Source organism: Perca fluviatilis, chromosome 12 (genome assembly GCF_010015445.1).
Source record: "Perca fluviatilis chromosome 12, GENO_Pfluv_1.0, whole genome shotgun sequence".
Taxonomy (NCBI): domain Eukaryota; kingdom Metazoa; phylum Chordata; class Actinopteri; order Perciformes; family Percidae; genus Perca; species Perca fluviatilis.
Genome location: NC_053123.1, coordinates 6754947 through 6899125, shown reverse-complemented (window position 1 = coordinate 6899125; position 144179 = coordinate 6754947). Strand labels below are relative to the sequence as shown.

The 144179-nt window shown below is 40.9% G+C and overlaps 3 protein-coding genes across 13 annotated transcripts in view; all 3 read left to right on the top strand.

The window, feature by feature from the left end:
• The window catches only part of col18a1a (collagen type XVIII alpha 1 chain a), a 66494-nt gene extending 61558 nt beyond the window's left edge, over window positions 1–4936 (top strand). The window contains exons 41-42 of the mRNA XM_039817583.1: window positions 2323–2438; window positions 3936–4936. Of these exons, the coding sequence (XP_039673517.1) occupies window positions 2323–2438; window positions 3936–4149 (330 nt within the window). The 3' untranslated portion in view covers window positions 4150–4936. The remainder of the gene's footprint in view (window positions 1–2322; window positions 2439–3935) is intronic.
• Window positions 4937–27913: 22977 nt separating this feature from the next.
• pcbp3 (poly(rC) binding protein 3) lies at window positions 27914–116680 on the top strand. 9 transcript variants are annotated; one of them, XM_039817578.1, is made up of 17 exons: window positions 27914–28216; window positions 65806–65862; window positions 66064–66129; window positions 66804–66909; window positions 68158–68264; window positions 93940–94104; window positions 97327–97350; window positions 97446–97478; window positions 97765–97881; window positions 100131–100262; window positions 101994–102122; window positions 105063–105137; window positions 106706–106747; window positions 107760–107835; window positions 109803–109855; window positions 110033–110202; window positions 112992–116680. In XM_039817578.1, exons 6-17 carry the CDS (start codon window positions 94030–94032, stop codon window positions 113026–113028), a joined length of 963 nt encoding a protein of 320 aa, XP_039673512.1. In that variant the 5' UTR covers window positions 27914–28216; window positions 65806–65862; window positions 66064–66129; window positions 66804–66909; window positions 68158–68264; window positions 93940–94029; the 3' UTR covers window positions 113029–116680. The 9 variants fall into 9 exon arrangements, with proteins under 9 accessions (XP_039673512.1, XP_039673510.1, XP_039673511.1 ...); XM_039817576.1 differs by having other exon boundaries at window positions 111569–116680; XM_039817577.1 differs by having other exon boundaries at window positions 107757–107835.
• A 22834-nt stretch (window positions 116681–139514) lies between these two features.
• LOC120569622 (leucine-rich repeat-containing protein 3-like) lies at window positions 139515–143770 on the top strand. 3 transcript variants are annotated; one of them, XM_039817582.1, is made up of 3 exons: window positions 139515–139803; window positions 139899–140019; window positions 141412–143770. In XM_039817582.1, exon 3 carries the CDS (start codon window positions 141763–141765, stop codon window positions 142564–142566), a length of 804 nt encoding a protein of 267 aa, XP_039673516.1. In that variant the 5' UTR covers window positions 139515–139803; window positions 139899–140019; window positions 141412–141762; the 3' UTR covers window positions 142567–143770. The 3 variants fall into 3 exon arrangements, with proteins under 3 accessions (XP_039673516.1, XP_039673514.1, XP_039673515.1); XM_039817580.1 differs by lacking the exon at window positions 139899–140019; XM_039817581.1 differs by having other exon boundaries at window positions 139515–140019.
• The last annotated feature ends 409 nt before the right edge of the window (window positions 143771–144179 follow it).

Genomic DNA, 144179 nt, shown 5'->3' with positions numbered 1-144179 from the left:
GTTGTCTTAACTACTACTCAGCAAAAAAAGAAAGGCCCCTTTTTCAGGACACTGTATTTTAAAGATACTTTTGTAAAAATATAAATAACTTTAGAGCTCTTCATTGTAAAGGGTTTAAACAATGTTTTCCATGCTTGTTCATTTAACTATAAACAGTGAACATGCACCTGTCGAACGGTCGAAAAGACAAAAACAGCTTGCAGGCAGAAGGCAATTAAGGTCACAGTTCTAAGAAAATTAGGAAGTAAAGAGACCTTTCTCCTGACTCTAAAAAACACCAAAAGAAAGACGCCCAGGGTCCCTGCTAATCTGCGTGAACGTGCCTTAGGCATGGTGCAAGGAGGCATGAGGACAGCAGATGTGGCCAGGGCAATACATTGCAATGTCGGTACTGTGAGACGCCTAACCGGCAATTTCCACTGGATGCGGAACATCGACTGAGTCATTAGGTTTCCATTAAAGTCAATCTGTGTATTTCCACAGACTGCGGAACGGCTGCGTCCCGACTCCGTCCCAGTTCCGTCAGTCCGCAGCCCTCCGCAGCAGATACGCAGAGCTTCTATTTTTGACGGACGACGGAGAGCTCCGCAGCAATTCAGCACACGGCACATAGTGCGGGACAGGAAGTCGAGCACAGAAACAAAATAAATATCCGTTTAATTTTCAAAATAAAATACACCGTGCTCACAGCGGATCATATTTCCCTGAACTACACCTTGAAAACACAGGGCAGAGTCGTTTCCCCTCTACTCCTCTGGATGGAAACAAACCGTTGTTGGTTTTGTGGTTCTATTCTACCTGAATTCGCGAGAACTTGTGGGTCCTCGTGACTACAGCTGTCAGTTACGGCCGCAGCCGTTCCGCAACAAATCCGGACCCGGTGGGTATTGACTGACGGCGGAGCACGCAGCAGACACGCAGTGGAGCCGGTCCGCAGCTGTTACGCATCCAGTGGAAATCCCCGGTAAGACAGCTCTACAGAGAGACAGGAAGTACAGCTTATCGTCCTCGCAGCAGCAGACCACGTGTAACAACACCTGCATAGGATCGGTAGATCCAAATATCACACCTGCGGGACAGGTACAGGACAGCAAAAACAGCCGCAAGAACTGGCCAGTCTGGTGCAGTACATGAGGAGGAGATGTACTGCAGTACTTAATGCAGCTGGTGGTCACACCAGATACTGAGGGCTACTTTTGATTTTGACCCCCCCCCTTATCTTATTATTTATTTTATATACAAATGCATGCCAAAGCCAGCACACCAGTTGTCATATCATTAAGTTTGCAGACGATTCGGTAATGGTGTCGCTGCTGACGCACAATGACCCTAAGTATGGCGCTACTTTAAATGATTTTACATAGTGGTGCAAGTCGTCTTTTATGAACACAATGCGGCAAAAACTAAAGAAATGCTGATCGACTTTAGGAAGAATCACCCCACCCTCTCTCCTGCCCTTATTAACGATCAAGCTATCGAAGTAGTGAAGCAATACAAATACCTCGGTATTATAATAGACGACAAACTCACCTTCGATCCACAAGTTGATGCAGTCTGTAAAAAAATAAAATAAAAAATCACACCAATGCATGTTTTCTTTATTGTAAACTTAGCAATTTTAATGATGTTTTATTGAAACCATTCTTTCTTTTGCCTTTGTAAGCTGGTTTGGATCCCTCACTCTTAAAAACAAAAACAGGCTGCAATACATAACTAAAGTGTGTGGCAAAAATTTTCCACAACTCTCTGAGTGACTTAAAATCGCTATATGAGACAAAGACCCTAAAGAAGGCCCAGTCAGTCCTGGCTGATATAAGCCACCCCCTGAACAGCTACTTTATGTTGTTGCCATCTGGCCGCAGATTCTGTCTGCCTAAATGCAGGACAAACAGACACAAAAACTCTTTCGTTCCCATTGCTATATAGGCTTTGTTAATAATTCAATGTAAGATGTGGACTTCTGTATAGTATGTACTTATTTTTGTCCTCTATTGATGGTGTCTGTTGCCTGTATAGCCTGTGTTTGTTGCATTCTATTGCTGCACAACAAATTGCCTTGTTCAGGGACACATTATTCCATTTCTGTTAGACACATGTCTGTGAAAATTGTTTAGTTTATGTCTTAGTTGTTAAATCTTTTAATGTTCATGCAAATATTTGCATATGTTAAGTTTGCTTAAAATATAAAAGCAGTTGAGAGTGACGGGACACTTAATTTTTTGCTGAGTAAATATCCTATGTATTTCGCCGCTGCTTTATAAAGATCACGTTATGGAGGGGAAATTAAATTAAATTTAAGGCATTGTACCGTCTTCCTCGCAGGACCAAGTGTTGTTCAGCAGTTGGGAGTCTCTCTTTGGCGACGATGCAAACAAAATGAGGGAGAATGTGCCAATCTACTCCTTCGACGGTAGAGACACCCTCAGGGACAGCGCATGGTGAGTCTTTGTTTGTACAATAATCATACATTTGATACGGGGCTCGCACAAGCACAGGAGCCATTTCTGCGTCCGTAACGCAGGGCCTCCCGTCTGAACCATTTCCCATCTCGAGTGGCCATCACAGTCTCCTGACCTCAATATCATTGAGCCTGGGGAGATCTCAAACGTGCAGTTTATGCAGGACAACCCAATAATTTAGGGGACCTGGAGGATTTCTGTCAAGAAGAACGGGCATATCTACCATCTGGGGAATAAGGTAGTCATCCACAACTATCACAAAAGACTGCAAGCTGTCATTGATGCAAAAGAGGGCAATACGCAGTATTAAGATATAAGGGTACATAAACATTTGAACGGGGATCACATTGCTATGTTTTGTTTTACGATTTTGTTTAACATTGACACGCTTCCACTAGCTCAGATTATGGAAAACAACAAAATATGTTACCACAGTTGTGCGGACGAGACACAAACGTATATAACCTTATCGACAGGGGACTATAGTCCAATACAAAAACTGACTAAGCGCATTGAACAAATTAACGACTGGATGTGCCAGAACTTTGTTAAATTAAATGAGAACAAAATTCAGCACTCAGCTTCAAACCCTTTAAAAAAAAACTGTTTTTCCCCCCCCCCCCTTTTTTTTGTGTCTCACAGTATATTTGGAAAAACTTTTCCATGCTTTTATCTTCAGTAGACTTCGATTAACCCTGTGTTGTCTTGGGCTAGGTGACCCGAAAAAAGGATTATAATTACGCTTTTTACTTTGTTGAGAATTGCTCTCTAAACAAGGGTTAATACAGCACCTTAGTTCTTGTTTGTACAGCATTTTGGTCAGCTTAAACTGTGTTTAAATGTGTTCTAGAAATAAACTTTACTTACTGACTTTACAAGAAACAGGGTTTAGAGAGCAATTCTCAACAAAGTAAAGGGAAGTACATAATCCTTGTGTTGTCCTTCGGGTCACTGGGACCCGAAGGACCACACAAGGGTTAATGTTACGGCGTCTCCAACATATAATTTAGGGCCAAAATACATTTCTGATCTGCTGCTACACTACGAACCACCCAGACCTCTCAGCTCGTCTGGGACAGTTCTACTCGCTGTCCCTAGAGTCAGAACTAAACGGGGGGGAGCAGCGTTCAGTTTTGACGCTCCACGTATCGGGAACAAAGTCCCAGAAAACTGCAGGTCCCCCGCAACTCTGTTCTTTTAAATCGAGGCTGAAGACCTTCTTTTTGATGTTGCCTTTCTTTATATAATTGTTAAATTTGTTATTCTGGTATTGTATCCGTTTTTTTATTGTTTTTAACTGCTCTTTAATGTTTTATGTAAAGCACTTTGAATTTCCCTGTTGCTGAAATGTGCTGTACAAATAAAGCTGCCTTGCGACACAGTTGGGGCACACTTTCAGTCGAGATGTGGTTCTGAGCTGTTGGAAACAAAAGGCTACTACTAACGAGGAACACACTTGTTTTTGCTTCCCCGCAGGCCAGAGAAAATGGTGTGGCACGGCTCGAGCAACAAAGGCCACCGGCAAACGGACCACTACTGCGAAACGTGGCGGGCGGGTGACCCTGCCGTGACCGGTCTGGCATCATCGCTACAGAGCAGGCACCTCCTGCAGCAGACGTCCAGCAGCTGCTCGGGCTCCCACATAGTCCTCTGCATCGAGAACGCCGTCACAACACACTTCAAAAAATAATTTCTTTGGAGTTCCGGGCCCAACGTTTTAATTCCCCCGAAAAACCCGCGGCGTCCGACGAACCAGACCCGCGGCTCTGTGCCCGGCAGAGATGCTGCGCATTGTCCGCCCCTCCATAAACGCCAAAGAGACAGGGCGAACAGAGGGGCGTCTGTCCTTTTTTCTCGGGGGCATCGGCACATATTTTCTCCAAGGGGCGGAACGAGAGCGGAGAAGCTAAACGCATTCTCAAATTGTATCCATTTGTATATTACACGTTTTTTGTTGTTGACATCAATGTTTTACCTTTTGAACCGTTTATCGAAAAATGCTATATCCATCCTGTTATTTTGTATCGTAGGTACCGATGATTTTCACATTTTTTCCAATTTCATTTTAGGGTTACGATGGGAAACGGCAAACGTTTAAAGACTATTTTAAAGAAGACGATTGATATTTATTTGTAAATGAAGTTAAATGCCCTCATTTATATCGTACGCAGCACAAAACATTTGACTTTTTTTTCCAAAAATGTTTGTAACGGCGGTTATAGAATGTTTAGAATGTGAAATGACCATTTTCCCCTCATACCGCTTTCTAAGAAGCTACGGGCAAGCAAGCTGTTTATTTGCGGGAGCGAGGAGAGGGCAGCTTTTGCAGCAGCCCCGTTTGAATTCCAGAGACTAACCTGGCCTCGGCGCTGCCGACGTCCAGCAAATATCCATTTTTATAACAAATTGTGCTGTACCGTTTGTCCCAGGCACTGAATAAAAGTGTTTTTCATCTACAAGAATTGTCATGTACTGTACATATGCGTAGAGTGTTTGTGTGTGGAATTGTTCATTTTCCAGTAGACTAGCGAGGCAACGGCCGCTAGCCATGAAAGAAAGTACTTGCTTTAACAGGTTGACATTGGTGCCATAGATGAAGTTGACTGCTTTAGTTTTACTAGGATAAAATACTCGACCCGACGGTGTTAAAAACATCTTTGAGGAAGCGTGCGGGGATACTGTCCAGCAGGCGGTTTGCAGGACGAAGCTGCTTAACTACGTCAGAGAGAAGGTGGAACGAAACAGGCTCAAACTGCTGCAAGACAGCTGGGCATAAAGGAGGAACAGAGGGGTCACTGGTAAAAGCAGTGGATCAGACCACTCAGACGAGCAATTTTATCAAAGTGTTTCAGAGAGTTTTCACACAGCCATGTGGATGGCACAGTCAGTTTCACAAGGGTTGATGATAGAGTTAAACACTTTCAAAAGAACCTGAGGCCTCTGGCTGTTATTGGCAACCAGGTGAGATAAAAAATTACTTTTAGCACATTTAACTGCTCCCTGGTATTTATGTAATGGGTCCTGTAAAAATTCAAATGACACTTGGAGTTTATCCTTTTTCCACTTTCTCTCAGCTTTTCTGCAGGCAGAGAGAGCGGGTAGTATCGTTCAGCCGCAGTTCTGAAAGCGCTTTAGTGCAGCAACATGGTCCAATATCTCAGTACGAGTACAGTCATAGAGGTTGGCGAGTTGCTCAACATAAAGATTGCAATCTTCGAGATTGTACAACACTGAGCCTTTAAAAGCAGCAGAAAACGGTGAGGCAGTTAAAGGGTTAATTGCACGCATGCAGCGTGCGGGAGCAATGCTAGAAACGTCTGAGCAGGGGACGACCGCAGTAAATAAGACGGGCGGATGATCTGAAATACACGTGTCGCATGTTTCGCTAATGGCAACACCTAAACCATATGACAGCACGATGTCCAAAGTATGTCCTTTTTCGTGTGTCGGGCCAGTGACGGACTGCGTGAGATTAAAAGAGTCAGTAAGACTAAGAAAATCCTTAGACGTAGGTCTGGATTCGCAGCACGCGTGTATATTAAAATCAACACATAAAACACACAACGTGGTCGTTGGAAATTTGTCTCAAACAGCTGCGGCTCAAAGCTGGAACTGCTGTCAAACGGAATCTTCCAACACCGAAAAGCACACTTAAACACAGCGGCTAGCCCTCCGCCTCTACCGGTGGGAGGAAGCCACATCGGAAGAAGTTTGGAGAAAGGCTTGAACTCGTCATCGTGAAGCCAGGTTTCTGTCAAGAACCTAAAATCATTTAGGAGAAAAGTCTTGTTTGCTAGCGATCTAGCATTAATCAGAGCCGAGCAAAGAGTTTGATCCTCGCAGGCCCGAAGGCGGCGCATGATCTTGCGGTCGCAGGTTCCAAAAATCCACACCGCCTCTGCGGATCCGAACCCGCATGGTACCGTCAACAGGTGGGCCTCAGAAATAACCGGTGACAACGGGACAGAGCCGGCGGTCTCTCATCCACGCCGATCGCCCGGCAGCAGGAACGTAGGGACACCCCACACAGGTGGACGCCAGGTAAGCCTTGAATCTGACCAGCACACCTCCGCGCTTTGAAGCGTTTCTTACGGGGAAAAACAGGTGAACGGCGCGGGTATATCCGACAGAAAGGGAGGAAGGCTCGAGGACCGGCCGTCTCATAAAGACAAATTTGAATGTTGAAGTGTTTGGCGATCATAAACGAGTAAAGCAGAGACAATTTGACAGCACGTACAAATAAATAGAGCGATAGCAAACTAAGCAGACGAGATGGAGACAGAAGACTTGCCGTGGACACTGGCACCATCACGACGGCGTCCACCTAAACTGACAGGCCGGGCGAGGAGAGCGTTGATTGGACAAGCGGCCCGGAGGCCCGCGGTAAGTCTGGAGGAGCTGCATTACAGCAGTCATTACAGCAGCTCCATCTGTTCCTAGCCCATAGAGCTTATGAGTTGGCACGTTCTTTTTCTGCAGCACTTCCTTTATTGCTGCCACAATGGTTAAAGCCTTCCCATCACTTACACTGACCAGGGGCCTGTTTCCGGAAGGAGGTTTAACAAACTGAGTAACCCTGAACTCTGAGTTGATTTACCCTGAGATGGGAAACTGAGTTTTCGGTTCCAGAACAGCTGATTTGAGTTGGTTCACTCAAATCGGAGTAGGTTCACTCAAAGTTAAGCGCGTGCACCACCACAATAAAAAGGCAGCATGAATGGAGCCATGATCATACCTGTCAAGTTTTGGATTTGAAAATAAGGAACATTTTCCCACCACCCCAACCAAGCTCCAGTATCCCTTACATTTTAAGACAGGTGTACAAGAAAGCTAAAATCACCACTTGATGCAGAATGCTGAAAACATTTACAATTTATAACATTGCATGTCTTTACATTTTATTTTCATTCCACACATTCTTTTCATTTCATATTGCTTTTCTTTTACAGTTTTTCTTTTCATTTCACATAACTTTTCTTTACTCTTTTAGTGAGTTATTGTACAAATTTGTTGCAGACTTTGCATTCTTTAAGACTGTTGTGGAAGGAGTGTATTAGTGGGCTGGGCCAGAGTGGTTCATTTTACATGAGAGTAGAGCGCAGACAGTTCTGTTGTCTAACGTCCTCCTATTCTCTGTAACAATCTTTCGTACCATGCTAAACACACTTTCTGAACTTGCATTGCTATGGGGAATGCATATGGTGACCAGACGTCCCGAAAAATTCGGGACAGTCCCAAAATCCAAGCAGTTGTCCCGAATCCCGAATCCTGGCCTAATTGTCCCGAAAATTAGAGAAAAGTCTCAAGAGCAGACTCTGGAGTATAGTTATAGTCCGATTGAACATTAAAAACTGTCCATGGTGGTTTTTAATTGAGTCGTCCTGCAGCTGCAGCTCCCGTCACCACTTGAATTCATGATTTTAATGATTTTTTATTTGTATTTTCGATTTTACAAGACAAGTTGAGTTTCTGAATAAAAATAATAAATAATTTTGGTGCGGTGTTTTGAAATTCATGTTGAGTACCAGGCAGCCACGAGAAGGAGTGATTGGATTGGATGTTGCTGTTAAAAAGCAGACATGACAGTCAGTTGAATTCCTGAATAAAAATAATTATTTCGTCCCGAATTTGACCCATTCTCATCTGGTCACCCTAAGAATGCATAGTAAAGCCTTCATAAGTTTTGGCAGCACACCGTCTCTGTTTTTTTTTCTTCATCTGACCTCACACACTAAGCTCGCGACAACTGCCACCTACTGTACCTGTAATAGGCTACTGCCATTGACATATATAAAAGGCTACTGCAGGTGGCAATTATCGCAAGGCTAGTGACAGAGCTCAGATTGGGAATGTTTTTTTACTCCGCTCGGTCCTCGGGGTATTATTATTTTTTAATAACGCAGGTTAAAATACGGGAGATTTACGGGAAAATACTAATACGGGAGGACGGCGGGAAAGAAGGGTAAAATACGGGACTTTCCCGGCCAAAACGGGATACTTGACAGGTATGGCCATGATACTACGATTCACCATGGCAACAACCACAAACAAACTGGTCTGCAGAAATACTCATGCGCACATACAGCCAGTTTGAATATACATTTTGTTAAAAAAGCAACACGGCTGCTGCTGCAAAATAGCGAGAATTGGTGTGCGAGAAAATTTTTACTCGAGTCAATGCGTAAGCTCTAACAGTGTATTATTTTCATATTTAATTACAGGTAACCTATAATATTACTGGTGAAAACAGGAATGGTAGTAGGCTACACCTATCATTTCATTTAGGTGCAATCCTGCGGGCGAAAAAGTAAACTACTACTAATCCCATTCTGAGGTTGCAGCACCATCATTAACAGAATTATGATTTATAATCATTTATTTTTTTTAATGGCTCTTACTGGTTTATGTCCAGGGAACACTACAAAAACGTTTCAGAGCGAGTCACACTCTTCTGAAGGCTCTTTGCTATACAGCAGCTTTACTAAAATGCTCCACATCACCAATGGTGCCACGATGGGTGACGTTAGTAATATGGACGGATAAGGTTATGTAGGCTACATAAAAAACCGATAAAAGCGATACTGCTCAAATACCTGGTATTTTTACAGTAAGCTATATACATCTGCATACTCCTGTACTGATTCCAATAGCTCCTTTGACAAAATTATAAATTTCATACCAAACACTGATGAGGAATTTAAAGGAATTTGTGAATCAGATTTAAGAATAGAAGAATTAGATGCTTTTAATTTGAAATTGTCATTAAAGGGGTGATAGAATGCAAAACCGAGTTTACCCTGTCATAGTTGAATAACGACAGTTTGGAGGGGAAATAGGACATACATAGAACCTCTAAATCCCATTGCCACCTCTTTCCTCTGCAAATCTCACAATTTGAAACTGCCTCTGAAAACGGACAAATCTCAAACTTATTTGCCTCTAGTCTCTACCTTTGTCGCGCCCCAACATTTACATAGGCTACACCACTGATCTGAGATCAGGTGGTCTTCTGAATAGGTCGCGCAGACCTCAGAAATTGTATACATTGTTCATCTGCTATTTTATCACTAAATTCACTTCTGAGACTTTTTTATGCTAGAAATCAACTATGCAGAGGTCAAATATGGGCCTCTTTATGAAAATTGATGGTTAATTGCAAATTTTGTCCGACTGTGTCGGAATTCAGCAGCCGGTGCTGCCTGGGTTACTGCCTCGCCACCCAGCCTGTCCTTCTCAGACCTCGGCCCGCTGTGAGCTAGATGGAGCTCTGTCACAGCCGGCATATAACCTATATAATCATTCTATCACCCCTTTTAACAAATCCCCTGGCTCTGATGGACTTTTATAAGTTTTTTTGGAAGGATATTAGAAATATGCTGTTCAATGCACTACAAGAATGTATAGAGAGAAGATAAATAGGGACATATTTGGAAGGGTCTTTTAATCTAAAATGGAAAGCCTTTCAAGAGTTATATGTCCTGCATTTTCATTAGAGGTTTTAGACAAAATGGCTCAACTTATTAACAAAACAAATTTTAACTTTATCTGGAAAAATAAATGACATTATATTAGAAAAACTGATGTGATTAAGAGTGTTGAAGAGGGTGGACTAAATGCTATTGATTTTTTGGTTATGAATGGTGTTCTTGAATTAAAATGGCTGAATTAATTTATTCCACACAAAAGCTCTTTTTGGTTCACCATACCGGATGCAATTTTCCAACATTTGGGAGGTATTGACTTTTTATTGCGATGTGACTATGATCTATGTAAACTGCCAACGAAGTCATCAGATTTTTACCAGCAAGTTCTCCTCCATTGTAATTTGATTTATAAAAACACAATTTTACTCCTCAACAGGTACATCTTATCCAACAGGAAGTCATTGTTTTTAGGTACTTGGATGGAAAAAGGAATTTGGACTGTGTCTCAATAAATGGATAGATCTGGTGAATTTTTAAACTATACAGAATTCTGTGACAAATGTAGTCTTCATTGTTCGTTTACAGAATATACTAAAGTGATAAAAGCCATTTCAAATTCCCTTCAACAATGACCCATTCATCATGGTTCATTCAAATGTTATGTCAGAGATGAGGCGTCTTTGTGTTGAAGGTGTTAGTTTGAACAGCAAACAATTCACTAAAGTTTGTTAGAAATGCAGTGTTTCCTTTAGGATTTTTTTTAGCAGTGGGGGCAGGTCCAACCCCCCCATGGAACAGAACTGACACTTCGCTGAAACACAAACAAATATATTTATTCACCTCTATTCACACACACAATGAGGCATATTTTCAGTTGTGATTGAACTGTATTTTGAGTTACTATATAAGCTAACTTTGATCTTGACATATAGGCTAAGCATTCTGTAGCAAATAACAATAAACCACTATTAATGACATTGGGCCCTATCTTGCACTCAGCGCAATTGCCTTTGTACACCGACGCATGTATCATTCCTATTTTGCACCCGACGCACAGCGGACTTTTCCCTCCACAGACGCACGTCGGTAAATTAGGGAATGTATTTGCGCTCCAGGGGGCGGTTCAGCGAAAAGAGGAGGCGTGTTCCGGCGCAAACGTTCCCTGGTGCTATTATGCAGTTTCAGAAAACAATTCCACCACAGACCAGGAAAAACCTGGTCTAAAGTCAGTGGCGCGTTATTCAGATGCTATTTTAGAGACGAATGCTTGGCCATAATGTAGCGTGTGCACAACGCGCATACACTTCTCTCATCTACAGCAGTTCCCATTTTTGAAAACCATACATAATTACAAAGAAAAATATTACTGAAAATGCGCTTCATGTGTTTGGATAGATCAGGAGGCATTTTACAGTACAGTCCTCAAAAAGTCGCAGCATTCTTTGTGGCTTGTTGTGTTTTACACAACATTTCCATGAATCATGGATGTGTTGATGACATAAATGAGGAAATATTAGAGGACTTAAGGAGACGTGATGTTGAACTACGGTGGGATTGGACACTCCGGTGGGATCTGGTCCGGGAGTGGTAATGCGCGATGCGCTCCTGATGGAGCGGGTGGATGGAGATGGAGTGGGGGGAGGAGGAAGGGGCACAACAGGAGCAGGTGGTGCGTTTGGAGGCCCACGCTCCATGGCTGCAGCAATCCTCTCCAGACTTGAGGAGATGCGCCCGAGAGGCCGCAGCAACATCGCCACCCGGCCAAGACGGGCATTTATTACTTTGCCGCATCCCGGACAGCTCCCGCTGGCGTGCGCCAGGCAAATCCACCGTCATAATAGCAATCCACCACGGAACAAGTGCGCCTGCTCTTAAAATGGAATGTGAGATGACGCTCTGATTGGTTATTTTCACGTTACGCCCAAACCACACCTAGCTACTTCAGACCAACCCATTTAAGATTTGCGTCTGGCGCAAGACTCATTTATCCCGCCGGTATAATAGCAACAGCGCCTGAGATCCGCCCACAAAGCTACTTGCGTTTGGCGTTTCAGATCGTTAAAATAGGGCCCATTATCTTAATGCAGTGTCACTACTTCAGCATGTAAATAATGCACCTAAAATACAAACGTGTGCAATTTAACTAGCAGGTGAAGAATACAAACAACGAAAATCACCAGCTAATTTAATTTAAATTTGCAAGACCAGGCTTAAATGAACTGACAACATAAGTTATACGACTTACAGTTCTCAAGGACGTACACACACCATCTCAACTGGCTTATCATCTGGACAGCGTCTCTTTTTCATTTCTCCCTTTTTCTGCAGAGTGACCGCGCTATTCTCCGACATGCACTCTAACAATGCAGGCCTATTTCTTATACCGTGGGGGGCAGAAATGTTGCCGTGGGGGGTCGCTACGGTTAAATCAACGTAGAGGAAAAACTGAAATGTATTATGTATGAAATATTATCCCTTTCAACTATAAAAGAAAATATATTCTCAGAGACTATAGTGGTGAAGAGGCACGAAAGATTAGGAAACTATTCTTATCCTATCCTCTCCCACCAAAAGCCAAAGAAGTGACATTTAAAATACTAAATGATATTTATCCATCAAATCACTTCCTACATGTAAATTTGAATTGGTTAAGTAACTCTTGTGTTTTCTGTGAGAGCGATATTGAGACGAACATATATTTTTCAATGCTGGCGGTTGGAAAAAAAGAGCTTAAGCTTTTTGCTTCTTCTCTTCAATGCATGACAAAGGAAAACGCCAAGAGACTTTTACTTGGACTTACATTCCCTACTTGACTAAAAAGACCCCAGTATCTATTTTTTCTCATTTTATTTGTTATGTTTTGCTGTATATATTGTCTCTACCTCAAAGCTGTCAAATGAAACAAATGAACAAACACATTTTGCCTTGATTGTTTGTATCACTATTATACAATAAAGGACCGAGGATGCATTGTATGAACCAAGGGGAGTAAGCGAGCATCCGGAAAGCGTACCGCCTATGGGGAGATTCTGAGGCTAACAAGCCATCACCTTCCCTTCCGCTAGCATTCCATTGACTCACATACATTTTGGTGTCACTTTGACAGTAAATAACTTTACATCTGAAGCTTTTAAAGACTCTATTTGTCCATTGTTTATTTCTAAAATTCTAAAATTGTGTGACAACAAAGGATAGAGGAATGACCGTTTACTGGGAATGCCCGCTAAACCATTCGACTTAATGAGCGTAGATCTTGTTAGCGGTTAATCTTCTTTAGTCATATTTACGACTGTTTTATTGATTGGTACAGTGTCAAGTTGCTGTGTGCTGTTCTGCGCCTCTAATAAGTTAAAAAATCCTGATCTTAAGTTTTATACACTGAATAGACAGACAGAGCAGTGTTAATACGTCGCTGCTACAGTCCAAACTGTAACAGTTGCATGGAATTTATTCATTTAACATGCTAAGACATACTAGTCTTTAATATAGCTTTAATGAGTGTGGGATAACAATAGACTGTATGGGGACCCTGGGATAACGTCACTGTTATTACTGTCAGACTGAATCATCTAGGATAGCTAATGGTTAACGAATAATGTCGGGAAACGACACCTCTGGCAATTCCGTTGGGTCATTTGTCCAGTCGCTTATAATGTACGGACAATCCGACCCAATACGGCTCAGTTTGTGAAAAAAAAAAAAAAACTAAACTAAAAACTACTTTGCTAGCTCAATCGTAATGTAACAAAGTTATTTGCTGAAAATAATGTTTTCTATTGAAAGATTTAGCTTCTGTACGTCCGCGAACTCCACCTGTAGCAGCTGTTTTTAACATAGCACCATGTCACTTGCATGTCGTGTCCAAGGGGGGAATAGACTATTCCCCGTCAATATCTGTTATCTGTTAAAATGCTAGGAGGGTTTGGTTCGGGTTCAGGTAGAAAGGGGGGACAGATCTCGACGGGGAAACGGTGTTCAAAAACGCCGGCACAGCCGTTCCAAACATTTCAAATCGGTGGCAACAGGCTCGGCCACGAACAGATCAGGACCAGCTTACATCCAGGACACGGTCAAACCCTACATCTCAGCCCACCGGCTCCACTCTGCATCAGCCAACCTGCTTGCTGCCCCCTCACGGCGAGGGACAACTAATCAATCCCCACTGACATCAGGACGGCCAAAAGCCTACACATCTTCCGCTTCAGGCCAAAAAACACATCTCTTTCGACTGCACCTTGGTGGCACTTTCATGTGGCTCTTTGTAAGCTCTTTAAAGCTAATGTACTTGCACTTTCTTCTTGCTGTCAGGACTTTGTACCTTCAAGGTTGAGATCACTTAATTGGAAGTCGCTTTGGATAAAAGCGTCAGCTAAATGACATGTAAAGAGCCTACTCCTGAGGATCTCTGATGCTACTGTGGCCCTGACACAGCCCTGACCAGCAGTTTTATGTCCTACTTGATGACATGTTGCCGGTGGCGTTGACTCTACCACAAATCAGTGTCCACGGTGGCAATGAGAGGCACTCAATACATCTTGGTCATACAGCATCTATTAATCATTCGATATCTCTAACTGCTTATTCTTTTCAGGGTATTGTCTATTAACCTTTGCAGTTAATCTACACCTGCACACTAATTAAATTTAACCGTGAAATCATTCTATAAAATTCTGTGTTTCTCCTATAATTGTGTGGGCTGGTCGCCAGGCCAGGAAAAATTTTTATGCAAAGAAAATTGCCATTGCATTTCCTCTATATTCATTCGGCAGCAACGACGCACCGCTGTGCTTGAACGACGCAACTGTCTGTGGTTAGTTTGCGTCTGTAATGGCAGGACGGGCGAGTGCGTTATCTAGTTAAACTGCTAAAACCAGTTAAAAAGTTGTCTTTAGCCTAATGTTCAATTACAGGCTCGTTGGTAAACGACACTAAGGTGCTGACGGATTCAGGGTGGTTATGTTCTTAGCTGAAAACAACACAGTGATGCTGTTTTCCTCTCATTGTTCTCCCTGAAGGTTGCTGGAAGTTATGCGTTTTATGTGGAGTGAGCAATGCGCCGGACTCCATTTTAAGAAACAAATAGCTTTTTAAATGCTACATTACCTGTAAGGAAAAAACGGGAGCAACGGGCGAACCCGCTTTAAAAGTGACATTTTCTTTTTAAATAAAAGCTGTGCGGTGGATCTAATTTGTGCTGACGTGAAGAGCAGTTTGTGTGGATTTCGAAAAGTAACTCATACACATTTGAAGAAACCGTTCACAGTCAACCAAGGGGAAACACTGTATGGAACTGATATCCATTTGTTATAAATATTGGACTGTCCGACACCTCATGGAGGTTAATTGGGTGACTTTATACAACAGTGCAACCGTAACAATGGCAACTGCCAATGGTAGGAGTATTGAAAACGGAAAAAGTACTGCCAGAAGCTCATAATGTACAATCTGTCAACGTCTCTTGAGTTAAGTAAAACTTAATGTTGCATCTCTAACTAATGCCTGACATGCCAAGATTGACATTTAAAAAAAAAATAAAAAATGAAATTACCAGGCAGTCATGCATATGTTTGCTGTAGGATTTTAAAAGAGAACTGAATTAGGTCACCAGTCATTGGCGATAGCTCATGAAATCCCCTTAAATCTCTTCTTTAAAGTTAGGAGGCTTTTCAAGATAATATTTGATTAAGAAGATTAATTTGAATTATTCACAGTTGCCCTAATTTAGCAGTTACTTTGAAATGATATGCCCACTAGAGGAGAGTTTCTTACATTCAGGTGGTTATAGTGAACAGTACCTTATTTATCTCTATATGTAACTGCAGATCGTACTGGAAAGCTGTTCCCATGTCACACAGCTAGTGAAACAACACAACAATGATTGAATAATAACATAAATCGCAGCGTTCGGCAGAATGACGTGGTTCAGCAGCAGAGCCGGCGCAACACAGTTTGGTATTTAACACTGATGTCTTCAGAGTACAAAAAGGTCAGCCGTTGTGAGGCAGGCGTCCCTATACATACAGGTATAGATTATGTCTTAATAAACACATTTTATAGCAATCAAATGTGCCATTTCTTGGCTCAGAAACCGAAGCATTAAGGCAAAACTGGAGCTCACTGACCTGCTGGATGCCCTTTTCTTCCCCGCGACAGGTTGAGGTTCAGTCCAGTCCTGTTTTCCCAAACCAGAAGTTGAGGCTGGGTGATACTTTGATGCTTTGTGCTTCTTCCTAAAAGGAAAAACATTTAGGAAAATGTGCGTATTAGTTTTCTTGTCCAGAGTAAGATAAGAACATTGATAGACAGACACCAGTCCTTTAGCTTAGCATAAAGACTGGTGGAAAAGGCTAGCCTGGTTCTGTACAAAAGTAACAAAATTCACAGAGCAGCACCTCTGAAGCTCAGTTATTAATGCATACCTCATTCGTTTAATTCATACAAAAATTGACTGATGTACTGTAGTTTTGCAGGGAGTTTTGTGTGGGACCATTTCTTGGCTTCCATGGAGTCGTTTCACCGTAAGGTTGCCAAGCGACTAGCTTGCAAACAGACATATGGTGTAGATATGGTGTGTTAATTAGTGAGCTTCAGAAGCCTCCACTGCCATGCTAGTCAGCATCACTGGTGGTGTGGTGACTGCCAACCATCTGGGGATTGCAACTCTCTGGGATGGCAGGGGATGTTCTACGTGTGGAGTGTGTACCATGACCTATATATATATATATATATATATATATATATATATATATATATATATATATATATATATATATATATATATATATATATATATATATATATATTATAGTGCCTTGTTATACAAGGTATACCGGTATAGTGTGGCACACAAAGCTAACTTTTTAGAAACTACACTAAAAGCTATTTTCATTTTGTGATTCATTTATGTTGTAATGCTACTGTACTTTCTCTAGAGGAAATAAATAGGGCTGTCTTTGACTAAAGAAATTCTTAGTCGACTAACACTGTTAAATAAATGATTAGTTGATTTTCAACAAATTTGTAAAACTGAGTATCTCCACAAAGAAATATGCAAAAGCACCTCTCTAAATCTTGTATTTACCAGAGATGTGCCCATGTCTCTTGGAAATTATTCAGTTAGCAGGAAAAAAGTATAAAAAAATTACAAATTGACTAAAAAGTCTTAGTCGGCTGAGAACAAAACGACCAATTAGTTGACTGTTGGACTAAGAGGGGGCAAACGTAGAAATTAGGGCAGCTGACAATAAAAGAACTAATTATTTCTGAATTATTTTCGTCTTTTGCCTTATAGCACATGCACTGTAGAACTGTGGAGAGTATGTTTACGTTGTGAAAGTATACTTTGACAGAAATCCAAACACATCCAAATGGCAAAAATAGAGTAAGGTAGACAATGAATATCAAATGCCCAAAAAAGGCAGCTCTAAGTTCGGGTTGCAGAAGTTGTTCTAGAGACAAAAGGAAAGTATGGAGAGCATCTGTGTGAGTTATTGCGTTTTAGGAGGTCTAAATGTAACAGGAAGCAAACCTAAAAATAAACTTATACAATTGCCATGAACAGTTTCCAGACATACTGCTGAATAAGCAGTTTCATTTTCACAGAAAGTCCTAGAATAATCTAACACACACACGCCATAGTTACATTAGTTTGTAAAACTCTCTGTGGGAAAAACAAATCCCAACACAGAATTTTCATCACGCACGTCATCACAACTGAACTTTGAGCTCATCATTGCATTGAGCTAAATGCTAAAGCTAGCATGCCAACATGCTTACAAATAAGATGGCATTCTGATGTTTTGCAAATACAATGTTTACCATGTTCACCATGTTAGGTTAGAATGCCAACATTCCCTCATAAGCACTAAACACAAAGTGCAGCTGAGGTTGATGGGAATACCATTAGTTTTGTAGGTATTTGACAAAAAGAAATTCAAAGAAAGTAAGTATCACCAACGTCATTATAATTCATCCCGTAGGAGACATGAATGTCTGAATTAAATTTAATTGCAATCCATCAGTTGTTGAGACATTTTACTGAACAACTATAAATGTCCACCTTGTGTTGGCGCTAGAGGAAAAGTCAGGTGATCACAAAGATCAGAAGGATTCATCCATGAAGGTCTGTATAATATTTTGTGCCAATCACCTGTAATATCACACCTCTACTAATCTGTGTACCTGCCCCGGGTTTTGGCTACGCTCCTAAATTGAATGGGTTCTTCCATCCCACCAAGTATCATGAAAATCGGGGTGGTAGTTTTTTTTTGGAATCCTGCTGACAAACCAACAAAAGGACAAACCGAGGGTGTGTGTGTGTGTGTGTGTGTGTGTGTGTGTGTGTGTGTGTGTGTGTGTGTGTGTGTGTGTGTGAGTGAGAATTGGACGTCCGTGTACGGGATTCTCTGCTAATGCTAGCGGCTGACCATTACCTTGAAACCATCCAGCAAATAGACGGTACCATAGGGTGATTTAACGTCACTGCTCATTTTACACACAGCTAAACAACAAAACTAAACGCTGAGTGAACATTACTAGCTACGTTTTTCATGTTGGCTTTGAGCGGTATGCAGCCCCACTAACCTGGAAAACGGTTTTAAAACCGTAACGTTAATACAGAATACAGCGTTCTCCTGCAACGGGAGTCAGAGGCAGAGGGGCCGTCACAGCAGCATTAGCTAACATTAGCTTCTTGTCTCATCTGGGGTCTGATAAACAGTAAATTCATCAAAGCCAGCGTGCCCAACACTATTTTCCAATAAACTGTAGCTGTCAAATTTCACGGGACCCGCGTGAGTGCGGATTTAATGTTGCGGCTTTCGTCGCTGTTTATCACTTATTGAGTGAAGTAGTAGCCTACTCGCCCTGTTGTTTATTTGGTTGCCATGACTTCGCGAGTGATGACGTCCTGTCACTGTTCCAGTTGCTCTGCTCACCCTAGGGGGGAGAGAGAGCGGATGACAGTTCGCTTGAGTTCAGTAGAGCAGACGGCTCAACGACTTTATCACTTTTCATAAACAGCCGAAGGAACGGTGGTGCGTGGTGTACATAGCGGAAACCCTGTTGTGCGTCTGCCCTATTTCTGATGTCGTGGCGCTGGAAATTTTACCGTGGCGCACCGCCACTATGCTATCAACATAGAGGAAACACTGATACCAGGACACCACAGATAGTTTGATGGACATGGTGTCCATCAAACTGTTTGTAAGGGATACTCGCCACCTAATCGTGCACATTTCAAGCCTATACAGCAGAGCCTCCTCAGAACTAGGCTTACAATTTGTGTAACCATATTAGTCTTTTCTGTGCTCAGTCTATTGATATTATTATTATTCACTATTTATCATATCATATTGTGCCATCCGGTACAATCACGGAAAATACGGTCGTACACATGTTGCCAGACAAGATGGCAACATATGACCAATTCTGTATTAGCTTTGTTTTGAGACAGTTAATGTTGTTATACTGTTTCGTTTACTGGGCATGTATACTAAAACAGCCCTGTACTTCAATACAGTGAACATTATAAAAACTTTGCTGGGGTCAGTTTCTTTCAAGTTCCCCATTTCAATAAACTCATGCTCAAGTCGGTATTAAAATATTGGGAGCCTGAAGGCATCATCCCACATGGCATGTCATTTAGGAATCAAGCGCAGCTGAATTCATCCATGCGTCCAAGTAATAAAAAGCGAGAATTCCCTAAAAATAATCATTAAATACGGTCACTTCCCACTCAATTTCATCAAATCTGCCTCTTAAGCATCTCCGCCCGCTGGGCAGCCTTACGAGAGCTGTGAGGCTTATATTAATTGACTGGTGGGGCTCAGTGTCGCTGCAGTGTCCCTGGTTGAAAGAAAAATAAACTAGCATCATAACTCATGTCCAATTCCTCAATGTCCTTGGTAAATCTTCAGGAAAAAAAACATAACTTACTGAGTGGCGTATACTCCATTAAAGTCTTCTTGACTGAGTAAGGTCAGAGTGGGTGGGGGATGGATGGGATGTAATAACCCACAGCTGGCTTTGCTGCGAAGTGCTATCACACTGCCTGCCGGAGGAAAGCTATATTTAGTGGGTGCTTAGTAATAGCTAAGTACAGTGAAATGATCCAGTGACTGTAATGATACAACAAGGTGACAACCAGATATTGGGGGACTTAATTCCGTTCAAGGCGGAAGCGAAAAGCCACAGTTGTCAGATCTCTCCTCTGTGTTTATTCGATGCCAGTGACTCGCTGTCACATTAACCCAAATCTAACAATGTCTTAACACTGCACTCACCACTTAGTTGCAGAGCTGCTTTGTTTTGTGACCTTCTATTGTGCTTTATCTGAGAGAAGAGCAAGCTTATTTTTAGTGTTATACCAACCTCACTAAATATATTGGAAAATGTTTTAGTGGACAGGTAAATGGAATATGTCCCAAACCCATTTTTTCCTTCCCAATACTGACATACAGTACCTGAAATTGTGTCGCCCAATACCGAGTACTGATCCAACAAATAATAATAAAATAGTCCCATAGTACTTTGACAGTCAGTAATAATTAAATAATACATCTAGAAATAAATAAAAATCCCAAATACTGTGTAGCCACAATTTTAAATAGAACAGTAACAGTATAAACAGTAGTGAAACTGAAATTGGCAACACTAGTGCCCCCGGAAACTGAAGCTTTTATACTGTACACATCGCCCTTTTACTGGTGGATTTTTCAGTGTAAAATATTGCCAAATTGCTGACATTTTGCTAACATTAGTATGAGTATTCATTACACTCTGTTGGACTCTCCACGACCAGACCATACCGAGAATCAATTCTTCTTCCCCGCTCTAAAAACAGAAGCTGCCAGCGCAACTTGCTATGTAGGCTTAGGTTTTTAGAGCGGCGAAGAAGAACTGATTTCCAGTAGCAGAGCGCTAATGTTAGCAAATTGGCAGTTATGCAGGTGAAACTCACTAACTAACTTACTAGTTGATTTTTTTCTCGGGGCTAAATTACATGGTATCTGATCAATGCACAGACTTGCGTACTCACCGATACTAAACCAGCATTTTAGGCAGTATCAGAGGCTTTTTTTGATATTGGAACAACTCCCCAGGGAAATAAGTGTGTGTACCAAAAGACTACCTGTCATAAGTTATTAGTACATGTTTAAGCATCACCATTCTAAGCATTCTGTCTCTAACGACATCACCATGTTTCCCCATCAAATTAAAGGCTAACAAGGAGGACTAAAGCAACATTTGTGTAGTGTCTGAGGGACTTGCGGCCCACCGCAAGGCTTTCACATTTCACTGACATTTAGATAGATAATGAGTAACAATCTCCCAGTCTTTAAATCCCCTTGTGAATTTTATGGCATTTAAGTCTATTTTTCCCCCCTCCTGTCTTTAAATATTAAAATGAGGAGGATGTTATCTAGAGTGGATATTCCTGGCATTGGCTTTGACCACTTCACCATACCTGCTCTCTCCTTTACAATGACCCATGTACAGTATGTTGCTCTAAAACCTATCACCTTTACATTTGTGAGGCATAACTCAAAGTCAAGGTACAGCCACTTCCTGTCAAACAGGCTTGAGGGACAGAAGGGAAAAGATCATGACTTAACCCACTGGCCAATTCTGATTTTGTATCACTGATTGCCTTTCCCATAATTGATGTAAGGTATTTTAATGCATTTGGTGAAATGCATATTTTATGTATTTTTATGGATGGCTGTCACTTCGCAGCACTGAGGAAAACAATTCTTCAGCTCTTGCCAAAGTTCTGAGCCAAAACGTAGCAGCTCCTAGGATATTTCAGGATCCATGAAATAACTGGCCTTTAAAATTAACATCTGCCTGCCTCTATGGGAATTTAACATAGGGGTGTCTATACTTATGCCCCCTGTATTTTAAGGAAGAACATTTATTTTTTTACCATACATTATTCATTCACAAAGAATATTGGTGTCCTTAAAGGTTGGATTTTTCCTCATTTTTTCAATTATTCATATTCAATTTCAAAAAGATGATTTTTGTATTCCTCTTTTTAGTCAACTTTAGCAGGGGTTGCTATACTCATGAGCAGCACTGTATAGCAACTGTTTGGTACTTTTCATCAAAGAAGAAAACTAAAGATTTACAAAGAATATGTTTACAGCATTTACTATCTAACTGGAACATTTTGGGACCGATTGGAGAGGATTGCTGTGGACAAAGTATACACGCCGATACAACGGTAAGAGCAAATGACTGTATTGTTTTTCATTTCATGTTTATTTGAATAGGGACAGATGCTTAGACGTAGACATTTGTGCAACAAATCTCCAATGTACAGCATCACAGCATTTACAGTGCCTTGCGAAAGTATTCGGCCCCCTTGAACTTTTCGACCTTTTGCCACATTTCAGGCCTCAAACATAAAGATATAAAACTGTAATTTTTTGTGAAGAATCAACAACAAGTGGGACACAATCATGAAGTGGAACGAAATTTATTGGATATTTCAAACCTTTTAAACAAATAAAAAACTGAAATATTGGGCGTGCAAAATTATTCAGCCCCTTAAGTTAATACTTTGTAGCACCACCTTTGCTGCGCGATTACAGCTGTAAGTCGCGGGGTATGTCTCTATCAGTTTTGCACATCGGAGACTGACATTTTTGCCCATTCCTCCTTGCAAAACAGCTCGAGCTCAGTGAGGTTGGATGGAGAGCGTTTGTGAACAGCAGTTTTCAGTTCTTTCCACAGATTCTCGATTGGATTCAGGTCTGGACTTTGACTTGGCCATTTTAACACCTGGATATGTTTATTTGTGAACCATTCCATTTTATATTTTGCTTTATGTTTTGGATCATTGTCTTGTTGGAAGACAAATCTCAGTCCCAGTCTCAGGTCTTTTGCAGACTCCATCAGGTTTTCTTCCAGAATGGTCCTGTATTTGGCTCCATCCATCTTCCCATCAATTTTAACCATCTTCCCTGTCCTGCTGAAGAAAAGCAGGCCCAAACCATGATGCTGCCACCACCATGTTTGACAGTGGGGATGGTGTGTTCAGGGTGATGAGCTGTGTTGCTTTTACGCCAAACATAACGTTTTGCATTGTTGCCAAAAAGTTCGATTTTGGTTTCATCTGACCACAGCACCTTCTTCCACATGTTTGGTGTGTCTCCCAGGTGGCTTTTGGCAAACTTTAAACGACACTTTTTATTGTTATCTTTAAGAAATGGCTTTCTTCTTGCCACTCTTCCATAAAGGCCAGATTTGTGCAGTATACGACTGATTGTTGTCCTATGGACAGAGTCTCCCACCTCAGCTGTAGATCTCTGCAGTTCATTCAGAGTGATCATGGGCCTCTTGGCTGCATCTCTGATCAGTCTTCTCATTGTATGAGCTGAAAGTTTAGAGGGACGGCCGGGTCTTCGTAGATTTGTAGTGGTCTGATACTCCTTCCATTTCAATATTATCGCTTGCACAGTGCTCCTTGGGATGTTTAAAGCTTGGGAAATCTTTTTGTATCCAAACCCGGCTTTAAACTTCTCCACAACAGTATCTCGGACCTGCCTGGTGTGTTCCTTGTTCTTCATGATGCTCTCTGCGCTTTACACGGACCTCTGAGACTATCACAGAGCAGGTGCATTTATACGGAGACTTGATTACACACAGCTGGATTCTATTTATCATCATTAGTCATTTAGGTCAACATTGGATCATTCAAAAGTCCCTCACTGAACTTCTGGAGAGAGTTTGCTGCACTGAAAGTAAAGGGGCTGAATAATTTTGCACGCCCACTTTTTCAGTTTTTTATTTGTTAAAAAAGTTTGAAATAGCCAATGAATTTCGTTCCACTTCATAATTGGGACCCACTTGTTGTTGATTCTTCACAAAAAATTACAGTTTTATATCTTTATGTTTGAGGCCTGAAATGTGGCAAAAGGTCGAAACGTTCAAGGGGGCCGAATACTTTCGCAAGGCACTGTATATGCCTGTCCCTAGAAGGGTCCCTTGTGTGGACAGTTAACGTCATTTAATATTATATGTGGCGTTTTCTTTTGCGGGGTGCAAATGTTCCACCAAAACAAGTTCCTTCCTGAGACTATTTTGCAGAGCCACGGTCGCTGTGTCCGGAGCTTAGCGTCGCCCAAGACGACTGTGATTGGTTTAAAGAAATGCAAACAACCAGGAGACAGGAGTTTTTTTCTCCTATCCCAGAATGTATGTGTGGAAGAGAGACTCCACACATACAAACAAGTATTTATGAGACTTTATATAAACTACCAACCAGAAAATAACCACTAAAAACAAATATCTGTTGACATTTATCGTGCTTCTGTCTTTTGCATCTCCTCCCTGATGAGACCTCAGTGATGGTGTAATTCACAATTCCCCCAGGTCAGGTCTACAGTGGCACTTCACAGCTACCTCACCAGCCTTACACAGCTCACTGGCCACGGTCATCAGTGCAGCTGGTAACATATTCGATGTGACATCTCCTTCCATCTTCTAATGAATTTTTTATGTCTCTTCCTCTCCCCCTCACACGCAGACAGCCCAGTCGTATGAGCCCCGTTCTGTACAACTATGTAAATGTGTTGCCTTTGGAATCTGTAACCCCTGTGCTGCTTTGGCTATTGATCAATTTACCGTAGGTTTCATACTGATTGGATTGTCCAGAGACAATGTAATGCACAGTGTCAGTGCATTCACGACATCATTTACAATCATTGCATTGTCGAGCTACAAAGAGGGAAGACCATGTCAAAAATAAATATTTTCCCGATTAGGAAACCTGCCAGTGGTTTCCCTATATTTGTGGAAGACTTAGGTGCACGTATTTGGTGGGGGGTTAGGGTTCCCCCCTCAAGAAAATGTTTTTCAGTAAAAAAAAAAACTAAACAATTTCACATCATTTTGGACCAATATTATTACCATATCTGTGTCTAAAACATTGGTAAAGATAGAGCAGATAACAAAAAAAAAAAAACTAAATAAGTTAAATAAGCTAAATAAGTCCACTTGGGACCAACTACAACCATTCGATCTGAGAAAAGTCTTTTAGTTACAGTCATTTGACTAAAGGTGGTGCCACAAACGGCGTGGGTGCTACGCCTAAGCCTTATAATGATAGATAATGATAGGGAAAACCCTGCCTGCCTGCATGTATGTCTAATCTTAGACGCCAATATACAAGGCAACCCTCCAGTAAGGACCACTGTCGAGGGATATTCTTTCTCATGCATCCGCTGTCTGGCCATATCAGACATCGATTTCACAGAAAGACAAACTTCTGGATTTTACTCTCCGCTAAACTGACAGTTTGATGCAACACTTGTGCTGTGCATATCCAACCGTGTTATAATGCACTCAGGTATTGACATCCTCATTGATTCTCAGGGCCCCTGCTAAAGATCATTCAAAAAGGGAGTAATGCGTTAATCTGCAGGCCCTACACATGCAACGGTTTTACCTTGGTAAAGAAATAGCACCTTTAACCTCCAAACTCTTCACACAGCTGATGATTTTGTAGTATAAAAAAATACTGAATAAAAATGAATCCAATATTTGTTTTATTTAGGATTGTGGAATGGAGCTGTAACTATTGCATAAAAGAAATGTCTCATCTAAATGCAAATAGGAATTCAAAATAATAAAAAGCTGAGTTACTTTAATATAAAGAAGTCTGAAATGAATCCTGTCAGATTAATGTAAAGGCTTCAGCAGCACAGAGTTAAATCCACAGAGAGAAAGAGAAAATCCACATTTTCTCTGCTTTAGGAGTGCTGTAATATATTTGTCAGTGTCCCTCCCTAAATTTTCCCCAAAAAATGCATGAATGAAATTATAAAAAGAAAAACAGCTAAATGCTTCACATACAGCACGTGATCAGACAGGAATCCCCCTGTTCCATTGTGCAATTGTCCCCTCTCCACTCACCAGGTCACATTAACATTATGGTTATTTCTGGAACGGTCCGGTCATGTCTGAATAAAGCCGTGATGGACATTTATGAAATAAAGACCTATGTTTGAATACCGAAAAGCCATCACTTTAACGGATACATGAAGCCAGCAATATTCCATATATTTGTAGCATGTACTCCATGTCTGAAAATGATAAAAGACATTGTCAAGCCTATTCAGATTAAAGTTTGGCAAGGGATCATGGATGTATTATAAGAACTGGACACCGGCCCCAAAGATGGCTCCTATTCAGTCCAACAGGACTCGCCAAAAAAGCTTCTAGCTTCTGGGTTTACTTCCGGCGGTATGTGGCCCACTGAACATGCCATGGATGTATTACATTAACTGGATACCGGATCCCAAAATGGCACCAAAATTGACTGCAAGACTAAGCGCTGGGGCCTGGAATATGCGCAGTAGTGTTTCTCCCGCTGGGCCCCACCCGCGAGTTAAATCGTTTTTCTCGTATCGAGGAAAGTTTTACAAATATAAAACCTCAAAATTCATAATAGAAAGTGTTATAATTGACCTTTGTGTGCAGTTCGAGGTGTCCTGTCAACAGTTTTACAGATGTCTCTTTCATAACGGTGGTCTGTGGGGAAAATTATTTTTGGGCCGCAGGGGAATTTACGCTGCAATTCCACGAGTGGCCACTGGGACAAATTGGAAGCAAGGCTGAGTGGCAGCAACATATTCAGGTCTTATTCATGCAAGGGATCTTGAGCAAGAGAGGACATGGCAGAAAAGAACTACTACTAACTACTAGTGTTCCCTGGAAACCACTGTCTAACTGCAGCCATTCGTTTGTATTTATGCGCCATGTCTGCATAGGTTTCCTCCAACATCCCAAACACATGCAGGTTAGGTCAATTGAAAACACTCAAGTGGCCATAGGGGAGAATAACGGTGTTTGTCTATGTGTGTAAGCCCGGTGATAGACTGCCGACCTGTCCAGGGCTTACTCCCGCCTCTTGTCCAATGCATGCTGGGATAGGTTCTAACCCCCCTCCACTCTGAACAGCGGTAAATGAATGGATAATTTTCCTTGGGGACTAAGTTTTTGTTCGAGCTTGTGAACATCATGGAGAAAAACGCTGAGACTTGCAGCAAAATATAATAAAACACAGCTGGCGGCCCCTGAGAATACCCTGAATCCCTGACAAAAATCTACCTTTCAGCAAGTCGCCGAGCTGCGTTTGATGACAAAAAGAACAACGGAAAAGTGCTGCTTCTTTGCACTGTTCTTGATGTAAAAGAAAAAAACAACAACTGGTGTTTCCTTCACTTCACTGTGCAGAACGAGGAGTGAAATGGTGATGTGCATTTCATTCCTCAACCTGACAGTTCACCCATTGATCATTTATCACGCTGGGTGCTTGCCAGAGCCATCGATTGAGCAGGGGCGGGGGGAAAATAAAATAAGACTTGTGGAAGTGAAGCATGCTTATTCAGTGAACATAGGAGCAACAACGCCGGATGGCATTTCACACTTCGGTTCTTCTTCTCTGTTGTTGATGAGCGCAGTAGGAGAACGCCGAGTGTAAATGTACTGTACGTGGCAGAAGGGAATTGATTAAGTGGGTGTGTGTGAGAGCCTGTGAATGTGAACACATGCATGTGTTCCTGCCTTTGCATGCATGTGTGGCTCGTTTGACCAAACATGAGTAATTCTCAAACTCCAGCTGATGGAAGCCTCTTTTTCAGTGTGGCTGCAGGGTCTGCAGAGCAGCATGCAGTAACGTCGGGCCGGGTTAAGTGGCCCGGAATCTAATCACTCTAATGTCTGTTGCAGCCCTAAATCACACTCACTGGCTGGACTGCAACGCTTGGTCCGTCCTTCAAAAAAAAAAGGGACCGCTTTTTTCCACTATTCCCCTTCCTCAGTACTGTAATTATTTCAACTGGCTATGAGCTATTGCACTTATTGGCTTGGGCAAGGCACCGGCTGCTTCCCCTTTCATTGGCTGCCTGGACACCTCTCTGCCACCTCCCATTGGCTGCCTAGAGGAGAGTGGGAGGAGATCTTACCCCACCCTCCCCCCGTGGCAGAGCGTGTAAATCTAAAGACTCTTTCTCTGCCTATTATCTGAGTGACTCGGGGTTCTGGTGTCTGCCTCCGAGCGTGTGTGTGTGTGTGTGTTTGTTGGTGGGAGAAAAGAGATAAAGAGAGAGAGAGTAAGGGAGGGAAAGGCAAGCAGCGTTTCTTCTTCCCCCCTTTAGCCTCCCCGTCTCCCTGCTCCCTGTCACTCCATCCTTCCTCCCCTCTCCTGGACCACCCTCCAGCCCTGCTTCGAGCCTGGACCGAGACCCCTCTACCACCCAGACCACCCCGGGACCCTTTGACTCTCCTCACTTCTCCGCCCCACCAACCAGAACCTCTGAGCAGGTAAGACTCTGCTTTTTTTCAGCCGGCACTGAGGCTTTAAAAAGTACTTCCCACCTCTCCTGCTCTTGTTTTTGTTTTCTTCATGCTCAGTTGTCTCTGTTCCGTCTCTGGACTCTCCATCTTTCCTGTATGCATGTTTTAAGTTTTCCCTGCAGCGCTTCTGTCCCTCTCAGAAAAGTGACACTATTGCAGGAGATGATATCAGCGAGGTCACTGTATTTTTCTTCTTCCTCTGATATTCTGCCCTGATATCAACTTCCCCCCTCCCTCTCCACCCCACAATCTCTTCATCTTCTCTCCTCGTGTCTTTTGCAATCTCATACCCTCCGGCTTTTCAGCGTGTGCAAATTCAGTGGGAAAGTGAGTCAAGTCTTTTATTTTAAGGTCTGCCCGGAGCACAAGTTGAGAAGGACAACATGCTGTATTTTGGTTACGGAAAACGCATCCCTAATTGATTTTTTGAAAAGTGTTTATGTTTCGTTGGGTGATGGCTATTTATAGGTGCTGACGCGACAGGCACACGTGCTTTCGCTAGGCCACTTCCCTGATACCGGGACAGAACACAGGACCGTCCACTGGCTCCAGAACGCATGACATTGCACAAAGTGTAATGACTTTACAAGGCAGTGACTTGCTTGATTGAATCAAGCAATCTTTCTAGCAGGAGAACGCCAATATTAACATGGCCCATAAAGCATTCCTGGCAACAGCAGAGGAGACGAAAAAAAAAAAAAAGAAAAAAAATAAACTGCTTAGTTCTCCATCCGCACATCCTGTACTTTATCAGGAAGGGGAAGTGGAGAGTGTGTGCGTGTGCATGTGTGTGTGTGTATTTGTGAGAGAGACAGAGATACTGCTAAAGTGCTTTAGACATCAATACTACCAGCCCCGAGATTTTAAAGCCACTCTATCATATCTGAAAATTGGAACTTAAAACAATGTCAACAACTGAGGAAATGCTTCTCCTTGTGTGGCGTTTTGTTTCTTTGGAGCGTTTTTGTGAGGAGGGAGGTATGGTTTTAATGTTTACATATGACTGAGGAGCAAATGTGGACAAAAATGAGGTTTTTAATCACATATTGTATTATCATATTATTTAAATTTGGTAAATGGCAAAAAAAAATTAAATATCTGCCAAGCTATGAGCGTTAATGTTATTCTTCCAAAGTCTTTAGATAAATCAATTTAAAAACACGTTTTTATTATCCAATCACAGGTCAGGTATCCTGCCCTATTTAAGGCATCTCAATTTGTATGTTTGTATACTATTTTCATTATGCAATCATAGTAAGATCTGTGTGACTTTCAAAAAAAAATAAAAAATAAAAAGAGACCTCTATTAGATAGTTTGACCTTTCTTTCTGTGATCATCATTTTCTAATTTACACAAAACAGCATCTGTGACAAAGCATCCTGGGAATGAGGGTCTTCCCATCAGGGCTGCCTCGAGGGATAGCAGCTTTCACTGAAAGGCTTTTATTGTGATAGTGTGTGTGGAACAGCTGAATGAAACAAAAAAAAAACAGAAATCCTTGGCACTTAAAATCTAACTCTGAAAGTCACTTTGATTTTGCATATTTATGATGTTTTTGACTATAAATCAGTGAATTGCGTATTTATGATGTCACATATTTGTGCATTCAGGTGTTTGGTTGTTAGTTTATTAGGACGTGTAAATTGGGTGTTTTTACTACATGAAGAAACATGCAGGTGTTTTGCCTGCACTACTTCTCAGATGCTCAGCTGGCCCTCAGCCAAAGTCACAACTGCTCATCCTCCCTGTATTAACCCGCACTCGAGTTTCCATGTATCATCACAAAGAGCATGTTGATACAGCAGGAGCCATTAGAACCTCAACAGAGTCCAGGCTGAATGCAAAGCTCTATAGATTATTAGAGTACTGTGCGAATGACGCATTTTCATGAATCAACAGATGCCGTATTTCTCAAAAGGAAAATTATTTCTCAACACTTAAAAAAAATCATTCAGTCCTCCAACCACTTAATGTCAAAAACCTTAACCGCCTAATATCGCTAATCACCATGCTGTAAGTAACATAGTCCGGGTTTAGAGGATTGCCAATGTAGGTATAAATGACACTGAGAGAACTAAAGAAACTACGAAAGAAGAAAATGGCTTTGCTCTCCAAACATAAGTTGTCTTTTTTTTTTTTTTCACACACATGAGCCCAGCAGCTCTGATGCAGGCATATTTAATGCACTTACTGCACGTCAACTCTTTCAGTGTAAGCTCACATAAGAATGCATACATAAAAATCCCTTGTAGAATGAGATATTTACGAGCCTCGGTGATGTGTTGTGCACACTCCTGCTCGTGCCTTTGCGTGCCTTCGTAAGCCACTGCTTTGAGCTTAAGTTGAGCTGTGTGCAGTTAATGCAGACAATGAGTGTGGCTCGCCATGTCACCCCAGTTTTACACTTTCACATCACATAATGCCACACATGTCAGTTTGGGGGAACTAGGTGTTGTGAAGGTTTGGGAACTGATTTGAGCAAAACACACAAATGTAGCAGCATATGAAATGGGAGCGGACAGCTTTTGTTTCTCAAATAATGTCACTGAGAGAAGACAGGGATGAAGACAGGGATGGCGTACGACTCCGTTGATCGCAGGCTACTTGCTCGTTATTATTCAATGAATCCTCCGTAATTACATGTTAATTAGGGCTGCACAATGTGAGGAAAATATGCGATATGCGATAACGTTGTTGAATATCGCGGTAACAATATTACTTGCGATAAATAAACAGATATTAAAGTGATCTTAGTTCTGCATTTCGGCTGCTTTCAGTATTCTGCTAACATAAAACAAATTGCTTGTTGAATTTAACAAATGAAACAAACAAATGAAAGGAAATCATTTCCAAAATTTTTTATGGAACAAATTAAACATTGAATTGAATAAAAAATAAAATAAAAAAAAAAGAAGAAAAAACGGCAGTTTTATTTTAAAGTGCAGTTTTCTACCGATAGTCTTTCAACTAACACAAACAATCTGTGTCTGTCGTGATATGTCGCAGCCTTTCCCGATGTGTTTATTGCGCAGGTTGATATCACGATGACGATGAAAAAAACTATGTATTGTGCAGCCCTAATGTGTTGTATTCTCTAGGAACGTCTTCCTCAAAATTAATTCTCAAAGTATTCCTGTTTCCACTGCTTATTTGTCATTTGGAACAACCACACTACAAAGAGATGGATTACATGCATCCAGTATATTCAGTAAGCCCTGCTTCCTTCTATGTAAAGCCAATGCTCTGCAAGCAGCTGGCCCCTTTGTGCCTTGGCCCTTTTTCGAGCCGTTCCGGATCTCCCGCTGGCCTGGCTCAGGGCACAGAGTGTGCCGGGGTTTCCTGGGTAGGGACTGGCTCAGTGTGAAAAAGGCCACTGACACTGACTGCCTGTCTCAGAATGATGGAGGGCAAATGGACGCAGACAAAATGGCTGCAGAGGAATTTCTGTGTTTGGTCTGTTGTGTGCTGACTTTAGACATAATATATTGGAGAACTAACTGTTAACTGGCATCTACTTTTCCACAATAGGACTTACAAAGAATAACCTTTTAATAGGCTAGATTAAAGTTTCATGCTGTGTATGAATTAAAGTTTGGTGAACTGAAAATTGTAAACAAAATTACACATATCCAAAGATTGAGTTGCTGCAAAATGAGTATGAACGAAACGTCAGTACAACCATAATGTGGCCATAAATAATCTAAAACAATTTGAAGCCCAAAATGTTGAATATACCAACACCGTTCAGAAAAACAAAGAACATGATTTAGAGCAATTATAGAAAGCTATATCTTAAATGTTGATTATTTTATAAAATATAATTACAAAAATCTTGGAACGTATTAGACATTTCTTTTTAATATTAGAACATTTGAAAATCAGATTAAAGAGTCAAAATAAAAACCCGCTTTAACTTTTTATTGGCTTTTTAATTGCTTTAAGGTTGTTTGCCGTTCTGTTTGCCTTTCCAATGAGTCACACAGCAATGTCTGCACACAAGAGACTCAACTATTATTATCAAGCTGTTTATTATTATGTTATATCAGATGCTGGACTTAGAATTTGGAATTTTTTTCAGATTTCTTTTATCACATTTATTGAATTTTCATAGCCAGGTATTTCTATGGGTAATTGGTCAAAAGTTACTGTTGCCGCTTTGAGCTGTTTTCGATTTCTATATCTATCTGTACCCCTCCTCAGGTCTCTTAGTGAGAAAGCTATGAGCAGGTACATAACTTCATATAGTCAATAACACATCAACGTACCGAAAGCCACAATCTGTACATCTCTGAACATGCGTAGTATAAACAAACATACAGCAGAGATGCTCACAAGTCGCTGAGCAATAGTCTAAGTCAAGTCTCAAGTCTCTGCACTAGAGTCCAAGTCAAGTCTCAAGTCTCTGCACTAGAGTCCAAGTCAAGTCTCAAGTCTCTGAGCTAGAGTCCAAGTCAAGTCTCAAGTCTCTGCACTAGAGTCCAAGTCAAGTCTCAAGTCTCTGAGCTGGAGTCCAAGTCAAGTCTCAAGTCTCTGCGCTAGAGTCCAAGTCTCAAGTCTCTGTGCTAGAGTCCAAGTCAAGTCTCAAGTCTCTGCACTAGAGTCCAAGTCAAGTCTCAAGTCTCTGCACTAGAGTCCAAGTCAAGTCTCAAGTCTCTGCACTAGAGTCCAAGTCAAGTCTCAAGTCTCTGAGCTGGAGTCCAAGTCAAGTCTCAAGTCTCTGAGCTGGAGTCCAAGTCAAGTCTCAAGTCTCTGCGCTAGAGTCCAAGTCTCAAGTCTCTGCGCTAGAGTCCAAGTCTCAAGTCTCTGAGCTAGAGTCCAAGTCAAGTCTCAAGTCTCTGAGCTAGAGTCCAAGTCAAGTCTCAAGTCTCTGAGCTAGAGTCCAAGTCAAGTCTCTAGTCTGCCCTACTGCGTTCCATCCAGGATGCTTAGAACACTGCATAGCTATATATAAGGAATTCAAAGCATTGCAGCCAGCGGGATGTCAATTATTATGTAAATCTACAACCACAAGTTCAACTTTTCATAACTATCTATCTAGCAAACAAGTTAACCTGCATAGGTCATGGCTAAAGCAACAAACAAGCTAACGTCAGATGGCCAATGCTGAGCTAAATATGTTTTCTAACCTGTCAGTTTGCGTTTTCAGGTGCCTGATAAAATGATATGTGGTTGAGCCAGAATCGTTTATATCTTGAAACCACATATTTAGCATTCAGTGCTTCTATTGTTTGGCCCTTGTTGTATGCAGTGTTTGAAGCCAAAGCTTGTGATGAATGACCCAGCAGCTGCCGGTGCCGTCGACATGTTTGTTGTCTTTTCTCATGTACGCAGCAGGTACGTTACATATCACGTGTTATGTAGGTAGGTCATAGGTCACGCAGTTAGGGGAATAACATTCAGCTCATCAGACATTTCCTAAAAATAAAGATTGTTCACGAGTCCCGCATTTCGAGTACGAGTCGAGTCTTAAGTCTTTTGAGGACGAGTCTCAAGTCAAGTCTGAAGTCACTGTGTGTGCGACTTAATTTTGACTCGAGTTCGAGTCTCAAACTGTAGTCCCCTTCTCTGGCATACAGTAATGTCTTTATCTCCACCTACTTAATGTTTTAGACACATTGCTTAGGCATGTACATTTAGATTGATGCAGACATGACATGACCCTGCTAAATAATTTGTCCGTCTGGTTTTTATACCATATTCTTTTGACATTTGCAATTTGATCACCTGATTAATTATACTGACCTCCTGACTCAGCATAGCACAGCCTTGCACAGAAGGGCTATTGAGTTAGTAGTCATGGCTGGATTAAGGCTGTTTAAGGTCAAAGGCTCGCCCTTCCCACCCAACTTCACCAATCACACCATCGGTAGCACAGCAGCTTATCAGGTGACAGCTCAGCGTTAAAGTGTATTATGTAATCTTAAAATCCATTCAACATAATGTAACTTGTTACACCACTGCAAAACAGTAAATTCCAGGAGTTTGTTACCTTTAGTTCTTGTCTGATTTGCCACTACCTCTGTTCTTCTCAATGACTTCACTGTGGCGGCTAACTACTCCTGCACTTGTTGAATCGGCGCTTCATTAAAGAAGCTGTAGATTGCTGGAATGATACATTCACTAATTAGCATTTCCTTTCTTTTTTTTACTGCTAATTGAACACTTTCCAGCTTCATTACATTGAAGAAAAGAAAGATTGCTGGAGAGTGGTAGCTACTAGAGATGTTTCAATACCATTTTTTCCTTCCCAACACAATACATAAATGAGACAAAAATATATGTAAATTATAATTTTATAAAAGCTGTATACTACTATCCCTGTACAGATGTGATATGATTGTTATCATTGTATGGTCTGGCTCATGACATACAGAAAATCAGTGCCAAAAACGTTATTTCATTATCAAGTTTGACGGAAAAAGAACATAAATAAACTACTTTGAAGGAGATTTTCTTCCGGGCTTAATTACGTGGAATCGTACTCGCCGATACTGATACTAGCATTTTAGGCAGGACCTGAGGGATTTTCCGATACTGGCATCGGTTAGGGGTGTAACATTAATCTTGATCGATGTATTAATTCAATCCTGAGTGACCCAATATTATCAATACTAAATGAAAATATCGATACATATCATCTTTAAGATGCACCTTTATTTTGAAATTCACACTTTATATTCATTCTTTTTCATTAAAAAGGAGTAGCTTGTTTTTAATTTAAATTATGCATCCTCTCGTATCGGTAGCAGGACCCTGAATTGAAGCAAAATCGTATCGTGGCAGACTTTGTGATATCAGTAAATATTGTATTGTTGTCCTAAGATTTTAATATAATATCGTACCACAAGAGGGGACTGTATCATTCCCACTCAAAGGAGTGCTTTTGGTCAGTCAGCGTTCTCTGTAACAGCATCTAAAGACTGGAATATGTTGCCAATGCAGATAAGAGAATCAAATACTTATCGTTCTTTTACTGGTCACCCTTTTATTTTTTTAGGTTGCCATTTTAAAACTGGCCAGGGACAACAGCTGAAAATTAGCCTGCTGAGCTAACTCTGGCTCATTTACAGTTACTTTGCAGTTTATTAATGAGCACTGCCCCAGTGTCAAATAAATAAATAAATTAAATAAATCATATTGTGATAAAACGTGTGATTTACACCCCCAGTATCGGAACAACTCCAGCAGTCACTCTGCTCAGGAAGGCAGTTTGACACACAAAGCAGACTACTACACGCATTGGCGCCTTTACAGCTCACTGTGTTGTTTTTAAAAGTTCTTGATCTTGAGTTCAATGACTGTTGAAGGTTTGCACTGCGTTTTAGTGGAATGTTGTGTGTGTGTGTGTGTGTGTGTGTGTGTGTGTGTGTGTGTGTGTGTGTGTGTGTGTGTGTGTGTGTGTGTGTGTGTGTGTGTGTGTGTGTGTACAGTAATGCACTCACAGGGTCAACACACAGCTGATCAGACGCTGACATACAAACAATCCATTGGGCTCATCTGCGGCCGTTGGCTGTTTCTTACCCTCCTACACACTCACTCAATTGGTTAGCAGTTCTCTGTCACTGAGCTGAGCTGTAAACTTCAAAAACAATCTATGCCGTGTCATAATTCATAACAGAATGCCAGGGGCTGGAGGTGTGAGGCATTGCCAGTGGCTGAAATTAAACATGGCACCTTTAAAAGTTGAAGCTATTGGAGAGAATTATGATCTGTGAAACCTGAGGGCCTTCCTGTCTCTGTGCAAAGCCACCGGCTGATGTAATTTAAGCTGGTGAAGGGCTGCGAGATCAATCAGAGAGGATGAAGAGTCGGGAGAGGGAAAATGGAAGCGGCTGTGGGTTGAGAAGGGAAAGGTGGAGCAGGAACAGGGCTTTAGCCTTCCCTGCTGCTTTCCTAGCATCACTCTGGGTGGTGACGTATGGTCATAAATAGGCAGCCCCTCTGCCCCCTGTGTTAGTGCTATTTTTATACCGGCTAATGCAGGGGGTTTGGAGAACCAGTTCAAGTGGTGACAAGAAAATGTTATTGTTGGCTTGGAGTTAAGAGAGCTATAGTGATCAAAGAACTATGCACATACCCATGGAGGAGTGTTAGCCTTGTGTTGTTATTTCTCCATTAGATCAGAGCTTGAATGTGCTCATTAATTGACTCTAGCTGGGATCCAATCGGACACGTGTCTAAGCATTTGTATATTGGGTCTATTTCCAAATAGTCATAGTGTTTTGGTTAAGGATAGGTTATAGAGTTAAATCAGTCAAAACTGATCTACTGTACTCTACTGTAATCCAGTTTGGGGCGAAGAAGCATCACGCACACCATAGTTGTGTCTGCAACATGTAATTAATTATTTAAATGTCTGTGTTGGACTGTTTTTTAAATCCTGCACCCACCTGCGCACCCACATTTTATGCCTACTCCCGCCCATCCCTGCACAGAGTTAATCCTGTCTGCAACAATGTTTGGCAAATGTGTCTGCACCGTCCTGCAGACAAAATAAGACACAAATCCACTGTCCTTTAGGTCTGACGAGGGGGAATTGTCTGAGTTTTTTTTTTTTTTTTGATAGTTCGTAACAGGACTAAGGGTCAGTTTATGCTTGTTCAGAACTAGTTTGAAAGACATGTCTGACCTCGTGGAAAATCTAAATAATTATAGTTGTTCCGAACGGCCACACTGGAGGGAGGAGTGAAAAGCCAGCCGTCATAGCTAACATGGTCACAATGACAATACCGACATGCTGCTCGGCTTAGCAAGCATTCAGTAATGTTTACCATCTTAGTTTAGTGTGTTAGCATGGCAACATTTGGCATCTATTTCAAGGAACTGCATCCAGTAGTTGTGAAAATATTTAATTATAAAAACTAAAACGTCAGTCAGGGGATCACCAAACTACGCGTTTCTCTGACAGATGATTTCCATCACATGTACAAACCAGAATGTGACACATCAGACACATTTAGGTGCTGAGAATCACCTGTGACACAGCACTGCATTTATAAACTAGCTTCTGATCAAGAAAGTCATTTTCTCAAACTGTACAACTGCACGAAAAATGCACCATTTGCGGAGAATTTTAAATCAACATTTCAACAGCACTTTCAAATGGAGTTTTGAATGATACTTGCAAAAACCTATTGGCATGGGGCAAATTAGGGTACATTCTGTAAATAGAGAAACACCGCAGCTTTTGTTTTCGCCAAGGCAGAACATAAATCAAAATGAGACTGACAGTTCAGCTATGCTGGCAACTGCTGCTGACAGTGGGGTCTCACATATAGTGCAGTGGGTCACACGACACGTTAAATGCACAGTAGGCTGGATTTCACCAAAACAATGTAGATTACACCGTCATTCACCGTGAATGTGGAATCTATTTGTAGAATGTGCAGAGAATCAGCGTACTATGAGGTGGTTACACTGAATATGATGATTCACATTAAATAAAAAGCATGGAGAAAAAAATTCACTGTGTCCTCTTTAAAGAAAAGGAAAAAAAAGCTGCAGCTTACAGTGAAAACGCACGTCTGGTGATGTCAGGAGAAAGTGTAACAGATATTCTAAAGCTCATCTCTTAGCCGGGGCTCTTGGCACTCGCCACTGCCTCTCAGCGTTTTCGCTTGATTAAAAAGCGCCCAGGAGTTTGTAAGCGCGTGGTAGGTGCGAGCGCACACCCTGACAGCTTAACATACTGATTATTCAAGCCTCTTAGGCTAAGCCACGGCACTCGAGTGATGAACGTCAACTCCCCTCTCTCCCTCACACAGTCTCGATTTCTCCCTCTCTTTTATTCTTCATTTGAAAGAGTGGAAAGCCAATGACAGCTTGCAGAAGGCGAACCTGTTGTCTGGGAAGCAGAGGGGATCAGTGACACAGTGATTCATACACTGCCGAGGCTTTATTTAGACATAATCCACCCGGCGTAGGGTCCTCGCTCGCAACTTCTTGTATGAAGCTGGCGAGCGTTAGCTAAGGCTGTGTATTGTCCTAGACTGTGGACCACAGGGAAAGTCCCTCCGGTGGGATTTAATGCATTACTGGGTACCTGGTACACTCTAATGTCCTCCTGGAGGGGTCAAAATATCACACATACAGCCTACACAACAGTGCTGTTTCCGTCATCACAGCAAATTATACCACTTTGCTTGACGTGGTTAAAAACGCTACAATTCCCCATTTTATTAGTACCAGTACAGTGTTTTCCACAGAATTTGGGAAACTCTGGCGGGTGGACCTCGGAAAGAAAATGTTGTCCATGTTAAAGGTTAAATCAATCATCAATCTGGTGGCTAGATCTATGAAGAACCTTTTAGCTGAAATTACCAATGTTTACAGCATCTCACTCATCTCAGTTCTCAAGAGAAGCGAAGGTCCGTCTCCGTGAATGACGACAGCTACAGTAGCTTAAAAAATAGCAACATGGGGCAATGAATTTGATGAATTTACTGTTTAAATCAGACCACTAATGAGACATGAATTAGCTAGCTTGTGCACCCTGCGGTTCTTCCGCCTCACTGCCCACTGCTAGGTTACCTTTCCACTCTCTCCTGGACCACCTCCACTCGCCACCGGATCGGCAAACCTCCCGGCGTAGTAATCTCTGAGCAGCTGGGAGCAGCGTATAGAGTAACGAGTTACAAAAGTAACGCAATTACAGTAATGTATTGCTGTAGTGCGGTAATATAACGCATTACTAATTCAATTCCGGTAAAATTATACCCGTTACAATCTCAGTAAGGCGAATTACAATGCATTTTAACCCGACATTTAGTGGTGTTTGAATTCACCGACACCGTGAAACATTTCGGCAGAGAAAGGTCTGTGAGTGTCATTTCCTGTTGCTGGAATTCAGTGGTTGAGAGGACTGCATAGACAAACACATTTGCAACATGGACATTATTTTCAGGAGTTTTTATGCTGCGTTGAAGCGAGCTGTCCTGTCTCTGCTCCCGTGGTCAGAGCCAGAACCAGAGACTGTACGGACAACATCTGTGTCCCAACAGGCAACAATACGTCAGCGCGGACAGCCGTGTGTCCGAGCAGCTGACAGATAACAACATGTCGGGAATTAATGTTTAGGCTTGCTACACCTAATATCATTAGCCTACATTTTATCAGCGGTGGAAAGTAACTATACCATACTTCGATACAATTGTAAGGTACTACATAATTGACTACTTTTTATTTACTCCTACTTCATACTTCTACTCCACCACAAGTCATAGTCAAGTTGTAGCCTATGTTTTACTTCACTATTTATTTTATATATTTATATTTACTTTGCATATTCACATTAATACAAAATATTATGAATAAACTATGATCTGTTTAGGGCTGGGTACCGAACGTCGATACTTTTATGGTATCGAAAAAAATATCCCAATCCTATGAGTATCGAAAAATTCTTTATCTTTCTGTGCCAAATTTCGGTTCCAAAAGCGTCTTAGCGTGTAAGCGCAAGCTTATCTGTCCTCTCTGCATACTGACACAGAGCGGAGCTCCGACCGACACACATACGCACACGGAGAGGTGGGCGGACGGAGTAAACTGTCTGCAGTTTTGTTGAAGTCACAGAGAGTCACGGTTGGTTTCAAGTGTGGTTACAGTTTTTAAAACTTCACGCCGACAGCGTTTGCTGCGATATGATATTAATGGCGAGCCGAAGCGGTTCGCGGTGCTGTTGACGTTCCACTTCCTCTTACAAGCAGCCACAACGGTGGTTTCTCTGCCCTGATGACTGACTGACAGGCTGAGCTTGCAAGGCAAGGCACTTTTATTAATGTTACTCTGAGTGAGCAGTTTTACCAGATTTTTTTTAATTTTGATAACTGTTTTGATTCACAATTAAGGTGGAAATAAAAGCTTTGTGTTTAATGTATTTTTGTTGATGTTGAAATGGATTTTAAAACATATGGTATCGAAAAAAGTATCGTTAGGAATCGGTATCGAAACTGAGGTATCGAAATTGGCACCGGATCGAAAGATTCTGAACGATACCCAGCCCTAGATCTGTTATAGACAACTGATGAGACTTTGTTGATCCCGTGGTGAAATTCACAAATCATACTTATTTGGTGAAAGTAACTAAAAAATAACGCAAAAGTAGTTTAAAGCATTACAATTCAGAGACATATATTGTAATATAACTAATTACTCTCAAATGACAGTAACTAGTAATCTATAATGCATTACATTTTGGAAGTAACTTGCCCAACACTGGCGGGGAGACAGGTGGAGGAACCACATGGTTATCTATTCTAGGCTAGGCTAGATTAGGCCAGGCTAGAACCACTAGGCTAGCTAATTCTTGTGCTGTTGCTTTGGTCTGAATCTGTGAGATAACCACTAACCAACCCATTCATTTGGATGTAAAAAACAACCTTTTTTAAATAAAAAACTGTTTATTTATTAATTGAACTATATTGACTCATTTATATATTAATATTTACACGTACTTAAATATTTACTGCCTCATTTATTTCATAGGTAAACTTGTTTATTTAATGATGACTAAAAATTGGTAATTCATAAATAGTTTTCCATAGCGTCAGTTTTTTGACATGGTATCTTTTCAGTATCGGTATGGAGATATTTAGGCAGTAGTATTATTCATAATTTTGGTATCATGACAACATTAATCTGTCATCTAAAGTATGTCTTTCCCCATCCATGTTCTGTTGTTATTGCACGATGGCCATTTGCACTGTGTTGGCATTATAATTTCCGCATCACTGTCCCTGTTCATTTACTGCAATGAGAAAGGTTAGTCTCTAAATAACGTTTCATTCCATTCCAAATGCCATTCTAGATATAGAATTAGGGCTGCACGATATGAGGAAAATATCTAATTGCGATTATTTTGACTGATATTGCGACTGCAATATGATTCGCGATATTGGAGGGAATGATCGTTTTTCTATCCTTATTCTCATTTTCATTGAAAAGTATTAAGATTGAAAGAAATTAAAATGATTATAGTGGGATTTTTGCAAGGATCTGTACCAAACAAAGATGTTTTCTTTAGTCTGTAGGATAGGATTTGTAGGTCGTGACGTCTCTGCAGCACCACAATACTTCGTTCAGAACGGTTTGACACATATTTTGCCTTTAACAAATATTGCGCCCCCAATGCGATTTGGATATTGCACTAGTCCATACTGCGATTTCAATACAATTGCGATTAATTGTGCAGCTTTATATAGAATCATTTCCAAAATGACTACAATAAATTGCCACAAGGATCATTTGTATCAAATGTATATTCTAGGTAGCCCTGCAGTATAAGCTGCCCCGTTCAGTATGTGGGCTGTGTGCACCCTCAGCCTGCTGGCGAGGCCTTGGCTACTACCACCGAGCCACACCTGACCAACAGATTGGCCCCAGCTGGAGGCTGAGGCAGGAACAGACACAGCAGATGCTTACCTAGTGATTCGGCTCATATCGTGGACGTGCATTGGAAGAGTGCATAAAATGCCACTTCAACTGCCTTTTTTATGGTCCTGGGTATACTGATGTGGTTGTTTTAATTACAGACAAACCACTTTAAAAGATAAAGCTTGTGATATTCTACACATGCATAGATTTTTTTCATTGTCAACTAATCCCATGAAGAAAAAAAAACAGAACCAACAATGCAGAACACCTCTTAATACTTCCCTACGGTCTGTGACTCTCAGGCCCAAGCCCATTTATTACTGAAGACGTACATCTTTATAAAACAGGTCAACAATACAGAGTTTCGTCTTTTGTTTTTAATTCTAAAACAATCCCCAAACAGCTGGGCTGTGTTTTTTCTGGCAAACATTATTTAAAACTATAATAAATAAATAATAGTGTCTCTGTGGGGAACTATTTTCAGCCACAGCTTTGGTTCAGCTGCAGTATTTAAGGCAGCAGGACGGTGAATGTACTGTAGGATTGACTTTGAATAAACTACTGTACAGTGCCCATGTTCATGCTTGCAATTGAAAGTTGAGTCAGTGATTCTAATCGAATACACTTTTTGTCAAATTCAGCAAATATTTCCTCCCGGGCCGCTAGTTGTCCGTTCTGTGGGTGCTGAAAACGATCCAGAGTTCATACAAAGCCAACATGGGTGTTGAGTTCAAATATTAACAATCTCTCTCCAGAATAGCAGACTCCACCTTTAAAAAGGAATAGGTCACCTGATGCAATGATGTGGCACACTGTGTGTTTTATATAGTTTTCCCGACAACCATGGAGCTCTACAGCACAGAGGAATAAACTAATCAGGGAAGACCTGTTGATCAATTCAATCTTTGTTTCGGGCTTTTCATAGGATTTGTCCTAGAAAGAAAAACACAGAATATTGCCGGACTTGTCCTTTTATTATATTCTAAATTTATTATATATATTCCGTTTTGGTTTTATTTGATTTCATTTTGGACTGCAAGGAACTGAAATATCAAAGTACAGTATTCTTGCATAGCAATTCACTTAGAGGCAATACAAAAATATGTAAGTGTCAAAAAGATAAGAGACAAGGAAATCAACATCTATGCAATCACTTTTCAGGGGAGTATACACTCACAAACTAAACTTAGAACAAGTATTTAAGCCACTGCAGCAGGGACTCAGCATATTACTAGATTTAAGATATAAAGTTCTTATCTTTTTTAGGTCATTAGGCTGGGGATTCACTACATGGGCAACAAGTCTGTTAACTCTGCTGTAAACTCCTAAGCATGTCTTTTTATATTTCTCCATGTTCAATTTCTCTCATCTGTCTCTTCTTTGTAATTTCATCCCCCTAAACTCAGACGAGAAAGAAAACACTTTTCCTGTACGTACGCTGTCTTCTTTTTTTATTTTATTTTTTTTATACTTTCTTCTGTGCGGCTCCCGAAGCATTCGCAGAAGAGGCTGCTAAGTCAGCGAGAACTCAGCCGAGTGTGCTTAAGCAGATGTAGAAAAGAAGGCGAGCGCTTCAGGAGCTTGAGAAAACACTTCCCCGGGTTGCTGCCGCTGGCGTGCGCTCAGCGTCTTAGGTAGTGGGTTTGACGGGGGAAGGGGTGGGAGACGGACGTCAATGAAATGGGGCCGGTCTGAAAAAAGGAAAACTTAAAATCCCATTATCCCACGCTGCGCTTTTCCACCTCCCTATATGTACAACCTAATTCATTAATCACTAAAAATTTCAGAGGACCCCCCCCCGCCCCCGAGGATTGATGAATTTGATCATGTTCTATTAGGAGTAACATTTAGATGACTGGCTGCACCAAAATAATGTTGAAACTGTGCATTCACTTCTGTTAAACTAAACTGTTGAGAGAACGTCACCTAACAGTGTGGCCTTTTCTCCCCGTCTTTATTTTCTTTCCACATTAGGAAAGAGGAAATGCTCGTAACCCTCCCTTCTTCCTCCATTATTCATTCAATGGAATACTGAAAGTGTGTCAGTGCAACTGCTCAGATACTGTAGCAGACCTGGTGTGCAATAGTGGCTCTCCCTCTCTCCTGCCTTGTAGCCTTTGCTTTCTTGTTTGCACGACATTACATTGTCCTCTTATCTCCTCTCTGTTGTGTATTATCACCTGGTGACATTAGAGGCATGACATTTTGCAGGCCTATTTGAAACACACCATCTGTCTCAGATCAGCACTAAACAGACAGCTAAACCAGAGCACTGTGCTCTTGTTGAAATCTCGAATCAGGTGTAAAGATTCACTTTTAATTAGTAGACACAAAACTTTCATAACTATGTACATTCTGCCACATGCATCCTCTGTGTACTGGCATTGTTGGGACACCAAGTGGAGCACATCAACTGTAAGAACACCCTCTTTTGGTTTTTTTTGTGTGTGTGTGGACATTTTGCAGAGCTTGTCGTGAGCTGAGCCGCAATCTGTTTCCCTGCAGGCGAATCAAAAGTGGCAGCAGATTATTTAACCAGCATGGTGTGATCTCCACTCACCCAGATTTGATGGAACTTGATCCATTAGCTAATTCACTTTTTTTTTGTTCTGCAAGAGGGAAAGCCGTATGACATCATGACGCCCCCCACCTCCAAATCCTCGATTCAATTACATTTTTGATTCTAAGGTCACGGTTTCGATTCTCGATTTTTACATTTATTTATTTTAAAGCACAGGTTGCTATGCCATTTTTAGACTAGACTTTTATGCTCTATGCTCTATATATATATATATATATATATATATATGTAACTGCAGTCTTCTTCATAGAAGATGACATTCAAGTTCACAACAAAACAAACAATAAAACAGCCATGTCCATAGTCTTCTCTGAACAATTAAGTGTTTTAACAAACTATTTCCGAACAGTTGAGCATATACCACGCAGATTAATGCCATGTTAATCGTGCTGCCAGTGGAAGAATAAGGTGCACGCACATAGCAGAGCTTGCAAACGGTGGCTTTTTTTTGTCGACAACGCAAACGCTGTCAACATAACTCACTGGAAATCCAAAATACTTCCACACCGGCGACTTCAGTGAAAGAGGAGGGAGGCTCAAGTTCTGTCGATGGGTCTCCGGCATCTGCAGTTGCCATGCTATCTTTCAACTTGCTGTAGCTAAGTTAGAGGAGGTTGACTGACACGCAGCACTTCAACACTAGTGGTGACGAACTGACCGAAGAGCCGGTTAATTAACCCGAGCAGTGTCACTGAACCGGGAGAATGAACCGACTCACTCCGGGTTTTTTTTTTTTACCTCATTCGTGCCAGCAGCGATTTGCTCAAGCTGAGTGCGATCGGTGTATGCTCCACATAGACAGTATATAATGGACCAACAGACCCCGTTGCTCTGGACGGAGACCAGTGAAGGATATTAGAAGCACTTTTCCGGTGATGTGCCAGCTTTACTGCTCAGCCTCCAACTGAGAGAGACAATATAGATGTGACGTGAGCAACGTGTCTGAATGTTGGAAGTTTTCTGGTAGCTGTGCCAAGAGAAATCTCAATCATTCCCAATCTTACAGAGACTGAGAGTGTAGGTATATGTAAGGAGATAACATGGGCACAGGCCAATTATTGCTAACTAAAATGCTAGTCAACATTAGTAATTAAACCTAAACAGCTCACGTAAGTCAAAACTGCCTGCAAGCTTATCCTGTACTATACAGTAATTCCTCTACTATGTGACACAATCAGCCTATTTTTACAAAAACGTCTGCTACGGAGCCATAACGTGAGATACAAGGTAATGGAATATACGTTGTCGTGTTTCTTTCGAACTAAACAATGGACAAATAGAGTCTTTAAACGCTTCAGATGTAAAGTTATTCGCTGTCAAGTGACGTCAAAATGAATGCTAGTCAGTGGAATGCTAACGGGAGGTGATGGCTTTGTAGCATCAAAATGGCGCCATAGGAGGTTCGAGTTCTGAAGCAAAGCTTACCCCCTTGATGCGCCGTTGTGTGTGTGTGTGTGTGTGTGTGTGTGTGTGTGTGTGTGTGTGTGTGTGTTTGTGTGTGTGTTTGTAGCTGGTCTTCTTCTGCTACTGTGTGTGTGTAGAATTCTAGCTCATTAGCGCCTCCACTGGAGTGGTGGTAGAATCAATCAGGAAATGAGCTACCTTGAGCAGTCTACACGTGTGTTTTTTTTCCGCTTGGCAAGTCGACCGGACGTGACTTAATTTCGGTCAATTTCGATTTAAAATGACACCCTTACCCTTACCCCGCAATCATTTTACCACACATGAGCATATTGCTGTTGTCATGTGCAAACCTTGTGTGTCCAATTATTTGGGGGACATTTAGCTTGAAGGGTTCAATGGATCTCTGCTGGTTAAGTAAATTCTTAGGGAAATATCCACAAATATCCTTAGATGTCAAGCTACAAAATCACTATATACATGCCTCTATACATGTCAAAAATGAATGTGTGTATGTGTGTGTGTGTGTTCGCGTACAATCAACAGAATGTGGAAGACTACAAAAACGAATTCAAATGCAGGAGGTTCTTAATTTTTTTCCCTCTTTGGGATTAAGCGGTTAAAGACTCTGGAACATCAAAGAGTTTCAGTGTCGTCTTTATGTTAAGGAAAGAAGGTGTGAAGATGTCAAATGCTGCTTAATCATGCAGGATATTAGGCTTCCCCTGACATACGCATGCACATGCATGCACACGCAGGCGCAGAGCACCACACACACACACACACACACACACACACACACACACACACACACACACACACACACACACACACACACACACACACACACACACACACTATGTATTACATATGATTGGCTCTTTAAGCTAAGTGCTGTATGATTGCTCCACATGGAGTTGTTGAGACATCACATGCATGTCTCCCTGTAAAGCGACTGAGTCTTAAAAAGCGCTATATAAATTCAATTTGTTAATTATTATTATTATTATTATTATTATTATTATTATTATTATTATTATTATTATGTAAGGTGGAAAATCACACACTGACATCTTCACCAACTGCGTAACTACAGTATTTGTAAATCTGCACATTGAACTCCTAATATTTGGTCATTGTAGCATGAAGGTTTTGGGGGATTTGGACAATTCTACTTTTGATGTGCAGCTCCATTCATTTGCATGTATATCAGAGCGCCAGTGCTGTTAAAAGGTCTTCTTAGCTACTGACCTCATTAATGTGGTTGGATCAAACAGTCTTTTATCATCTGCTATCTACCATTTAACTATTGGGGTTTTTAACTTCAGGGTCAGAACGCCACAGGGGCCTGCAAGACAATTTGGGGGGGTTGTGCCTTTATTCATGGGTTACCAAGTGTGCTTTGCATTTTTTCAGGAAAGTATGAAAATATAAAAAATCTCAAAAGGGAAAATTGTTCTTTGGCTAGACATATCACCATTTGCTTATCGCAGATAAACTGGTATACGTCGATATGTTCGATAGAGGTACCCGGTGGAGGTTTTGGACACTATTAGCCTTATGGAGCGATGTTTTTAGACAAACGATTACAATCCCTGTTCGTGGTTTTACGCTATTGGTGTTGGTAACACGTCACCTCCGGCTTTACAGTATATCTACGGCAACAGCTTTTAGTTCACTTGGAACTCCCAAACGGTTTCTCTCTTCCGTAGTATTTCACATAGACTCCAGAGCCTAACGTTGGCCTTAACGTTAGTGCTTAGTACTTGTTCCAGCAGACCTCAGCATAAAGTCAGTTAACTTTAACCAGCCCGCTTTCATGTGAAAAAAACAACACACAACCCCCACTAACACTGACAACTAGGGCTTGACATTAGCACCCGCCAACCCGCCAAATGCGGGTAGATATCAGCAGTGGTGGGTAACACCGTCACTCTCACTAGCCACTTTGGCGGGTGGCATGCCTTTAGATTGTAACCCGGGTGGCTGGAGTACTGTGCCACTGCCCGACACTGGAACACAGCTGTGACCCAGTGTGCAGCGGAAGCCCACAGCCGGAGTACGGTGGCTCGTACGGCACATCCGACCAGCAAGCCGCCGCGATTCCTTAAAACATCCCCCAGAGCTCCGTTCAGCGTGCACACTCAACATGGCAAGCCGAGGCAAAAGCTGCATCTGTATAGGTCATAGAGTGTATAAGATATAGGTTTGTAGAAGAAGTACAGAGAGAGCCCGCAGCAGGAACATTTAGCAGGACATTTGGTCGGTGCGCTCTGCTTCCCGTCACCGAGGGCGCATGCCTGCTGCTGTAAGTGATAAGCGAGCGCTCCATATCACTTTCAACTAATCTTCTCCACCCCTGCACCACTCTTTTTTATGTCTGTGTCTTATTTGGTTGCATGTTTTCATACAAAAAGGATCTTTACACATTTAATCAGAGCTGAATATTTGATGATATTTATATTTTATGTAGTCTTGATTTCGGTGTTTTCAGTGCTCATTTACATTTAAAAAGGGTTAGTAATCTGGTTCTTCAAGTTAATTGTAGCACACCATTGATAACTTTATTCAAATAAAACCGAATAAGACGTTATTTTCTACAAAATAGTGGCTAGTGAAAATGCTGAGTGGCTAGTAGCTTTGGAAAACCACTAGCTACAGTTGCTGGTGAGCAAAAAAAAAGTTAATGTCTAACCCTGCTGACAACGTGTCCAAAGTGTTATCCTTGTTATCGTTATCCTGAAATACACGTTATAAAGGAATGCATGTTGAAGTACATGGCATTTATGGTTTGTTTGCAGTTATCAAATTGGGTATCGAGAATCGTGGAATTTCACTGGTATTGGTATGAACTAGTACTAAATTTCTGGTATTGTGACATCCCTTAATTGGCCCTTAAAATTCCACTATACTGGGGATTTTCCTTTTGCTTTGGATCTGGGCCAGTCTATATATCCATATTTTAAACTGGATCAAAAACACATGATCCCAAAACATAGCGGTCTCTAAAAAGTTGACATTTTAGAGATCTGTGAGACAAGGTTTTTACTGGATGTGATGATTCTGTGTGGATCTTATGATCAGGGATCACAAAAAGGCATTGGTTTGTTTTAAGGGATCACAGGCCACAGAGGTGAACAACTTACTGTATAGAGTGTATGAACATGTCACTCGTTCTTGTTCCTATGTAAATGAGTTTATGAACATGTAATCATAGTTAATGTTGGGACTATTCTGAAATAATAATGTCTCCTTTGTGTATCGGTTTTGTGCGTGTCAGAGAGAATCCGAGTGAGAGCGAAAGAAACTAAACGGAGCAACCGTCTTCGCGTGAGAATAATTCCCATAAGAAGAAAGCTGAGTTAGTTCAACATCATTAAATCTGTAAGTCGCCACCTTGGGGAGCAATCAAGCCCCATTTGCAATATGTCTTGATGAAAAGGAGAAAATCAGGTAATACAACCTGTCAGAAAAATTGACTGGTAAACAGTTTGCATCTGGTAATTTATCAGATTTATTAAAAGCTGGCAGTTTTTTTCTGGAGAAAATAAATTGTACTGGTAAGGGGAAAAACAGCTGTGCAATTTTCATGCACATAAATGGGGGAGGGGAGGGGGGCATGTCTCATGATGCATGAAACTAATTTGGCTGACTGTGTATATAGTTGGGATATGTTAGACAAGGCACATTATAGAATTGTACTTCTCTTTCGTCAGAAATATATGGAACTGAGATATGTATACTCAGGCTGGACATTAGGAGAGCGATTTGGCAGTATACCTCTTCTTCTGGATATGTATGCAGGATTAATAAGGCTCATAATCTCCATTGCAGGCAATACATTAATGTTACTCATATGGCAATGAGGAATAAGATTAACTACAATTAGAGTTATATAATGGGGGACAACTTTGAGGTCTTTTTTTTTTTTAAGATTTACATTAACTTGTGCCTTAGTCTTCATTGAAGACAAGAAAAACTCTTACATATCTTACATTTTCAGATTAAACAGTTAGAAGAGCAACATCAGTTGAATCTGAATTAAAAAATAAATGGTAGGTGATGAATAGTGAGAACAAATAAAAGAACACATCTCAGTAAGAAATGTGTTCACAGACAAGAGCATCGTGCTTGCAGCAAACATGTCATACCAGTTTGAAACAGACTCGTTGTGACTGTAAATCTAAGAAATGCTCGTAAAATTGATTTAGCAGGCCGTGATCGACTGCCCATCGTGGCATAAACTGATGGTGAAATTTTATTTATTGAATGAGTTGCTTGTCACAGCTGATAACACAAGATTCCTCTGTGCAGCTTGCAGTCAACAATAAGCTGTGGGTGACCCCCAACTGCTGGCTAGGGATACTGCGGCTCACTTTTAAAACAGGACTGGGCCGAGATGGGAACGGTTTAGGTGTGATGATCAACTCAAAGCCAGAGATTCTGTCTCCTCAAGCACTGTGATTGGAAACATACTCCATTCAAATCAGTTCCATACTGTATTCTAAGACAAAACAATCGGTCATTTTTACAGTATGTAGTATGGCTGGGACCATATGCTTTTGCTCCAATTTGATTTTTTCATGATACATTCGATTTGTATTGCGGTTTATATTTAATGTGATTCGATAGTACTGAGTATTGCGATTTTCTTTTCCTTCTTTAACAAAAACAACAGGTGAATAATACACTTTCAGAGACAATATATCATGAGACATTTCTGAAAACTAATTGTCAGTCAGTGTGACATTTATTTCATTTGTAAAGAAGATCATAACAGGGATTTTCGGCTTTTTCTGCTTTCGCTCCATTTGCTGGAAACGGATGTGACATAGTCGCCGTCAGCGGTACCGTATTTACAGAAAATATTTAGGTGAATCATTCGATAAATGGGATGAGGTGTCAGAATACAAAATAGTCCATTGTTTTTTGAGAAATGTGTGATTTGTATTCAAAGCTCTGTGTCTCGATGCTCATTCTTACAGAATGTCACAAAGGATGAACCGATTTGAATAACCAGTATGAACTGTAATTTATCAGACACAGCAACGTAAGGGCCCATAAAATTATCTTGACAGGCCTCAGTTTGCTCATATATTTATATCTTTATTTGTGCTTTGCATAATTTGACTTGGACTTTCATTGGACATTTTTAAGTCACATCTCTCAGGGTTAGGCATCCAAAATGTAGATGGCATTATTTACAAGTTTAGAAAATGCAGTCTGAACCCCTGACACACTCCACCGCCAAACCTCTACGAATCAATGGACATGAAATTACATCGTAGTCTTTTGGGCGGAGTGTCCCAAGGTATAACAAAGATTTTTCACTGATTCAAGTGGACTGAATTCCTGTTTTTTGCTGGGAAAAGGAACATAACATAATAAACTAGGGCTGGGCAATATATCGATGTTATATTGATATCGTGATATGAGACTAGATATCGTCTTAGATTTTGGATATTGTGACATTATAATATGGCATAAGTGTTGTCTTTTCCTGGTTTTAAAGCAGGGGTCGGCAACCTTAGGCATGCGTGCCACCGTGGGCACGCGGTACCTTAACCAATGGCGCCGATACTGAGCACCCACGTGTGCCAGACTGCCAGTAGGCTACATTCATTAAAAATTAAACATTGCAGTAGTTGGTGCTAAGTGGAGCATCTGTCATAGTGTGATTGGTTACGTCGCTGTCAGTCCCCTGCTCCATATCCTATCCACCAATCACAGCGTCTCTCAGATGAAAACGCCTCTTTAGTGACCTCCCCTCCATCCCCCCACTATACAGTGCGTGCATAAAGTAATCAGAGTGAGACTAAAATGGACAGATTTGTTGTTATTAATAGAGATGGTCCGATACTGCCTAAAGTGCTGGTAACGGGAAGTACTGGAGTTTATGCACCGATCCGATACCACGTAATAAAGCCCTAAAGAAAGTCTACCTTAAAGTAGTTTATTCATGTTCTTTTCCCGTTATAACTGACTGTCAAACTGGATAATAAAAGAAAGTTCTGTGGCATTCACTGTTTGTGTTTGTTCATGTTTCACAAAGAGTTTAACCTGAGCCAGACAGACAACAAAGATAGAAATCCTATCACATCCATACAGGGATAGTAGTATACAGTTGTTAAAAGATAATAAAAGAAGCTGATGGCGGTTGAAACCCCAGAATCGGTTACTGTGCGCTGGGTACAGAGCACGGCGAGCTGCCGGTCGTGGTGCTCCGTCAGGTCAGCGGTAGTTGGTGGTCAGTTAAACTTCTCATCTCCAATCCTATCTGCATTTGTGAGAAGTGGCGTTGTCCTGAGTTGAAAGATAGCCTACTTTACGGCTTTGTTATTGAGTTAATAGGCATGTGAGTTCGTGTCGGCCACTGTCCATTTCCTAAGGTTCTGAAATGCAAACATTTTCTTTTTTTTGAAGAAGCACCCACGGAGGAAAACATAAACCGGCGCCTATGGCTGGCAATATATGTGCAAGAGAGTTATTGATGTGTTAAAATCATGGTTGAAATGCTGAAGCACTCTCTCATCCGCATGCCAAATTACAACGTTCACAGCTGCGCGACCTGTTATTTACGGTCGTTTGATTGACCTGTATCCCCATCTTAAGACTGTATAAAAAACTATCTCCATCCACATGCAGCAAAGACCAACCCAAATATTAAGTGTATTGCTGACAAGATTAATGATTTCAACTCAGATGTGGATGTTTCATAAGCATGGCAGCATTATTGTAGTTCTCATATTTCTGTTTGTTGCTCTTAATTGTCCTTTGACATTTACTGCCATTATAACAACAAGATTGGTGCAATGTTGGTAAGGTTAATGATTTCAACTCAGATGTGGATGTTTTCATAAGGACGGCAGCCTTGTATCATACTCCAGATATAATTACAATGTCCCGATTATAGGAAATAAATGTTATCAAATGTTGCTATGGAATAAAATTACAGATTCCCTGGATATAAATTTTGATGGGAGGGCATAATCAAACTTAATGTTGACATGGCACACTAATAAACAAGAAATTTTGAAAAAGGCACTTCATATCAAAAAGGTTGCCAACCCCTGTTTTAAAGGCTGCATTACAGTAAAGGTATGTCATTTTCTGAACTTACCAGACTGTTGTTCTCTTAATTGCCGTTATCCACTTAGTCATTATATCCACATTACTGATGATTATTTATCTAAAATCTAATAGTGAAAATATTTGTGAAAGAAACAATTGTCCACCCTACAGCTGTCAAAGCCTACAATACCATAGTAAGTCCTTCCCTTTTATTGTGTATCACAATGTTCAAGCCATGAACATCCTGCATTGGTATATTTAGAGTGTAAACCTTGTACAACATGCTTGGGCCACACTGTACTTATGATCATGCTAATAAAGCAAATTAGAAATCTGTATTGATACAACTGTTTACTCTCTCAGTGACTTCTCTCTCAAACTGCATTGCATATACAGGACACTGGACACACTGCAAAGCACACGCACACTCATAACATGATATGTGACTACGCATACAGTATGCACATGCACAAGGTCCCGTATTATCAACACATGTACACGGCACAAACGCAGCCTGCACACACACAGTTCACCCCCCGACAGCGGCTGTGATGAGCAGGCAGAAAGAAAAGCCTCTCTGGCCATAAATATGTCCGGCGTCAGGATATACAACTGGCAATTCCATCTCCAGTTGAAGCCTGGCCGATTGCTTTTTACCCTTTCCCTGCAACTCGTGCAAGCGTGCAATACACACAGACAGAAAAAAAAATGGCCTTGCACACGTGCATGCACAGCATGGACGCATGGACACATCACACATCACACATCACACACACACACACACACACACACACACACACAAAATGGGGCAGGGTCAAAGAAGGGATATCTAACAAAATGAAAATTAGCTCTCTGTTTAATTGAGGATTATGCAAACACATCCATCCATCATACATTGATGCTCTGTGCAGCGGAGCAGCAACCTAGAACCGAGGAAGCAGTCTTCCTCCTCCTCATACCTTGCAATGTGCCTGGATGGTCACACCGGAACCATTGTTCTCTGTGATCACTCAATAGATAGCATTATAACATGTTTCAATGAAATGCTTCTTCCTTTGACAAAAAGTAACTAATGTAAATCAAATCTGCATACACTTTCATTTAAATATTTTTAAAGTAGTACAGATGATATTGAAATATCATGTGTGACCTGATCAACTGCATCTACTATCACCAGGACACATTTCCCCCATCTAACCTGTATGTAACCAAGTAGCCCCACCGAGATTCTAAAACATCTTTCAACACAGACCGGTGCTAAACACAAGTTAAGTGTAATGGAGGGCAGGGTGGCTGCTGTTTGAATCATGCCATATTTAATTAAATAAAAAGGTCAGTTTCACTCTTTGTAATTTGATATAATTTAAATTCATACTGTATGCTGTATCGATAAATGAAACCACAGCATGCTTTAATAAACCATAAGCAGCATCTAAGTTATACATTATTCAATACAATATTAATGTACAGTAATGGGGAAAGGAGATAAAATATAGTTTCAAAATGGTTATATGTGGAACTGCAATAAGAAAGCTTGGACTGGCCTAACTCGTCTGGCTGAACTGTTGTGATGGATCTGCGTTCACTAAAACCTTTAATGTAAAGCTTTGGGGTCAATTCAATCAATCAAATGCAAACATTGATACTATTAATAATGCACCAGGTTAGAGGGAACCTTGTACCATTGTAGAATCTCTTTAACATCCGAGCAAAACTGGTTTTGCAACTGAAATATCCCGAATCGGCACGAAATCAAATCGAAACCTTGTGAATCGGCATTGAATCGGGAAATTAGTGGAGTTACCCAGACCTGTGTGTGATATTTGTAGAGTTTGCTTGATGCTGAAGTTTGCATATGCTGTTCTCTTACAGTGTAAGCGTTTGGCAACTCTGACAAAAACACCTCAGAAGCAAAAATCCCTTAAACGCAGCAGTCAAGAGAGCTGATTCACACTTTCCAATAAACACAGCATGACTAATCCCTCCTCACAAATGACAAGGCCTTGTCATCTTACACACAATGAATGGTCTCCCTCCAAATGACTTCAGAGCAAAGCATTTGCCACAACACAGACTTGTGAGAGTGATGGAACTACATTTCCGTCAGTAGCACACAGGGTTAACAAAACAAGCCATTTCAGCGCGGCAGCATTTGCTAAAAAGCTTGATGGGGCCAGCTAAGCTCCTGTGATTGGCCTTTGTGTGTGAAAGTGACCACTTAAGTGCTGTGCAGCCCCTCCTGAGTATGTTTGTAGGCATAAGCACTTCCTCTGACTATTGCCTACTCGCACTGTGTGATTGTGTGTGTCCTTGAGAATGTATTGCTGTGTGCTACATGCTCACTGGTGCATTTGTGGTTCTTTTCCTGTACACGTTTGTGTGTTGGAGAGAGAAAATCTGTGTTTTTAAATGCCCTGCTTCATGGTGACTATGTTAATGCTCCATGTAAAAAAATACCACAGTTAACACTAGAACCACCATAGACGACGGCATTGAACTGAAAAAAATAAATAAATAAATGGAATTGATGCTTGTTGTTGAACTGAAAAGACGCATTGAGCACCAAATGGACAGACAAATATAAATGCTGAAATTGATTACAATGTTTCAGCATTTGTTTCATGCCCTGCTTATACGATTGATTTGCAGGAGTTTCTTACAGAAACCCGAGACGTTGTGTTGACTGTTGACTACACTTAACGACACAGCGCAAATGACGCTTGGCAGTTATAGCACCCTTAAAATGTCTGGCGGTGCTAGTGTTAAGCAGCTTTTAAAAATGTGATTATTCACAAGGAAATTCACTGACACCTCAGGACAATGATCCTAAACATGCAGACACTGGCCCTCATTTACGAAACGTACTAACGACAGAAAACAAGCGTAAAACCGGCATACGGTCATTTCCACGCAAAGCTCGGCATTTATCAATATGGACGTGAGCGGAGGCTACGATCAAATCTCACGTCAACTTTAAACTCGTGTGCGCAAGTTTTCGAGTCAGTGTGGACTTGCCGTGCAGCATATAAATCACTTTAACAGGAGAAGTCATCAGTTGATCACTTATCGGCAGTGGCAGATCTGGCTCTTTTAGAAGACCTCTATGCTCCGTGTACAACAGTGCACCCTACTATACACGCCAGAAAAAGTCTGCAACATTGTTTTAGCCTGTGGGATTCTGCACAACATTTCGCAGGAAAACTGGGTGCCATAAATGTAGTGATGGAGCCAGATGACCCTATGCCCAGAGAGCAGTGTCCAGCACAGCCCCAACTCGGGGCTATACGAAGGAGACCGGATATTATTCCTCGCTTTTAAAAAGGTATAGTGTTATGTTTGGCAATGATACTCAATACAGGAAACATGACGATGCACAAAATCTTTATTTATTCTTCAGGTTTTTGTTTCTCTTTTATAGTGTCGTTAATGGCCACAAGTGAAAAATGTATTTCTGCCACTGACCAACATATTTCGGCTTGTTTTTCCAGCCCCTCTGGAGACAGAGGTGGTGGTCCAGCACGGGGGGCGGAGGACACGCGCTCTCCCTCACAGCTCACGGTTGCCAGGCTAGGTACACCTATGTGTAGGTGTAAGAGATTGCAATATAAACCTGTATATTACTATTAGGACTATAGCACACATACAGTGAGGAAAATAAGTATTTGAACACCCTGCTATTTTGCAAGTTCTCCCACTTAGAAATCATGGAGGGGTCTGAAATTGTCATCGTAGGTGCATGTCCACTGTGAGAGACATAATCTAAAAAAAAATAATCCAGAAATCACAATGTATGATTTTTTAACTATTTATTTGTATGATAAAGCTGCAAATAAGTATTTGAACACCTGAGAAAATCAATGTTAATATTTGGTACAGTAGCCTTTGTTTGCAATTACAGAGGTCAAACGTTTCCTGTAGTTTTTCACCAGGTTTGCACACACGGCAGGAGGGATTTTGGCCCACTCCTCCACACAGATCTTCTCTAGATCAGTCAGGTTTCTGGGCTGTCGCTGAGGAACACGGAGTTTGAGCTCCCTGCAAAGATTCTCTATTGGGTTAAGGTCTGGAGACTGGCTAGGCCATGCCAGAACCTTGATATGCTTCTTACAGAGTCACTCCTTGGTTATCCTGGCTGTGTGCTTCGGGTCATTGTCATGCTGGAAGACCCAGCCTCGACCCATCTTCAATGCTCTAACTGAGGGAAGGAGGTTGTTCCCCAAAATCTCGCAATACATGGCCCCGGTCATCCTCTCCTTAATACAGTGCAGTCGCCCTGTCCCATGTGCAGAAAAACACCCCCAAAGCATGATGCTACCACCCCCATGCTTCACAGTAGGGATGGTGTTCTTGGGATGGTACTCATCATTCTTCTTCCTCCAAACACGGTTAGTGGAATTATGACCAAAAAGTTCTATTTTGGTCTCATCTGACCACATGACTTTCTCCCATGACTCCTCTGGATCATCCAAATGGTCATTGGCAAACTTTAAGGGGTGATAGAATGCAAAACCGATTTTACCCTGTCATAGTTGAATAACGACAGTTCGGTGGGTAAATAGGACATACATATAAGCTCAAAATCCCATTGACACCCCTTTACTATGAAAATCTCATATTTTGAAACTGCCGCTGAAAACGGGCAAATCTCAACAAAGCTAGTTGCTTGCGTAAGCATCTCAAAATCCGGAACCTTTGTCACAGCCGTGGGTGTATTAAGAGAACGGTCACGCCCCAACATTTACATAGGCTACACAACTGACCTGAGATCAGTTAGTCTTCTGAATCTAGGTCGTGCAGATCTCAGAAAATGTATACATTGTTCATATGCTATTTTACCATTAAATTCACTTCTGAGACTTTTTTATGCGAGAAATCAGTAGAGGTCAAATATGGGCCGTTTTACGAAAATTGATGTCTAATTGCAAATTTTGTCCGACTGTGTGTCGGACTTCAGAGGCCGGTGCTGCCTGTGTTGCTGCCTCGCCGCCGGGCCTGTCTTCCTTCACAGACCCCGGCCTGCTGTGAGCTCGATTGAGCTCCGTCACGACTGGCAGCCCACAGCACTCCATACCCGAGTAAAGTTACCGTTTTGGGCTAATGAACTACGAAACGCCGCTGCTCTGACAGAGCTCCAGGGCCTGCCATTCCCCTCTTCCTGCTAGCTAAATGCCCGGTCTATGTGAGTGAAAGCGCGGTCAGCCAGCTTGTTACGCCATCATTCTCTTACCACAGGTTCCAGTTACTCTTTTAATGTGTGTAATTATAATGTGTTGAGTTATTTAAACAAACGATTGGGGAAATAAACGCCGCTTGTCCGTGAGTCTCATTGATAGAGCCTGCGGCTGGATGGAGCTCTATCAATGAGAGCTAGCTAGCCTCCTCTTAGAATTCCTCTGGAATTCACAAAAATTCATTAACTTGAAATCGGACACCGTTGTTAGCTTAATAAAACATTTAGTTAGATGTTGTATAAGTGGCGTGACGGAATTCAAACTGTAAATATACTCGAACTCTGACCAAAAATGAAGCTAACTAGCCGCAATCTGTACACATAGGATTGAAGGGACAGTCGCAGCTAACGAAACCCTTACAGCTCACAAATATTCATTAACTTGAAATCGGACACAGTTGTTAGCTTTATAAAACATTTAGGTATATGTTGTATAGCTAAGTGGCGTGACATGTGTGTAACATGTGGTAAGAGATTGCTGGTGTACCAAGCTCGCTGACCGCGCTCTCACACACGGGCCATTTAGCTAGCAGGAAGAGAGGAGATGCAGGCCCTGGAGCTCTGTCAGGGCAGCGGTGTTTGGTAGCTAGTCCATTAGCCCAAACGGTGACTTTGCGCGGGTATGAGGTGCTGTGGGCTGCCGGAGCTCAATCGAGCTCACAGCAGGCCGGGGTCTGTGGAGGAAGGCAGGCCGGGCGGCGAGGCAGCAACACAGGCAGCTGAACTCCGACACACAGTTTTACCAAATTTGCAATTAGCCATCCATTTTCATAAAACGGCCCATATTTCAGCTTTATATAGTTGATAGTTGCATAAAAAAAGTCTCAGAAGTGAATTTGGTAAGGAAACATTGCAGTGTCTGGAATATGAGATTCTGTCGTGTTTCTAATGTGTGTGTATTGGGGATTCGCTCAACCAATCAGCACGCGACCTCTAATGCGTGTGTATGGCAAGTCGCTCAACCAATCAGCGCGCGTCTCTACGTGTGTGTACGGGGCTAAGGCTCAACCAATCAGCGCGCAGCTCATCTAAATATTCATGACCATACCATATTTGGAAGAAAAGCTCTTGTTACAAATGGGGCCAAAACACAGGGATGCATAAGGGCCAATAAAATATCAACCAGGCCATTTTCAGCCCAACTAATGTTACATACCCCATTAGGAGACCTAATGAAATACCCTATATAATCATTCTATCACCCCTTTAAGACGGGCCTTGACATGTGCTGGTTTAAGCAAGGGAACCTTCCGTGCCATGCATGATTTCAAACCATGACGTCTTAGTGTATTACCAACAGTAACCTTGGAAACTGTGGTCCCAGCTCTTTTCAGGTCATTGACCAGCTCCTCCCCTGTAGTCCTGGGCTGATTTCTCACCTTTCTTAGGATCATTGAGACCCCACGAGGTGAGATCTTGCATGGAGCCCCAGTCCGAGGGAGATTGACGGTCATGTTTAGCTTCTTCCATTTTCTAATGATTGCTCCAACAGTGGACCTTTTTTCACCAAGCTGCTTGGCAATTTCCCCGTAGCCCTTTCCAGCTTTGTGGAAGTGTACAATTTTGTCTCTAGTGTCTTTGGACAGCTCTTTGGTCTTGGCCATGTTAGTAGTTGGATTCTTACTGATTGTATGGAGTGGACAGGTGTCTTTATGCAGCTAACGACCTCAAACAGGTGCATCTAATTTAGGATAATAAATGGAGTGGAGGTGGACATTTTAAAGGCAGACTAACAGGTCTTTGAGCGTCAGAATTCTAGCTGATAGACAGGTGTTCAAATACTTATTTGCAGCTGTATCATACAAATAAATAATTAAAAACAAATCATACATTGTGATTTCTGGAATTTTTTTTTTGATTATGTCTCTCACAGTGGACATGCACCTACAATGACAATTTCAGACCCCTCCATGATTTCCAAGTGGGAGAACTTGCAAAATAGCAGGGTGTTCAAATACTTATTTTCCTCACTGTATGTCAAGGATGTATAAATTAAATAAACTTCAGCTGGAGTCCAATTTAATGCGGCAACACTTTCCATTCCGCATTCTTTGTACAGCCTTTAATAACAGTTTTCAGGCTGCCAAATAGTACACACGTTAGTGCAAATGAACCTGAGATATCAGGGTTTCAATCTACACCTCTGAAAAGTGACGCTTCTTAGCCAGATTTTGTCTCGCCATGTCGTAAATTGTAGGGACGAGGCCTCGCAACCGAGAATATATTGGGGCGTGATATTTAAATTACGATTGTTTCCAGCTGTGATTGGTGTGATACGAATGTTTCATGAACCACACGTGAAGCCTGTCGTAAGAGGATTTCTGCGCTGGTTTCTACGTTAGGTTGATAAATGAGGACCACTGTCTTCACCTGCCACATCACACATATGATCTCAATCCACCTGGTTATTGTACGCGTTTCACTTGCTGAGGACCAGACTAAGGCCAAAAGCCCCTGAAGGATTTTGCCAAGAAGAAGAAGTGAAGATGGAAGTACAGGCGTGGCAGAGCATTACCAGAGAAGATACCCAAATGTTTGCAGATGTCTTTAGGTCAGAGAACTCTGTCAGTCAATAACTGCAAAGGATTATGGTTCCAAAAATCAAACGTTGGTCCACCACATTGATCCAGGCTTAAGTATCTCAACAACTATTGGATGGATTACCACCCAATTTGGAATAGACATTCATGCCCCCCTCAGGATAGATTGTAATCACTTTGATGATCCACAGACTTTTTATCTAGTGCTACTGTACCATCAGGTCAAACTTGTAATTTGTCAGATATGTTGGTTTACGACCAACTACCTGCAGAACCATCAGCTTCAGCTGTACTTTGCTGTGTTTTTGTGCTAATTAGCAAATAGTAGCATGCTAAATTAAGATGTTGGACATGGAAAACATTATAGCTTACCTGCTTACCATCAGCATGTTAGCATTGTCATTTTGACCATGTGAGTATGCAGACATTAGCATTTGGCTCAAAGCACCGCTGTGCCTAAATACAGCCTCAGCGAGCGGCTAGTGTGGTGTGTATATATATATATATATATATATATATATATATATATATATATATATATATATATATATATATATTCAAAATTAAATGATTTATTAAAAATTGAATAACAACTTAGAACAATAACTTATTTCACCAGTAAATTCCTGTTAATGACAAAAACAACCACTGGATGGGAACAAGGTATTTTACAATTACTTTGAATGCACCACGAGGCTGGCGAGGCTGAGTCTGTGTTTTTCAGACAACGGCAGCTACAGTCTGGTGTTGGAATCCTCTCCAGTGAAATACGAAACACTTTTACACCGTTTAGCTATCAGCATTTTAACCGTGTTTACTCCAGCTGCTAGCAAACGTTAGGCTAACGTTACCTGCTGCCGAGTGTAGTGTTAACTAACGTCTGTTTTCGGAGCATCAGAGAGAAGCACAGGCATTGAAGTGGCACCTAAATAAGGCACCGAAATCCGCGTTGCTATTCGGTCCGATAAATAACGGTCGTTAAGGCAACGGTGCCGTATTAGCACCTGGTCTCAGACCCCCCCACCCCCCTCCACTCCAAAATAAAAACTCTTTGGATCTAGAATAATCTAAATGAGGGATGGAACTCTCAAACACAACACTGGACCGGTATTGACCCCAATACTCACATTATGAAGAGAATCTGGTTTCGGCAATGACACAACAAATCCACTTGCAACTTGTCACTGTGAGCCCACAACTCAGTTTTTAGTGCTACATCTGGCCTCACATTACCTAAAAACCATTTCAACGAGTGCCATGCAGTAGGGCTGGGTACCAAATTCAATACTTTATAGGCACCGACCCGATGTACCTCCTTAGTATCGCGTGTCAGAAAATGCCTTGTCATTGCATACCAAATTTCAATACCTAAGGAGCAAATCTCATCAATAACAGTGAGCCAATAAGCATGCAGCATGCTTCTACCAAGATCTAATAATGTTGGTGATTGGTTGTCTGACGTTACAAAACTATGTTACGCACAGAGATGGGGCTCACGTAGTAGGAGCTGGAAAAACATTTTTTTTAAAAAATAACCAGTATCGAAGTCATGGAATTGGTACCGGTATTGAACATTTTTGAACGATACCCAGCCCAACCATGCAGTGAGTTACAGATTTTAAATTTGGGAAAAAAAGGGAGCTCTGGTATGGGATGGGTATTGGTACTTGGTATTAGAAACGGTATTGGTCCATCCCTAATCTAAACCAGTGGTTCTCAACCTTTTCGAGTCGCAACCACCAGAATAATGAGGTTGGTGTTGAGAACAGTGCAGAACAGCACCCTTTCTGTGTTCCATGACCTCCTGATTTACAAATGAAGCTCTGAATAGAAGACATGAAATTTACCAAACATCACACAGTAATGTAAAAACAGTTACCCTGTCTAAAATATGTCTATTTTTATTTTCTCCCCAACTATCTGGCGATCCCTAGGTTGAGAACCATTGATCTAAACCACTTTATTTAGAGCTGAAACGGGAAGTGGTAGCCCCATATATGTTTATAACAATCCCTCCATTGCCCAGTGAAACAATGTGCCCACACATCTATAGTTGGAGGTCAAAGGTGAACAGTCGAAAACTGTAATTTACAACAGAAAATGTGGGTAATAATTTCACTATTTGCCTTCTCATCCAAATAGGACAACCAGAGTACATTATCTAACAATAATAATACCTCAGCATACAGCTGTAGCTCTGTGTAGAGTGAGTTTGAGGGGTTTCCTTTTTGTTGGGAGAAACATTAATATAAGGGAATAGGAACATATGGTCATCAACATTCAATTTTAAAAATCCTTGTCTCCAAACAACTTGGAGGGGAGAGGGGTCCTTTCTATAAATCTGTAGCAGATACAATTTTGTAGTGTCCTATCTGCGGTCACATCTGAACTGTTTCCATAACGACAAAACTTGAAGTAATGGATATAAAAATGATATTTTATAATAAATGCATATCAAATATTGAGTGAATTAAAGCTGCTACCAGTTGTAGCTGTGTATTTTAAATCTTGCATGAATGTCAAATTTGACCATGTGTCTCGAGGCTGCAATGTTCACATTACTGCAGAGGACAGAGGTTTCTTTTGAACATTTAGAGGAGAAATTATGAAATCCAAAATGAGTTCATCTGCTTGCCTTCAATGAAAATGGAGCTAATTTAAATTATTGAAGCCACATTTGATTGCACAGTCCAAAGCTGCATTGGAATGGACACATCATATTTTGGACATTTTGCATCGCAATACTGATTGAATACTGAAAAAAAGAAAAAAGATTTTTTGTGAAATAATGTAGAATGAAAATGATCATTTCAAAACAAATGGATTCCAATCAAATTAAATTGTCCGTTCCTAACAATAATGTCTCAAAATTAAAATCTTATTGGTAGAATGCTGCTCGACTGTTATTTCTGGTCTACTTTGTGCTTGGCCCTTGCCTTTGTTCTAACTGACTTTCCAACAAAAGTCCAAAAACGTTTTGAATAAACCTCAAGTAATGTTTAGAATGAATGAATGAATGAATGAATGAATGAATGAATGTGGGCTCCCAATTTAAAAAAAACATTTGACTGACAGAGCGTCTGCTGGAAAATAGTGATAAATAAGGCGATGTTATGCACAGGGTGTTGCTGTGGTGCCTTCTAGTGAACGCTGCTCACCCAGCACATACGCCCAACAAGTTTCACCTGCTTCCTTCCCATAACTCATCCACATTCGTGTCTTAGTCTGGCTAAATCCTCACACACACGAATGTCCCAAAATGGATCCTTTGATAACGATCTTGGGTGGCTTTTCAAATAAATACTGGAGCTAATATTCAAATTATGATGAGTCACAGTCTTTGCTGAATGTGTCTGATGTTCATTTTTAATAGTTTTACTTCTCTTTTTGGTTTCTGTAATTAACGCATATGAAAACGAAAAAAGAAAAAAACACCTGTCTGATTCCCTGACCTGTAGTTGCAGCTGAACAGGCCTCGCTGAGATCCCTCCTCACGCATAGATGTGAACGCTCCATGGTGGCACTGGTGCCTGGTAGGGGAGTCCCACCGCTGGTCCATTAGCATTTTATGAATCCCCTGGCCAAGCTGAAACAAGACACAGTTATAACATATTTAACACGTACATAGGCACAGAGGTATGCATTCTTATACACTTGGTATAAGCTGTAAAGGTAATTTTCTGTGTGCACACAAGGCATTATCTTCCACATCCATATTCCAATACACAGCGCTCTGCTGCCTCCCCCCGAACAAATCTTGAATGCTACTTTAATCTTTTTTGTGTGAGTGAGTGTGTGTCTGTGTGTGTCCGTGTTCACGGGCGTGCAAGTGAGTGCGAGAGAGAGGGAGACACAAAGAGAGAGAGATGTGTTCACTATCAGTGAAGGGCAAGTCCTTCAGCAGACGGGGTCAGCGCTCTAATCTGAGAAGGTAATGATATTGTGAGGATATTTAATGAGGAGGATAAAAGCAAAAGTGAAAAGAGGGGGGATGAGTATTAGCCTTTTTAGATATCATTAAACATTAATACTGTCAGGGGGCTGGAGCACACTGGGGTCCTTTTCATTGACTTTCATGCTGCGTGCTAATAGAGTTTCACCTCTGGGGACTTCCACACCCCCCACCCCCCACCCAGCCCTCGGTGCAGCGCTAAAGCTAAGTGGAGATGAGATCGCCACCACGCTTCTGAGAATAATCTTAGCGCGTACGTGTGTGTGTGTGTGTGTGTGTGTGTGTGTGTGTGTGTGTGTGTGTGTGTGTGTGTGTGTGTGTGTGTGTGTGTGTGTGTGTGTGTTAATTGTAGATTATTTGAGGTCTTTTGCTCATGATGTATGATATACGCATATTATAACTATTCTAAAACTATTAAAGGCCCTGAGGAGACTAGCATATATTAACCTAGTACTTAATTCTGAGAAGCACTTCAAATACCTTTCTACATTAGATCTTTTTTGTGTGCATTTCCAGACGAATGCTTCAAGTATATAGCAAATTACTTCAGAAACGTAAGCAGTGTCCTTATCATACTAGTTCTATTATTTATTAATACATAAAATTAAAATAAGTTAGTCCGTGATTGTGTGTGGACTGGTCAGTGTCTATACGACAGACTCCTGAGTCATTATTTAGAAGCCGGTTTGTGTTCCCTGAAAAATGCAGTTCAGTAGGGCTGCAGCGATTAGTTTAAAGGTTCTTTATTTGTCATGTGCACAACAATTAACAGAAGTAATTGTTTGCAATGAAAATCTTAGGCCTCAGCCCACTTCAATTTCATGATCAATTAATCTGCTGATTCTTTTTATCGATGTATCATTCCATCTTTAAAAATGCCAGAGTAAATGTACAAATGGCTTTACGTTTCCTAAAGCCCAGGATGATGGCATTACCTTGCTAGTTTTCCTTAACCAACACGTCAAAACTTAAAGACTTTCCTAATTCTAATCATCTTCACAAGTAAGAAGTTCATGGTCGCAGAAGCATTTATCATCTTACTTTTCTTATATCTTTTCTCATTAACCTGTGTTCAGAAAAAAACGCCTGCAGCCAGTCATTCTTTGAAAATTAAACTTCCTTCAAACTGAATGGTGTTTTTCATGTGAAGCACCAACAGAGGGCAGTGGTCCCTTTTAAAAGAAAAGTGGCTCGGCAGCGCACACTAGGTCAAACCCTGTGTCTGTGTGTGTGTGTGTGTGTGTGTGTGTGTGTGTGTGTGTGTGTGTGTGTGTGTGTGTGTGTGTGTGTGTGTGTGTGTTGTACAGCTGGGTGTGGCTGGGAATGACTGAGACTCAGTGGGGCATGGGCAGACCATTCCTCTTTAAGTCACACCGACACCAAAACTAATAAATGAATCTCATTCACAGGAATTCCTCTCCTCTCCTCCCCCTGACCGCTGTCTGTCAACAACTCAACTGCACAATGTAAGAAACATTAGCACAACGTCTACTGATCACTCAGACTAATATGATCCATATTAAAAATTGAACCCTTCATGTATTCACTTCACACAGTATAATTACTTAATTAATTAGTAATAACTCATTCTAACGGCAGAGGAGTGCATGGTGTGCTTTCACATATTCAGTCTTGCTTTTCATGCAGTATTTTTCACTCTCCAACAGATCAGCTGAATCCACTTCCACAATTTATTTGATCTTAATACGCTTCTGCTGGGCAGGCGCAGCAAGGTAGGTGGTGGTTGGGTTGAATTTGATTCAGAAGATTCCACGGTTTTTGAAAGATATACAGCCTGTATCACAATCCACACGGATCACTTTTATGCTCTCCACACTCCACGCCTTTAAGTATATATGTCAATGCAATTGTCGGCTCCCTGACTTATCAAGCACATTAATCTATAATATAGCCTATAGGTTAAAAGGGGCACACAACGTTAATGTCATTTCCATGGCAGAGGAAAGAAGTCAATCCCTATTTGTGAAAATGAGCTACTCTCTTAAAGACAGAAACCAGAGAAGTAAGCCTCTAACGGTTGATGTCATCAAGTATAAAGTCTGGAGCTCCGTGTCCTATTTAGACAATAAATAGGCACAACCATAGGGATTAAATACATTTTGAAAATGAGCGTATAGTTCCCTTTTTAGGAAGCCTTAGCCAAAGATTCCCACAGGCTAATTAAAATTCACTTAATCACTAAACTATTCAATTCTACTAAATTCATAAGCTACTTGAGTGTTTGATTGCATGAAATTAATACAACTTAGAGAAAACAGAAGAATCTGAATGGCTCTTGCACCACGGCACAATATTTTATCGGAGTCAGCTAATACCAAAAACCCTGTCATGTTACTACTGTACAATTGACCATGTTTTTTATGTCTTAACCCTGTGATCTGTTAAGGTGCATCGGCCAGACGTCCCGTCTCCCCATTCTGTTGGAAGGCTGCCCGCCACAGGTCACATGACCTGGAAGAAAAGACCTGGGAGACTTTTGGGATCCCTTTTCGGTCAGACACACCTTATTAATGTCATCGCTTGCACACACTATGAGCAAAATGATTGATGGGTTGCTCTGTTCTGATTGAAAGGCAGTGGTTGGAGAGTCTAGTTTGCTTCAAAATGTATTGATCCTGACAAACCCATGTGTTGATAATGTACAGTATACTTCAATAGGGATTTCATCAATAGGAAACTGCTTATCAAAAGTCAAGTTATTTCATTTTTTTCAGTAATAAAGGTTAAATTGGTTCCTGAGTTTCCTGTAAATATAATTGCCACAAATGCCTGGTCTAACAACTGCTCCCATTAAGTTCAGCTGAGCAGCTTGTCACTAAAATGAGAACAGCCGATCCACCTTAAAAGGTCAGCCCACCTTACATTAGTGAGCCTGGACCGCTTAAGCTTGTTGCTAACGTCGGGGCTAACCCCCTGCACTTTAATCAACAAATGGAACTTGGCTTGGGTCTTGAGGAATTATTGCATCTATTCAGAGGCAAACAGCCTAAACTGTACACACACTACACTGCTACGTTCACAGCTATACCCTTACTATATTCACCGCCACCTAACACACACAACCTTACTGCTGAATATTCACTGCCACCTAACACACACACACACAGCTATAACCTTACTGCTGAATATTTACTGCCAAAATGAACCGAACACACACACACACACACAGCTGAATATTCACTGCCACCTAACACACACACAGCTGAATATTTACTGCCACCGAACACACACAGCTATAACCTTACTGCTGAATATTCACCGGTATAACCTTAATGCTGAATTTTTACCACTGTCACACACACACACACACACACACACACACACACACACACACACACACACACACACACACACACACACACACACACACACACACACACACACACACACACACACACACACACACACACACCTCTTTTTCTCTCGCTCTCTCTGGCTTACATTACACACAGCTCAGTTATTCCTCAAAAGGAGTTGCCTACTTGTTCTGTAACCTAACACATTTTAAACACTGCGTTGCATAGCAGTATAGTTTTTCAAGGAGCTTATCGATAACTGAGTACTAACCATTCCAGAACTAGAACCAAGTTACCCATCCCTATACTTCAATTCAGTTTAAAGCAATTGTCAATCAACATTTGAAGTAAAAAAGGTTTCTGGGTGCACACAACCTGATAAAGACATTTCTTATCCTCTGTTGCAAAAAAACCCTTTTCATGTCTTCTATCTTTGGGCTTTAGCATGGGCTGGTTATCAACCTGAAGGGAAGTCCAAAGGCTGATGAACTGATCTGTGTGCAACCATATTGCTCTGGTGCCCTGGGAACACAACGGCCACCGCAAATCTGGTAAGTAACAACACTCATCTGATCTGTCAATGGTGTTTTGATATTCCATTACAGAGAGGTTTAATAAAGCAGGTGTCCCTGCTTTAAAGTTTTAGACTGGATGATTGCTGACGGGGGCCGTGCCACTGGCACTGAAATGCGTCAGATGATTTTGAACGAGCCTCGCCTTCGTTGGAAGGCAAGGCTAACTATCATTAATACAGAGTGGAAAATATGTTTAGTTGCCTAGAAAACGACGAATGTTTAATGTTTATGAAAACAATGCATCAAATATTCGCTCATCCTTTTTTCACAATTCTCTCTCTTTTCTGCCCGTCTCAGTCAGCCTCAATATCTGTCTCAACTTTCTGTACTGTTAGATAAGTAGTAACGAGACATAGTCTTCTGTCACTCAGAACATCGTCCCTTTTCTGTTCCACTGTTCTCTGCAACACAATGTCATTTTACACATGGTTTAGACAAAATCTCCCAGTAGCTTTGGGGTTTTAGGGACCTTTTATTTGTAAAAAGTCAAACATCTTTGACTGTATTATTGCATAATAAGCTATGTTTCCATCCACACGTTTTTATCCCAATTAAGGGATAATGAATGAAAAATGCCTTATGTAAACAGTAAAATCCGATTGAATTTCATGAATATCGACTCAAAGAATATACGTTCGGTCTCATCGGATTCTCTCTTGATCGATATACGGCTTATGCGATAAACGCTGATGGAAACGTTATTTGCCGAATAAATAATGAATTGCGATTAAGTTTTAGGTCATTTTTATGGTTGCAACCCGCAATAAAACTAAGAAGTTTTAGTTCATTTCCGCCCAGTATTTCCGCTCTGCACACATGACAGTTGTCAAAGACAAAGACAGATGTAAGTGGACAAACGAGGAGACAAGATACTTTTTGAATTTAATTTACCAGAAAAATATAACGGCTATTTTAGATAGCAAAAATTAAAGAAATGCCATCATTTATCAGGAGCTCGCGAAGGAAATGGCCAACAAAGGTTACGACAAGCCGTGGGACGTCCTGCGGAGTAAATGGAAGGGGCTCAAACAGCCATACATGTCTCAAAAAAGAGAGTTGTCTCGCAGCGGTGCCGGAGGGAAAATAAAAGGAAAGTTCCACCTTTTTGATGAGCTGGATCAGATCCTCGGCCAAAAGGCCCATCTGAGCTTCCTTGGCTTCTAATATTAACAACAACAACAACAACACCACCACCACCAACAAGCCTACTTTTGTCTAGCAAAACTTTGCTTGAAGTGCGATTCAGTGCAAAAATGAATGGAAACACCTTAAAATGTCTCAAATCAATTCGATATACCAATTTAATCGCAAAACAGCATGTGACGTCATTACGCACAGGTTTGTATTCGCTTTAAAACTGTTGGATGGAAACACACTTTCACCAGCTTTATTCGCATGAGTTTTTTTACCGAACTTCTGATAATTCAATTGACAAGTGGATGGAAACTTAGCTACAGTCTTCTCACTTAGAGTCAACAAAGCCCTAAAAAATAAAAAAATCAGTAAAAAAGTAACTCAGCCAATTTTTTTTTTAAACGCCGTATAAGGAGCCAAAAAAACGTCGGCAAAAGTGACAAAAACTTCAGATAAATGAATCAAAATCTGCAAGGGGACAGATTTGGCCCGCGGGCCTTGAGTTTGACACTTGTGGTCTAAACATTTGGTAACGTGAACGCTTTTCTCAAACTTGGGTGCAGCAGACCAATAAAAACAAAAGCCAACCAACCTGACACAGTAGTAGACTATGGTGTGAAGGATGTTTTGTGAGTTATGATTCATTGTTTGTGTAGCAATTAGCTCTGTAGCTTATGAGCTGTAGTTAAAGGTAGCTTGTAGAGGATTTTGACTACTAGTAGGCATTGCGATACACATTCCTGCCAAAGGTTTCACGCTCCTCCACTGAACTTGGTGGCAAGTAAAGCTGCAGTTGGTAACTTTTATGTGTTTTTGTCATATTTGCTGAAACTGTCCCTATCCTGACAGTAGAAAATGAGACCGATAATCTGAAGAAAAAAAAAACTAAATACTAATCGTGTTCCTCTGCCTCCCCCTAGTGCTCCTTATGGCATTTGAAAGACTGAGGAGTCTTTAACACAGTGTCAATGCCTGCTTGTGAACTCCGATCAAACTTTTAAACTAGGCAGCGTTGATCAAATGTGACTATAGATTCTTGTTACTTGCCTATTTCTCGCCTCAAATGTTTTCGTAAACATATTTTAGTGTACTGAAAAATGAGAACGTTTGTTTCAGCCGGTGGGCGGTGCTTGGATTTGGCTCGACTGTTCCGAAGGGTCGATGGATGCCAGTGGTGCCATCAGTCACATAGATTACATGCATGGACCTTCAGATTCATTCCTTAAAATCATTTTAGGACATGTCACTGTGACGTCTTGGTCTGCTCTTTTTGTTGAGTAAAAGTACACTTTACCACTTGAAACTGTGGCGCGTGGGGAAGAACTCCTTAAGGCAGACGTTACCCTTTGTCAATTTGGGGACCTTACCAGGGGTCAGCACCACTGTCAGGTTTGAAAATAGCACATCAACATCAAGTCCTCCAGAGCCGTGAAGTAAAACAAAAAGAAACAAGTTCTTAGAGACACATGGGTACAATTGGTAAAGGAATACTTCACCCTCAAAATTATGATTTGTATATCAATTACTCACCAAGTGATGCCTTAAATTCTTGACGAAACCTGTGTTTATTTTGCATGCCTCCACGGTGAATATAGAATTTAAAAAACGGAGTCTTGATGCATTACAGTAATAGTCTCTTTTGTTGGAGAAATCATTTAGTTTACCAAACTGAATGAATCCACCTTTGTAATTCTATTAAAAAAAAAGGTATAAATGCAGATTGGTGGACTTAGTCTACCAAAAAACAAAGTGCACACTCACACACCCAACAAAACATCAAAACCCAGGGTTCAGTGCTAACTTGATGGGCAGTATGAACGGTGATGTTTCACTTCAACACATGATGGATAAATAGTGTACCACTGGTAATGTGAAATAAATAGCAGCATTTATGTCCACAGTGCTTAACCCTGTTAGTGGCTTAATAGTTGTTCCAGTTTATGTCATGTATTCAACAGTGACTGATGACAAAGACCTGGTTGATGTGACAGGTTCACATATTAGCCAAATTTCTTTCCAAAGTTCATGAGAAAGCCTGAATCCACCACTTAAACAGCCAGGTATACTATGAGCTGTCAAGGACACACCCATCTTATTTTGGCAAAAGTATGCCTTCTCGGCCGTAATGACGTATTCAGCCTTGATATGTAGACTTTCAAAGAGGCAGCAACTGAACTGAAACCAAGTTGGTTTTGGGTTTATGTCTCTGAGGGACTTATCCATGGGACTCAAATCTTAAGTCAATTGAATCTCTAGGAATCAACAACAACAGAGACCTGCTCAGTTACATGTACAGCTGTACAGAGCTGAATTCTTATTAGTCAACAGCGCTTACTGCACTTCCTGCATCTGATCCATATTTCATAGTATTTCCAAAGTTTCACCTGTAAACTATACTGTTGTGTTTGAAGGAAAGTATTCATTCAGACGACATGCTACACATGAAGCATTTCTCACACCTTTCTAACACTGATCAAAGACGAAAGGTTAAGGAGAAACTAGTTGGAATTCTGCCTGCAAGGGAATGAAGGTCTAATAAGCAAGATTTGCAGTACAAACACTCCTACAGAAGAGTTGCCCACTGTAACCAGTCAGGTTGGTCACTGAGTATTACAGTTATCATTATTATTATTATTATTACCTCCGCCAAGGAGGCTATATTTTCTATTTGGTTTGTTTATCAACAAGGTAATGGACTGGTAATGCAAAAAGGTAAACTACTGGCCTGATTTCCATGAAATTATGTGGAAGGTAGAGGCGTTGAAATTAATCAAATAATCGATGCATCGAATCGTGGACATGGACGATGCTGCATCGATAATCGGCAGGCTCATAATCAATTATTTCTGTTAAATTAATGTAGGCCTAACAACATTTCTGTTGAAACATATTCCGTTATGTTTTGCACATTCAGGAATTACCATGTGCTCAGTGTTGTAGTTTTATGTATCCAATTTATTTAGTATTAGAGCACTGCAGAATGTTTGGTTTTTTAAGCTTGAAAAGCTATGAATGAAATATCCTACATGGCTTTAATAGAAACATGTATTTGACGCATTGTGATCCATCGAGATATCGAATCAAATTGAATCGCTGACATGATAATCATAATCGAATCCGGAGATCAGTAAAGATTCACACCTCTAGTGGAAGGGTGTAGCATGGGCCAGGGACGAAGCCAGTACATTTTGGAGCAGATCCGAACCATGGGGCGTACACACCAAATTATCTTTGACTTTTGTTAACATTGCAAGATAGCGCATTGCCTTGGCATAGGTCTGCACTCTCTGTGTGCCCTTCTAGTTGCACGTTGCAATGCTCCCCGTTATTTCCCACACCACAGTGGGGCCCATTTGTGTAGCGGTGACTCATATTGCCTAGCTTTAACTCTGTCTTTTGAAAGTTCACGTAAGCTCTATGTCCATCACCATTGCTTCATGTGAGAGCAAAAACATCAAGACAGTGAGGGAGTGGGGAGTTTCCTTTTAAGTTATTCTGCTTGGATATGTTGGTCTGTCTGTCGGTTTGTATTCAAACCCTTTGAGCATGCGTGGACGTGCCTGTGCATACACATGTGTTTTAACTTTTAAAGACTTGAAGCAAAGCTTTAAATCAATCCTCAGAAAAAAAAAATCTAAGCTGGCTCCCTCTGCAGAGCACTGTTTTGGAATGATTGGAACTAAGTCAGCAGATACTGGCTTCCTTTTATAACCCTATAGGGGAAGAACACTGTGCCTCTGCGGCCTCTGGCCATGCTATGGTAGCATGCACCATACAGAAAGATTAGCACAAACACATTGCACAAACGGTTCAGACAACTTTCCTTTGAAAACCTCCAGCGTGTAAACTCAAGTTTGAATGCCCAAATAAAACTAGACACAGTAGGCTATTCATTAGGTTGAATTACCATGTTAATCAACTTTAAAATGCATCACATAATCTGGTGTGAGTAGGTTCATAAGTAAGTTTTAACCTAAAACTCCATACAGTACATTACATTTGGATTGTTTTGATTAAAAAGAAGTTATTTTGCAGATTCAATAGGCTACAGAAAGCAGTTTGGTTATAGGGTTTCTCAGTAAAATATTGTTTTACCCTAAATGCTCAGGCATCAGTAATCACCATTGGCTTCATAAACATGTTGCTTTTTTTGTTATTTCAATATTCAAACAAAAGAAAGAGGCTTATCTCAGAAAATGTCCCTATATACTAGTACAGTGGGATCTCAGTCAGGGCTGACGGCTTGTTGACTTGATTCTGTACAAGATTAAATATCAGATTAATAATAGGATTAGTATGAACCAATGCCACTAAATGCAGTACATCAGACTAAAATATGGAGGCATGTGCTGAGTTGTATAAAAACGACAGCACTCAGCCACATTCATTCTAAAATGCTTCACTGGGCATATTCTCAGCATTTCCATGCTTCACTTTGATACAGTTGCTCACATGGTAACCTTAACTGCCCAGTACATCTGCTGTGGTCAGTGGACAGTTGTACTACACCCACTGGGGAAAAAATGCCATAGACAAGGGCACAGAGAAGGTTTTTGTGGGATTTGTTGATGGAGCGGAGGTTATGCATTCACTGCCTTTCCCCTTTCTCCTAACTTACATAAGATTATAAAAATTAATTCATTATAAATCAGGTACCCACAGTGTATATAAGAAGGGTGTACAATTATATGACCAATGGGACCTATTACAAAGTGTGTAATACACACACACACTTCACAGAGACATGAATAATCTACACAACACAGTAGCAGTTACAGTTCTTAAAACAACTTTTCACACACTTAAAATATCATACTGCAGCTTTACCTCATTATTTAGCTATAAATTAGGCCCTCTCCAGCACTATCCCTAAAAAGGCTGAGGAGGAGCACTAAAGAAATGAAGTCAAATATTAATGAGCTGGTTGAAATTTGCTTCCACAACATGATCCCAGAGACTTATTGTTTAACTATCAAATGTCATGGGGGTCTTACTGGCTACTTCTTTACAATAACTGTAAAGAGTTTGGCTTCTCATTAAGTAGCGTACTGTTGCTGTTAGATCATCGGTCCATGCACCATGAAGTAGTTTATGTTCTAAATAGGGCTGGCACCGACCAAATGGCCTCCATTGTTTCGAAAAATGCCTCGTCATTCAATACCAAATTTCAATACCTAAGGAGTAAATCTCATCAGTGTCAGTGAGCCAATAAGCATGTACCAAGATCTAATAATGCTGCGGATTGGCTTTCTAACGTTGCACGTCGTAGAGGCATACAGGAAAAACTCTAAGCTACGCACGGAGACGGAGCTCATGTGTGTGTGTTGTGGTTCGAGAGGCTTGACTACAGTGTGTGACACGTAGCTGGAAAGGAGCTGGAAAAAAAATAATAAATATTGTACCATAATGTGTAATGTTGTAATTTCTTGTTGGTAAAATTGATATTATTGGTTTTATTTTATTGGAATTAGTATCGAATTCACGGTATCTGTATCAATATAATTGAAGGATACCCAGCCCTAGTTATAAATAGGATTTGTTTCTGCTTTTAGGAATGAACAGTGTCATTAAAGATGTCAGTAAACTATTGCTAAACTAGTATTATGCAAACACTTGTTAGTTACACTGTAATATTTTATATGTGGAGCTATGTCAAAGGCGTCGCTCAAAGTGATACAAAATACTTGTCATCTGACTCTACAGTTCCCCTCAGCTCTACAGAGTGTTTCTAGCTCAGTGTTTTCAGACCACAACAACAGTTTTGAGTCACTCACAGCTCTCATCAGTAGCAGGCAGCGGTTTTCCTCTGTTCACAAACCTGCCCAACACTAAACGGCAAACAGGCAAAGTTAGCGACTAGCTTGTGTACTTAATTGGAACATTTAGCAGCTAGAGAGTGAGATATTTCCTTCAGGAATTGGTGGAGATCAAAACAAAGCTAAAAAGGAGAGTGAATATTGTACTTCGTTCATCAGGTGGACACAAACACGACTCCGAATTAAGGCTACTTGTTGCTCTGTAACTGCGGGATGTGTATATAAGAAACTGTTTAAACTAATAACTTAGCAAACTTTTTAAATGAGCATCTATTTTAAATCTCATCTTGATTTTATTTGTTTATATCGATGGTACATAAAGGCCATCTCGATCAGACTAGGGCTGCTCCCTCTTAGTCGACTAATCGGTCGTTTTGGTCTTAGTCAACTTAGATTTCTTTAGTCGATTAGTCATGTTTGATGCTTTTTTTCATGCTGAATGACTTATTTCCAAGAAACGTACGAGCACATCTCTGGTAAACACAAGAATTAAAGTGGTGCTTTTGCATGACTCTTTGCGGAGAAACTCAGATTTACAGATCTGTCGATTAAAATCAACTAATCGATACAATTGAATGAGTGTTAGTCGACTAAGAATTTCTTTAATCGAGCACAGCCCTAGATCAGACTAAGTTGACAAGTGAAACATGTCCAATGCCCATAGCCCACACTGGATGTGTCATGAAGCCAGAAGTAGTATTCCTGGTACAGTAGTAGGATTGGGCATCGAGAACCGGTTCCGACTTGGAATCGTTTAAGTAAGGGTTAATGCCCGACAAGGTGGACTGCGCGTCGGACGGTTCACGCCTCGCTGTCGTCCATTAATACCTGACAATGGACACCTCGAAGGACATTAACCCGCTTAAAAAATGGGCCCCTCCCAAAAAAAAATTTAAAAAAAATATTTAAATTTTTTTTTTTTTTTTTTATTATTTTTATTTTTATCCAAACAATAACTCAGTTTCCCCTGGTTACGCCTGACGGTTTGACTAATACTTGGAACAATCATTCCCATCCATCAGGTTCTTATGCAATGCAAACGTTGTTCTCTCCACCAGTAATTAGGAAGAACCTTAGATACGACTTGCCTCCCTTAGCAACCGGAGATATTTATATAGTCCGCTCAGCTGATAGAACCCTTCGGTTTAGCTACGAGCCAGAAAGCTAAGGCTATGCTAGCAAGATCCAAAGTCAATAACATTGTGTACAGTTGGCAATCAGTAAAAATAATTTGACAGTATGTTGAACAACAAGACACGCTAGCTATCCAGCCATGTCATTGTCCCCAAAACAATATAACGACTTTTACGAAGAATTTGATCCGCGATGTGTAGCTAACGTTACTGTCGGCTGGAGCGGCGCAGGCTGGAGCGGCGCAGCCTGAAGCAGCGAGCTGAACAGTGAACGGGATGTGAGAAAACGTTATTCTCTGCGAAACAAAGTCAGTCCAGAGGGGCAGTAGAACTTACTTCTTGCAGCCTGTGTGTTTTAGCGCCATCCTGTGGTGTTCAGAGGAGGAGTTGGAAATAATAAATCCAAATATCCTTTTTGATTTAATGTAGCGCATTCATTTAGAACAGTAAACAGTCAGTTTCACCGGAACTCCTTTAGTAGGTGTCCTACATCACTTTTTAATGGACACCCTGCAGCCAATCAGAATCGAGTATTCACCCAGACCATGGTATAAAACATAATAGTTTATTTCATTGGAATCGTTTGGAAAATGTGGTTTCGAATCTGATCAATTGGTTCCAAAGTAAACACGCACGAGTTTTGGTTTCCGTAGCGTCCATCGTACTTCCAGGCGCTTGCTGCGTTGCAGCCACGGAGCACAGTAAGCAGCGCTCTAGTGTGGCTTTATTTTACGTTGAAAAAGGCCGGTAAAACTGTAAATCACCACTGAATCTAAAAAATGTTTCCTCTTATCTGTGACATAAGCATGTGACCTGTTTCAACTCCACCTCTCAAAGAATCAGAACCGAGAATCGATAAGAACCGTAATCGAAAGGATCAAAACAATGGTATAGTAGTGTCAATTCTGGGAGTGAATGTGTTAAAATGCTGCTTATCTTGAAAGCTGACCGATGTCTTTGCGGATTGACACGCATCCAGACGCCACCGGTGTGGGCTTACATGGAAAATGGATGTGGATGTTTTGATAGACAACAGGCGCTGGTGTGTGTTGCCCTTAACTCTCAAAATAGAGACGTCAGGACAGTGATCCATGCCTATAGTGAAGACAGAAATAGTCAGTCCAGATTTGGTTGGGTATGGTCGCATCTCAGCTGGATAACAGTTTAAGTAATTTAACTGTACACAATCGCATGGGTACAAACTTGAATAGTGGCATTGACTTAAGAGGATTTTGTCCTGAAAAATTATATTTTTAGTCTTGAGCAAAATAGGACGGTTGTCAATTTGACTTTCTTTATTTTTAGACATGCTGCTTTTTTCTTTTTGGACTGTCCTAAACTGTGACTGTCAGAGCTCAGCTGTCAAACAGAGAGACACAATGACAGGATGTGTTGGTCCACATCATGTACGTAACCGGACATGACGGACTAATAGACTAACCACAGTCTGGACTGCTGCTGACAGGTTGGGGTCAGTCAGATAAAACAGCCACACACTCTACAGCATGGCCCACTTTCATTTAACAAAAAGCCCAGAAATACTGCATCCAGAGAAACCTACACTTATTTGATCCTTCCTTCCTTCCTTTAGTCTCCTTTCATATAAAGCAACAGAGAGCATTTGGACTGGCAAACATGATGTGACATTATTCTGGATTTTGAAGTTAAAAAGTCTCAAACATGTACGTACTGCTGCCATTTGGAGCTGCTAACAGGGCTTTAAAACAGATATTGAAAAGGGCAGAGGCTGTCACTGGGAGCTTTCTCTCGCCAAAAGCAGCATTTCTTTTCAATGAATCATTAGAAAGAAAGAAAAATGAAAGCAGCATTTACGTAGCAACCAAATAAATATATCTGGTAATGTACCAGTCCACGGTCTGCATATTCACTATTGTTAGGGCACATTTGAGAATAATAATCTAATAGCCTTAGCAATTTGCAATACATAAAGCTGAAGAGTAGGTTGTTATAATTCAGAATGCCCTTTTTGTCTACAATTACAGATATTGATGATGGTGATGTGTATATTGTGTTTGTGTGTGAGGATGGGGACAGGTGTGTAAAAAGTGTACTAAAATATAATGATAATCTGATTGCAGGTCAGATGGAATTTAAATGTTTCAGAGAGATTTAATATCCCAGTCTGTCAGTGCTTTTGGCTTTTTCAAACGCACACTTTCTGCTTTAGCAATGAGGCTCATTTGCATAAAAATTGTTCAATTTTGCATCAAATCTATGCCTATTACCTCATTTAATTACATAATTGCAAACATCACAGGAGCACCGAGACACATTTTGCTTGGCAGCGCAGTTAGGGGTGCACTTCTTTGGTTGGTGCTTTGGCAATTAGTTTCTTTTTGTCTTATTTGTGCAGGTTTAGCGGCCACAAAAGCTGCATAATCCTATTGTGAAGTAACCTGTGTTTTGAAGATTGTGATGTTTATTGCAACTTCAGGAAGATCTGCTGCCTTTGTTCCACACACAGCTGTGCTCTCTCAGCGTCAGAGGCACAGCTGCCTCCAGTGGTGCTGATACCCGTGAGGTTTAACCAATCAGATAGTGCTATGGACGGGACATTAAATGACAGAGTGGTGACTAGACAGAGAGGCTGCATACACATATTTTCACCAGACAAATGTATGACCGGAGACCAGAACCCTGTCACTGAAGCAGCTAAATAGAATTCAGCCATCATTCATTTTACGGAGTGTCTATTTGCACCCCCGGTATGAATAGCCTCGGCCACACAGCTGAGCTATTCACACCCTGTGACGTAACAACAAAAACACATTGCTCGCGTGCACCGAAAACATGGCGGATGTTCATCTTCCATGACCGCAGAAACTGGCAAAGTTTTGTCTCTAAAGTTTATAACAATTGAATTTCTAGCGGAAAATGGATACTATAGTTGTGCTTTCTGTCTTCAGTGAAAGCATACAACCGTTAGTTTGTTAGGTAGAACCTATTTTTTGTATACAGTACCATTACCTAGCAACCGAGGCTTGAAGAAACAAAGTGGTAAACAGTTATACAACATTCTTTAAGAACTGCTAGGTGAGTGGTTAGTGCGCTTACCTTTGGTATGGGAGTTTGGAGTTGGATTCCCCTGTGTGGCAATCTTATTTTTTTAATTTTGGATTAGATAATTTGCATGCAATTGCGCAAGTCAGGGCCCGCGAACACTATTTTTTTTTTGCAGGGTGGTAGGGGAAGACTTATGAATATGCCTGCTCTGGTTGGGTTGGTTAGGTTTAGGCAAGAGGAGTGGGATTGGGAATGTCAGGGCGATAATATTCCAAAAAGGTGTAATACATGAGTAGTATGGATAACTGTGTGTAACTATATGCCAAGGTACTGTAAATGCACAGGGGTGCAAATAGCATACATTGATATTTGTACCAGACGGGGTATTAATAGAACACATTGCTGTGTGCACAGGCGGGGTACGAATAGCATTCATTTCTAATTGCACCAGGGTACAAATAGCATACACTGCTAATTGTACCAGGGGTGCAAATAGCCTCACCCTTTATTTTATTATTTACACCTGTACAAGTCAAAAAGTCTTCTGCAAGACGTGACCCATTTGTATTTTGGTTCATATTCAACACCTCAGCAAAAGTTGTTAGTTCAAAAATAGTCAAACAACAATGTTTAAGCAACATATAACAAGGAACAGTTTTCTACCAATTGGGGCCGGTCATTTTCACCAACAGTGCTGTCAGATGTAAACAGGTGGACAGTCTTCAAAGTAGGGCTGCACAATATTGGAAAAAAAAAACTAACATTGCAATATTTTATTATCTGCGATATACAGTACCAGTCAAAAGTTTGGACACACCTGATTCAGTGTTTTTTGTTATTACGCATTTTCTACATTGTGGATTAATACTCAGGGTTTCCCACAGCACTATGCAGCTTAGGCGGCCGCCTAAGCAACACACGTTTTCTTAAAAAATGCAATGGAATATGCAGGATATTTATGCAATTTTATGGGATGAAACTGCGGGAACTTGCAAAAACTGTGGTTTGATGAAAAAGAGAAAAAAGTGATTCCCCCAACACCCTCCTTTTTTTTTTTTTTACTTTATTTCAAAAAAAATTTCAGATGTTCAGTCATCGCAATACGTAAACAAATAACATACAAAAATATATACAAATAATATATGAAAGTAAAAATAAAAGTAATAGTCTAAACAGAGGGAAATAAAAGATACAAAAGAGACAGACTTTCAAAAATCATTAATAATATAGACAGCAGGAGCACTTAAAGAAATTTCGGATAATATGAGATATCAAGATAGCTTTCTTATTGGATACCAACTTAAGAGACTCAAAGTACATGTCAAATTCAACCTCCAACACCTGCTTTTCGATGAAGTTCACGTCGCGTAATTACGTCACTTCATAATGTTCCCATGGCAACAGGGGGAAATGGCTGCTCTTGTGTGAAGTAAACAAGCAAGCCCCGCATATTTTGCGCCGAAATCAGCAATTTATGCGGCGAAAGTGCACCGTATTTGAAAAAATCCGGACTTTGGCTGATTATGCATTGAATTATGCAATCGCAAATCGCGTTTTTCTGGAGGGACTGGAAACAACGTTGACTTTGTTAAAGTCACAGTGAGTCACGGCAATGCCGGTAAAGCGGTTGCAAGTGTGTTTACACTTTTCAAAACTCCACGCAAACAGCGTATATAACGGCGAGGTGAAAGGATAATACCTACAAAAGCAACTTACAAAATATTTGCACATTGCAAAAAAGAGCAATCAGGATAATAAATCACACCGGGTATTATGAGCACACAAATCGTCTGTTTTTTAATTCACATTTGCTGACATTTATGGAGGTTACATTTAAAACTGCACAATTTATGTTTAAAAGTTAAAGAAAATAATTTACCATGTAACATAAGCGCAATGTTTAATGAAAGAGACGGGGGATATCATCTAAGAGGACATTGTATGTTCAAACAAACTCTTGTGCGAACTGCTTTTAAAAGCATGCGTTTTAGTTTGTGGGGTGATATTATGGAATGGACTGACCAATGACATCAAACAGAGCCGGAATATCATTAAGTTCAAAAATAGATTAAAGAAATCATTACTTAACCAATACAGAAAAGAATAGACCGAAACAAAGGAATGGAATTGTTTGGTCCATGAGCAAGGGCATAAAGGTGTGGAAGGAGAAACCACTTTCTGTGTCTAGCCTACATGTTCATTTATTACACGACTGCAGCAAGAAAATTGGATAATTAATCATGCAAAGAAAACACCCAATGACACATTTAGTCAGATCCTTAAAAAGGAGTACAGTTCCACATGTGGGATTAGACCCACTTTATTTTTTTTGGGGTGGCGTGCCGGCTGTACAAGGTTTCAGGGAACACCTAAACGCAAAGTGACCTCCTTATCTTTGACAGATCACTTCAGCCCTAAGCATTACAATTTAATTTTTTTCAACATGTGATCCTCATGCCACATTACTTTGGGATCTTATTATTTACTTAATATTCTCAAACCCTAAAAACTTATGCACTGATGTTGAAATAGATAAAGTATATTGGTAATTCTTTTGTATACTGATCTACAGTATTCTTTATTGTGTTTCTAGGTTATGTTAGGTTTCATCTTTAGACCAATTTCGGGCTTAGTTCTGTTCCTCTTGCACATGTAAAAGATATTTATTGGTCTCCCTATTGTTTATTGTTCTTCTCACCAGCATTGCATTAAATACACTACATTTAATATAACCATATTACAATATCTTAAATATAACACATTCACAACTAGTATTTGGAGCAGTCCTGGGATAAATAGATTTTATAATCTAGTTTTACACATTTATCATAACTGTATGCAATGTCTAAAAGCCTTAATTATCTCTTGGATGAAAACTGTGAGTTACAACATTTTTTTCCCCCCCCCCCTCTCTCTTTCTTCTTCTTTGTACCTAAACTGTAGAAGTTTTCAGTATTGAGGTCATGGATTAGATTTTGGTCAAATTGAAAAAAAAACTAATTACATGTTCCTACCTTGGAGATACCTTGTTAAATTGACTGATAAAAACGCACACACAGACACACAAACACACACACACACACACACACACACACACACACACACACACACACACACACACACACACACACACACACACACACACACACACACACACACACACACACACACACACACACACACACACACACACACACACACACACACACACACACACACACACACCTTATTTTGCATGCAGGGTCTTCACCAGCATGGTTAAAACACGAGACATACAGCATCTATGACTTACAGACGTTGACAGCGAGTGTTATCAGAATGGTGGGAAATTAATAAAACAAAAGTTGTGCAAGTGTCATTATTGATCTGGGGCCTGTTTCACAAAACCAAGATAAGGGATTAAGCCGGGATTTCCCAGTTATCCTGGATGAATTAAGCCTTGATTCGGTTTCACGAAAGCGGAGGCACATAAATCACCATGGAGATTTATTCTGTACAGCTAGCCTGCTCCTGACCAGGCTAACAGTCAGGATTTATTTAATCCTGGAGCCTTTTCTGATCACCCAGCACTGGTTTTACCCTATTGTTATTATCAGCCTGGATTAAAATACAGCAGGTGCATTTTGCTGTTTATTTAAGTACTGTTATTATTTAAAGTTGTGACCATTATTTTTTTTATTTATAATTATTCATTCACTGTTATATTGCTGTATGAAGACTGCTGTTCATATTAGAAGTTTGATGAATATATTATGGCAGTTGTTGAGATAATTAGAAAAGGCTGATAACATTTCAAATGTGTTTTAAATGAAGTCTGTTACTAAGGGCAATACATACAATGCTGTACATTTCTATAGTTGACCAATGCACCTTGAATCATTTTCGTTGATTCATTTTTTTTTAATTCTTTAACAATAAGCATCATGTTTGTTCCACTTTCATGTGCATTGTATTTGGCATTCTTAGCACACAATTTATGTTGTCCAGTAAACTGGGAATATATTTAAGAACATATCCTAATTGTACAATCCTCCTAAATTATAGTCTTAGTTCACTGGACCAGTACCTATCTGGTGATGTAGGCTACTGTACATTCATGTAACAACAGGGAGAGGACCCCTCAATGATTTTTGACTTTATATTTGGGGGGAAATAACTGATGAATATCACTCTGTTCCATTCATGTTTACAGTGTGCATGGAATTTATCACTTAATTATCTTCATAGCTTCTAGATTTTAGAGTCCAATTTCTTCAGTGTCTTTATTTTCTATGTCCATATATACAGGGAGCAAGGCATATAATATGTAGAGAACGAAACTCGGCCTCTATAAAAAATAAAAAAATGAAACGCGAGAAAAAGCGTGGCAGATAATAGCGGACCGACTGAATGATAGTCTAAAAATATACATTTATGAAATACTGCTCTTAACTGAAACCATTCAATGAGTCACTGTCATTTGCAAAAACGAACAGTTGTACACTTTGCATTAAAAGCGAGCAGTGGAAGTTAATATGACTTAGGAAACTTATATTTTAGCCCATGAGAGAAAGGGAGGAACAGAGTGAAAGAGATATTTACGCATCACATTCTAGCGTTGAAGAAAATTGATCTTCATTGTAAATTTCCTGAGTAACATTATCTTCTGCTTACTTTTAAGGCAAAGAGTACAACTGTTAATTTGTGAAAATGATTAGTAGCCTAATCCTTGAATGGAATGATTATGACGGTTTCAGTTCAGAGCAGTGGTCAGTTAATGTATATGTTTAGGCTACAATTACGCATTCAGTCGGTCCGTGATCGTCTGCCTCGCTTTCTCTCGCTGTTTCATTACAGCGGCTGTGTTTCTTTTCTTTTTATACAAATAATGTGTTTCACGTCATCATACTTCCACAAGAAGCTGCTGCTCACTCTGTATAAAGTATGTACAACGCGTATTCTCCATTTTGGCATCAGTAAATCTGTGATCGACCTCGCGGTCTTTTGAGGAAAGCCGTGGACGCGCATCTATCTGAATTACTTCAGCCTGGCTCGACCTAGTCGCTCCTCCTCAGCCTGGCTTGGCCTTCGTGAAACGCACCAAGCCAGGATGCACAGATTAGACTAGGTCAAGCCTCGCTTTATCAGTTATCCTGGATTTATATATTCTGCTTTTGTGAAACAGGCCCCTGGAAAGTAATTGCAAATGTGTTATCAGTCAATATCAACAAAATACTCTGGAGAATGTCAACAGAGCCCTTCAGCAGAGAAATTTCATAGTTGATTAGTACTCCTTCTGTTTGCTCATAGCAACACAGTAAACTGTGGTCATTTGTATGTAGCAAGAAAAAGTCAGCATGACCAATTTCAGTCTGTGGGTTACTGTATTCCACTCATTGTCCGTTAATATTAATGGTCAACACAGCCAGTTTGGCCAAATGCTGCAAATGCAGTGCAGTGCCTTAAACCTGCATTCTATCTGAATTCCAGCAGGGGGCGACACGTGCGGTTGCAAAAGGAGTTTGGTTTCTGTAGAAGTCTATGAGAAAGTGACCCTACTTCTCACTTGATTTATTACCTCAGTAAACATTTTCATAATGAGTTTATTGTCTCAATCGCTCGTTTTAAGTCTTCTGCAACCCAGAATTATGTTAATTTTTAGAATTATGTTGGTCTATGTCTTTGGGGCGGGTTTGGGGGGGGGGGGGGGGGGGGGGGGGGGGGGCCCCCCCCTTTTTTTTTTTTTTTTTTTCCCCCCCCCCGCCCCCCCCCCCCCCGCCACGCCACCCCCCGCCATATCGATTGATCTCCACAAACCAATGGGTGACGTCACACATGCTCTGTCCATTAATATTAACAGTCTATGATTCCACTCCACTGTGAACCAAGGCATTGTGGTGCGATGCTGGGTTTGGCGTGTGTAAAGCAGGGAAATGATGATGGTAATGTTCACACGCCATTCAACACTGCCAGATTCAACACACTAAACCAGAGAGGCGGTACAGATGCCGATTCTCACAGCAAGCCGACACTAACATGGAGCTACCACGTTTGATGGCTTCGTTGACATGTCACTCAGAATATCCAGGCACGCATTTCAATTGTTTGCCACCCCCATACCCCATACCCTAAGGGGCATCCTAATCTGGTACACCCATCATGTATTCTGCCCATGTAAAGGAGAACACTTGGCCATGCAATGGTCAAAGCATGACGACACGGCTAGACCGGCTGTAGCGTTTGTCCAAAGGCTGGGGAGTATTTTCGGGTTGCACGCCAAGGGTGACGTCACAAATTGTGATGCATCGCCTACGTGACTCCATGTCCTGGCCAATGACTTGCCAGTATTTCATTGTGTCTTAGTGATAGAAGGGATATCATATTTCAATTCCATTTTGCTAATCTTTTGTTAACAGCTGAAGTGGTGGTCAACAGTTTGGAGCTGCATAAAGGTAAATCCTTTCTGAATAATTAAAAATGGTGGCACAGATGAGTATTGAATGTCTCAGTGGTCAAATGTTGCAATTTTCATAGACCCAGGGCCCTTCTGCTTGGTGACTATTTGCATGTAGACGCAGTGTGACATCTTGGGGGGAGAGGGGGGCAATTAGAGCAGACTTTTTTTTTTTACTTTTTCAGTGAATTGCGCTGATTGGAATAGATGTTATACCTTACTGTATTAATTTCTGTTAGAACTATGGATTTATCATTCAATAGATTCAAATGCAAAACCAATAGGGTGCTGTCAACATCAAACTATCACATTTCTTGTTTAAATGACTTTCATTTTACTGTCAGTTATGTGTGATAAGTTTTCAAGTGTGGCTGTGTGTCAGATTTCCTGTGAATGATAGTCTTATATTGTCTGGAAAATCGATTTCAGTGCACGATGCAACTGAAAAACTGAAGCTATTCTATATGGAAACAGAGGCATTGTACTGTTATGTGTGTCGATACAATTATGTTATGAATCAGCATTGGATAGATGTATGGTCTCCATAAGCTACGACCGTGTCAACGTGGAAGAAACTAGCATCGTCTTTTCATTGGATGTTTTTGGTCAGACTGAAGAAAAGGGAAAACTGTCAGCGGGCATTGCTTATTAGCAGACACGCACCAATAAACTATTAGCCATCCAAGCTAATGCCAGGCGGCAGGGGAACAATGCAAAAGGCGGTCAGCTTGTAATTGTAAATTTAGGCCGAGAACTCAACCAGGTCAACTGATTGGAGATGACAGGTTTACAGCCCTCTTTTGGGGCAAATGGGTCTGGCAGGATGGCTGCTTGCAGACTTAAGTGCTGCAACAAAAGGCTCCTTGGCACATCTATCTGCAGATATATTCAAGCTCCCCTTTCCGCTTTCCTACATCTCAGTTTTCACAAATGCATCGAGACTGTTTATGGCTGAGGGACCATTTTGAAATCGTAGAAAGTGCTCCGCTGCAGAGGGGATACATGCTAATAGGACACAGTAGCTAGCAGGTGATGTTTAACCCAAACAAAAGGACACTTCTTGTCCAGGGTTATAATCTCAAAGATGTTCCTGGCAAGCAATGGCACTTAATTGGTCCTCTGCTATATTTAGAAACGCTGCATGCTCTGATGGTTAGAAGAAGAGGACTACAGAATAGGCAGAAAAGCCAAGTGCTGTACTTAGTATGTCAACTAAAATGTCATTTTCTGCCCAAACCTCTGCTAGGCAAAGTACATTTTTAAATATTGCCACTTACAACTGCTAATCTCCATGGACTTTATCTTCATTGGCTTCATGATAATAAGCTGTACTTTGTTAAAGCACTTTGTACAATAATATCAAAAACAACAAAGTTTTGTCAATTTTACAGTTTGGGGGTAAAAAATGTAATCTGAAAAAACTAGTCTAACACAGTCCTATTATTTTACGAGTGGAGAGGCCAACATGATAGTAATTGTATGCTTAAGATGGAGGGTTTCACTCACAACGAACGCTTTCCATCTGCTTTTTGAAGTGAATTTTGTGATGGATGGTACATAAGTGACTGCCAGAAGTAATGCTCCCTTTATATGTGCAGTCATGTGCACTGTTTTAGTGTGCAGCGTTTAAATGTGCAGCGTTTTAATTAAGTGCAAATGGGAGTTGCTGACAGCTGGCTTTCCATAGCCACCAATGCAATTAACACAGAAGAATCTGACATTTCTTACAGTGTGGGATTTAGTTTATTTTTATTTTTTTACAAGAAAACTGCATAACAAAAACAATACAATCCTTATAGATACTACAGGGCACATGTATTCAATATATCAAAATGTATGTCACTGATTCGGTTACTGGCAAAAATGGCCATCTGGCAAAAACGCAGGTCTTTCTATTCCTTTTGAATGGGGGTAGTGGGTTTAGGCTGCGGCCGGGGTTGCCGCAGGGGGGACATGCGAAAACTTGAGACCAACTCAACTTTTGGAGAAACGCAACCCCACGTCACGCTGCGGCAGCCAACCATGTAACCGGCAATCAGACTTGTCGGTGTGTTTTGAGGCGGTGTGAGAATCCCAAGCACCGAACTGCCCGGGAGTTTGTGTAATAGCCGAATGTTTCCTGGCTGAGCGATCGAGAAAATCAAATATCACAACATTTTTGACCAAATACCTCTAAAACAATATTGTAGGGTTGACTGTTGGTTCTTTCAATAAAATATTTACACAATGACTTTTTGGATAAATAATCATCAGGAAAGTGGATATAATGACTAAGTGGGTAAAGACAAATAATCCTAGTACAGTTGGTAGGTTCAGAAGATTATCACTTTACTGTAATGCAGCCTGTAAAACCAGGAAGAGACCACAGTTAGGCTATGTCATATTATAATAGCCGAAATCTAATATCTAGTCTCATATCTATATATCGATATATTCCCCAGCCCTAGAACTGATTGTGTGATTTTGGGCCAAAATGAGCCAGATGATCTTTTCCAAAAAGGAAAACACTTTACAAGGGGACGTACTTGGCCGTACCATAGACTCTAGCTTACAGTATAATGATGGTTTACAAAAGTGAAGCCAAAATATCCCAGAATATCCATCTTGTAATTTTGGAGCCAGAGCCAGCACAGTAGTGATCCTGACTAATCGCGAGTCAATCATGACATTTCACCCCATTTATATAACATCACTAATAAAAAAAAAATTAACTTACGATTAAAAAGTAACACTTCAACAAACATCAGCGTGATAACAACTACCTAAAATGACAGAAACCATCTTTATACACACACACACACACACACACACACACACACACACACACACACACACACACACACACACACACACACACACACACACACACACACACACACACACACACACACACACACACACACACACACACACACACGTGCCGCATGCAACTTCTCCATTTCTGCATCAGTAAATCTGTGATCGAGCACTTATCCTAGCTATGTACACCTGGCTTGACTTAGCTTCACCTTCTCATCCTGGCTCGGCAACCGATTAAGCCGCGAGGAGCGGATCACACTAAGTCAAGCTGCGCTTTTTCAGTTATCCTGGATATCTTCATTCTACTTTTGTGCAACAGGCCCCTGATGTGCCTTTGTTAAAATCATCAGCTGACGAAGACAAAATCACCTGCTTCACACGATTTTGCCCTTCAGAAATTGCTACGATTGTGTTATTTTGCTGAAGCAATTACCGTACTGCAGCAAATTATGTTGAGAAGAAACAAAATAATTGCAAATGGAATGCCAATGCCTTAGTGTGCACCAATACCATTACAGCGTTACATAACAATGTATGCTACCATATTCAACAGAGTGTCAGCTAAACAAATTTTAAATAGTTGCCCTAATTTCTGCTTCCCCTCTCACCCATGGTGATTGCTTAACTGAATAGGATAATTTGATTTGCTTTCTTGCTAGTTAGATAAGAAAATTGATACCACTTATATCTGTGCACTACAATATAGTCTGTCGTGTTGGCTGAGCTTAGCCCAAAGACTGGAAACAGGAGGAGATAGCTAGCCTGGCTCTGCCCAATGGTAAAAACAACCACCTATTTGAACCTATAAAGCTCACTGATCAACATGTAATATCTTCTTTGGTTAATCTGTACAAAAACTAAGGTGTAAAAATGACCAGTAGTTTGGGGGATTATGTGCCAGAGTATCTCTTGGCCAGGTCTTCCCACGTCATAACCATAAGGTTGCCAGGCAACCAGCAGATAATTCAAGATGCCATTGCTCCTTGCTTTCACAAAATGTCAAACTATTCCTTTACACTTTGTTGTTGTTGTTGCTGCTATGTGCTGCATGGTGATGCTAACTAGCCAGATGACATCAGCGAGGCACACATGTTCTCATGGTCTTTTAACATTATTCTCATTTTTGTTTTTGGATCAGTATACTGCAGTGTTTTACGTAGGTTTGTGGAAGACTTAGATGCAGGTATATGACGGAGGTTTAGGGGTCCTCCCTCAAGAAAATGTTAAAATCTTCAATAAAAAATGCAATGTCACATCATTTTGGACCATTTTCATACCATATCTGTGTCTAAAACGTTGGTAAAGCTAGAGTAGATAATACAAAAATATAGCTCAAAAAGCTTAAAAGACAAAACTTGCTGGGAAGTCCACTGGGACTACAACCATTAGATCTAAGAAAAGTAATTTAGTTAGTTTTGATGCTCTTACATTCATTCAGCTCAGGGGGTGCCCAAAACAGCTTGGGTGCTATGCATAAGCGTTATAATGGCAGGAAAAATCCTAAATCTTACAAATTGTTTAAAGGTTTCTCCAAAAGAGCGAATCAAGTCACAGTGTTCCTTCAACCACAGTATTAACAAGGACACATCTTTCAAACAGCAGGGACCAATGCACAAATTTAGTTAAAGTGGTTTGGTGCATCATCAAGGGGCAGCAGCAGCAGCAAGCAGATTGGGACTAATTTAAATAAGAAAATCATAATGCCGCAATACGATTCAGTAAACCATAATCAACACAGGATTTGAGGCCAGCCTCCCCTTGCACCACAATCCAAGGTGAACCCACAAACAAATGCTTCCAGCAAGGCCAACGTTTATTTGAGCATATTTTTTTCCCACTGTTTTTTCTCTTTAGAAGATTACAGAAGTGAGCACATCCATGGGTTGGACACTGGACAGAGTCTGGATGATTATCTGACACATGAGCTTGTTAGCACCTTTGGTTGCTACACACATGCTGCTGTCTGACACCTTTTAACAAAACACACTGTGGTCATTAGAGCGGGAACAAGTAGGAAATGATAGTTTTGAGGGGTTGCAATTTCTTGCAAAAACTATTACATATTATACAATTAAGTGTGCTATGCTTTCTACAGTAGGTGTTGCTAGTTGTCTAAAAAATAACATCACCAGGAGGTGCAAAAAGCACTAAGCCTAACAACGTGCACCAACTTGGCAGTTTGGTTGGTGAGTAATTTGTTTTGACACCACATTTGTCACTTCACAGGAACCAAATACATTTGAACAAAATATGAAAATAGGGGCAGGTATGAAATACTTTGCCTCCTGCCAAATACCAATTTTGCAATTTAAAAAAATAAATAAATGAATGCCCTTGTCCATGTGCTGGTGATTTCAGACACTCTCATCCAAAACTCTCCAATGTGTAAGAACTTGAGGAATTAGAAAATGAGAAAATAAGAAAGTCACACAAAATACTTCAAGCACACATCAAGGCATTACAGGATATCACACGACACTGGTTTGGTACAGAGCAGCCAAATATCAGCCATGTAAGTGGGCAATATCTCTGGACAGATAAAACATCAGATGAAAACTGTAACAGAGCAGCAGCACAGCTGTATACCTCCTATGCTAATCCCCTGTGTGTCCTTGACTCAAGTAGATAGCACAAGAAGCACCGAGTTACATTTTTTTTCTTAAATGTTGTATTGAATGGAAGTGCTGAGCTGACTGGTGGTATTATTGAGATTCAGCTGTATGACAGGCAACGTTGGGCTGAGGGGAGCATTTGTTGTTCTGGCCCATTTAAACCACAGAGGCAGGACTAGTTCTGTGAGGATCTGTCAGACCTTGGAAAATGTAACTGCCCCTGAATTTAAACACAAAAAGGCAGAACACACAGCCTCCTGGTGTCATTTTACAAAGTTGCATGGTGCTAGTAGAATATAAAATTCACATGACATTGGCCTAGCTATGTTTGCCATACAAAGTAGCTTTGACAGGAAGGCCTACACAACATTCCTCCTCTAATTGCTGAATTTCTCTTTCAGTCAACGTTATATAGGTAGCTAGTACGTTCAAAACCAAGACAAAGTGCAACTACAAAACCCTCCAGATGCTCTGCAAACAATCACAAATCACAAACAGTTAACAAGTTGGCCTGCCCTGTCCACGGTGGAGAGGCACCTACACAGCTTCAGCATCCACGCACTGTACATTCAAGCATCTCCATAAAGTCAAGAAATGCACAAAGAATTAACATATATGAAGCCAAAACGGGACACAACGTTAAACAAAGCTTGTAGTAGCAAGTGACAAATATTTTACTCACCATATTGAGATGAAGGTCATTATCCGGCTCTTCGTGGAGGTGTTGCTGCGTAGTTTTGTTGAGTCTTCTTTTATTTGCTGCAAGCTAGCTACAGCACGGTGTTAGCATAGGTAACTTTAAGCTAGCTAGCTGATATCGTTAACAGCAGTTAGCTCACGTTCATGGTTGTTTTATTTCCAACTTGCGGTGTTCTAACGTTATTGTACGACGGCTTGCTTCATTTGACATTTTTCCACCGTTTCCTGAGCCCGTTCGCAGTGAGACGGCAGAGGACACTCGTTGATATTTACTTAAATTAAAGGAGACGGTTTCACCTGGCTTCCCACCGGCTTTTGGTCGAATCAAACCGGTTGACATTTTACTCTACCTTGTTGTAATGCAGAGTGGCGCGGTTATACCAAAAATAATAAATCTTCCAATGTTGTAATTGTTTTTATATAGGATACCTTTTGATTTGATTGTTTCCTAAAACTTCAAATTGCCCGCCACGCTATGAAAGAAAGTTTGATTCATAAATGTAACATTGCCTGAAGTCTATTTCGTGATGCAAAGGGGTGAGTTTTTCTATCTTTGGCACAAAAACAACAATAGCCTGTAAGGTTGTATCTGGCTGGCTGAAAAATAGAATTGGCTTGTGGACTTGAATCTGTAGCCACACAAGCCAACATAAATAATCAGAAGTTCCCAGTTTGATACAGACTAGGAGGTTGGTGACATAGGTCTGTTGTGTAGGACTAGATGTTAATATCCCTAAATTATTCGTACTGGAGGCACCGATGAGACTCCCTTGGGATGGTCAATTGAGTGATATAGGCAGAAAATGGAATGATAATGTGTGCAGGTAATGATAACAGCAGGAAGTCATTATAAGGTAATTTGGATGCTGTCTGTGTGTAATGAGAATGGCCAAATGGTTAGAGAACACCACCAAAGGGATATGTGAAAATACAGTAGCCTAGTATTTTCACATTCAGTACATACACCCTTTCAAACTTTCTTCTGAATTGTGAGCACCATAGAGCTTTTATTTATGGAGGCCTTGCACTATAAATTAATGTCAGTCCTAACTTGGCAACTGTGCAGAAACAATTTTTTGATATAGCACTACATGATTTATTCTGTAATACCCAGTGTAGACTTGCAAGAGAACACAATGCAATGAACAGAACAATCATTTCTACTAACTTATTCCACACAAAAAGTAACTTTCCCTTTTCGGCACAGCCATTCATGCATACAGACAGTCTTGTTTGCCTTTGCCTTAGTAGCAAAGGCAAAGGGGGCCAAAGTAACTTGACTAACTGTAATGAGGGCACTGGAGAAAAAAACTTTAATGTCTGACTCATCAAGAGTCTTTTAGAAGGCTTTGCCACTAACAATTCTGCAAGTCATCATGCTGCACCTTCAAGTGAACATTACACAGACATATTCATTTTCAGGAGTTTAGTCAATGCATTCATTATCATTGTTTAGCCTAGTTTCATTTCTAGCACAGTCCTTTGTGACAAATTAATAGTTCTGACTCTTTAGTAGTCAGTATTGTGATTTGTAAACCGCTGAGCATCCCCAATATATCCTTGCATAATGTACAAAGTTAGCCGAATTGCTCTTGTGATGTGAACTGTGGTGTCCAATTTTTAAAAATGTATACTCATACAAGCGATGCCTAGCTGTGCTGTATTTGACTCCCTGCTACAGTGTTTTATTTTTGGCCCACATTTTTTGGCGAAATGATCAGCTTGTGCAAGTTCAACACAAGTTCTTTTGGAAGGATTTGTGGATAATAGATTTCTAGAAACAAGCACACAAATGTATATTGTAAACCTACTACGTGTTGCCATACAGTACACAAAATGCACAAAACGACTTTTTGTCAAAAAACTGCAGTAGTGCAACAGGACAGAAGTTATGTATTAGCTGCTATTTATGTTCTGTTTGTCTAAATATGTAAAAAAAAAAAAACATAATAGCCTAATAGTATATACTGTAACATATTTGTGTGATGTTGTGCTTGGCAGGTGACTGGCTGGCTGGAAGACCACCCTTCCCCTTTTCCTTCTGAGGACATCCTATTCCAGGACGGTGCTTTGGTCTCTCTTCCCCCCAGCATGGAGCCCACCAAAGTCCAGTCAGAGGGTGGCCTCAATGTCACCCTTACCATCCGCCTCCTCATGCATGGAAAAGTAAGCAGGCACACACATTTATGCTGGCTGTGGTACAGTAGCCTCAATACCTAACGGGTAACTTCACTGATTTTATACTTACACTAAGTAAGTTACATTTATTTATATAGCACTTTTCACAGATAAAAAAAATAATCACAAAGTGCTTTATATAAAACATACAATACACAGATACATATTAAAACAAAGTACAATTAAGGTAATACATAAAATAAAGCGCGGAGAGGTCATCGAAAGTCCTGTTTAAAAAAAGTAGGTCTTCAACTGATTTTTAAAAGAGTCCACAAAGACAGCCGACTGTATTGGATGAGGCAGGGCGTCAGAGAGTCTCGGCGCTACCGACTCAAACGAACGGTCCCCTACGGGGCCTGAGTCGGGTGCTAGGAACAGTCAGGAGATCGGACATATTGGACCTTAGGGGGCGTGCTGATAAATTGCAGTAGGTCAGCCACCTGTGCAGGTGACTGACCGTGCAATGAATTTTAAACCGAATCTTATAATCTTATATTTGATGGGTAGCCAGTGGAGAGACTTGAGTCCTGGGGTGATGTGAGATCGTCTGGCTGACCTTTGTAAGTAGCCTTGCGGCACCGTTTTGGATGGACTGAAGGCGATCAAGGGCATACATACTGAGCGCAGAGATCACTAGCCATGGAGATTTGCAGTTTTATAAAAAATGTTGCGGTTCTGGAGGAGCTTTGTCAAATTTAAGGCCTAGGCCACGTGCACACAGGTATTTTTAAAAAGCGTAGCCTTTTCTCTGCATTTTGGCCTTTTGTCCACACACAAACGGTGTTTTAGGTCACTGTATATGGAGCTTTTGAAAAGCTCCGACCAAGGTGATAACTTTAAGAAACACCATTTGTGTGTTGTCGTGTAGAAACAGGGAAAACTGATTTTTTTTGGGGGGCTTGTAGCCTTCCGAATCAGGATGGTTGATACAAAGAAACTCTACGTCCAGACTTAGAGTGACAGGCTTCTACTGACTCTGCTCAGTGTTCTCATCTGCCCTAAAGGCGGGACACACAGGGCCGAAAATCGGCCGTTGGACAGTCTGGCGAGGTCAGTGACTCAAGTCTGTTCGGTGTGTTCCGTGCCGTCGTCCGTCTGAGGGGCTGTCAGCCTTCATTTTGGCCGACCTGACATGCTCCGTCGGCGGCAGGGCAGTCGGGACTCACCCGGAAATGGCGAGCGGAATGAGCATGACTAGAGTGTTTTCAGGTTTCCCAGGGCACAGTGTAAGTGGGCACCAACGTTGTTTTTTTTTCCCCAGACATTTATGTGTAACGTGCTCTGCCTCCCCCCTCTTCCCCTTCTACTTTTTAAGAGGAGGTCAGAGTTGTTGTTGGTGTGTATGTGTTGGCCAATTAGTTAAGACCCATCATGCTCGACTAACACGGTCTTTGCTTTCATAGCCCACCTACGGCAGTAAGGTGCCAACGCTGTGGAGCATAATTTTGTGATAACTGATAGCTGCAAGCAACTGGCTTCACTTATTTTAATTCTGCAGAGTTTATTAGCGAGCAATGTCTAAGAGTGAAATAGAATGAAGGTTTAAATGCATATGTCTTCAGGGAGGTCTGCTGGCTGCTAGGTAATTGGAAAAACCCACACTACACATCTCCACTGAGCTGGCCATGTTGGTGGGGTGTGCACAGCAAAGACTAGAGCCAAAATCATCCCCTTGTTTTGTGTGCCAAGCAGTCTGCAGCCCAATACTTCACCTATTGAATGGCTTCTCATGCAAGAGTCCCTGACACCAGTGACCCAGTGATAGTTTGAATAACTCTGCAGTCAGACAGTCTGCCAGAAGATGGCTTATGAGAGAGGACTTTGGCAGAAGGGTCTTTCCCTGAAATTGAGCAGCCACTTGGTTCGACTGGGTGAGATATTGGTGATCATTGTCAGCATTGTCTATCACGTGCAGGTACCCTGTGTGCTCGGAGTACTTAGCTAAGATATACTCCCTGAAATATGTGAATCTGTTACATTCCATTCCGTAAAAACTGTGAACAAAGCCTCTCTAATCAATTTTACAGTTATTGGTATCATAAATTGTAACTGTTTTCTTTCCTGAAGATTTATCTGTGTGAACCTACCTTTAACCAATCCCCCTTTGCTATGGAGCTTTTTTCTTATCTTTCTGCTCTCATGTCATCAAAGTAAAAGGAGCGATTGTTAGAAAACGTACATATCCTTGCGAGTCTCATTGAACCTGTAGAACATTGTGAACTGAACCCTGCTTCGTGTCTCCTTGTTCTCCGAGACTCGTAACTGCTTTCAGAACAAACACACAGAGGTCCAGCAAGTGGATGATAGGATACAAACCGCAAAACAGTCGAGATCGGATTGTTGTATAACGCTCTCCTCCACAGTGTTGGTGGCGGCGGTGCAGGACATGTGAAAGACTTTGCTGGACACGTGTCCCTGGAGGGGGAGGATGTACTGTCCTGGATGCCCCTCCTCTGGACTTTGTACTGGTTGGCGCAGGGCATAGCTGTTGTTGGGGTAGAAATGTGTGGATTCTTTAGTTTTCATGTTGTTTTAAGTATTACTTGAGCAGTACAAACACTTTTTTTTTTTGCTGTAGCTAAATGTTGGTCAAATTGTCAGATGTGAGTCATTACTCATTGCTTAAGAGCTGGAATAACTCTATTGTAATAAAGTTGCTGAATGCCTGGAAAGAGATGACATGTAATTTGTGAGTGACAATAAAAAAAACAATCATTTATCAGCTGATTTAATGTAGGAGCATTTGGTACAGAGAGTAAACGTTTGAGTAAAAAGAAAATAAAACTTGAATGAAGTATAAATTCCTAAAGGAATAATTGAGGGCAACGACAAAGTATTTCTCCTGTGTGACTTTTCACGGTGCTCGATAGATCTAAATGAATGTTTAAAGAAGAACCTGGCACCGCGCAGCAGCTGGCCGGCAGCTTTAACGTCACAATGGATGGGTGGCCGTCACGGAGGAGAGGTCAGGGAGTGTTGACGCTTGCAGCCAGCGCTGGCCCTCTGCGCCACAGCGAGCTCATGAAGAGTGATTACATGCATATGGAAAGTGTGGCCCTCAACATGGCCATGCAGCTGTGGAAGCTCTGCATGCCCCTGAACTGTGTGCACCTTGTCCAGGAACAGCAAAGCAGTTTTAGTTCTGCACATTTATCCAGAACTTTCTTTAATGAATACTTTATTTTCTCTTGTTTGTTTGTTTTATTGCAGGAGGTTGGAAGTATAATAGGAAAGGTATGTTATTTTTATTAGCTCACACATGCTTGAATTTGTGGAAAAACATTTGTTGAACCCTGTTACAATTTTGATCATAATTTACTTCTTTATAGAAAGGGGAAACGGTAAAAAAGATGCGAGAAGAGGTGAGTTTCAGTCTTAAAAAAATAACACAATTGAAAGTGAAATGTGTTAATGTTGTGAAATATGTACATCTTTTCCAAGCAGGTCACAATGTGATTTACTCAAAACACTATACACAATGCACATCACTTGAAATGAATGACACGTTCAACTTTTTAATTTCATACTTTGTTCAGTTCATTGGTAGTGAATAGATTATGTAAATTTGGTCGAGATCCATACCTGGATTAAGATCTCACATCAACTAGATTGACCCCATTGACAGTTTGTTTGTGTTGTTGTTTCCAGAGCGGAGCACGGATCAATATTTCTGAGGGCAACTGTCCAGAGAGGATCGTCACCATCACTGGACCAACAGACACCATCTTCAAGGCTTTTGCTATGATTGCCTACAAATTTGAGGAGGTACAGTATGATAGGATTGTGGCAGTAGTTTTCTATATAAAGTAAAATATGCACAGATCAATGGGCTCACGCACTGATGAAGTCCAATTGGAGTTCAAGGCCTTTTGCCCTCTTTGTGTACACACAAAGGGGGTCATTCCTATGTTCCCAGGGTCCTGTACTCCTTGATATAGTAAGAAATGTCAATAAACCAGAGCGTTTTTGCTCCCATCCCGGAGTGCTGTGTGGACTAGCCAGACCCTCCTCCGCAGCGCTGTGGAGAAAGGTCTGGCAATGCGAGACTACTCTTGATATAAACTAACATTGTAAGAGATTGGTACATTCAAATTGTAAAATAATTCAGTGTCACGGACATTCTAAATGCAGTTTGAGTGGTAGAAATCGGTCCAGCCACTGTGGAGCTACGTAAGGGATAATGTAGACCCCGACGCGAAGCGGTCCTGAATCAGTCTAAAGGGGTTGTATTCGCTATAACAACCGCCTCAAAATACGATTGTATTGCTTCCGCTAAAGAAAATAGTCTGTTCCGTCTCTACGGTTGGAATCCTGCGTCCATAGCAGCGTAAACTCTGTAGCTGTTTATTGCAACCCTTCGTCTATTACTCAACACCACAATATCTCCCCCCTCCTGCAGCGAATACATTTCTGTGGTCCGGGCACGCATTTTATCCCCCTTACAGGCTGTGGTAGTAGCCGTATATTTTATGAGTTGGGCTGTTATGGGGTGCTGCCGTGCTACATACTCAGCAACGGTCCGTTATCAAGAAATAACAGACCCTAGAATGCCTTAGAATTCACCCAAGCCATGTAACAATATATCCTATTCATTTCTAAAATTAATTAAGTGTGTGAATAACCTTGCACCAGAAATATTTTGTCAACTAGTAGTGAAACAAAAAGAGCGGAATAAGAACTAGAGGCACAATAAGTGATAACTGTATAGCGGCAAAACGTACAACAACATTTGGTCAGACATCATTTTCAGTAAGAAGCATAAAATTGTGGAATGCTTTACCATTAGAAATTAAAACATTGACAGAACTCAAGGTTTTTAATACACATTTAAAGCAATGGCTGAAACTGAAACAACTCTATGAACACTGACTATACAAGATATAAGACAATTCATACAAACATAATGTTGCATATGTTAGCATGCATAGACATATGCATACTTTTGTGTTCTTGTATTGTTAAATGTGTCTAAACTCTGTTTTATAGTGATTTTTACATTCATTTAAGTTCATATTTTATTTTATGTATGGGATGTATTTATTGTATGTATTTTAATTACAATTTAAGTACAAATTTTATATTAATACTTAATTTGAATTTTAAAAGCCTAACAAGGGACAGGGGTTGCAAATTAGTCATGGCTATAAACCTGTATGCATGGCATCTACTTTGTATTCTTTATAAAGCAATGTTCTATGAATTTGTCCCTGCCAAATAAACATTAAAAAAATTAAATAAAATAAAGTCAAGAAAATGGGTTTGCTCTCAAACTTGAGGATGTAAGGTTTAGTTTAACATCAGTAAGATTTTAGCTATATGTGGGTGATTTTTACCTTGAACGTTCAACCTCAGAAAAAACATTGCTGAGAACATAAAACTATTTGAAAGGTCTCCTTTTATGTGTCATATAAAAGTATATTGAGCTGGGGAACCTAGGACCCTGGAAACGTAGATAAACACCCCTAAATTGACTAGTACTGTATGTGAACTTGCCACTGAAGGAACAGTGGTTAAATAACCTTTGAAATAAATTTAATTTAAATTTAACCGGTCATATGTGCTCTCTGGTACTTAAACAAATAGCCCTACACCTCTGCACACAATCCTTCATCGTGGTTGATATTTGTCGCAAGGCTGTAGCTGAATTTAAATCGTCTCCTTTCGGCGACCTTTTCTTTGATGTCACCCATCTAATTGATCTACTTAAGCACTGTGACTTGAGACCCGCTGCTGCTGCTCCTGCTGCAGTGACCTGTGTTCAAATCTGTTCTGCCAGACCAAGGCGCTCGTTATTTACTGGCAAAGCCAAAGAGCAGTGCTCAATCGCCAAGCAGATAAGAAATGAAAGGATGATTGAAAGATATGTGTTCCTGCTGTTTTTTTGTATGGACTTTTAGCTTCATAAACTGATTTACATGGCTAGCTCCTACAAACAAATACATTAATGATTTGTTTGGATCACATTGAGGAAAATCTTACCACTGCATAATGATTTGTATGTTCTTGTTTTCTAGGACATAATCAATTCCATGAGCAACAGCCCAGCAACCAGCAAGCCCCCTGTCACCTTAAGGCTTGTAGTGCCAGCCAGCCAGTGTGGCTCCCTCATAGGCAAAGGAGGCTCCAAAATAAAAGAAATGAGAGAGGTACGATAGGATTATTTTTTTTTTAAATGGATAACCTAAAACTAAATGCTATTCAGATGTATTATTTATTATGACAGATTTTATGAATTGACAATTCTCCAATAATATTTAAATGCTAGGATGGATACGAACATGTATTCGTTGTGTAATTAAACTGTTACATTAATCTAATTTCTTTAATGTTTGTTTTCATTTAATACGTAGGTATTTAATAATGTAATAACTGACTTTCAGCACACATTTCTGACCTTGTATCTTCAGTAACAACAGCAGTGCAACTCCAGTTTATCTAGCCCTGTAACAGCTTTTCCCATTAAACTCTCGATGAGTGCACATTGAACTTTTTACATATTTGTTCACCTATGGGACCGACTCAACAACACTCTAGTACAGTGTTTTCCAAACTTTCTACAGTCCCATAACCCTTCAGACTTTCAACCTCCAGCTAAGTACACATTTCCCCCAACCCTGCACTCTTATAGGATTTTTTATTTTTGCGTACGGACCTACGTCACTTTGAGTACCCCTAGGGGTTCACACACCCCAGTTTGGGAACCAATCATTTAGTACCTGTAAAAAAAAATAAAAAAGGGATGCACTGATTCAACTTTTTCAGTCTTCATACCAATACCTTGGTTTTGGTTATAGGCTGATACAGAGTATCAATCCGGTACCAGTGTGTAATTAATAAGCTGTATTCCTCACTGCTTTCCTTTGTGAAACAAAATGGAACAAATAAATACATAGATATACATTTACTGAATTGTTATTAAAATAATAAATCATGCACCAGCAACTTAAAAAATTAAAGATTAACAGGAATTACAATTCAAGTGTAAACCTTTTTAAATGCAGCGACACATTGGTCAAAAAATAAACAGGATTAAAATTCCAGTATATAACATACAGTATATAGCAATAGAGCATATATATAGCATAGAATTGAATTTAATAGACCGGCCCCACTGTCACAACACCAGATGCTTAATCTTAATCTTATTTGAGTCAATATCGGCCCAATATCCGATAACAGTATCGGATCGGTGAATCCCTAATGTAAAAAACTGCCATCTACTACGTCAGTGACTGAAGGGGTGTCAGATGACATGGCTAGAGAGCTCCATCTGTGCTCACACAGTGGATGCATGGGTGTTCTTTTTCACACAGGCGTTGTTCTCTAGTTGGGTCTACAAGCATAAGGGAGCAAAGTCAGATGATTGCCCCATTTTTAGGAGGTTTGGAGGGTTGAAAGGGCACAGACATGCTGAGAATTAATACACATACATCTATAATCAAGACTTAACAGCCTACAGTGATGCTAGTGGCTCTGTGTGGCTGTACTTAAGCACAGCTGTGCTTTGCGCTAAACGTTAGTGTCAGCATGCTAACATGCTCACACAGACAATTTCAAAAAGTAACTGCCCCCAGTCTAATAATCCTACCTGCACTGCTAACTAGTGGTGGCAAAAAAATGCTTTTTCCACACTCTGTGCAGCGGTGATGTAATATGACACTACAGTGCAATGCTACAGCACAGCTGAGTGTGGTCACAGACATACCGCGCTGTGATACTGGATGTTGCCAGAGGTTCAAGAAACGTACACCTTTCAATACAGTAGAGGCCAGTGCAGCTGGCTGTTTGAACTCACCAAAATCATTAGCCACAGCATGTGAGATTAAGAACTAAATCCTGTCAACACTGTCCCTCAAAGTCACTCTACTCTCCTTCAGTCCACAGGGGCCCAGGTTCAGGTGGCAGGGGACATGCTGCCCAACTCCACAGAACGTGCAGTTACAATCTCTGGAACCCCAGAAGCCATCATCCAGTGTGTCAAACAAATCTGTGTGGTCATGCTGGAGGTAGAGTGTGTAAAGATTTAGCAAACCAGCTTTAATTCAAGTGCTAACAATGAAGTCATGTATTCTTGCAGAAAAAAAGCCAGCTTTGAACAGTTTACGGCTACACGAGTTGTGTTGCATTTCTGGCAAGACACTCACACAATGCCTTGTTTGAGTTATATTCACCACTTCTAGTGGTAAAACACATTTTCTTAGGATTTGTGAATGGGAATCAGTGAAGATAAGATGAGATACAAGTTAGGCTATGTCTGGGTCAGAAACACATTTTTATTGTTGTCCATAAATGGCTCAATGGTGTTTTTTGCCCCCAACTGCTCCTTCCAAGCAGCGCTGCGACCGCTGCCTTCGAGGCACCTAACCCTAACCTTAACCATAACCAGTGCCTCCCAACGGAAAAACGCAAAAAACACAGATAAATCCATAAATGTCAACCTGACAAACAATCTTCCATGCGTAATGGAGGCCCCAAGAGGGCAATTTTTGTCTAGCTATGTACTTTCCATTTTAATAAAGCAAACTTGGATAGGTATTATAAACTCAACAATTAATTTGTGGTGGAACTATAAATTACTTTATACCGAGTAAAACAATTTGTAATTCCCATCTGACCATTTTTTGCATACAACTACCCAGGTGAAGGAAAACACAAGCCTATTTCTGAAACACAGTTGCTGTTCCTTGATATTGTATTGAATGCACATACTTAAGTGGATCCTCCCTCCCTTTACAGCGCAGCATCTACAGAGGAAATTCTGATTAAGCTCTCTCCTTTGTCTTGAACAGCCTTGTTGCTAAGGCACAGCTTGAATCAATAACTGTGTCAATATAGTAAGTTTGCAAACTGGAACTCGCCTGCCTCCTCACTGAAATCCTCCTCCTGCTATTGTAAGAAAAGATAATCATGGTGATGCATTTTTTTCTGTGATCAACAGGCTTTACTCGTGCCAGGCCTTTGTATTTTCCTAATCTCCACAAATAGACACTACTAATACCTCTGAGTACCATGACTCCTTTTTGTTTTCATGAACAACATATTTCAGTTACCAGGACGCAAAATTGACTCAGAGGGATTGTATTGCTTTTACTCTAATGTAGTACGAGTAGAAACGAGATTACCTAGATTGATAATACATGTGAATTACTAAGTGAATGAATGAATGCTGTTCCTGTATTTGCCCTAAGGATTATTGAATAAATATATTTTATTTACAATCAATGCCCTGCTTCACATACATTTACAAATTACACACAGTACTTCACCAGATAGAAAATATAAGACAACTAGTATTTTAAAGTAATTGTTCAACATTTTGAGAATTACCCTTATCACTTTGTCTTGTTGAGAGTTAGATGAGAATATTACTATCATTCTCATCTCTGTTCATTTAATATGAAGCCAGCAGCCGGTTAGCTTAGCTTAGCATACAGACTGGAAAAACAGGAAGACAACTAGCCTGGCTCTGTCCAAAGATAACAAAGTCTGCCTACCAGCACCTCTAAAGGAACAGACACATAGACCCGATAATCGGCCGTTGGACAGTCTGGCAAGGTCGGTGACTCGAGTCAGTTCGGTGTGTTCTGTGCCGTCGTCCGACCGAGGGGGCCGTCGGCCTTCATTTTGGCCGATTTGACATGTATAATCGGCAGGACGGGCACTGCCGGCATTCGGGCAAAAATGACCCATCTGATTGGTAGAGTGCTAATCCGGAAACGGGGAGCGGAATGAGCGTGACTAGAGTCTCTCAAAATCTGACGAAAATCTTTTAAACTGACCTTTGTCGATCTGAAATGAAGACCGATTCAGCAACTGCACGGCCTATTTCTCTCTTCAAATGTTTTCAGAAACACGTTTCGGTGAACTATTTTAGTACAATATGAGATTGTATTCGGTCTTTGAATTTCCGGAGAAAACAGACCCACGTGACGCGTTCGTCCAATCAGCTGCCGGTTTTCATTTTTTGGGCAACAATACAGATTAGCGCCGCCTGCTGTTATGGAGACGTATTACGTCTCGTCTCTTCGGTGTGTTCTGAAGCATTTTTTTTGACAAACTTGGGGAGAATGATCAGTCCAACTGCCTTTTCTGCCGACGGTTGGCCATCTGGTTGGTGTGTAAGCAGCTTAAGGCTCACTAAATAACATGAAGTCACTGCACCCGGCCGCGTCTATCGTTGTCCCAACGCACTTGAGATGAAACCACGGCCACTTCCATATGACGAAAGCCTTGGCGCAGCATTGAGGGCTGCGTTCCTGGAGAAACTTCCAGTAGCTTAGAAATAGCAATTATGGGGCACTGCATTTCATGAATTTACCGTTTATCAGACGAGAAATAAGACAAGAATTAGTTAGCTAGTGCACTCCCTGCCGATAGGATACTACTTTGCCTGGGACAAGAGCGGACAGCCGCTCCAGAGAATGACCTTCAGTTTAATTCAGCAAACACTAGCAAGCTAATTCTTGTCTCATTTGCAGTCTGATAAACAGTAAATTCATAAAATTCAGTGCGCCATAATGCTATTTTCCAAGTTACTGTAGCTTTGCATGGAAACACAGCTGCTGATGCTGCCTCATACTGAAGTTTGCGTGGTTTCATCTAAAGTGGGTTGGAAAAAATGATAGCTGCCACCTGGCCAAGAAATAGTCCGGCACATAACAAAACCACAACCTGTCCCTTTAACAATTTTTTTTTTTTTTTTGGTACAGATTAAACAAACACGTTATGACATGTTACATTGTGCTTTAGAGGTGCTGGTAGATGGATTTTTATGCTAAGCTAACAAATTTGGCATACAGACTTAAGAGTGGTATAGATTTTCTTATCCAACTCTCAGCAAGAAAGCGAATAAGCATATTTCACAAATCGTTGAACGAGCAGTTGCCTTTTTCAAATGAAGTAGGACATGCTGACTCTGAATCTCCTCTCTCTTCCTTTTCTTTTAGTCTCCACCAAAAGGTGCCACCATCCCTTATCGCCCAAAGCCTGCCTCCACGCCAGTCATTTTTTCTGGTGGCCAGGTAAGAGCTGAGCTAGCGCTAGCTTGTGAGTTTGTGCCTCCAGCCAATCTGAGACTTTTTACTGTACTGCAGCATCAGCCACTGCCTGTTATATTACTGCAGTTCTATGCCACAACGACCCTTTTACAAATGAGGCTAGGAACTTTACAGCATTGGCTTTGTTCAACCAATAAAATGGCCTGGGTTTACTTTTTCCTTGCTGTCGTGCAAATACTGTATGCCTGATGTGCACTCTCAGCAACAAAGGCAAACGTAACGTGACATTATTAAACTGCTTCCAAAAGTCTTAGGGAGGTAGGCCGAGCTTGGTTTGATGTGTGCACAAAATATGTGACTTTGGTACTAAAGTATGCAATTCACGTGCTGTCTCCTACCAACAGTCATCTTTGGTTGGGTGGGTGCCAGCAAGAATGAACAGCAAATACTTGTCAGTCCAGCTAATGTAGATAATTGAGTTGCAGAACTTGACTAAAAGCTGTTGATGCATTTTAAAAAAATGTAGCAAATAAAAGAGATACATTTGAGAGACACTTCACATAACTTCTTGTAATGACTCCGATTTGGTGGCTTTTGTCTGGAAATTATACCCAGTGGACGTTGATTGTAAGACACAGTTGGAGCCTTGAAGACACCATACAACAGGAGGCTGTTTGGGAAAATTCTGAAGAGGGAACACAATCGCACAGAGAACGCAGAAACACAGAAACACCTGTGCAATATAGTACCACCCAATCTTTTATAAATTCTACTTTTGTGAAGTTTAGACTTATGTCCAACATGTTCATACAACATTATGGTTATTTCTGAAGCTGCTGTAGGTTTTACCGGTGTCGCTTTGGATTGCATCACTTTGCGCAGATGTTCCTGTAATTGTGTCCACTCCAGTCATTTGGAACCTAGATGCATGTGTATTAAATCTGCTTTATTTGACTATGAATAGACACAAAATCTAAACTAAAGATACTAGGATTTGAAAACATCGGTCATCTGAGACGTTTTCTATGTAGAATTGAATGCATGATTGATTTATGTAAGTGCCCAAGACAAATTTCCCACCTCGTGGGACAATAACGTTTATCTTGATCTTGAAGAGCACCGAAGATAAAGAATCACGAAGCAGCTCTTCCAGGAGCTCTTCCGTAGACGACTGGTGGCAAAGCAACTTTCTGTATATTATGAAATGTTTGCTCTTGTTCTCAGATGTTTCTCAAGTGTCCACAGTTTCCACAGTGAACATACCACTTCTGTTTTTGAGTCTAGTGCACTACATCATATAAGACATTATCTTTTAGACACTCACAGAAATCAGTGGGTGTTTATATAATAATTCAATAATTGAAAATTATTATTATCAGTTTTACTGCTTTGAATGTGGTAATGAGAATGATTAAGATCATACGTTGTAATATCACTTCACACACAAAAAAAAAAAACCATTATGGTTATTTGAGCTAGAAGTGTACAGTGTAAAGCGCTTAGAATGAGCAAGCTGATTGTGTTTTTTCCCCATAATATTGTAAATAAGATTCTAATATCTGCTATCCGTTATGTTTTTTTCATCTTTCCAGGCCTACACAATTCAGGGACAGTATGCCATACCACATCCAGATGTGAGTTCTTGGTCTCTTTCTGAATTAATCAAGAATTCTACCTGTATCTTCATTGTGTCTAATTAAAAAGAATAGCAGACATTTTATTACATGGCCACACCAGTTGGTTATTTCGAGGCAAGTTATAAATCAAGATTTCCAAAAAACAGTGTCCTTGTGATTTAAGGGTGAACTACAGCTCAACCACTGGAAATAACTCTTAACAGATGTGGTTGATAACAAAACGGTGACTGCTGTGGATAATGATGAAGGCAAAGACAATAATGGCAGTTTTGATGTTGACACCCCTTTAATTCCAGTGGAACATATAGCCTCCATTAATAATCTGCCTTCATATGTCCTTGTCTTAAGACCATCTCAATAGCTACCTTGTGTCAGATCCACTAATTCAAAGTTGGGCAATGATTGATGCCGCTGGAGGTGGTGGTTGACGGTACAATCACTCAAGTACAGGCTTGACACCATCTTCCACCCTCATTAAAACTCCTCTTAAAAAGGAGAAGGCTCCAAAGTATCCGTCCCCCCCCCCCCATTCCTGATGGAAATGAACCACAGCAGGGGATGAAGCTCCTGTGACCATGTCGTGTCTGAGTAATAAGTGCCAGCTAGAAGGACACATGGTAATTGAGGCGGCAAATGGGAATGGAAGTATTTCCTGCGTTTGGCTAATGTGCTCATGAGTGAAATTGTTTATCTCTCCATTTTGTAATTTGAAAAAAGAAGAAAAAAAAAAGAAGAAAAAAATCACATTGGCGTATGTGAAAATGACATGGAAATTGGTAGAAAAGGGAAGAAGATTCAAATTACCTGGCAATTTACAACTCCGTGACAGACAGTTACCCTCTTTCTGTACCTCTTTTTCTCTTACTTTTTTTTGTCATCCACCACCCTGCGTCATGGCCTCCTTCTCCTCACCGTTTCTTCACACTAGTTTTTGGTTGGCTTCATTTCTTGGTGTGACCTGTGTAACAGTAACCTCTTAGTTCTACTTTCCCTCCTAACCCTTCAGCAGTTGACCAAGCTCCACCAGTTGGCTATGCAGCAAACCCCCTTTACCCCTCTCGGACAGACCACCCCTGCTTTCCCTGGTACGTACCCACAAGGCCCTTTAGATACTTCCTTCTCTTTGCATCCAGAGAAAGATTCTCTTTCCCTACCTTCCACCTTATCTCTCTTTTGGCACAGCATGACTCGACCCCTGTGGTTTCTCTCCTTCTTTGATTTTTTTCATGTATATATTTTTCTCTTGGCGCTGTCTTTTTATTATTCCAGTGAAATGCAAAAAAAAAAAAAAGAAGAAAAAAAAGACACTGGGCTTTACTTTAAAACAAAGTATTCAGAATTGCCTTATCACTTGGAAACAGGATACATCCTTCCTCGAAGACATTTTTTGTTGTTTAACTTTCTATTAAGGTTGGCCACATTGTACTGTAAAAACCAAATAAATCTGCCCCCACATCCAAATTCAACGGTTTCACATGCACCTTGGTACATATATTATTCTTCCTGTATCGTGTCCTGCATTGTACTTGCAAAAGAGTGAAGATCTCATGAATAAATATGTTTGATTCTTTTTTTCATCTGAAAGGATGTGGCAGATACCCTTATACATGGAATTATTTATTGATTCAACAAGAGTTCTTTAAAAATACGAGTCTTCCAACCCATACGACCACATAGGTCGTTTGTTACTACCCTCTAATACGATCCACAGGAGTGCTTCCGAAATAAACTACCAGTGGCAACAGATCAACACGTCCTAAACGTAACGGTCACAGTTTTTAACACGTGGTTAACGTTCTGAAACGGTTGCAGTGTGGTTAGGTTTGGGAGACAATTTGTGCTTCGTTAGGTTTAGGAAAAGATCATGGGTTGGGTTAAAGTGCTCATATTATGCTTTTTTGGTTTTTCCCCTTTCCTTTATTGTGTTATATATCTTTTTTGTGCATGTTATAGGTTTACAAAGTGAAAAAGCCCAAAGGGAGTTATCATCTCCAACAGAAAACCCTGTTCACAAACTGCTGTTCCTAGCTGCTAGCGTGGCATGCCCTCAGACTCTGCTTCTGACTGGCTAGTAGTCCTTACCTAGCTACTGAGCATGTGCGACTGAAGTGTGATGCCTCACTCTGTAGCTAAAACAGAGAGCTCAACACACAGGGTGAAAAGAGGAGCTGCAGCATTGTACAGTACGACAAAAATATATATATTTTTTTTTTAATTAAACCATGTGAACCTTCTGCTATAACCTCTAAATACCATTATGAACCTGAAAATGAGCATAATATGAACACTTTAAAATAAGTACGTTCATACGTGTCATGTAACGTGATTTATGTACGTAAGTATGTGATGTAGTTACGTAACTTCACATACTTACGTACGTTACATAGCCTAAAATAGTTGATTTTCCTAACAAGTTAACTTATGTTGACTTTTGGTTTCACACAGGACACAAACAATTGTCTTCTGGGCCAAAGTCCTGTGTTTGTTTGACCCATCCTTACACGGACTTTGTCGCTGTTTATACTACGTCACCTGCCTTTCTCTTTTACTCCCGTCATAAGAACTTCGGCCACTAGAGGTCGCCGTCACAATAAATGTGGGTCGAAATAGGCGACGTGTACCAACGACATATTGGGTAATTTTTGGGGGAGGACAGTCTCTTTAAAAAATGTCCCCTTTCTTAAATGCATTTTAGCTGACGTTTCTCACATCCTGACAACACACACACACACACACACACACACACACGATGTGATAAGGAGAAACCGTGAAAAACTACAAGAAAAAGGTGGACTGAGAAATAAGCTATCATATGCTGGTACTTAAAGGAGCAGTTTGATGTCTTGGCAAATACATTTATCGTCATTTTCATTGATAAGAGTTAAATTAGAAGATTTATACTACTCTGACATGAGACTGGTGTCAATCTTCCGATTCTTGACAGAGAAGCGAATAAATATATTTCCCAAAATGTCAAAATACTCCTTTAAATGGTTAAAGTGACTTTTTAAAAGTCAAATCTCCTTTCTTATCCCATTGCTCCCCAACTCAGGTTTGGATGCCAGTCCACCAGCCAGCACCCATGAACTCACCATTCCTAATGATGTGAGTAACACTTTCTTGAGACAGAGGGATATATGTTTCAAAATGCTGTACTTTTCAAATGATGTCTCTTTCAATTGGCATGTCATACCTACCGTACTATGTATGAATGTATTTAAGACAACACAGACGTTTCATTTCCTTGTTTCATGTTCCAAGACGTCTACTTTTTCTCCCCAGCTAATAGGCTGCATCATTGGACGCCAGGGAACCAAAATAAATGAGATTCGACAGATGTCTGGAGCGCAGATCAAAATTGCCAACGCCATGGAAGGCTCGTCAGAGCGCCAGATCACCATCACGGGGACTCCTGCTAACATCAGCCTGGCCCAGTATCTCATCAATGCCAGGTAACCTTTTAGCTCTAACCGCTGGGCTCCAGCACAATCAAAAGCATAAAGTGACACTTGAATGACCATGCTTATAGTGAAGATCCAGGAAAACGGCTATTTGCGATTGTGCGGTTTAAAAAGAAGAAGAAAAAAAATAGCTTGCTAGTTAAATTCTGACATTCATGACACTGACACGATATCTGTCAGGCTTTGACAAGCGACAGACAAGCCCACATATAATATGGCTGTTCATGTTTTATTCTTGGCTTGTTTCTTTCTACTTTTGTCCCTTATTTACACCAAGTGTAGACATTAAAATGCAGTACACTCTTTGCAAGTAAGTGGCTCATGGGAGCAATGCCATCTACTGAGACAAGTAAGCTGTGTCTCTGAACAGAACCTGCAGATTGGCAAATTGGAGGTTCAATAAATGACTCATCAAATTGCTCAATGCCTACCATAGTTTGGAAAGTCCATGGCCAAAATATTCGTGATTAATCTCTAAAACAACACAAAGAGATATTCAGCCTCAACAAGCCCAATATAGCATATATAACTACGTAAGATAACCCTGGTGTATTTGCACATACGCCATTCAGAATCAGAATACTTTATTGATTCCCTCAGGGAAATTGTTCAGTTGCAGTTGCTCACAGAAAGAAAGAAAAAAAGTTTTAAAAAAATCATGTTGCTTATACAATGGATTGTACAAATGCTATTGTAGTGCAGTGTGAACCTAAATAAAGTACAGTGTGAATACAAATAAAGTACTGTGTAATTATAAGTAGCAGCAGTGATTAAATAACAGATATTGCATGCAAAGAGTTATTATTGTACATAATTGTCTAAGAATATTGAGATTGTGATGTGGTAATACGTGTTGTGACTCTAGTTCTGACACTCCAAGTGTGTAATACTCAGAGGGAGGAGTAGTATAGTTTATAAGTAATGGTAAATCACGTTGTTACATTAAAAGTAACTAATCGTAAGACAAACTCCGTGGAGCCCCAGACTAGATAAACAGGGTCTGGATAATAAGACACTGCACATACCAGTAAAATGCTGAGGAACATATTTTTCATTACATGTTCTTGCCGTGCTCCACTACCCCTGTCTCTCCCCCCCACCCCCTATATCCACTGAAACCACTAATTCATTATCAACAGAGAAAATAAACGTTTTAATCCGCAACTCGGAGAAAATGGAACCTGGCTGATCTCCACAGGCTACCTACACTACACCTCAAAGTAGAATGTTATCAGCGTCAGAGCAGGGGAACCCACATACTCAACCAACTGGATGTCTTTGACTTCTTAAAGGGGATTTCAGACAAGAGTCTGCTGAGAAACTAATGGCTATTGCTTTCCCACAATTCCACTGGCAGGTTCAGGGACGTGGCTGCCATGTGGAATGACCCCTCATCCATGACTACATCCTGAAGTCATCCCCCCCCCCCCCTCAAAATCTGCTTCTGTTTGCAGAAGCTAACATCACAACCACCGCTTCTCAATTAACCTCTATGTGTTATCCCATGGAACTTCCCCTAGACTCCCTTGGTTTGGCATAACACTTTAGCATTAGCCTGTGGGAGACCTATAGTAAAAGTCATACTAACAACAACTGGGATTTGTTTTAAATGGATGTAGCCAGTGTATCGTTAAGAATAGTTTGACATTTTGGGATATTCAGTTATTATTGTTTTTGCTTAGAGTTAGATAAGACAGATTGATACCACTTTCATCTCTTTTAGTTAAATATGAAGCTAGATCCAGGAGATGCTAAGCTAAGGCTTAGCCTGGCTCTATCCAGAGGTTAGACCATCTGCATACCATCGACTCTGAAGCACACATATTAACATGGTGGTTGCCTGGCAACCTCACTTTGATGACAAGGCTCCAGTACGTCACTGCTCCGACACAGTTGGGCACATATCCCTCCGTAAAAAACACAACTTGCCATTTTTACACTCCAGTTTTTCTATGAATTGAACAGACAAGCTTGGAAATGTTAATTAGTGAGTTTTAAAAAAGGTGCTAGTAAGCAGATTCTGCTACCTTAAGACAGAGCCGGGCTAGCTGTTTCTCCCCCGTTTTCAGTCTATGCTAAGCTAAGCTAATTATCTCCTGGCTTTAACGTGCAGACATGAGAGTGGTATTGATCTTCTCAGCTTACTGCAAGAAAGTGATTATAGCGTATTTTCTAAAATGTCAAGCTATTCCTTGAAGTATTTATTTAGCATGCCTCGTTCCAAGAATAATACTGTATTTCTTTTTGTCATTACTACAGTATATTAGATACATTTGCCTATTACGTCCTATTGTATCATTGTCTGCAAAGAGTAAAAATAATAAAAAGTGTAAAATGAACAAAAAAGCAAAGAAAAAATGACTAAACACATGACTGCCACTTGCAATGCTGTTAGAAAGAAGAGTGATATGATGCCTCTGTCAGGGAATCCAGCAATTTCATGACACCACCATTTCTTTTCTGTCCACTGCATGGCTTCATGAGGGGGTTAGTATTGCATTGTTGTGTTACCATATTTGGTAACACAAATATGGTACGGGACGGTGAGAAGTTTTATGTAAAAGGGTACAATGACAATATGGTATAACAAATTTAAAAAAATAACTGGTGCCAGCAAAAATTGGAGCACAAATCCAACCCTTGCAGCATAACTTTCACTGTCAAGCGAAAGTTCTTCTTTCACAGCTGTTTTATTTTCTCTGTCTGCCTCCCCGTATCTTCCCCTTCCCCCTGCTCCCCTCCCCCCACCCCTCTCCCCCGCCTTCCCTGAACTGTTCTAGGCTGACGTCTGAAGTCACTGGAATGGGCACACTCTAGTTTCTACCCATCTTCCCTCAGTGCATCACATGACCTTTGAGCGAATGGCATTGCACCTAGTACATATTTATTTCTCTGTATTTGACTGTCCTGATATTTAAGTGACTTTAACTTTTATGATTTCTAGTATTCACTGTAAACACGCGTATCTGCACTGTTACTAGGATTCCTCACACCTATCCGAAACTCCGTTGGTTCTGTTTCTGAAAGATCACTTTACTTTTTTGACACTCTAGTACCTTTCATATCATCTCACGCACCACACCACTTTGTTTTAACACTGTGTCCCAAAACATTATTACAAAACCGTCTTCTCAATTAGGTTTTGCGGGAAACATATTTTCCATCCTGGTGGGAGAGGTTAGCCTTTAGGACTTTCTGACAGAAAGTCCTTTCTGACCGACGCACAAAACGGTCGCTGTTTTAAACACGTGGTTAACATTGTTAATTAAAACACTACAAAAAAATGTGGTCCCGTGATTTAAGTAACGTACATAAGTTATGCACAAGATGAAGGTTAAGTATGTTATGTAACCAAGTCAACATTGACATTCGGTTTCACACGGGACACGAACAGCGGGCTCTCCTCTGTGAAAGTCCTGTGTTGGTTGACCCATCCATCCACCATGAACTTCTCTATAACGCGGAATTTGTTGGCTTTGTTCAGAGACGTACTGTATTTCTGATAGGTCAAAGACAAACGTAATCTGGGACAAAATATGTTTCCCTCAAAACATAATAGAGGATGCAGTTGTATGGGAATGCCATTTTTAGGAGACAGCATTGCTTTGTTTTACCTCGTTTTAACAGATCACTGTACGTGTCTTCCTTGTATTGCAGTCACTTGAGAGTAAATGCAAAGTAAACCTAAAAATTTATAAAACCAAGGTTGTCCCTCCTCCACCCCGCATTCTAATTATTGACACCTTTTTATTCCATATTCAAACAACTACAGTACCGGTGTCAATGCATCACTAAACACAAAAGTTCAATAAGCTACTCTAAACCAGATATTCTATTCCAGTTTATTTTACACTGATTTTATGACTGATGAAATCAGTGCTTTACTGTAGACATGTGCCTGCTTATCTTAGCGTTGTATGCACATTATAGATGGGTCTGCATGACACACAAAACCTACAGCATTTCCAATTTATTTCAAAAGTCAAACAGGTAGAAAGGTAGATTGAGTGGTGAAAGGGAATGGAGCAAGCCGCGAACATTCAAGTGTATTTGTTATCTCAATGTGTCACTCCGACTCCAATTTAAAATGGGTACAGGCCAAAAAAACATCCACTGTAATACACAAATTTTCATCTTTCTGAGTTTCATGTGCGACCTGACAAAAAGGTTGGGTGAAAAAAATGAAAATAATCCAAGTAAATGACTGCAGTGAAGAGTGAAATCCAAATGCATGCTACAAATAAACCACTTAATGCCCCTATATTTCACAAACATAATATAGCCTGAAGTTATCATGTTATTCAAACTGCCATCTCCTAACAACTGTGTGTAAGAGTCATGGGCCATATAGAAAGGTCTCAGGATTGTCTAGTGTATATTTGCACTCACATGCAGCTCATTTAAGGTTTCAGTGTAGGCCAAAAGGGCTGTTTTTTAGACAACTGTTTGGTAGGCATCAAGCCGTTCCAGATACGGAAAAAGTTATGTGTTTCTGTTTAGCATGTATGAAAGAAACTGTTGATGTCAATAATCCTGTTGTTGGTTTCGCAGGTTATGTCATTCAATCAGGCTACATATACGTACAAGGCTTACATATACATTTATGTATAACTCTCTGCAGTTGCCATCGAATAGAGTATCTCCTTGGTTACATCACGTCGGACATCTGTTTAGCTGTTAGCTTGTCTTAATCAAGCCCCATTCAAACACAGACCTGTTCAAACTAAAGCTGAATGTATTTCAAAATGGGTTTGAACTGCTATCAATTACGTCATACTCGATTATAACACCTTTAAGGGTGTCTTTTTAAACAGGCACTAGAATTAGTACAGTAAAACATGATGCAGAATGATGAATATAGTAGAGTAGAAATGCTTATTTATCAAAAAGTTTGGAATTTCCTTAGGTTGGGCAGGTTACTCTGAAAATGAGGTCCGTTACAGATGACTTATTTAAAATTTTAATCTACAATTTATCACACTAGATATATACAATGTTATGAAATCTGATTATTTTCTATTATGTTAGATATAGAACAATACGTTTCTGTATGTTCTGCAAACATATGAATGGATGGACTTACTACTATCTGCAGCTCTCATTTCAAAATGTAGGCTATAAGAAACAAAAATAATCCATCTATCACTTCACAGTCAAACATGATCACGGCCTAAAGTTAACTTTTTTTGTCCACCAGCCACTGTGGAAGGTAGATTTTGAAAATCTTCTAATCACACAGGCTTTTTACCAGCCAATTTATTTGGCCTCATAAAGTTGAAATACAGAACATGTACGAGTAACGTTCTTGAATTTGTTAAGAATACACATTTAAGTGCTGCCGGCCTCTTCACCCCAGTAATGTGCAGTCACATTTTTTAGCTCAAATCCAAGGAAATGGCGGACTTGGGTTAAAATGTGAAAGAACAACTGTGGCAAAAAATAAATGAAAGAATCCCTCAGTTCTCATTGGCTACCCACCAACATGCAGGTAGATTGACAGTTTCACCCGCCAATGACAGAATTCACCTGTATTTGGCGGGTGGTCGGGTGTTAATTTCAGGCCCTGGCACTCCCACAAGTAATATGATGTTTATCTGATGGCTGCGTGTTACTGATTCCAGGTAGCTACTACTTTTTAATCCACTTTATCTTAAAACATTTACACATTTTACTCCCAAAGCACAGATATGCATCACTCCAATGATAACTATAGAAATGATGTTTGTGGAATATTCTTTAGTCATAGCTGTTTAGGCTCAGGTACTTTGCTTTTGGTTAGAATTGATTATACATCCTTTGCTAGTCAGTTAATACATTGCTGTCGTCGAAACAAGGCTGCTTTACATTATGACATTTACATTTCACATTTATACATTGCTTCACATTTACATTACGAATGTAAATCTGTACAGTGTAAAGAGCTCGTCTGGCTGCATCCAGATGTTTCAGATGACCAAACTGAGGAACAGCTGGTTGAGGGTGTCATTGAAAAACTTTCCATCATTTACAGAATCTGAACATTGAAGTACTTAAATAACTTTTTGCAAAGTGCACATTAATGGCTGTTAGTAGGTGTAAAGTGTCTGCTGGTTGGTTGCCAGCCAAGATGCAGTCATGCTACTTTACAGTATGACCGATGATTTTCTCAGTTGCCTTTTTAATTGTTCTATCTTTCATAATCATGGCTTCGCTCATGTGCTCATCATTCTACGATGCTGTGTTGGTCAAACACCTCTTGTTGTGTTGCTTTTGTCGTTTTACTGATACATTAACACTTTTTGTTACTGTGCTGGAGCAGCAAAAAATGAAAGGCTGGCACTATATGATGCTGTTTGAGGAAAATGTGTCTGATCATGTTTAAGTTTGATCGTTTGCTTCTGAACGTCTGCATTGGATTCATTATTTATTGAGGATGATTCTGAGATGTTTTGTAAAAAGAAGAGAATAAAGTTTGTGTTTTTTCCCTTCACTTTTGCATGTGTCATCTATTTCAAGTGTTTACTTCAAGTGTTTACTTCATTAACTAATGGATCGCTAACACCCCTTGTCAGTTGAATTAAGTTACAGATTATTTAGTAACTAGTACTATTTAGTCAAAACCTAAGATAGCCTTGCAATATTGAATTTGTTGAAAGTTTCAGACCCACTACATGTATTTTTCAAAATAAATATGAAACATCTACCAATACACATGGCATAGTGTTTATTCTTCAACATAAAATATAACATTTGAAGGAATTAAACCTTTCAGAATTGCTCTTCTCTTACTGCCAGTAGAGGGCAAGTTGGGTTGCCTTCATTTTATTTGTTGAATATGTTAAAGGTCCCGTGGCATGTAAATTTCACTTTATGAGGTTTTTTTAACATTAATATGCATTCCCCCAGCCTGCCTATGGTCCCCCAGTGGCTAGAAATGGTGATAGGTGTAAACCGAGCCCTGGGTATCCTGCTCTGTCTTTGAGAAAATGAAAGCTCAGATGGGCCGATCTGGAATATTCCCTTTATGAGGTCATAAGGAGCAAGGTTACCTCCCCTTTCTCTGCTTTGCCCGCCCAGAGAATTTGGCCCACCCATGAGAAAGAGAGAGACATTGCTTGCAAACAAGCAAAGTGGCAGTTGGTCAAGGCCACACCCCCACCCTCCACCTTCCCCCCTCTCTCCTCCTCAATAGCTACAGACACAGAAATGGCACATCCTAAGGAAAGCTCACTGTGGGACTGGCTCTAGTGGCTGTAATTCTACACCAAGGCTGAATTTCGGTAAAGAGACTTCAGATACAGTATTATGGGACCACTAAGGCCTATATATAGCATCCAAAAAGCAGCATGTCATAGGACCTTTAATACGATAACCATAACAAATCTGAGGATACTCGTTTTCAAATACAGGCCAGCTGAACATTTACCCAGCCAGTGAAGTATAGAGAAAAAAAGATTAGATTTAAGCCTATATGGCCTGCTTGATAGATTTAAAAAGCCTGCCTTCTGAAATTGCAGTATTAAAGGGTGGGGTGGGGGGGCTTGTTAGCAAAGGCTCTACTACTGATTCCAAATAAGACCAAGATAACCCTACATGAGGTCAGCTAGTTAATAATTATGCACAACTTAATGACCATAAACTGGAGGAAATAGCTACATTAAATCTCTAAAAATGCAAGTCCCAGACAATCTTTCTGACAATTAAGAAGGTAACTGATTTCTGGCTTCATTTCCCTTAAATAATCAGTGATTGAGTCGTGCACACAAAGGCAGTGGTTTCCCACAGTGCCAAATGTTATGTATAGCTATTTTAACAATGAAGGTTTGTTAAAATGGCTGGCTGGATGGAAAAGAAGGGAAAGGTAGAATTTTGTTTGTAGTCTCATAAGGCTTTTCCCAGTATTATTGTCAGGCTTTTAAAGATTTTTGGTTTGTGCTCTTTTAATGCAGCAATTCAGCAACTGTGTTTTGACCGGAAGCTTGCCTGGATCTATTTTCATTTCAGAATGTGAGAAACTATAGCATCAGAAAGGAACGTCTACGTGGCGGACACAATACCAGGAACACCTTGCAATACGATGCAATCAATTGCAACATCCCTGCAAAGAATTCCAAATTCACGAAGTTAATGAGCAAAGTTTTCTTCTGTCAGGTAGAAAGAAGAAATCTGTCAGGTATGAGGTGTGACTATATGAAAGACTTAACTCTTAACAATCCTAATGATATACTGTAAACACTGTCACGACTTCCACTTTTCTCTGCTTTCTCCATGAGCTTCTAAGAGACAATACAATATGATGATTTGTCCCTACTGTTTAATATAAACTCAATTCTCAAAATGTACCAATGCAAAAAGTGCAAAATAGCTGTATGACAAAAAAAGCCTCTGCAGTGTCTCCCAATGTCAGGGTTAGCTAAAAGAGTCCCTGCTGTTAATTGGATGTCTGTGTTTTTGGCCTGACATTCAGCTGGAGTGCGTACACACAAGAGACCGAGCCACAGGGGACACCTTTGTCCACACAGGCATGTTGCAAATTAACATTGTCATTCTTTAGGGGCGACAGGAGGTCACCTTGTATACAGCTGGTCCATCGCTGGTCATCACCAACTCTTTCATGGCTGCTAATTATGCCTGGGTTTCAAGCAGCTCTTGATTGTGCTCCCAAAGTCCCTAATTGCATTTAGTAACACATTCACAAAGTCTAAATAAGGGCAGATAATCGCCATGCGAGACAATTGACAACCTTGCCAGGAAAAGAGGAAGCTCCAAATTAGGAAAGTCATTGTGATTTCGCCACATTCAATAACTTCATCATGACTCCCTTGTCAATTCCTGTCAAGGAAGAACTGGTTGCTTACATTTATGTGAACTGTCCTTTTAAGATTGCTCAAGGCATTTCAGGTAAGGTGCGTGCTACCCAAAATATAATAAAACAATCATAATAAACCCCACAAATCTAGTAGGGGAAGTAGATTAATGAACACTTACTGTAGAATGTTTGCAAATGGTAAAGTATCTATTAAACTGAATACATGTAGCCTAATAAAAGGTAATTAGACAAGTCAAAATATGCCTGCTAGTTAAATAATTTAACGTAATTAAACGTTCCCTTTTCAAATGCTTGGCTAAATAAAGGTTTTTACTTAGTTATTCAATTAAACATAATTAAATTACGTATGCCTATCTGATTGTTAGAGATGAGTGTTGCTTGCAAATATAAATAATGGACAACACTCAGGATACCAGAAACTAATCATGACGAATTATTTGAGACTTTAATATATTCTATAATTAACAGCTTATGTGACACAATCTGCTTTGCTCTGGTATATTAGGTCCCATCCATCTGGTACTCGATGTGGGGTACAACAGCCTCTCCGCTTGAGCTAAGCGAAATCAGATGGCCTAGTGTTTGGTAGGAATAAAAACCATTCTACTCGTGGCTGATTAAGACAAATTAATTTAGTCACTGCTGTCAGGCTTGAGATAAACACTCAAAACCGCTGTCTACTCATATCAATGCCAAGGCAGAAATGAACCCTTGCAACTTTATTTCAATAGCATTTCTTACGGAGCTGTGTAGGCAGAGAATGCTTTCATGAATGAAGCTGTTGTCCTTATGGCATCCAGCTAGCGGCCTGAAATGCATGGAACTCTACCATCCCCAGTCAGAGACCTTTGTGCCGGCCCCTAATGCTAAAGACATCTAGGGCCCTATTTTAACGATCTGAAACGCAAGTATGAAACGCAAAACGCAAGTAGCTTAGTGGGCGGATCTCGCAAATCTAAAATGGGTTGGTCTGAAGTAGCTAGGTGTGGTTTGGGCGTAACGTGCAATAAACCAATCAGAGCGTCATCTCACATTCCCCTTTAAGAGCAGGGCGCTTGTTCCATGGCGGATTGCTATTATGACGGTGGATTTGCCTGGCGCACGCCAGCGGGAGCTGCCGATGCGAGATGCGGCAAAGTAATAAATGCCCGTCTTGACCGGGTGGCGATGTTGCTGCGGCCTCTCGGGCGCATCTCCTCAAGTCTGGAGAGGATTGCTGCAGCAATGGAGCGTGGGCCTCCAAACACACCACCTGCACCTGTTGTGCCCCTTCCTCTTCCCCCCACTCCATCTCCGTCCACCCGCTCCATCAGGAGCGCATCACGCATTACTCCCGGACCAGATTCCGCCGGAGTGTCCAATCCCACCGTAGTTCAACATCACGTCTCCTTAAGTCCTCTAATATTTCCTCATTTATGTCATCAACACATCCATGATTCATGGAAATGTGTAAAACACAACAAGCCACAAAGAATGCTGCGACTTTTTGAGGACTGTACTGTAAAATGCCTCCTGATCTATCCAAACACATGAAGCGCATTTTCAGTAATATTTTCCTTTGTAATTATGTATGGTTTTCAAAAATGGGAACTGCTGTAGATGAGAGAAGTGTATGCGCGTTGTGCACACGCTACATCATGGCCAAGCATGCGCCCCTAAAATAGCATCTGAATAACGCGCTACTGACTTTAGACTAGCGCCACTGACTTTAGACCAGGTTTTTCCTGGTCAGTGGCGGAATTGTTTTCTGAAACTGCAGAATAGCACAAAGTAACGTTTGCGCCGGAACACGCCTCCTCTTTTCTCCTCATTCCCTAATTTACCGACGTGCGTCTGTGGAGGGAAAAGTCCGCTGGTGCCCCTAGTGTTTTCACATTTGACGACCAAAAATAAATAATTTATGACTGTGGAATGTAGCCAAACTGTATGTTGGATATTCATGATGGACGTGGTATCTTAAAAGCACTCCCTCTCGCTGCTTACTGAGGTTTCTATTATCTTACATTAAATCAAAATTTAGTCATTTGGGGGCATTGGAAACTGCTGAAAACATTGATTTGACATTGCCTTATAAAGTTGATATTACATTATTTAGCTTAAATAGTCTCCTCAAAAACGATCTAAAACGATAAAAAAATTTGTGAACTTGCTTGGAATATCATATCATCTTGGCTGTTACGTGACAAGCTTAGCACATCTGGATTTGGGGATTTTCTGGTCAGGTTGGATGTAGACTGGGCTCTGGCTGGGCCTATCGAGGTCATTCACAGAGTTGTCCCTAAGTCTAAGCGTTGTCTTGGCTGTTTGCTCCGGGTCAAGGTCCTGTTGGAAGGTGAACCTTCAGCCCAGTCTGAGGTCCTGAGCGTTCTTGACCAGGTTTTTGTTAAGGATATCTCTGTACTTTGCTTCATTCAGCTCTCCCTAGACCCTGACCAGGCCCCCGGTCCTTGCCGCTGATAAACATCCACACAGCATGATGCTGCCACCACCACCATGCTTCACCGTTTGGATGGTATTGCGCATGTGATGAGTGGTGCTTGGTTTCCTACAGACATGACACTTAAAATAATTTAATCTTGGTTTCATCAGACCAGAGAATCTCGTTTCTCACAGTCTGAGAGTCCTTCTGTCTTTCACTGAGGAGGGCTTCGTGTGGACACTCTGCCATGAAGCCCAGATCGGTGGAGTGTTCCACTGAGGGTTGTCCTTCTGGAAGTTTCTCTTTTTCTCCACACAGGATCTCTGGAGATCAGCCAGGGGGACCATCAGGTTTTTGATCATCTCTTTTTTGTCTCCAAGGCCTTTCTCCCCCATTTGTTCAGTTTTGCCAGGTGGGCCAGCTCTAGGATTAGTCCTGGTTGTTCCAAACTTCTTCTATTTAAAAATGATGGAGGCCACATTGTCAATTACATTCTTGGCGATGTTTATCTGTCCCAAGGCCAACTTAAAATGGTTCAATGCAGCAGATTTTTTAGCCTTACCCAGATCTGGGCCTCGACACAATGCTGTCTCTGAGCTTCCGTCGGCCTCATCGCTTGGTTTTTGCTTATACAGTATGCATCATCAGCTGTAAGACAATCAATTGAATTTTCCACAAAGTGGACTCCAATCAAGTGTAGAAACCTCTCAAAAATGATCAAGAGAAATGGAAGGCATCTGAGCTAAACTTCAAGTGGCATAGTAAAAGTTTTTTTCCTTTCTTGTACGCTTGAGAAACAAAAAGATTCCCCATCTCACTTCAGGGACTTCATACATTTCATTTTCAGAAAGGTGAATACCTCCTCCACTGCAGCCATTTTGACCGGTACTCAGATTGGTTTCTCGTGAGCATGAGATACTTTCGCGTGCCCACGAGAAAAGTATCTTGTGTGCACGAGAGAGAAAAAAAAAATCCCCATGTCCCTTTACGGGGACTGCAACATAAAATGTGAAAAAAGGGAAGGGGTCTGAAAACTTTCTGAAAGCACTGTATGTACAGTATAAGGTGTATATGTACATGGGTAATCTATGCATACACACACCTATTCAGCATCAATAACTACTAAAAAAAACACAGTTCAATGTCAGATGATAAATCATGTTCTGCCGATTTACTTCATGCCATGCGTCAGTACAATCTGTGTTTTATTACATGTCATCCTGTAGCACACAAACAGCTCTAGATGTATTACAGCAGCTAATCAGACAGTTACACCCCCACCTCCCCACCCCTGCCTGCCTGCCTGTGGATGCTATTAGCTGCTTATGCTCTGCTCCCTGGGACACTGCTACAGTCACTAAGTGTTTGATGAATTGTTGGAAGCTAAAGGCTCCACTCATCAGTATGTTGACCCCCTTCAGATGAGATGAATGTACTTCGTCAGAGGAAATCCAAAGTGATACACTTGGATAAGTAAGTAGGTGACAAGAGGTCGAATTGACTGGAGGCAGTGGACATGGGTAATTTGTCATTTCTAAAGCATTTGGAGATTCATTAAGGGGCAGGTGAACAGGAAGATGGGGGGAAAGGCCCCATGGTGACAACTGGACCTGTGTTTTTTTGCCTGTTGAGTAAATTCTACCTAGGCCTGTAACAATTATTACATAATCGTCTAATTGCAATCGTTTTACCTAATCACCACTTCTTTGTTTGACCGCAATTAATTGCTAACATTAGCTAAGGTTTTAAGGGGTATGACTGTTGATTGTAATTGTCAATTTTATGTTCTTTTAGGAAAAAAACAGGCGTGGTTTACTTCATAGGCTGTGTACTTGTGTCATTCCATTATCTGGTCACATGACACTGATATAACCAAAAGATATATCCTGGGATTTATTCAAAATTTAATTTGTTTGAAAAGGTAATACATAAGTAAATAATTTTATTAAATTTGACTGAAAGAGACAATTATATTGTTAATCACAATTATTTCGGAGACAATTCATTGTACAGCAGGGACATCGTTAGGCCTATTTTAGGGGTGCTGAAGCTGAACCCAAAATGTTCCTAAGGCCCCCCAAATAAGAAAACTTATATATATATATATACACTGTACTTTTTTACAGTGCACTCTATCACTCACTACTTTGAACCAAGCATTAAAACAAAGCAGTAAATCAGAGAAATAAAACGTTTTCACCGATTTCTCGCTCGTAATGCAACTGTAAAAAGCCTCTCACTATCGCCAACGTTATCCAAATTCATATTTAGAAACAACAAATATATAATATATATAACATATGTCCAGCTACAAAAAAAGCCTGAAAGTCAGACAGAAGTACAAAGAGTCAATGGCTATGAAGATGAAAACCTGTCCCGTCTTGTCTTATTGGTGGGAACTGGCAGCTTTCAGAACACTGCGTTGCAAGTAGCTGCAGGATTCATCTTGTTGCAAATCTTTGGTCTGAACTTGCTACTGCACCTACAGTGAGTGATACAGAGTGAAATTGTAAGTTGTTATTAATGACTTTTACTTGCTTAAAAGGGATACTTCACCGATTTAGCATTAATCTTTGTATCAGTAGAAACCCAGTAGTATTTTCTAATGACCGTGCTTCCCTCCCTCATGTCTCCCTGAGACTAGATTTCTCTGAATTGTGGGTCTGGAAAAAAGCCTCCGATGACGCAAAAATCGTCATTTAGCGTCATCGGAGGCTTTTTTGCCCAGTCTGGACTACAGCCAGCTAGTTCTGCATGTTTTCAACTCGCCCATAGGGGGTTGGACTGTCGTCTTTACCCGAAGCGAGCCAAAGCTAGTCGAGTGTCAGCCATCTTGGAGCTAAGCTACAGCTCTCTTTTCAACAGCAAACTTTTACAACAATTATGTGCATTCAAACTACCGCACATGTGTACCACCGGGATACATTGGTACAGATTGGAGAATATGCAGGAAACTTTATTACAGACGGATTACTCGACACACTATGCGAGCTTCTTCTGCTACGGAGACCAGCACCTCAGCCTGCGGTCTCGCTGTATGCTGCTAGCCGGGTAAGGGGACATCCTCGGTGGTGAAACGTGGAACGAGGGCAGGAGTATGAGCTAGGTGGAAAGCTAACGCTAGCCGGCCACCTGTCCCATCCATCCTGCTTCCAAGTGTCCATTCATTAGACAACAAACTGGACTACATCATACTTCAACGAAACTCCCAACGCGAGTTCAGAGACCGCTGGGTTTTTGGTTTTTGTGGAAACATGGCTGAACAACAGTGTACTGGACTGTCCAGCTACCAGGCTGGCTGCTCTGTTACCGGGTGACTAGTGGAGGTGGGCTGTGTTAACAAGGACTGGTGCAGAAATGGGGTGCTTGTATCCAACTAACTGCTAACCACTGGTGGAGTTTGTGACTGTTAGATGCCGACCGTCTGTAAACGGTAGGCATGGCTTGGGAGTGGAGTAGTAGGGAAGCGAAGCAAGTGCATTCTGGGAGTTGTTGTCTTTCATCCACATGAGCCAAAATCACATTTTCTGGCTTTTCTCGGTCTAGAAGGCACCAACTTCTAAAAAAATTTCACATTTCTACTACATAAATGATCCAATTTACATACATATTCATCTTTCCAGCGGTGAAATATCACTTTAACTTTGGCTACATTTACTTGAGGTAGATAAAGGGATATTTTAGTTGGCTATGGTAAACAATAGTCTAGCTAGAGCGAATGCGTGGAATACAAGAAATAACTAACCTATTATAGCATAGTATTAAAAACAATTTCAGTCCCCACAGAATGTTGTCACTGAAAACTAAATTTCATAATGTATATGACTGTACCGTTATGTCCTTCAATTCATTGAGCAGATGGATACTGGAAGATATTTTGAGAGAGAGAGAGAGAGAGAGAGAGAGAGAGAGAGAGAGAGAGAGAGAGAGAAGCAGCAGTTTGGCAGGGCAGCTGATTCTGAGGAAGGCGGCTTGATTGAGGTCAGTAACGTTAAGGGTCTACAGCAATGGTTCTCAAAGTGGGGTCCAGGGACCCTCCTAGGGGTCCTTCAGGGGGTCCCCAGAAAAAAGTGAAATAATGTATGTAAATGTTCACTATAATTCCAACCATAATTAACACAATGTTTCATAGATTCATTCATAGACTCATTCATAGACTTCCTGTAATAAAACATCTAAAAGCAAAAATCCTATCAGATAGGGACCCTTGGACAAAATCTAATCAAATGGGGGTCCGTGGTCTAATTTCTGTCAGTATAGGGGTCCTGGTGTACAGGGCTAAAAAAGTGTGGGGTGTTTAGTTTTCTTCTAACAGCAGGCATTTGTTGGCAGGTCTAGGCACTAAGGTATAGCCTAAACTAAATTATTTAATGATATTTATTATGCAGCTATATTCTGACCAACTTAACTTTCTGCATTCATTTGCTGTAATAAATTAAACAATTATGTAGATGTTGTAGGCTAGGCTATACATGAGCATACATACATACATACTGTACATACATATAGTAATCAAACCTTTTATTTTATCAGGTAATTAAATCTAGAAAGTAGCTACTTTAAATAGGATCCTTATCAACAGCTTACATGATAAAGTATGCAACAATGGCTATTTACTATTTTATTCTTTCTATAGTATTGCTATTTGTCATGGTACACTGACCTCTGTCTATTTTCAGACTGATCTCATGAAGTGGCGTATGTATGTGTCATCAAGACGCATACTCGCTTTTTAGCATGTTTATCAACGCCGTTTGGCCTCCATTGACTTACATTACCTTGTGATTGCGTTTGCATTGACGCCGTAGCGAGGTGTACGAAAGGGCAAAAATCTACATAGCGAGATTGGTCGGGGTGGGGGATGGGTAAAACACAGGACGTCCACCCAGGAGAGCGAGGATCGCGTCCCGCGTGTGACGTTTCCTTCGTGTCCCGTGTGTGATGTCTCCTTTCCACGTTTCTTCTTTTCCTAATCCCAACTGTTTCTTCTTTTCAATCGTTTCTTCTTTTCCTAAACCCAACTGTAGCGTCGTGATAACACGTAGCCTCGCGATAACACGTAGCCTCGCGATAACACGCCACGTGGCTACGCTGTGACGTTGCAGACTGCCGTCCACTGTATAAAACGTAAACATACACGTGGATAGCTCAAATGCGTACAGATAACGCGCCACTTGGCTTTAGGAAAGTGGCGTGTATGTTTACACGAAGTCATGATGTCATGTTGCCATTTTACTGATTTGCGCTGGACATATTTTGGATGTTGACATGACACTGATTCAACCACTCTACCGTGCAGTAACAGTAATTACTGTAATTAAATAGTCTTATTTTGACCTGCAACTTATCTAATAGAGAAAGGAATTAGGTATGGTATTACTTTATCACACATTTACACGAGCAGATGGATAGCATTTAAATCGTAGCCTACAGAATAACTCAGCAGGAGCACAGTCTGGCCTAAGTAAGTTCCCCCCATACACCTTTATGTATCTAAAAGCTAACATCGCAACATTTGATAGTAAGCTTTTGCAAGGGAAAGTTTTGCATAGCCTGGGGGCTAAGCCCCCCGTCTTTCAATCCTAGGGACGTCCCTGTTGTACAGTAAAATTTGGAATTGTTACAGCTCTAATTCTACCATCTACCATGTCTACCATCTCCCAATGCCAGAGTTGGATAAATGTGTTATCTGTTTGGTGCTGTTATTAGTTGTCCCAGGGGCAATTACAGGCAGGGAGTCATTAAATGTTTCCTAAAGTGTGCATAATATAAATAGATGGTGATCATTAAAAACAATTGAGTGTTTATCTCGAGACAAATGTAGAAAAATGCCGTCTTATTCACAGTATCCCACCAACCAGTCTCTACCCTCTAAAAGTATTTACGACAAAACAGGTTTTTGCAGGGAAAAAAGAAAAGAAATCCTGACATAGGGGGAAACTCTACAGTGGCTACATTAATCAGGATCAATTGCTAGAGGTTAACGTGGTGCTGTTGTTTATCTAGATGAATAGCCACTTACTGGCTCATCCTGCCCTGGTTTCTCTGCCAGGCCCCCTCAATTGATTGAGGAAGGTTAGCACAAGACGCTGACGTGGAAAACCTGCTGCATCTCTCTGCCAGCGTATGCGTGGTATTTCTGCTGCTCCCGTAACAGCTGCGCTCCAAATTCCCGACCTTGGCTTTTCTTTTATCTGACTGTCACAGTCCTCCCATTTTTCTGACTTGGTACTGTAGCCGTGTGTTTTGGCAGAACGAAACCACCAGTGATCTCTGTTATGACCCCTTATCTGGACGGACAAAGGATGACATTTGCGTGTGAATGTCTGTGTACCCTTGTTTGAGAATAATCAAGCTCAGCAGATACATCTTTTAGATAAAATCCCTCCTCCAGCTGCCGGTGTTGTCTGTGAGCAATGCTTTTGTATTCATTTAAAAATTGTTGGGCTTATTCGTTCTAATTTAGCATATTTATGTCTGCTGGAGTCTTGTTTTGTTGGGACTAAGTGAATGACGGATCGGTAATGATTAGCGGCCGTGTGGGTTATGGAGGAAAAAGACGGAAAATAATACTGTGTGTCAGTCAGAGCCAGTGAAGACTGCATATATGCGATTTATCCAGATTGGCATTCTTCAATCACACTCACAATTGCTCTGTCTGCCTGGAGCTACCTTGCTTCCCAGCATGACTCCCAGTTTAGCTTGCCACCAGTCTGTGGGTGTTGTTTTTGCTCTAGGCAGCACCTCAAGTCACCTAACTCTGCAAAATCTTTTTTTTATTGACCCTTTACCTATTATTATATAGTTATGATGCATCACTGTTTGAAACAATACATGAGTGTTTAGAGATGACCTGAGACTACCCATAAACTGTCTGTGCAGCAGCCCATAAATCTTCATTATACAAGCAGGGAAATTCGTTTTGCTCTGCTGTAAAGTGAAGATGGGTACATTTCAAAATTCACACCCTCTTATTTAAACTCTTGCATTTTCACTCTGACTGCCAGTACAAAATAAAAAAAATAAAAATGGGAAAAGAGAGCATCTTCTTTCAGCCACTCTATCTACAGCTCACTCACTTAATAACACTGCCCTAGGCTGCCTTCTCTTTGATTGATTTAGATGTTCTTTGCCTAGTCTGAAAACTCACAAATATTTAGTAATAACACACAAAATCTAATCCGAAGGGAAGATATTATCATCAGATCGTATTTCTTAATCAGGATCCATGTCTTTGCTTTGTGGGGTTCTTTACATTTGCACAAAACCAATTCTAGAGGACTTCCATGATAGTGGCTGCGTCACCTTGATTGATTGGTGTGTGAAGGCCTACCGTCCGACCGGTGCTTTTTTGGTGTCATTGAAAAGCTGCATTTTTCTCTTCACCTGCCTGCTGAGGTAATAGAATTCCCCAGATGACTCAGTATATCACGGAGCTGTTGAAACCTAAATCAAAATCTTGCCCGTTTAATTATCACGAATGGATTTCTCTAAATGTAGTTGGTCACATACCTCTGAGGGCCTAATGAACATAGTCATATTTTCTTATGTAATGTTATTTAATTTATCTAATAAATGGTATCGTCTTCTCAAAACAATCCACGTATGATGAATGCTGAAAAATAATGAGGGCCAGATAAGCTCACAAGTTGGTATTATTCACCTTAATGATGCATTTGATCTCAGCCATATGATCAGGTCATTAACCCTGCATCAAATTAGTTTTGGCTACTTGGAGGCAGTGCAACAAGCTGAAAGCACAACACACATGAATGCTGATATAGGTTGATATAGAGTAAAACATCACTGGGACTTTTAACTATACATGTATCACTGCGCTTTACAGGTGTTCTGCAGCACTAATTACATTAACGACTGTTACTCTTAGTTTGCAACAAACACCGGAAATGCACCAGAAAGATGAATATAACATAATAACATTTGAGTTCAATTATGAATGGTCATCAGAAGAGGAGAAAAGGGAAGGAAATAAGCCTGGATACTTCAGTGCAAACCATCCAGGCGTGTCATGCTACTGCAATCTCAATACGACATCAGCCCACATAGACAACAAGATATAGATTTAATACAACAAGATATAATATCAATATCGAGATTCGGTCCGTTAAGAAGGCAGAGCAAAACAACATTCTGGAGAGCTGGAAACGACGGCGCAATGTAACGTTAGCTACTGTCTACTTTTGCATTGCCAGACCTTCCTCCACAGCGCTGCGGTGGAGGGTCTGGTCTAGTCCACACAGCATTTCAGGATGGGAGAAAAACCCGCTCCGGTTTATTGCCATTTCTTTAAACCAATCACAATTTTCTTGGGCGGTGCTAAGCGCCGGACGGAGCAACGGTGCCTCTGCAAAATAGTCTCGGGAAGGAACTTGTTTTGGTGGAACATGTGTACGTTCAAAAGCTGTTTCAGTCGTGCAACAGAAAACTCTGATTGGACAGATAGTCTAGCTAGCTGTCTGGATTTACCCTGCAGAGATCTGAGGAGCAGTTAACCATAGTCCTCACAAATCCACCGGAGTTTAAAATGTCAACACAAAGAAAGAGGAAGGTGATGGACATCCGGCTGAAATGAGGGGACGTCAGCGGCACCGGAGCAATCCCGGAAATGAAACGTAGCTACTGTCTGATCAAGCTGTGGTAATGTGTAGACCTACCTACAAGTAGAAAGCTAGGGTGCAGGAAAATGTTTGTGTTGCTTGGCAACAGTCCAGCCCCAGGCCAGTTGGGGAACTACTTGTGTTGGCTGAGCCAAATGAATGATTAAACGAACAAACACACAAATCATAATCTGTTGTCACTTATTACTGTTAAATGACGTTGTAGAACTGTTGAATAAGAGCAATATCACAGTCAAGGTTGCGATGTTTGCCGGAATGTCATCACGCCGGCCTGTGATGATGTGTTGTGCCTATGACCCAATCACAGCTGTGATGATGTTCAGTACAGCAGCACTCCCTCTCATGTGGTATTGCTTCATTTGGAGCCGGTCCCTGGCCACTTAGTCAAATGGAAATCCAATATTCAGTCTTCTTTTAGCTCTGTTCTGGTCCCAACCAGCTCTTGAGGGAAATATCTGGCTTTTTAGCTGCTTAACTGTGTTCACCAGCTAGTAACTTAATGTTGTCTGCTGTTTGGTGCTGGGCAGATAGTATAGCAGAGCTAATGTGTTTAACAGCTGAACAACAATTGTATGCTATGGGTGGAAACAAGGTTTTTGAGAGCGGTGAGACTCAACCAAAACCGTAAAGTCACGGGCTATAAAACAAAAGAAATAGCTGAAAGATGCTAAAACTGTCCGTAAAGCTGAGAGGGGAACTGCAGAGTTGGGTGATAATTCTCTGTGTACAAGTAAGCCTTTTACATTACACCCAATCATTTGATCCATAAGGCGAGATTTATATTTTCCTCCGTGGATGCTCACAGGCGCCGCCCTTTAAAAATAACAAAAGTAGTTGAAATTTTTTTGCATTTCAGAACCTTAGGAAATGGACAGCGCGCGGACGACACCGCACGCGCCTATTAACTTCGATAATAAAGCCGTAAAGTAGGCTTTCAACTCAGGACAGCGCCACTTCTCACAAATACAGATAAGATTGGAGATGAAAAGTTTAAACTGGAATGTAACCGCGATCAGCTTAGTGGGATATTAAGAATCAATGTCACCGACCTAACCAATCACACTATGACAGACGCTCCACTTAGCACCAACTGCAGTGTTTAGTTTTAAATGAATGTAGCCTACTGGCAGTCTGGCACACGTGGGTGCTCAGTATTTTCCGAGGGTGCTCGAGCTCCGGAGCAGCCATGGTATCGGCGCCTAGGATTTGATCCATCGCTAATGCAAAACTATGGCAAATCATCAGTTTGAATTGGTATCATAAATTTGTATAATAAATTGGAACGCTGTTTACCGTCCTGAAGATGCATCTGTGTGAACCTACCTTTAACCAATCCCCCTTGACTATGGAGATTCTTTCTTATCCACACTCTAACGTCATCTAGCTAAGTGAATGGAGCGATTGTTAGAAAATGTATATTACACCTTGTGTGTCTCATTAAACCTTTAGGACATTGTGAACCTAACCCTGCTTCATGTCCCTTTGTTCTCAGAGATCTCGTAATACTTTCTGAATCAACTCATAGCCGTCAAGCCACTAGATCAGAGATCTTCAACAGGGGGTCCGGGGCCCCTAGGGGGTCCACAGAGTCACGGCAGGAGGGCCACCAAATTATTGTCAATATTTGAACGTTTTTTCAAAAATTAAAATGTCTTAACATAATTTCAACATATTATTAGCAAATAGAAATCCCCACTGATGATAGGCTTACTGGCCTATAGGTAAGGTAGTCACTAAGATAGCCACACACATATACAGTAAATTGTAAAAGATTCACTGTGCCACATGTATGTTTAACATTAAAAGAGGATTTATAAAATCATGCCAACAATTATTATTTTAATAGCTTAGTATTCTATGCAAAAAAGGTATAAAAGCTTTAGGCCGCCCTACATGTTATTGTAGGCCCAGTTTAATATGCAACTTCATTTCATACACGGGGGTCCCTGCTCCGTCTCTCTTTCATTTAAGGGGTGCTTGGCTTAAAAAACGTTGAAGACCGTTGCACTAGATGATAGGATATGAACCACAAAACAATCGTGACTGGATTGTTCATAACAGTGCGGCTTTAAGACAGCATTACTTTGAGCAGTTAACGCCACACAATTTGCCACTCACTAGGTAATTCCCATGACTCTTGTAGCAGAAGTCTCATGGTCAGGCCATTATGAGACGTTTTCACAGCTAATTACAAATAAAATGTAACAAACAAGACATAGATTATTGTAGTTTGTATATATTTTAGTACTTGACCAACCATGTCTACCCAATCCAAATGCATTATGGTGTAATATCAAGTTTAAGGAGTCGAGTATTGCAACAAATAGCACAATTCCTCATGCCAGCCGGCACACTGTGGGTTTGAGACTGTGGCAGGAATGAAACCTGGAACATTGGGACCAGCTGACCTACATTTGAGTCGCATGGGGGAGAGCAAATGAACTCGAAGCGGTCGGTTAAACTTACTTTTCTGAGCACATATTTGCAGAGAAGGTTTTTTGTGCTTTTGTCAAGGTCATCTGACAGCCTGCACTAAATTGTAACTACAGTACATGTCATGAGCAACTGTAAGATGTATTATGCTAGAGAGCATAAGAAAGATAATTAAAAACTGTGATTGAAATGGCCTCAACATTTCTTTTCATTTTTTAGTCTCAGTAATGACATGAAACAAAAAACAATGCTAAATGCTCCATTGCAGGTGCCATCATGTACAGTCAATCTGTGGAGGTTACATGGGATCTGACCTTATTTACCATGCATATGCTAATTGTACTCATCATAGCCCAGTTCTTTAAGTATACAACACGTTTAATCTCGCATTGCCAGACCTATCTCCACAGAGTTCCACTACAGAGTAAGGTCTGGCCACTCCAAACATTCATTCTGGGATAGGAGAAGAAAAATGATTTCGGTTGTTTGAATTTCTTTAAACCAATCACAATTGTCTTGGGCGGCGCTTAATTAGCTCCGGTAGCGTTGTAAATCTTTACAATCACTCCCTGAAAGAACTAAGCAGGCCTGCCTTGTTCCATGAGCCAAATTTTCTTTAAAACTTGCCATTTTCAGCGTGTAGCTCGCTAGCTCGAAGGTTGTTATTGTTTCCCGTAGCGAAGGGAGTTTGAGAACGGCAACACACAGAGAGCAGAAGGTGAGGGCCGCGCTGGATGTCAGGCAATTGTACATCCGTTGACCCAGATTTAGATGTTCTTTGCCTAGTCTGAAAACTCACAAATATTTAGTAATAACACACAAAATCTAATCCGAAGGGAAGATATTATCATCAGATCGTATTTCTTAATCAGGATCCATGTCTTTGCTTTGTGGGTTTCTTTACATTTGCACAAAACCAATTCTAGAGGACTTCCATGATAGTGGCTGCGTCACCTTGATTGATTGGTGTGTGAAGGCCTACCGTCCGACCGGTGCTTTTTTGGTGTCATTGAAAAGCTGCATTTTTCTCTTCACCTGTCTGCTGAGGTAATAGAATTCCCCAGATGACTCAGTATATCACGGAGCTGTTGAAACCTAAATCAAAATCTTGCCTGCTTAATTATCACGAATGGATTTCTCTAAATGTAGTTGGTCACATACCTCTGAGGGCCTAATGAACATAGTCATATTTTCTTATGTAATGTTATTTAATTTATCTAATAAATGGTATCGTCTTCTCAAAACAATCCACGTATGATGAATGCTGAAAAATAATGAGGGCCAGATAAGCTCACAAGTTGGTATTATTCACCTTAATGATGCATTTGATCTCAGCCATATGATCAGGTCATTAACCCTGCATCAAATTAGTTTTGGCTACTTGGAGGCAGTGCAACAAGCTGAAAGCACAACACACATGAATGCTGATATAGGTTGATATAGAGTAAAACATCACTGGGACTTTTAACTATACATGTATCACTGCGTTCTACAGGTGTTCTGCAGCACTAATTACATTAACGACTGTTACTCTTAGTTTGCAACAAACACGGAATGCACCAGAAAGATGAATATAACATAATAACATTTGAGTTCAATTATGAATGGTCATCAGAAGAGGAGAAAAGGGAAGGAAATAAGCCTGGATACTTCAGTGCAAACCATCCAGGCGTGTCATACTACTACGCAATCAATACGACATCAGCCCACATAGACAACAAGATATAGATTTAATACAACAAGATATAATATCAATATCGAGATTCGGTCCGTTAAGAAGGCAGAGCAAAACAACATTCTGGAGAGCTGGAAACGACGGCGCAATGTAACGTTAGCTACTGTCTACTTTTGCATTGCCAGACCTTCCTCCACAGCGCTGCGGTGGAGGGTCTGGTCTAGTCCACACAGCATTTCAGGATGGGAGAAAAACCCGCTCCGGTTTATTGCCATTTCTTTAAACCAATCACAATTTTCTTGACGTGTGCTAGCGCCCGATGGAGCAACGGTGCCTCTGCAAAATAGTCCCGGGAAGGAACTTGTTTTTGGTGGAACATGTGTACGTTCAAAAGCTGTTTCAGTCGTGCAACAGAAAACTCTGATTGGACAGATAGTCTAGCTAGCTGTCTGGATTTACCCTGCAGAGATCTGAGGAGCAGTTAACCATAGTCCTCACAAATCCACCGGAGTTTAAAATGTCAACACAAAGAAAGAGGAAGGTGATGGACATCCGGCTGAAATGAGGGGACGTCAGCGGCACCGGAGCAATCCCGGAAATGAAACGTAGCTACTGTCTGATCAAGCTGTGGTAATGTGTAGACCTACCTACAAGTAGAAAGCTAGGGTGCAGGAAAATGTTTGTGTTGCTTGGCAACAGTCCAGCCCCAGGCCAGTTGGGGAACTACTTGTGTTGGCTGAGCCAAATGAATGATTAAACGAACAAACACACAAATCATAATCTGTTGTCACTTATTACTGTTAAATGACGTTGTAGAACTGTTGAATAAGAGCAATATCACAGTCAAGGTTGCGATGTTGTGCGGAATGTCATCACGGCTGTGATTATGTGTTGTGCCTATGACCCAATCACAGCTGTGATGATGTTCAGTACAGCAGCACTCCCTCTCATGTGGTATTGCTTCATTTGGAGCCGGTCCCTGGCCACTTAGTCAAATGGAAATCCAATATTCAGTCTTCTTTTAGCTCTGTTCTGGTCCCGACCAGCTCTTGAGGGAAATATCTGGCTTTTTAGCTGCTTAACTGTGTTCACCAGCTAGTAACTTAATGTTGTCTGCTGTTTGGTGCTGGGCAGATAGTATAGCAGAGCTAATGTGTTTAACAGCTGAAAACAATTGTATGCTATGGGTGGAAACAAGGTTTTTGAGAGCGGTGAGACTCAACCAAAACCGTAAAGTCACGGGCTATAAAACAAAAAGAAATAGCTGAAAGATGCTAAAACTGTCCGTAAAGCTGAGAGGGGAACTGCAGAGTTGGGTGATAATTCTCTGTGTACAAGTAAGCCCTTTTACATTACACCCAATCATTTGATCCATAGGCGCAGATTTATATTTTCCTCCGTGGATGCTCACAGGCGCACGCCCTTTAAAAAATAACAAAAGTAGTTGAAATTTTTTTGCATTTCAGAACCTTAGGAAATGGACAGCGGCTGACGCGAACCCACGCCTATTAACTCGATAATAAAGCCGTAAAGTAGGCTTTCAACTCAGGACAGCGCCACTTCTCACAAATACAGATAAGATTGGAGATGAAAAGTTTAAACTGGAATGTAACCGCGATCAGCTTAGTGGGATATTAAGAATCAATGTCACCGACCTAACCAATCACACTATGACAGACGCTCCACTTAGCACCAACTGCAGTGTTTAGTTTTAAATGAATGTAGCCTACTGGCAGTCTGGCACACGTGGGTGCTCAGTATTTTCCGAGGGTGCTCGAGCTCCGGAGCAGCCATGGTATCGGCGCCTAGGATTTGATCCATCGCTAATGCAAAACTATGGCAAATCATCAGTTTGAATTGGTATCATAAATTTGTATAATAAATTGGAACGCTGTTTACCGTCCTGAAGATGCATCTGTGTGAACCTACCTTTAACCAATCCCCCTTGACTATGGAGATTCTTTCTTATCCACACTCTAACGTCATCTAGCTAAGTGAATGGAGCGATTGTTAGAAAATGTATATTACACCTTGTGTGTCTCATTAAACCTTTAGGACATTGTGAACCTAACCCTGCTTCATGTCCCTTTGTTCTCAGAGTAATACATTTCTGAATCAACTCATAGCCGTCAAGCCCACTAGATCAGAGATCTTCAACAGGGGTCCGGGGCCCTAGGGGGTCCACAGAGTCACGGCAGGAGGGCCACCAAATTATTGTCAATATTTGAACGTTTTTTCAAAAATAAAAATGTCTTAACATAATTTCAACATATTATTAGCAAATAGAAATCCCCACTGATGATAGGCTTACTGGCCTATAGGTAAGGTAGTCACTAAGATAGCCACACACATATACAGTAAATTGTAAAAGATTCACTGTGCCACATGTATGTTTAACATTAAAAGAGGATTTATAAAATCATGCCAACAATTATTATTTTAATAGCTTAGTATTCTATGCAAAAAGGTATCAAAGCTTTTTTCCGCCCTACATGTTATTGTAGGCCCAGTTTAATATGCAACTTCATTTCATACACGGGGGTCCCTGCTCCGTCTCTCTTTCATTTAAGGGGTGCTTGGCTTAAAAAACGTTGAAGACCGTTGCACTAGATGATAGGATATGAACCACAAAACAATCGTGACTGGATTGTTCATAACAGTGCGGCTTTAAGACAGCATTACTTTGAGCAGTTAACGCCACACAATTTGCCCACTCACTAGGTAATTCCCATGACTCTTGTAGCAGAAGTCTCATGGTCAGGCCATTATGAGACGTTTTCACAGCTAATTACAAATAAAATGTAACAAACAAGACATAGATTATTGTAGTTTGTATATATTTTAGTACTTGACCAACCATGTCTACCCAATCCAAATGCATTATGGTGTAATATCAAGTTTAAGGAGTCGAAGTATTGCAAAAAACAGCACAATTCCTCATGCCAGCCGGCACACTGTGGGTTTGAGACTGTGGCAGGAATGAAACCTGGAACATTGGGACCAGCTGACCTACATTTGAGTCGCATGGGGGAGAGCAAATGAACTCGAAGCGGTCGGTTAAACTTACTTTTCTGAGCACATATTTGCAGAGAAGGTTTTTTGTGCTTTTGTCAAGGTCATCTGACAGCCTGCACTAAATTGTAACTACAGTACATGTCATGAGCAACTGTAAGATGTATTATGCTAGAGAGCATAAGAAAGATAATTAAAAACTGTGATTGAAATGGCCTCAACATTTCTTTTCATTTTTTAGTCTCAGTAATGACATGAAACAAAAAACAATGCTAAATGCTCCATTGCAGGTGCCATCATGTACAGTCAATCTGTGGAGGTTACATGGGATCTGACCTTATTTACCATGCATATGCTAATTGTACTCATCATAGCCCAGTTCTTTAAGTATACAACACGTTTAATCTCGCATTGCCAGACCTATCTCCACAGAGTTCCACTACAGAGTAAGGTCTGGCCACTCCAAACATTCATTCTGGGATAGGAGAAGAAAAATGATTTCGGTTGTTTGAATTTCTTTAAACCAATCACAATTGTCTTGGGCGGCGCTTAATTAGCTCCGGTAGCGTTGTAAATCTTTACAATCACTCCCTGAAAGAACTAAGCAGGCCTGCCTTGTTCCATGAGCCAAATTTTCTTTAAAACTTGCCATTTTCAGCGTGTAGCTCGCTAGCTCGAAGGTTGTTATTGTTTGCCTCCGTAGCGAAGGGAGTTTGAGAACGGCAACACACAGAGAGCAGAAGGTGAGGGCCGCGCTGGATGTCAGGCAATTGTACATCCGTTGACCCAGATTTAGATGTTCTTTGCCTAGTCTGAAAACTCACAAATATTTAGTAATAACACACAAAATCTAATCCGAAGGGAAGATATTATCATCAGATCGTATTTCTTAATCAGGATCCATGTCTTTGCTTTGTGGGTTTCTTTACATTTGCACAAAACCAATTCTAGAGGACTTCCATGATAGTGGCTGCGTCACCTTGATTGATTGGTGTGTGAAGGCCTACCGTGCGCCGCGTGCTTTTTGGTGTCATTGAAAAGCTGCATTTTTCTCTTCACCTGCCTGCTGAGGTAATAGAATTCCCCAGATGACTCAGTATATCCGCGAGCTGTTGAAACCTAAATCAAAATCTTGCCTGCTTAATTATCACGAATGGATTTCTCTAAATGTAGTTGGTCACATACCTCTGAGGGCCTAATGAACATAGTCATATTTTCTTATGTAATGTTATTTAATTTATCTAATAAATGGTATCGTCTTCTCAAAACAATCCACGTATGATGAATGCTGAAAAATAATGAGGGCCAGATAAGCTCACAAGTTGGTATTATTCACCTTAATGATGCATTTGATCTCAGCCATATGATCAGGTCATTAACCCTGCATCAAATTAGTTTTGGCTACTTGGAGGCAGTGCAACAAGCTGAAAGCACAACACACATGAATGCTGATATAGGTTGATATAGAGTAAAACATCACTGGGACTTTTAACTATACATGTATCACTGCGCTTTACAGGTGTTCTGCAGCACTAATTACATTAACGACTGTTACTCTTAGTTTGCAACAAACACCGGAAATGCACCAGAAAGATGAATATAACATAATAACATTTGAGTTCAATTATGAATGGTCATCAGAAGAGGAGAAAAGGGAAGGAAATAAGCCTGGATACTTCAGTGCAAACCATCCAGGCGTGTCATGCTACTGCAATCTCAATACGACATCAGCCCACATAGACAACAAGATATAGATTTAATACAACAAGATATAATATCAATATCGAGATTCGGTCCGTTATATATATATATATATATATATATATATATATATATATATATATATATATATATACACACACACACACAATTTTAATTATGGACCTTTGGCAGTGAGAGAGGGGTCTTTCGAACCCCCCCCCACCCATCTACGGGCAGAACTTGATTTAAACGTTAAAAATAATGGGAAAATCATGTTTATTGGAAACCGACCATAATTTGGGTATCAAACACAATCTTTGTCCAGGTATCATTTTGTTTTTGCTTGAAGTTATTAGGCTACCAAAATGCTTTTCATGATAAGTGTTCTCTTGTTTTGCATCCAGGAACAATTTTCAGATTTGGTTCGGTTAATTGTCTTAGAAGAGAGAAAGAAAGAAAGAAAGAAAGAAAGAAAGAAAGAAAGAGAGAAAGAGAGAAAGAGAGAAAGAGAGAGAGGGGGGCTCAGAGCAGAGGGGAGGTGCAGGGCAGACAGACAGAAAGACAGACCGACAACGAAGACGGGGGACGTGGAGGGCGAGGAGAGCTGCCAGCAGACAGCAGTCCAATCCACGCGCAGCCGGGACTCCTTCTGGCGCCGTGCGCGCGCGGGTCGGAGAGAGTGGCGCGTGACGGTCGGACCGGTGCGGCTGCTTGACTTCATTACAATCATCACCAACAAGTGTGACGGTCGTGTTGTGTTTTCATGAGAAGACATGAAGAGAGCCACGTTTGGAGTTAAGAATCATTTCACTCGGAGATTCCAGAACTTGCCCGCGTGCCGCTTAGGAACTTCTACCGTTTTATTCTGTATTCCCATAGCCTACGGAAATGTGGACGCGTTGAGGTAACTGACTGTGGCCTACTTTTGTATTGTTTTTAACAGTGTTGATTGAGTATTTATTTTCAGAGAGGTTCAGCCTTCTATTAACTCTAATACAGATGTGAAATGAGCAAACTGCTGCTGCGCTGCCGCCGATATATAGCCCTGCGTTGGTGGGCTACAGCAAGGCTTTTCTAGCCAGAGGCTGGATAAAAATAAAGAGGATATAACTCTTTCCAGGTAAGTAGACCTACCTCTACAGCTAGTCTACTTGCTAATTAAGTCATTAGTCTGTGCGTATTAGTTTGACCGATTTCATATTTTAACCACATGTTAATGTGATTAAAATCCGCAATATTACAAAACGCTACGAGACTGTTTACTCTGCACTTAACTGCAGGCATTAGCCTGATTACATGTTCGTCTTCGCCCAAGTTATTGTTTCCTCTACAGGTCCACTTAATATCCATTCATTCATTTAAGATACATAAATGTTTACTCTCCTAAAGGCTGTTTGTTTAATTGAAATTCTGCATTTCCCTTCAAAACTGGAGAAAACATCTGTTGCCTATTTAAGAGCCTATTTGCAATTTCATTTAAACAGATTACTTCAAAACAAATCATGTCGTAGGAAACGACAGCGCGGACAAGCTACAGCAAAAAAATGCATGTGTAAACATTAATATGTAGCCTACTCTTTTGTGCAATGCTGTAGTGGTGTCCTAACATAACAGGGTGTTTAGCCGCCCTGTAGATGGCCACATCATGCCCACACCTCCTGCTGAGCCCAGAGTGATGACAACGAGAGGGCTTATTTAAGACTGTGTGTGTGTGTGTGTGTGTGTGTGTGTGTGTGTGTGTGTGTGTGTGTGTGTGTGTGTGTGTGCGTGCGCGCGGCTAGCCTCAAGTTATGAGACCCCTTGCCAAAGACAAATGTAAAAAAAGAACAGAAGACACTGGCTCCATGGGGCGGATGACCTCGAACACAGCGAGGGGTTCGTTGTGTGATGGGTTTAGCCCACCAGAGGGTGCACAGTCTTTAAAGTGATGATCCTCCTGCGGGACAGTTGGGAGTTACACGAGAGCCCACAGCTCTCATTCTTTTCATCATGAATGAGAGACAGCTGGGCTTAAAACGAGGGAGCCGCATGTGCAAAATAAAAAGATTCTCCTCATTGTTGCAGTCGAAAGGGAGATAAGCCGTTTCATTTGTTACAGTTTGTTTTCTTTGTCCCGCTATGAAATAATGCAATTAATATTGATGTGCTCAAGCATCATAGAATAATTCCATGTAATGTTTATAGTAGACAATGCAGAACAGAATGATGTGTTCCCTAATTGAATGAGAAATGCTGCCGATGACCCATGAGTGTGCCTCCGGCTTTATGAGATTTGCAGAAGTGAAATGGATTTTTCTCAGTAATCACATTATACATTTTGTGAACACTGTGGAACTAGCATTTACTCAGCTCAATTTGGGCAGACTAAGGCATTTGCCAGTGAACTTAGAAAATGCCATGGATGATTCTTCCTCTACGCTGACGGCAGCTATTGCCATCTTCAGCTGCACTGAAGAACTTTGTTTTGTTTTTTCCTGTTCGAGAATAACCCCATTCTCTTGGTTTCTTTCAGTGCACAACATGTTGATTCCGATGTCACTTACCCTGCTCCGAACTCTCTGAAGCTTTCAACGTCGCCACAATAAACCTGAGATTACAGTTCCCTGCCGGAATATGCTCAGTGAGCGGCTCGATTTTTCAATGAGCTCTTTTGAAATCTATTTGAAAAGATTATATAAAACTCTATCATATCAATTTTGAAGAATTATCTCAAGATTATCCCTTAGGTTGGTGTGAATAAACTGATCATTTTGGCTGTTTTTAAAAGCTAATGAAGCTGCAATCATCACCATTTAACCACAAGACACAGGTGGAACCATGACTGCTTTTGCCTGACAGGACTTGCAGGAGGTCGCTGCTGAATATGCAAGACTTAGCGGGGCCTGATATGCCCAGGAAATTCCCTATCTTTGATGGCTTTGCACTCTTGTGGTGGGGCTTGCTCTTTGGATTATTCATTGCGCGTGCAGAAGTGACGGCTTGTCCCACGACTTGTCAATGTATCGACAAGAGCGGCATGACCGTGGTCCAATGTATGTCTCGCAACCTGGAGAACATCCCGTCAGATCTTCCTAGAGACACCGTTGTCCTACTTTTGGCATCCAACCACATCACCCACATCCCCAGCCACGCCTTCAGGGAACTGCACTACCTTCAGGAGCTGGACCTGTCCAACAATGACATCGAGACTGTGGACCTCGGAGCTTTCCAAGGCATTTCGGACAGCCTCCTTGTCCTGGATCTATCAAACAATCACATTCAAAGTGTCCCCAAAGAGGCCTTTGCACGTCTACATGCTAAAATCAGCCTGTCGAACAACCCCTGGCACTGCGAGTGCACGCTGCAGGAGGTCCTGAGGGAGCTGCGGCTGGACCCCGAGACGGTCAACGAGGTGATTTGCCACACGGCGGTGCAGGAGGAGTACGCGGGCAAATCCATCATCCAGGTGCTGGACTCAGGGATCAACTTCTGCAACTTTCACCACAAGACCACCGACGTGGCCATGTTCGTCACCATGTTCGGTTGGTTCACCATGGTCATCGCGTACGTCATCTACTATGTGCGACACAATCAGGAGGATGCCAGGAGGCACCTGGAGTACCTCAAGTCACTGCCGAGCAGCTCTCAGATCAGCAAGGACTTTGACACCATCAGCACTGTTCTCTAGCAGGGCTCAGGAGAAGTGGTGTGCGTCTGTAAATATGTGAGTAAATGTGTTATGTACAAAATGACTGAAAAGCTGTTGGGACACATAATCACCAGTGTTTCTGAGCACATTATGTGAAGTCTTTCAGTGAATAAAATGAGCCATTTTGATTATTAACGCTACATAAATGAGTTCTCTTTTTTTACAATTTGATTAAATACGAGACAGGGAAAGCACAAAATAAACAAAATACTCCTAAAAGTCACATTTCCAGGATAGATGACAGATCTAGACTGGAGAGACAAATGTTCACACGCTGGTGTCGATCCACAGTGTGATTGAATTTGGACTGAGATGAATGAGGAGGACGACTGTGTCCTACAGTTACTTTGTATCGATTGATTTATGTTCTTCATGTCATACTGTCAAGGTAAAGGCCACTTTACAAGACTTTTACTTACATGAATGAATTAGGGCAAGGTGTAAACATTCAGTTTGCATAACCCATGCAAAACAGCCCTGCCTCCAGTAGACCTTACACAATAAACTACTGATCCAGGAAATAAGGTTACTCTGTGCAAACACTGCAATGTTTCATGGCAAATATAAAATGTATTCAAACAAGGAAAAGTTGCCCTACACTGGCAGCTCTGATGTGTTTTTGGTACATCCCAAAAAGATCTTGACAAGCTCTCTCTCAAAATTTCATCATCCCATGCCAAGGTTATGAAAGAATATTAACATGCCTACCAAGCCATATTCCTGCAGATTTTAAACAGTATGTGATGATATAGTGGTATAAGGGTGAACACGACAAGGTTAACCTTTTTCACAGTTTGTTAGAGAGCATAAGAAATCTTGCAAAATACGAACTTTTTTGCAAATCTCAAAGATATTAAAATTTTTGGATATATAATTGCCTTATCATTTATTTGTGGTAAATGTATTAGCAAACAATTGCCTATTTAAACAACAGCAAACAGGGGGTGCTGCGTATCTGCGCGCTTGTGTGTATGCTATGTGTGTCAAGGGAAACTCTAAATTTCAGAGCACCCTCACTAAAACATCGAGCAAACCCAAAGCACCGGCAAAAGAAAATATCTGGCCACTGCTCCCATCAGAGATGGGTTGAAGACATAGATGACAAAAATCCAAATGTTAAGCCTGGTTCACACGGGATGATTTTAAAATTGTCGGCCGATTTTCCAATCCTGAGAGACCCCACACACGGTGATAAAAAATCACGGGTCTAACAGTTTTGGTTAGACAGTGTGTGGTGCGCAGCACACGGCAAAATCAACACATCACATTCCCAGGTCAGACGGGAAATCTCGCAAAATCCCTCGAGATCAAACGTGACTTCAGAGTAAATCATTGCGGATGAAGAGGATGCAGTGGCGATAGTTTGTAGTGTGTTTTTAACCCGAAAATAAACGTTATCAAAAGAAAAGGCGATGGTCAAAGAAGACAACGCGAGCATGGACTATACTTGCTACATCATGATATGGAGGTGATTTGTTTTTTTCTCATAGAAATGTCGTTAGGTATTACACAGATTAATAAACGTTCATATATTTGTTTCCATGTACTCTGGTGGACTGCAGTTGTGGATGTAGTTATGCCCATCGACTTTA

Excerpts from the sequence above, each read along its gene's own strand:
- pcbp3 (XM_039817573.1), top strand. The coding sequence starts at position 94,030 with ATGGAGCCCACCAAAGTCCAGTCAGAGGGTGGCCTCAATGTCACCCTT. Across the intron at positions 97,351-97,445 it reads TTGGAAGTATAATAGGAAAG|AAAGGGGAAACGGTAAAAAA; the intron begins GTATGTTATTTT and ends ACTTCTTTATAG. Across the intron at positions 102,123-105,062 it reads TCTGTGTGGTCATGCTGGAG|TCTCCACCAAAAGGTGCCAC; the intron begins GTAGAGTGTGTA and ends CTTTTCTTTTAG.
- LOC120569622 (XM_039817580.1), top strand. The coding sequence starts at position 141,763 with ATGCAAGACTTAGCGGGGCCTGATATGCCCAGGAAATTCCCTATCTTT.